This window comes from Struthio camelus, chromosome 8 (genome assembly GCF_040807025.1).
Source record: "Struthio camelus isolate bStrCam1 chromosome 8, bStrCam1.hap1, whole genome shotgun sequence".
NCBI lineage: Eukaryota > Metazoa > Chordata > Aves > Struthioniformes > Struthionidae > Struthio > Struthio camelus.
This window is the reverse complement of record NC_090949.1, coordinates 15,573,746-15,716,943: the sequence shown is the minus strand read 5'-3', so window position 1 is coordinate 15,716,943 and position 143,198 is coordinate 15,573,746. Positions and strand designations below refer to the sequence as shown.

The 143,198-nt window shown below is 37.0% G+C and overlaps 1 protein-coding gene across 3 annotated transcripts; it reads right to left on the bottom strand.

Annotated features, from left to right (window-relative positions):
• Nucleotides 1-24,176: 24,176 nt before the first annotated feature.
• OLFM3 (olfactomedin 3) lies at nucleotides 24,177-97,059 on the bottom strand. Of its 3 annotated transcripts, none has more exons than XM_068952242.1 (6): nucleotides 96,699-97,059; nucleotides 44,575-44,721; nucleotides 41,712-41,867; nucleotides 37,471-37,690; nucleotides 26,829-26,935; nucleotides 24,177-25,529 (listed from the first exon to the last, which is right to left on the bottom strand). In XM_068952242.1, the coding sequence occupies exons 1-6, from the start codon at nucleotides 96,807-96,809 to the stop codon at nucleotides 24,852-24,854; spliced, it is 1,419 nt and encodes a 472-aa protein (XP_068808343.1). In that variant the 5' UTR covers nucleotides 96,810-97,059; the 3' UTR covers nucleotides 24,177-24,851. The 3 variants fall into 3 exon arrangements, with proteins under 3 accessions (XP_068808343.1, XP_009684193.2, XP_009684194.2); XM_009685898.2 differs by lacking the exon at nucleotides 96,699-97,059 and adding an exon at nucleotides 49,320-49,512; XM_009685899.2 differs by lacking the exon at nucleotides 96,699-97,059 and adding an exon at nucleotides 44,906-45,083.
• Between the last annotated feature and the right edge of the window lie 46,139 nt (nucleotides 97,060-143,198).

Genomic DNA, 143,198 nt, shown 5'->3' with positions numbered 1-143,198 from the left:
TTCTTTGCCACGTGAGCATGTTGCTGGCCCATGTTCAAGTTGTTGTCCATAAGGACCCCCAGGTCCTACTCTGCAAAGTTGCTTTCCAGCTGATTGGCCCCCAGCCTGTACTGGTACCTGAGGTTAGTTCTCCTCAGGTGCAGTACTTTGCACTTCTCTATGTTGGACTTTGTGACTGCAGCATGTTGAGGTCCCTCTGAATGGCAGTGCAATCATCTGGTGTATCAGCTGCTCCTCCCCATTTTGTATTGTCTGTGAACTTGCTGAAGGTGTATTTGGTCCAATCATCCAAGTTGTTAATGAAGATGTTAAATAAAATTAGCCCTAATATCACCCCAGAAGGACACTTCTAGTTAGTGGCCTTCGTCCTGCTGATCACAATCCTCTGAGCCCAGCAGTTCAGCTGGTTTTCAGTCCACCTCGCTGTCTGCTTACTTAGCCTGTACTCATCAGCCTGTCTATGAGGATGTTATAGGAGACAGTGTCAAAAGCTTTATTGAAGTCAAGGTAAACAGCATCCGCTGCTCTCCCTGTGCCCACTGAGCCAGTCATCTCATCATAGAAGGTTTTATCGTTGGTCAAGCATGATTTCCCCTTTGTAAATCCATGCTGACTACTTCTAGTCACTTTTCTGTCTTCCATGTTTGTCTGGAAATAGTATCCAGGATTAGTTGTTCCATCAGCTTCCCAGGAACCGAGGTGAGGCTGACCAACTTACAGTTCTCCAGATCCTCTTCCCGCTTCTTGAAGACGGGGGTGACATTTGCCTTCCTCCAGTCCTCTGGAACCTCCTTCAGTCGCCTTGACCTTTCAGCGATAGTCAGGAGTGGCTTTGCAATGACATTGGCCAGCTCCCTCAGCACTTGTGGGTGCATCCCATCAGAGCCCATGGACTTGCGCAGATCCAGATGGTTTAACTGTTCCCTAACCTGATCCTCCTCCGCTAAGGGTAAGTCGTCCTTGCTGCAGACTTCCTGTCTGGTCTTAGGAGCTTGGGATTCCTGAAGGCCGGATGTATCTGTTATAGTGTCATCAGGAGAGAACTTTACACTTTCCAACAGTACCTCAGCCTTTTTGGGATCTCTGGGATCTACAGTGCTATAAACAACAGTAAAAAATAAGTAAGTCTTGAGTTTGTGTTTTAGCTAAAATAAAAGTTGACATGGTATTGAGAAGATAACACTGATTCCAGCTGAATTATTCTTTTTAACAATACAGAGCATCTACCAAACAAATGGAAACCACTCGCCATGGAAGAAAACTTCATTTTAATTTTTAAATACAACCTAGCTAAAGAGTAAGGCTGCTGGCAGGGAGCTGTCTACTGCTTGCCAGGAGTCTCTGTCAAGGGAATGGTAAATTAGCTAGTGACTGAGTAGTGCTTTCCAGCAAGGGTAGTGATTCCCCATGATGACACAGCATGTTCAATACCTAAGATGTTAGAGGAAAAAATGGTATAGCTCTTCAAATAACAAAGATATACAGCTGCTGCATTTGCCACTACAGGGATTGTTACTTCTAACATCTAAAGGGGCATAGATAGGAATTAGGTAATTTACTGTCCCATTCAAGAGCAACAGTACAAATGCCTGGTGCCTAACAAACCAGAAATGAAAGCAGAATAGAAGCACCTCACAGTGAGGACAAGGGATGGAGCTGAGGCATCCAAAGGGCCAGCTCTTCTTTAGAAGTGTTGTGTTTCTCAGTCTCATAGGCATGGAGTCATTGTGTGCCCAAAGTGGTGCTGGGAGCAGGTGAAGGCAGTGTTGGAGAGGTTGTTGGCAGCTCTCAGTAGGTGATAGAGAGTAAGTCAAACAATTGCCAGGTAATTCCTGTGTATATATTATTTAGTAGGAATAATACAAATTATATGAGTTAAGTGTTAATGCTTGTCTTCTCTTTTGCAAAACATCACGGTTAACTTCTCCTGTTATGTTTTGATAATTGTATTGTTTTCATGAGCAACAACACATCTAAAGTGTGCTGAGTTGAATGTGAACAGGTCTCATCATCACCATTTCTTGGTGCTTTATATAGTTCCATAATTCCTTTCAAGAGGGTTAACCACATAACATGGATATAGCATGACTGAATGCATGTATGTGCCCTGAGTCTTGTACTGATACAGACTGGAGATCATTTAAGCTGACCTGTCTCTAGGCAAGGGTACCTACAACACCAAAGTTAGGATTAGAGGTCCCTAAAGTTGCTATTCTGAGAGACTGGACAGATTGACATTTATGTGCAATTTAGGATAACCAGACTTCTAAATTAATCATTTTAGTTAAGGAGGTGGAATGGATTTGGGCATAACTGACTAAGATCATTTTACTTTAATGAGGTTATGTCATTGCATTTGGATTTGGCAATGTTTAGTGGTTCTACCTCTTTGGGTTAATTTGTGTGTATGGAATCTAGAGTCGGAAATATTTTTATGTTACACTTATGCTTGACCTAACGATGGGAAGAGTGTCTTCCGTATATAGGAATATTTTTTTAGCAATAAAGAGCAAAGTGACAAGGAATCTGTCTTTTCAATGATCTTTAGTGCAGTGTATTTGATATAAAAAAAGAGTGCTATACGAGCATATGTTTTCAGCACAATGCATAGCTTGCTAATATTAACAAAAGCAGGAACTACATGTGTAATTCACTTCAAACATTGCAAAAATGTTTCTGGTAGCACAGTTTCCAGATAATGCAACTTGAATTCACTTATAACTTGTCTACAGGCAATTGTCAGTGGAAGCTGGCTTCGGCAGATATTTAAAAACATTAAATATAACAAAATTTTACCTGAAATCGTTTGTATTAACTTTGTTTATGGGTAATTACTAATAGGGCGGACTTTAATTAAACTTTGCACGTGAGCACTAATATTCTGCATATGAACACATCAAATTTTTGAGTTTATATTCACTCTGGAAAAAAATGTTTTATTTATGTCACTAAGCCCAGAAACAGCATGTACTGCAATATTGATTATATCTCTGTCTTTGATTTACTTTGGGATTTAGGGCTCTAATTCTTTCCTAACTCATTGTCAACGTATGATTTTCCAGGCTCATGATACTGAACTGAATTGAAGAGAAGCACAACAATGCTTATCAACATCCTGAGAGAGCCTATGGTTGTATGCCTGTGGTGTAATCAGTGGGACTGCTCTTACCGTCCCTTGTAAAAGTGAATATCTCTGTGATGAACAAAGAACATGAACAGTGGTATATATGATGCCAGTATTTGTGGTAAATAAGCAGTTTTTAGAAGCAGAGCAGTTTTATGGGCAATACACTAGAGAGGAAAGGTCTTTGTAATACTTTGTTAAAGATCCTCCTTTACTTTTTCCTTAAGGCAACACGTTTGCAACAACTCTCGTTATCTTTGGATACAACATTTCTTTCAGCTCTGCAACCTGAAAGGAAATGAATAAACATTGACTAAGAGTGAGATGGGTTTTTTGTCTTATCTGGCAAGGAGGAGACACTGAATGTTGCTAAAATAATTATTTTTGGTGTGTATGCATATTTGTTAGAGACACAAATCTGAAAAATTGAGAAAGCTCTAACTAGAGGTTTCTAATGTTTGATAACAGTGTCTGCAGATGCCTCCTACCCTTTAAAATGCTCTTTACGTTCTTACTGCTAATGGATTTTTTCCTATGGAAAAGCCAATGAGCTATTTAAAACAGTGAAACCATAAGGCTGTTTTGAGTTTCTTCAAAAACTATATTGTTCTTGGAAAATACCTTAACACTTCTCCCAGACTCAGAGACTTCCTCGGATTCATCCTGTTGAATTATTATTTGTTCGATATTCTTGAAGACTTGTAAGGTACTTTCACATGGTTAAATTAAGAGGACTGGAATTCTTCATAGTTATTCTGTAAAGCCTGAACTGATGTATAATTGGTGAACTAGATGAATACCTGAGGGTAGTCTTTTCATCTTCTGAAGGATGAAAGGATTGCTATAGAAATCTGAATGTTTCTGCCTTAAATTGAAAATATTATAATAAAACTGAAATAGTGGGCCTATTTTTACACTCAGGTGAACTCAAAAAGTCATACCACATTCAGTAGGTAGTATTTTTTATTAGAATTTTCTTTTTTTGGAGGCAAATATTACCTCTGGTGAAGTAAAATGATGTTACAGAGCTAAAGAACTATGCTAATTCCTCCCAGTTGAATATCTGATATAATGTATTCCATGGAGTTCATCCCCCGCCATTATCAAAAATTAGATGTACCATTGGATGTGATTATTCCAGAAGTCAGATGAGAAAATTTCAATGGCCAAAAGTCTTATTCATTGTATTCTTTGAGGTTTAGTTCCTGATGGAGAGAAGTGCAAATTATTCTTCCACTGTTGAGGAAGTCCGTACCTCCTAAGGCAAGCTTTAGGATAAATTCCAGATTTATGTCTAAGTGTATAGTAACATCGAGAATTTATCATAAAATCTCTGTTCCTGCTTGTCTGTTTGGCCTTGGGAGGAAACTTTATGTGGTTATTATTATGCCACAAGTGCCTGTTGAATAGAAATGCATCTGTGAATGCAATAGTCAAATGAGCTACTTGCTCGGTTGCTTTGGCCAAAAACCCTGCTTGGAGATTGGGCCTGATGGTGCCATTTGAACTCTCTTGTAGGTGCTTTGTGGGATTTAAAGGAACCCTTCCTCCAGTCAAATATGAAAGTTAGGTGCCACCATATTTTTGAAAATATTACTGCAGCTGGGCAGACACTTTGTTACCTCATGTCATTTCACATGATTTACATTAATAGTGAAAAATAGCCTGAGACCATTCAAAGTAGTTCCCAAACTTTTATGATGTTGCTTCTCAGTGTCATTCAAAAGTATTTGAATACGGTAGTTTTTTTGTCTTCGCATATTCTCTAGTATGTCTGTCGTAAGAATATTAATGGTATTGCTTTATGTCCTCTTAGATTTGAATAATTAGAAAAAAAGAATGAGTGTCCTTCTAAAGATATGTGCAGGGACAGAGATATCTTTCCAGAGGTACCAAAGCAGTGGTTTTTATATAGCTATTTATTATGGATCTGATCCCTTGGCAGGGTAACTATGCTAGTTTACATTAAGGAGGCAGTTCAATATTGTTTTTGTGTATCTGGCAATTGTTTTATGAAGTTATACATAGCTCTGAATTTTTTCTCTGAAAAAAAAGCCAAGTACGCAGTATTTCAGCTCCAGACATAAAGTCTGCTAACCAAAGAAAAACCTCCGATTCCTGTGCAGACAGAGTAAGGCATTTCAGGGATTTTGCATGTAATACTTTTCTCCAGTCATCTCCATAGCTTTTGGCTAGTGTATCCGTTAGCCACTCTCGTAATACTATGGCTTAGGCGTAACTGAACACAAAGTTTATGGCCTAATGGAAAAACTCATGGCCTTCTGCTGTTGCATGACAAAAAGACATACTTGTCTTGAAGTTATGCTTCAACTAATAAGCAGAAACTGCAGTCATGAGAACCTCAAGAAAAAGAAGTGGCAAGGGGAGATAAAAACGAAGAATTTGGGCTTTAGGATTTCCATGCCGTCATCTGATTTATTTATTAGTGGCTTAGAGCAGAATCTGGAAGCAAGATAAAACTGCAAGTCAGTTCTGGTTGTAGGAAATACAGATTATATATGCTGGGCTAATGACATCCGTGAGCAAAATATTTGTCGGTAGCAGTATGTGGAACATGTGTGTACCGTGCTGCCAGAAAGGAGAAAGCAGAAGTCACCAAGGACTTGCTTTGATGCAGCCATATACAGGAGGATCTCTCATTAAGTATCTAGCTTTTGAGTCTGTCAAGAGACTATAAATTTTTTTCCTGAGCAATAAAACTGAGCTCCTGAGCTTCTATATGATTAATTCATTATTCTGTGTTTGGAAAACCTGGACATTAATTTTAATCTATACCTTAAGCATATTCGTAAACAAAAAACTTCCATTTCCATTTTACATTTGAGATGTCATCAGTTAGTAAGTGAATTAGAAATGCAAGTCTATGAAATGTAAAAGGTAAATTAGGAACAAGAATGAAGTCTAGTCTCCTTTCTGAATTAGCTAATCAGAGCATCAGGTGTTCAGTAATTTATTTTATGATAAAACTAACAGTCTAGTGAGGGGAAGTGTTTCCATTGGCTTCTTATGGAATATAATTTTAATAATCCCCTTCTGCTGCAAGAGAACTTTCTGTAAGAGATGTATAATTGCAATAAACTATATCTATTTCCACAGGCTTGTTTCTGTAGATGACAGACTGTGCAGCATATCCAGAATGTTAATAAGTGTACACCTGCTACGCAACCATGATATGAAATGCTAATATAATTCCCATTCCAGAAAAACACATCAATATTTTGGAAGTTTGCCACATTTTTATTTTTAAGCCAAGCTTGATGACGTACTGTGTTTTGCAGGGACTTTCAACATATTCCTACCATTTAATGAGACATAACAAAATCTTTCACCATCTATGAAAAGTTCCTTTATCATGTAGACCCAAAGAGATGTTCACAGAGGCTGATAGACCTACTGTACTGACTGCAAATCAATGGTTAGCTGTAGCGAAGTAGGGAGAGAACAGTCTTTCAGAGTCTTTTTTGATCTACTGAAATAAGAGTGAATGGATAATGGTACAAAGCTATGTATTGCCCATTGTTTTCACAGGAAAAGAGGAGCAAGAGGCAGTGTCTTTGGGAGGAGATATGGCACATGTATGTGAATAGCTGTTCTTCAGTATTATTTTCCTTAATTTATTTGATCAAATTTGCTCTTTGTAGTCACTGGGATGTACAAACAGAATGGAGTTGGAGAGAAGAGAAGGTGGTATTCATTTTCGATTTATCCTCTTATTCCTTTCTTCTCTACAATGACAAGGGAATTCCAGGTTGTAATGTTTAGCATATATGTATGCTATCCTCTCCCAGTATGTAGGCAAACCAGCTCTGGAGGTGTTAGCCATGATTAGGAAAGCAAGAGGACTCAGAGAAGACTGGAGGTCATTAAGGAAGACTGAACAGACTGTATAGTTCTGTCTGATGTCCTAAGTTTGCTATGTGAGAATGTGATGGTAAATCACTCTGCATTCCATAGCTAAGGGAAAGGCAGATATTCATCCTCTGTGTCCTTTTGTAGCAAAAAATGATATTTAAACCGCCTAAGTCTCCCATCACTTACTCTAATAATGTCTATGTACAGGAGTCTAGGAAAGACATTATGCAGCTGCAAGAGAACAAATTAGCGGTGACGCTCTAGAGCACAGGAATATCCAGTTAATTAGAAATGGGTTTTGTTAGACAAAACACTGATTGAGTCTGCATTTATTCAGATTTTGTTTGCCACAACACTGTAACTAATAGATTAAAAGGAATCAAAGTAAATACTGCTAAGTATTTTCTTCCTCTTTGCAATCGGATCAATAAAATTGTTTTATTGTCTGTCACCAGATACTTCATAGCTAAATAATACTTTTGTTCAATAATATTTAGTATTTCATGGAGGAAAAAGGAAAGAATACAGCTTGTCTCTCTTATATAGATGTTGTAAATTTACCTTTTATTTTTTTCCAGATGAAAAATGACAGTGATAGTCTCTGACTTTTCAAAATAATTTTTATGCAATCTTTTAAAGAAAGCCCAGTACTTTAAGTGCATGCAGTTACTGTCTCTTCTAGTTCAAAGCAGAATAAAAGAAAGCAACAAGGAGAAAGAACAGACAGAGTAGGAGGCAGTTTTTTTTTGACTATTCTTGATATATTATTTTTTCTTCATACTGTGACAGTTTAAATTTATGTACGTTGGCACTATCAATGCAATATGTATCCACCATAAATGCTGTATAAAGTACAGAACAGAGAAATGTTACAGCTTTAGGATTCATCTGAGCCTAAGTTTTCATGAAAATAGATCTAGATTTGTTCCAGTCACAGTTAAAAATAGTATCAATTACAGTTTAACTATTTATTTTGATAAAGTAATTTCAGATAACCAGACACCATGCAAAGCAAACTAGCATAAAGTAATCACAGTTGATTTTCCAGTGAGCTGAAGTGAATGAATGAACTTTAATATTAGTAAACCTTCACTGGACTTCTTGTTTTATGAGTATAATTGACATTACAGTGCACATTTAATCCGTTTGTCTTATCTGTCCCAACTATCAATGCTATTCATGGTATGCAACTTCAGATTCTTGTGTTTCTGTCTACAATATGGTACCTCCTGAAGCTCTTGGGCATATTTCTCTGTTTCTCAAAGAGTCGAAAAAGGCTTTGGTGAGTGCAAAGAAATATTTATCCAGCAACAGTCATAAGAGTCAGAATTAGTTCCTGCCAGATGGATGGAATGGATAGAGGGATGGAGACCATTGCTTTAATCCAGAAAAAGATGGAGGCATTAAATTTTGGTAGCCCTTTTTAACTGCAATGTATCCCCGGGGGTTGCTGTGTTCAGGAAGTGATTCTCCCCGTTATTGAATCCTATGCTATGTTCCATTTGGCTGCTGTGGAATGGCAAGAAAAAAGTTACTCCGAGCCAATATATGGTTCTTTCAGGACTAAATGAAGAGTGTTCTTGGCACTGCTGGGAACATGTATGATGCGCAGTAATCAGAAGGTATCGATTCCCTGCAATTTTCCTACTGAGAACAGTTTTAAGTGTTGTCCTGCTATGAAATAGGCCTGGCTGTGTGACTGGGAAGTACAGCTGCCATCAGGCTTAGCAAAGGCAAGTTCTCTTCTTTGCTGTATCCTGCTCTCTGTTGTTTTTCTTTGAAGTAGCCTCTAAATGATACAATTTACTGTATTTTATCACCTAATCAGCTAATTACTTATCAGGTGCTGCACCCAACACCAATGTATTGTTTAATAATGATCCGCAGTACTAGTTTCTGTCAGAACTGAATTTTTCTTTGACTCTTACGTGGAAAATGAGCCCAAATAAGAAACTGAGTTCATATTTCTCGATTAGGTACAGTTTTAGAATGGTTAAGAAAAGAATACTACTAGGTTCATTAGAAAATATATGGCCTCACTCAAGTGAATTAGATGTTTTTTAGTAGCTTTATGAATTTGGAAACTGTTGCAGGAAATGGGCTAAGAGCAGGTCCATATAGAACAGTGAAAGGCTATTGCAAGGTCAGGAAGGAGAGAGCTGTTCTTGAAATCACACACACTGGCGCATTTCTGATTCATTTGTCCTTTAGTATTTTAGAGATTAATGCTATATTTCCTGCAGAGTTTTAGCCCCACCAGCACAGAATATAGTATTGAATTATGTTTTCTAGGCTAAGCAAATTGGGTAGGTGTAAATTCAGGCCTGAGGCATTTATATTGGTTGAATAATCTGATTTGTTACTGTACATGGTGTTCCTGTGTGGTACGATGCATTCCCTTTCATTGTAATTTTCAGTCTTGTGTAATCTGAATTCCATAAAAGCACACTTTACAATTTCTGTCTTCTTAATCCTGCCTTAAAACGAAACAATCTAAAAATCCCGCAAACCTTAATTGCAAATACTTGTGGCTAAAAAAAGTGAAGAAGCTAAGAAAGCTTATCTGAACCTAGATCTAGTCATATAAAAAAACCAGAACATTTGAAATTGCTATAAGGTGTAGGAGGATGCTGTTAAAACTAGCTATCAAAATGAAACTGCAAAGGTATGTTAAAATATAAAATATAAAATGTTTAACTATGGGAGAGTCAATATAGAAAATGCCTTAAGGAAACTCCTTGAAAAGCTGAATAGTTATGCTACAAATGATATATGTACATCCATAAAGATTTTTAACCTGAATCTCTGTGAACAAGAAATGTATTTGGCCCCAAATGTCTGTATTTATTCATGCAACAAAGTTAGACTACTTCAGCCACCATCATCCCATTATTGAAGCCAAAATGCTCTTTCAGTGTTTGTGCAGGACTGAATATTTGCTAGGGACACTGAGGTCAGCAAATATCCCTAGAGAAAAGAAGGAATAGGACCAAAATAACATTTTCTTCCCAGAGCACCAGGTCTCTTCAGTGTGTAATGCATGCAGTCAGCAGCAAAAGCTCTGAAGCCCATATCAGACTGGAAGAGAACTAAATCAGAAACTATTGCTTTGGGTGAGGTATCCTTAAATTAACTTTCGCTGAGAATAGCACTGAACATAACTGGCATTCTGATGGGCAATGAAAGTTTATCAACTATCTCAGTGTCTTAGAGAAACAACTTTAATATTTGATGGTGTATATAAATTTAATGACATCTGAATACTGAGTCTGCCCCCCTCTGATTTTGAGAAGTGAAGAAGGAAGATTGGTTCCTTCTGAGATACTAGCTTTTTCTTTCTTCTGTAGGAAATGTTTTCCTCGTTCAGGATCTACCTTGAGTGAGTGAGTGCAGGTTTGGCTGGGTAAAGACAGAGAAGTATGCTGAGACCACACATGTTCTTCCCGTCTGCCTTTGTGGGATGCAGTGAAATACTAATTACAGTTGAAGTATCGGAGTAGAATGTTTAGACTCAGAAATAGGAGTTCTAGGAAGATAATTTTAAGGCACCTAAGTATACCTTTTGAGTACTTTCTCTTAGCGTGAGCTATTGCTAAGTTTGGTGAGGAAAAGAGACAAATGGTGAAATAACTGTGTCTGGTCCCTGAAGCTGCATTCCAGTTATGTGAATGGGTAAGAACCTGCTGGAATAAAGTGCTGACAAATGTGACATAAGAATGGATGCCCACAATTTGTTGTTGGTAGTGCAGAAATGCACTATTCCACTTGCCTTGATAGAAGAATCCTTGTGGAGACTTAAGCCAGTGCCTTTTGCATTTAGAAAGACAGCTAATTACCACTGATCAGCTTATATCTACCAGTTCCTGAACTGTGAAATTCATAATATGCTGGTTGTGTCACGTATAATTTCTGCCGACTCGTTTGCTGCTTGGATGACATAATTTATAAAGTTAAAAACTGTCTTTCATTCATAGTGGCATAACAAATCTGTCTCACTTATTTACATAAAGTGAAATGTGATAGCTTTGCAGTAGTAGTTCTGAAGCAACAAGGTCCTCATTTAATGATACTACAGTTTGTATTACAATTTTAATATTAATATTTCACTTATTTTGCAGTTGAAAATTTTTGATCACATTATCCTACAGTTTTAACCTCTATGCGCAAAACATATTTAGGGTGAAAGAGTCTTCTCATGTTTGACCTGGATTTGTTTTTAAGTTATTGAAATATTTTACACCTTAGGTCTGCTTTCTTCTCCTTTCAGAAAGTGTTTTAGAAGAAAAGTTCTCTCTCTCTGTTCGTTAAGTCGATACAACATGACACAAGCTCTTTTAATAATCTTTCTATGCATTTATTGACAACTTTCATTTCCTACCAATATTCAGAGTATTTTAGGGCAATTCTGGTATAATCCTCATCGTGTATTACTTGCATTACAAGTTACACTAAGAAAAGTGCTCATCTCCAGGAGTTTTTCTCATGGTTTAATCTTGCTAAAATTCTTGAAAGTACTTGTGTGGTTTAACGTAGCATCTTCCATATCCTCTTGATTTAGGGAGATTAAAACTAATTTTTTAAGAATCAGCAAGTTATTTTGCTAAAGAATTCACCAAGAATGAAGCTGACTGATAGGTCTTTCACAAACATAATCCCTTGTAGCATTCTATCTATATATGCAAAGAGCTGCTGATGGCTGAACGAGCATAGAGTTTAATTGGATTTAGTAGTAGTCTCAGTAGCAAGGCTGAACTTAATATGCAAGTTCTAGTGGGAATTTTATTTCCAAAAGGTATTTTTATTATTATTAATCATTTTAAAGTGTACAAAATAGAGATCCAGTTCTCAAGTAGAGAAAATAAGTCTTGTAAAAGCATTATTGCATTTAAGTGTAGGTCTTTATAGAAGCTGCATACTAAACTCATAAAGATAAAATGTGAGCTTATTCCTCTTAAGGCTTTGAAATGTCTGTCCTCTCTCTTGTTATTGACTGTATTTTATACAGTCTTTGAATTTATGCTTGATAGTCAGTCACAGGAAAGCAGAACATAATTATCTGTGACTAGTCAGTTGTAAAGAACGATGAAGTAACTCTCAGCTACTGGGCATTTGTCTTCATAGAGTCTGAACCTCTTGTATATTATGCCTAACTACTATCAGCGATCCCAAGAATATCTTCTACTTCCATGAGTGACAGCTTTGACACAGCTGCCTCATCCTGGTGTGACAAAGCAGATATAATCTTATATATAAAACTGACTATTTGGATTAAATTTATACCACTGCAAGATACCTTTGAAACTGGCCCACCATCTTTTCCTAAAGACACCTTAATGATTGTGAACAATCAACTGATAATGGTTTAGCAGCTTTCGCTTCTGTAATGGATTATTAGCCTGACCTTTTTAGTACCTCTGGAAATTGTAGCTAAGTGCTAGGATAACATCTCCGACAGTATTATTGTAAGTGATGCTAATGGATGGAATTCAGTAATTATTTTTGTGTTAAGTAATTATTTTTGTGTTTTGGTTAAAAATTAACTAAATATTGATATCTCACATGTATTACCAAAAGACAGCCTGTAAAGTAACCATCTCTTAAGAATCAATATTGTCTGCTTTTTGCATAACACAAAGTCATGTTATGTGTGGACTTGGTCTTTAAAAATCTGAATGGAAAGAGCTGATAAATGCTTCAGATCTAAGTATGTCATAGAATCATGCAGTCAAAGAGTTTTAGGCTCTAATGAAGAATGTTTTGCCTGTTATGACCCTTCTTATTTCACAGACCATTGCACTTCTCCAAAAATGACTTTAGTATGGGCCCTGTGTTGAGTCTCATAGCTTGGGCTTGACTGAGGCAAAACCAAAGCGTGACTTATAACGGTTCATGGATATGCTAATGTCACTGGGCCAGAAATCTCCTCGGTCAGTTCTTTTACAATTCTATTGATTCTAAAATGTGCTATCTTTAGAAAATGTTCCTTAACATCCCTTTTTAAATTAATGCACAGTACTGCTTACCTAAGAGTGAAAATGGAAAATAGACCATTTACTAAACTGATATCTAATTATTACATCTAATTACTTGAAATGCTAAGGCCTCTTGTCAGTAACTCAGTGAAGCATCTTGTGAAAGGGACTCAGAAACTATATAGAAGTGGGCCCAGTACTGTTAATTAATAATAATTCAGCTGATAATGTTGATAGGTGGATTCAGACAAGGCCATATTCAAGCATGACAGTGGAGCCGATTTGTATGTCAATGTATGCAAATGTGTGTAAATGTATGCTAATTTAAATGGGTTATTTAGCAAGCCAGAGAATTCCCAATTTAGCAGCAGATGAGCAAAGTATCCCGAAAGAATACAAATTAGAATAAAATTTTAGAAAAACGTGATTAACTTTATTTAGGCTTGCTGTAGCTGTCTGCTAATTTATCAAAATTTCTACAGTAAATCTCTCTCATGTTCCCCAGCTAATTTCTGGGAGGTCATGTGGCAAATATTTAAAGTTCCTGTTAATGAGGTTGTGCCACCAAGTGGACTAGCTAGGCAGCGGCATGAAACTTTGGCAAGCAGGGTTTATCCTTTCAGACAACCTGCTTACACTTAGTAAGACTGTTTTCTTATAAAGCTTGTTACACTGTGCAGTGTGCTTGACTATATTGCGGATGATCCTTTGATTATTCTGGTGAGCAAGGGAGAAACCTTATGATTCCTCAGGAACATCTGCTAAGAGCTTTACAGCTTCCATAGGACGACTATATCCTGGTTCTGATCTAGCAGTAGTAGCTTCCAGGGCAGCGGGGCAGCTGGCTGTCCTGGTACCTCTGGCAAGCTGCAGCCCCTGCCCAGAATGACAAACTCTGTTCAAGGAAGAAGAAATATCTCAAGTTCTGGGAGTCTTGACTAGCAAGGTAGTAGTTTTCTTATGTTGTGTGTTCTTGGATTATTTCTCCTTCTGGTTGATCTTGCTTCACTGAACGTAAAACCGATTGCCCAGAGCTGCCATATTCTCTCCAGGCAGGGACTTAAATACCGTGTAGAGCTGAGGCACAAGCATGTATCTGTATTTACATCTCCATCTCCATCTATATCTATATTATCTATAAAATCAATTCTGTGCTTTTTCTCTCTGCAACTGGGAAGAAAAACATGAATGTGAAATTTATTTAGCTCTTTCATCTAGATTCATTTTTAATTTGCATCTTCAGTATAACATCATGTTATACTGGGTGGCGTAAAGTATTTGCATTTCCATATCTGTTTCCTAACTCTGTTTTAATATTATGAAAAAGCAGCATTCCATGCTTATAATTATATGATTATCTAGGTATTTTTTTGTGAGTCAGTCTAATGACATAATAAGTATCCATTTTCATATGATACATAAATATCTAATTTCATAATTATCTAGGCATATGTCCCACATACTGTCATTCAGTAAATGCTAATAAAATCATCTGATTACTCTAGTATATTTTATTGAATAACTATAACGGAGTGCTGTTCAGTTAGTGTATTGTGAAGCACTGTCCATTGGGATCATTTCATTTATTTTAATATGTTGTATTTTACTGTGTTTATTGTCTTTCGGATTAGGGGCTGTGCTGTATAGTGTGCCATTTTTCTGTTATGTGTAATCATACCTCCATACTGTTAAAATAACAGCATATTAGTATTTGACATAGGAGTGCAATTTAGTCTATCAGCGTGAAATTCTTTCCTGGACATAGGGTCGGGATGAGGCCTGTGAATCTCCTAAGTCCTACTTCAATTCTCAAAGTAGTGTAAAAGCATACAAAAATTTTTCTGTTTTCCTCCCTCATTTAGCCTGGTGAACGGAACTCCTTTTGTGTATATTTTGCTGATGAGGTTTGTATTCTGAAGGGAAGGGAGCTAGTCCAGAGTTATAATAGCCTAAAATACACTTAGGTAACCCACCCTTCTTAATTTTGAGTCAGCAGACTCAAGTAATTCAAGAGAGGCAATAACTCCAGTTACATCACGTACGCACCTAATTTTTCTACTTATTTCAGTAGTTTATGGGGTGTCTTTTCTTCTTTGGGAAACAGATCATTTATTTGAGGGAGCCACCTGCATATCGCGTATAATCTTCAGTCAACATGAAAAGAAAGCCCTCTCCCATCGTGAATCTTTTGTTGCTGCTGTATTACTATGACTTGATACTTCTGTGAAAAAAAAAAAAGATTATTAAATTATTAAAGTTAAATCATTACAGAGTTACAGCATACACTAGAAAAAAAATCCCATCTGGAAAAGAATTCTTCAAGATAGACCTTTGCAAGTAGACAAAATATGGGCAGCATAAAAGTAGTCATGTGCAGCACCCTTTGGATCCTTTTTCCATGAAAGGAAACAAAAGAACTCTGAGTAGCAGTGGTATTTTTCTTCATAAATCATTTAGAAGCAGTTATCCATGACAGGCATATGCCATTATAAGTTAACCAGCTGCATCTGAAATATAGGCCATTGAGACTGACACTGTTGCATGAAAAAACATAATTTGCCAGTGAGAGGAGGCTGCCTTACTAGGCTGGAAACAAAATAGAAAAAGTCACTAAGATTCTGTGTAAGAGTGTGAGAACTGAACCTGGGCACAGATATTTGGTTCTGCAGGATTGCTAACAGATAATACACTGACATGAGATTTTGGAAATCGAGCATCAGCTCCGGTGAGCCAAAGAAATGCTTTGTGGCTTAAGATGAACTGTTCTCTCTCCAAATTGCTCAGTCTGAAGAATGAGGATTGTAAAAGTTCCTTTTCTTCCTTGATGGATTGTGGAACTTCATTAGTTAGTGTCTGTAAATTGCCCTGCAGTCCTGAGGTGGTGGCCCTTGCAGTACAGTCAGGTAGTGGGTGTTCTCTCTCCCAAGTGACCTACTGTTAAAGAATTGCAGGAATAGGTTAAAGCAATTCTCTTTTTTTCCTCCAAAAAAGCACTTGTCTCTTAAAGTGCTATACTGACAGTGATGGTTCTGAGTAGCCATTAATCTCTAATGTCCTTCAAGGTGACAATAAGACCAGCTTGCCCAGATGAAGGAAGCTTGAATGAATGTCTTGTCTGCATGGTGTGACACAGAGTTGGAGCTTAGCTCAAAAGGCATAAGCACCTCTGACAAGATGCATACTCAGTTACTGTGTTGCCTGATTTCCTGGAGATGGAAGTGTTCCTGACCACCTTGAGACAGGGGTCCAGAAAGGAGAAGTGAATCTTTAACCTACTCTGGTGAAAGATGATTCTGATCTCATTTCTCACCATTGGTGATGTGAAACAAAACATTTCCTTAAAGAAATAAAAGGCAAGAAAACTGTCTTGAATCTGTTCTAAATCATTTCTGTATACCAGCCCATAATATATAATCAGTACTGCTTGCAGGCAGTTTTATGGACGCATTAGAGCTAAATTTTACGTAACTGGGAAAATAAATTTGGGCTTTTTCCAGATGAAGCTTGCTGCTCTATAAATCTCCTGTGCAGTTTTAGTTCTGCCCAAACAACCCTGCATTAAAATTCACTCTGCCAGATGAGCTGGGTTGGAGCGGGTCAAGTGAAGATGAAGAAGATTAGAATAAAACAAACAAACAGAAGAAGGAAAACTCCGAAGACAAGTAAGCTGGAGTGCTTTGGACATATGGGTGATATGTGTGAGGGAAACAAATGGAGTGGCTTCTCAAAATTAGACAAAGTGGAAGGAATATCATAACTCAGTAGTGTAATATGGTACTTTTATTTCAAATTACTTTAACTTTGCCATATTGGCCTTTTCCTCTCTAATTGTTTTTCATACCCTCATCTTTCCAATTAACTTAATGTATAAATTTACATACAGTGTGTATGGCAGTTGATTTCTGTTTACATAAAAATCCCTTTTCCTCATTCTCACACAAATTCGGAAACAGTGAGAATCAAGGCTATCAGCTCTTTGGTATAGAGGAGTTCTTGTCTGTATACACTCAGATCCCATTGCCTTGGATTTTTAGAGTGGAAATGAATGGCTGCAGATTGACTGTGCCTGTTTCAGCAGACCAGGGTTGGACTCATGCCTGTGCACCTGCCGAAGGGAGCAGCATCCATTGATTACCAACATGTAAGTGCTCCATTCCTCCCAGCTGCAGACAGTTGCCCAACGGCCCTGTCTGGATCTTTGTCTCTTTTTCCCTTCTCCACCTGCTCTAGCTGGAGCACTTTCTGGAAAGCTAAAATAAGCTATTCACTCCACAGGAGCAGGGAACAGGGAATGCTGTGCACTAATTCTTACAGAAGCCTGAAATTATGGCTTTGATGCTTCAGTGTTTTGTATTAACATTAAAGTTTTCATCCTAAAGAACTCTAAACCAGTCATGTTATAAAAAAGTACTTGGAATCGAACCTAGTATAGAGTAAGCATGCAGCAATTACTACCTCTGCTACTGGGGAAGATTAGAGCAGCTGTTTATCTGTGTACTGTATCTACCTATCCTCTTTAAGAAAAGAAGTGAACACCCAAAGAGAGTTGGAGTTTGAATTGGACTTGGGGACTAATTTTTCTCTTTCTGACAAAAACAAAGCACTATGGAATCTTTAGTGCCCAGCTGCATTGAAAACCAAGATCTGCTTCGTTTCTTACCTGCAACACAGTAGAATTAGGATCTTGTGGACTGAGCTGTTTTAATACTAATAATGAAGAGAGACACTCTTGCTCCTGCATAAACGAATTCACGTATTTTGCAGTGATCACACCCATAAACTCATCTCTTGCAATCTCTTGACATCCCTGATCAAAGTAGAAAGGTAGGCTGGACAAAGTAAAGTCTTCCAGTGGTACTTTGGTGTTGGCAATACTTTTATGCTGCTTTGCCTAATTTAAGTTCTTCCATCTGGAGATTAAGCATCAGTAGGAGAGGGTTCCATAATAACCGCTTAGGAGGGAATTAACAAAAATTTAAGTTCAGTCATATGCCAGTAGTGTTGTACAGTGCTAGGAGTGTGGGGGCCCTTAGATATTGAAGTGAGAGGATTGGACAGTCTTGTAACTCCAGAACCCAGTTAGGCACCTCCCCCAAACATCTGTAGAATTAGGTAAAAGTAAGGAAGTAGGAACATTCTTGGAAAATGAACTAAATTACATTAGGCAATTCAGTTGCATTCTTCTTCCTGAAAGCTTTGTCTGAAGAGAAGCAGAACAGATAGACAGAGGAGAATGCCACTGCAAGCAAGTACTTCCTTTAGGTTATGGTCTAGTAATTAAGACTCAGACCAGGATATCAAGATTGCTGGTTCTTTCCTGACTGTACTAGTGGGTGACCACCTTCTGCTCATTTTAACCATTCCCACCTTCAGTGAAGTATTTGCAAAGTGAGTTTGAAATATACACAACAGTTAGGTGTCCTAATCCACTGTTGAGCAATTGTAAGTTTTTAAATAGATCCTTGAATAAAACGAACTACATGCTGCTTGCCATAATTTCAGTCAGTGTTCTCCTTTCCTGTACTTGTAAGTATGGCGACTTATGCTTTTCTCTTTCATCTAGAAATATACTATGTTGCCTAGTGGACATCTTAGAAACCAAACTGAAGGATCAGTATGAGCGCTCAGGAGAGGTAATCTGAATATTTTAGTGGGAAAGAGGTAAATGATTCTTCGGGGAATAAAAAAGTCACAGTTCTATTGGCTGAATGAAAATGTTTTTGTACAGTTAGCAATATTTGTATTATCATGAAGGCAGTATTTTTTTTTTGCTGGATTATTTGGGCCATGTCTGTACTAGAAGTCATACAGTTAAAATTGTATAGATATGCCACTGTAAGTACAGTTTTGGCAGTGTGAGTTCTTTCAGATAAAGAACAAAAATAATCCCCAGTGATGTGAAGCATGTTTAACTACCGGTAACCGTATTTGGCAGTAGAACTTTTTTTGAGCATAACAATGCTTGAAGATACTTGACTGGCCATTAAATAGGCAGTTGCAGCAACGTGGAGGCTCACATGAGGTCATTCAGTCTCCTTCAGTGGAAAGCTTGGGCTGTAAGTGTGTGTACCCCAAAGTACTCTTGCACATTCTGATCACCAGAGTGAGAAGAGTCTTTATCTTACCTTTGTGACACAGTGTTAGGAAACTAATTGCTGCTACAGCATGGATAGGCCTTCAGATACTGGGCTGTTGTAAATACTAAGCAAAAGTGAGAGAAGAACTGTTAGTGAGAAACATTTCATTAGCTTCAGAAAGATGTAACTGCTGTCGAGAGTTGCTGCAAGCATTGAGAAGAGTTACTGCAGGCTTTTTGGGGGGGGAATATCGTCTGCGTTCTCTGCGAGGGGCCAAAGGCTGGGAATATCTGTTTATTATTTATCTGTTTATCAGTCCGGAGCCTGCAAACATGATCACTGTTTTATATCCCTGCAAGCTGAAGTAAAGTGTTTCTGACCCAGTGGATTCTTACTATTCATGGTGTAGGTGAGCAATATGTACTATGTAAATATGAATTCAACCTTTTATGTGAAAAGCTCAGTAAAATGGATTGTGCATTGAGATGCAGAATCTGACCTTTTAACTATCATTCTTTCATGTATCTTTTTATACTTTTGTATTGCTGCTATGGTATATCAGTTGAACACTTTTCAGGAAAGGAGTATTTCTGTACCGTGAACTCAAATGTGGGGGCAGAATGCATCTAATCTGAATATTATCTGCATTTATAGTGGGTTGTGCTTCCAACTCTACCAATTTTAAAACAAATAATGCTGACCAAGTCCAAGTTTGTATCAGAGATACAAACAAACGTCTTAGGCTTTAAGAGGCTGAACACTTTTATGACAAGCTTCTGCAACTTCCATTGATGTAAAATCAATAAACATGATTTATGTTTTAAGAGTGAAGATTCCCTCCACACTGTTTTCAGAGGAAATATACAGATTTAATATCTGGGGCCATACATTTATGAATAATCCCTATTGAATTGAATGAGAGCTGAGCACATGGTAGCTGCAGAGAGGATGTGTCCCTCGTGTTTATCACCCTTTCAGTTTGTTAACGCTCTGTCTGCTAGTTACACGAGACATGTCTGAGGAAAAAGAAAGAATTTTGGAAAGGTTAGAAATGATCTTGATATGCTTACTAAACATAGTGACTGACAGCTACCGAAAGTCTACAGGAGTTCACAGATTATCAGAGTGGAGATTAATTATAACACTAAACTAACCAAAGCCTGATGATCTATTTGTAACATGGACAGAACTCCTGAACATCTTAAGATTTGTGAATCTGTGGTAGTATCTGTCAAACTGGAACAGTATGTCTGCTTTTGAGAGCCCAGCAAAACCCATACTGAACAAAACTTTCGTTGTGGTATAGTTTCCAGAGTTTGGTGCTGGACGACTGTGTATCTCCTCAGTTGCACAGTAACTAAACGTAGAAATCCCCGTAATAATGCTCTTTCTCTAATGTAAATGGTCATTTGTCTGTTTTCTGTTCTCTGTAGGAGAAATAAGTTTATTAAATATTCTATGACTCTGTGGTTATTTAACCTTTACTTTTAAGATGATCTCTGTTTATTCCTGGGTGGGGAAGCAAGTTTCAGGACTTGGCTCTGTGATCTATGGGAGTTAGTCTTTGCATGCTCGAATCCTTTTGATGACTTGGAGTTTCTGATGGAGCACAGTTGTTGCAAAGTGTTGTGGAGCCAAAGTCAGTCTCTTCAAAATTAGCGCAGTGGACAGCTGGTCATCAAACCAATCTGAAATGCAGCTCTGTGCCAAAGTGCTACAGGTGCAGCCTTTTGTTATAAAGACCAAATACCCAATATTGCTTCCCAGATTCCAGGGACTTAGAGTAAGATTTGCAGCAAAGAGTGTGCAAGTGATTTATGGGGAGAAATGCGTCCATCCCAGTGATTTCCTTAAAGAATTTGACCAGCATAGAAATCACTACAAATCATAACCCTGGCAATTCTTGAACTGGAAAGGGATAAAATTTACCAGATGAATAATTTGCTGTGAATGGTTTGTTCATCTCTGCACCTAGTCTTTTCTAAGCAATTAGGTATCATGACAAATTACTAGGTAACAAATTTATTCAGGCTGCGGTTTGAAACATAGATTATGTCTTCCTTTGCTGTGGATCCAGCCTACTGAGCTGAGTGACAGCTAGTGCTCCTGCACTTGTCTGGAAATGAATATTTTCAGATCTAAGCAGTCCATGATTAAAGCATTGCATCATCCTGTCTCACTCAATACTTAATTTTTTTTTTTTTTCAAATTGATTACCATCCTCTGCTACTAGTGACTACAGTGCCAAGTAGACTACAGAGTCACTCTGCCGGTGGTCTGCTTAACACACTGTGACAGAAAGGACTGGCTGAACAGCTTCTGTGCATAACAATAGACTTGATAGTTACCCACTGGAAAAAATTGCTGGAAGGGACTATAAAGGATGATTACTGTCCAAGAAGCTTTCTCTGTGGAGGTTTGTGCTACATATTTTGTCATGGAGAAGGCTAGCCCATTCTAGGGAGAAAGCTGCAGGCTTTGCAGTATGCATCATTCCCATTCCTCTGGCTCTCTCGGGAGAGGCAAGCCCAGTGGACTGGCAGACTTGTGTTTCTGTGCTGAATTTGTGGTCCTTGTGCCTGCCTTTCTGCCAGCAGTATGGCTTTGTGAAATTTAAGAATTCCTTTTTTGAGTGCAGGAACAATATGATGCTTTTACATTCTCACTCTTGGAGCAGGAGTCTGTAATTCATTGCTAAGACATTAAAGCAGGCTCTACTACTACTTTTCCCATATTTAAAGAGAGATTATTTTTCCTATAGTGTCAGTACCTCCTTGTAACAACAAAAAAAACCTTACTGACGTGTAGGTTTATGCCATATTATGGAGATATTCTGCTTAGTTATGAAGACAAAGTTTGTAACACTTAAACTTGCACTTATTGAGTGATGATGTTTGCAACTTCTTAAGACTATGACTTTGGAAAAGGCATTCAAGTGATCAACACTGATTCGCAGAAAAATGAATACTCATCAGCAAGAAGCAGTGTTATTTACTTAATAATATCTTGCTAATCAGATTTTGTTGTATCGATACTGTGTAGGCTATTATTTCATGCTTGGAATTTCATGTATTGGAATCCAACCCACTGTTACTCATTTAGCAGGGCAGGATTTATCTATGTGTGACTTTCATGCTTTAGTACTGTAGCTTTATCAACACGCATCACCCTTCAAAGGTGCCTATCTTTACTACCTGTCTCTGTAGCACCCTTTAGTAGTATAACTCTTTCTTTCTGTCCCTCAACTAATAGGATTCTAGATGACTGTCTTAGTGTGGACTGCTAGCTTTTAAATGGCTAATTTAATGGCATTAAAATCAGGTGAGATTAATCTTATAATAAGAACTGTTACCTGCTTATACTAATTCATGCATTTGTACTAATTATGCTGCATAAAATTCTTATAAAAACATGGTAGTAACCATTTTCTTCAGATGATTTGATCCCCATGATGTGAGTATTAGTTTCTGATAATAAAAGTGAAATAAGTTAAATTTCTCTCTATAATAACTCTAAGATTAGTGTTTTTAAGAATGTTGTATTTGTGGGGAAAAATACTTGGTTCAAGTTACTCAGCATGGAGTGAAAAGTCAGGATTTGTTTAAGGGCATTTGATAAAAATCTGAATACGTTTAATTTTCACAAAACATTCCTATATCACATAAAATACCTTTTAAATCAGTAGTTGCATACACTTTAATGTATGACAGAAGTTTCATTGTTAATACAGGAAAATGTGGCAAGCTGTTGTGGGAGTGAAGTGGTCTAACTGGTGTATTTACCTGGAGTTAGTGTCTCTAAATCCTGTGTAACTGCTTTTGAGGAAGGGCAGCTACTGTTTCAGTTAGACAGGAAGGACAACGGAGGTAGGAGAGTAACTTTTCTCTGGTCATGTTGTAGTTTTTTTGCCCCTTATCAGTTCTTGAAACCTGTAAGTAGTTTTCTGTTTTGCAACTGATATGAAAAATAAGACAATTTGGTGTGCAGCTACTCATGGGCTTAAACTGTAAAGTAAATGTATGTAGACGTATGTATTTATAATAATGAAAACAGTCTTGAGGCTTAAGTTGGTGTCAGCTGGTTTGTCGGGGAGAATAAATGAAATAGCTTCAGATAGATCTGCCAAAATGTCAGCGTGTTTAAATTTTTTTCATGTCCTTAAACAGGAACATTTTTGTCAATGTTTTTGCTTTTCTATGAGCTCAATTTCAAAGGGTTTAAAAGAGGAGAAATGAAGAATTTGGGAGGAACAAGCTTTAACACAGTGCATTAGATACTTGGCTTTTTCCAGTGTGTGACAGCCCAGCTGAATACAAAATCTTTACTATTTCTTAATGTTAGCTTCTTCTCATTTATGCCAAAATAGACCAATAAATAGCACCTCATTCTTTTTCCTCAATAGAATGCTCCCCTCCACTGCAATTTCTAATGAAAGCCACGTAGCTTTCATAAATATTTGTTTACAAAGTCATCAGTTTTGGCTGTAAGTAATGATATTATCTGTAACAAAACCTAAACCTCTTTGCAAGCGGTTGGCCTCAGTATTGTAGCTGCTTTCTCCCAAGTTGGCTATCAGGTGTCGCACTGATCATTTTAGCCTTGGACCTTTTCCTTTGTTTTTTTTTTCCACTTAATTGCTGCCATCCCAGAGAAGCCCTTTGTCAACAGAAACCTGTTCTTGTGTTAGGGGTGAGAAGATAAGTAGATTTAGTAAAGCAGTTTGCCTTATAACTCTATTCCTTGCTGCCCCAGAACAGAGGCAAATGCAGGACCTGCTTAGACGTTCAGGCTGGAGGCACAGGTGGCAGCCCACATTCAGAATCTCCCTTCTGCAGCCCACATCAGGGAGTGAGCTTAATATGGGAAAGAAAATGATGGGAAGAAAGAGAGTAAGAGGGAGAAAAGGGGCATGAGATAGAAATTGGACAGGGTGAACAATTGTAAAGTTGGGGTTGACGTGAGACTTCAAGGTTGCAGATTTGCTAGTAAGTACCAAGGGTGAATGAGAAAGGGTCTACCATCCACAGCTGGGAACAGGGCTCACGCATCTCACAAACTGTTGATCTGTCTTTCGGGGAAATAACAGCCTTTTCTCAGATTTACCACTTTCAATTGACCCATAGCCAGAACTTCAATTAAGCTTCAATATATTTTATAAAAAATAGTACTTAGTTTACTTTCACATAAGTGAAGAGATACAATTGCACAATGGTGGTTACAATGGTAGAAATACATACTATCAATAAAATGTTTGCAAGAGATTTAAAAACATACTGTACAGCACCACATCTGAAATTGGATGATGGCAGAATGAATCATACTCTATGTCTAAGTAAATTATATTTCTAAGTCTTTCATTTGGAATAAATAAAAATATGATGTGTAATTTGTGTCAGATTGCAACCAAAAAATTTCCTGAAGTTGAGCAATATATAGATTAAAAAAAAAAAAAAGATGAGGTAAAAAAGACATTCATGCATTTAAGCCACCATTAGTGTCTGACTCTAATATAAGGCAGATCATAATCTTTTTAAAACTATATCTTTAGCCTCTTAAACTCTCTTTAGTGCTTTTCATGACGAGGCCTTGACAGACCTTGTAGAATCATGAGTTAAGATGCTTTTATTTCCAACAGGTCTTTTTTTGACAGGCTCATGTTTGAAATGCATCGTATGGTAGAAAATGTTTTTCCGTAATGGAAAAAAATAAATTAAATTAAAATAAACCCAGAGGGATGGATGCTTTAGAGTTATCACAAATGACACTTTTCTGAAGTGGGGTGAGGAGAGGGAAAGGAGAAGAGAATTATGTGTCATCTTCAGTCTTAATGACGTGGAAAAGGGTGACATTAAACAGGACTTGGTGTCCATTATTCCAGGCATAGAGAGCTCTATCTCTTGCATTGTAGTCAAGCATGGATATATGAAAATACTGATTATGGAACGGAATGTCTGTATACTCATAAGTGGAGGTTTTTGTGGAATAAGAGTAGTAGACCTTGGCTCCTGTTAAGTGGGAGTTGGTAACGTATAAGGTGCCACAGATCATGAAGGATTCTCCAGCGCTTCTCTTTGGATAGCCTGTATTCCAGCTCTTCAGCACTTCCAGTGTATCCTGGTTTAGCTGGCTGATGACAATGTTGCCTGCGTTCTGGTTGGTGGCATACACAGCCCATAGCCCAATTTCATCTGCCATCAGGTCAATATCAGAAAAGCCACCCCAGGTATAGGGGTAGACATTGTGAAAGCCAGCGTACTCAAGGCTACGCTGTGCAAGCACCCGCCCACTGTCAAAGCTGTATTTGATGATGATATTGCTCTGATACTTGTTGAAATAAAGGGAGCCATTGTAGACAACATGGTTGGTTCCTGCCCATTTGAATGGAAGGTTGTATGTCCTTGATTCAGCCCCGCTGACAAAGTCTGCCATTGATTTATATTCACGAACAATTTTATTGTTAGTGTAACTATCCATGTACCAGACCTGGAAAGAAAACAAAAATTGAGAGTGATCACCTGGAACACAATCCGTGATACATGGTCATGAAACTGCAAGACCGATACATTACCAAGAAAGAAAGGAAAGGCTTTAGGTATACAGAAGGCTAGCAAAGTGCAATATCGTCGACATTTCTGTTACAAAGTCATGAGGAACTCTTGAATTTCTAAATCAGAACTTATAAAAAATGAACTCTCAAGGAGACTGTTAAAACTACAGTGTCTGCAATTTCAGATAAATTTCAGTTTTGGATTATTTAATGTTTATATCTCTGCAATATGAAACTTCCTTAAACATATTCCCAGAGACTAATAATCTAAGAGGTGGATGGAAAATGTTGTGTGAGCGAAGCTTAGTCTTATGCTTAGGAATAGATTTGGCTGAATTTTCCTCAGCTGAACCTCTAGTCAATGAAAATCAGTGAAATTTGAGGAAAGAAACCAAACACAGTGGCAATGAAACCAGTAGAGTTTTAGGAAACATTTTTCCCCTTAAAACAAAAGAAAACAAAATCAACTGATCTTTTCATTTCTGTGTACCAACTACGATTTTCCCTGATTTTTCTTTCATGTCTTTTGCCTTTTCTCCCTTTGGTTTATCTCAGAGGAAAAATCAAATCCTGACTAATAAAAGAACAGGTTAGTTTTTGTTTTGTTTTGTCTGCAGATTTGAAAAACATTGACAAAATATTTGTTTAAATGCCGGTTCAGCTCCCTATGTTTCTAGCAGCTGAGATCCTGTGTAGGATATGGTTTGCTTCAATTTGCATGCACACGGTGAGTTTTTATGTTACTCTAAGAGGGTGGCTGTGAGGGGGATATGGAAGAGGTACATAATCTGAATACAGTTCAGATTGGGCCTAATCCTGCAAATTTTGACTGCCCTGCGGATTGTGTTCATGGGTAAAACTATTCATGTTAGTGTTCAACTACTTGAGGTCTTAAAGATGGTCATTAAACTATAATGTAAGAAAAATAAAGTTTTTATAGTGATTTCAGATAAGCATGCATTATCCATGAAACAGTTTAAGGAAGTGACACAGTATGCTTAGTTAACTTTTGTCTTTGGATATTTTTGCACAAATGCTTTTAGTTTTTTTCCTAAAGATACTAAACAGTGAAAATGACGTAAGGACAGGAAACTTGCTTGCAAGTGTGACTTAGGGGAAAAAAGTCTCTCTTTATAGATTAAAATAAGTAAGTAAAACTTACGTTTAAAAACTTACTTAAGTGTTTTATGCAAGTAAAACTCCAGGACACGAAGGTATTTAGTGCTTTAACATACCCGGTTATTTTTCTCTGATGCTAATGGATCTGTCATCCAGGCTCCAAATCGAGTTCCGGATATCTTGACTGTAATGGGGCCTGTAATTTTCATCAACTTCCCACACGCTGACATTAGAAAAACAAATGCATTAGTGCAAACAATTACACAACTCTCCTTGACATCACTCAGAATGCAAGACCAATTGCTCTAAACTAAATAGTGGCTCCAGGGAATTCAGGCTTAGGCTGAAGATGGATTGTCGTCTTCACAGTATGAACTTTTCTGTATTGAGTAACACAGATAGGTAGAAGCATAAAAAGTATACTAATAAAAATTATTTGTTTATATTTATATGTTTATATATTTTAAAGCACAGATGCATTTTCTGGGCATAAATACAACCTAATAAAATATGTTTCCAGATGCAGTTAATGAAATTTAATAACAAATAACGAGAAGACATAAACCCTCCTAATTTAGGTCTCCAGAGGGTCAGAGAAACATTAGAACTGATGGGTGTTTGAGTTTTCCGTTGATCAGGGTAACAGCAAGGTTGGGGTAGACCAGAAAAAAATAGGTTGATGTGGGACTATGCACCCAAATCTGACTTTTCCCTACAATTACACACACATAGCTCTTCCATGCCCAAATACAGTATTATGGGCCTGTCTGTTGTTAAGAAGGTGAATATGAGAATTATTCAGGAACTGTGGCTGTATCAGTTGGCTTCTAATCCATTAGGCTGTCTCGTATTAGACTGTCTGGGAGGAAATAATGAGTCGATTTGATCTTGAATCCTGACCTTCCTAACAATGCAAAAATCTATATTTTAGGGGACATTAATAACATACCCATTAGCAGCAAGCCCTAGGTGGAATTCATATGTTGCCCTAGGGACTTGGTATCACACAGTGATGTAGATAATTAAGTGAGATAGCATGTTTTTGAAGAAAGGATTTTCCGTATGAGTGTAAAAAAAGTGACGATACGTGATTGCGCTATAGTGTATAACACAATCTGTCTAGGAAATGTGACAAATAAACTGTATGTAATGTTGAGAGTGAATTTATTCAGTTCAAAGGAGAAGGTCACATTATGCCTGGATTTCCTACGTTATGTAGCTGACAAGGAATGTATTGTACCAGCCTGCTTCAGTCAATTAGCGTGGGGTAATGCTGCGGGAACAGCTCCGCAACTGCTCCCGGGCATTTCATTCATGGCCAGGGAAATGGGCTGTAATGAAGCTAACTGAGTACATGCTGAGACCTGAATGAGCAGTGTAGGTTGTGTCTGTTTTCTGGATCAGTTTAAAGGCATTGTTATTTACATATCTCAGTGTATGTATCTTACAATCTTTTGCTGATATTTTGGAGTCTTACATCTTACATATTTTTCCCCAGTTACTTATCATATTACAAGACATTTTTATTTAGGAATTTTTTGAAGACAATGCTGCTAGTTTTGTGTGCTGAGTGCTGTTTTTCTGCTATGCTGCCAGTATTCTGTGCTGCATGCTATTTTTCTACAGCAATAAACTGCAGTTTGGGAAGTTAAGGGCTATACTGTAGCAAGGCCAATCTCCCTCTGTCTCTTGGTCTCTCTCTTTATTTTTAGGTGGTATGTTAGTAAATAATCTCAGAAATGGGCATGACAAACTGAAACCTTTGAAGAGGTCTGAAACAGTTTGAAATAAGATTATTAGAAAACTAACAATGTGTAGAAAGAAATCAGAAAAAATTAATCACTTCTGAGTCTGTAGTTTCAAGAGAATTAAAATACAAATTGAGTAAAATGTGTGAGTTAGAAGGGTACACTAATTAGTATCTGTAAAACATTGCATTGAAATTAGTAGTAAAACTAAAAGTAGCAAAGGATTTGGAATTCTAAAACATGTCATTTTTTAAGAAAAAAAGGTAATAAAATCTAGGAAGCTAGATATGGAACTGAAAATGAACCCTGAAATTTTGCTTCTGGACTGCTAAAAGGTAAAGACCCTGCTGCGGAGCTGCACGGTGCTTGCGCAGCCTTCCTGCGGCCTGGGTGACACCTCTGGTTGGGGCAGGCCTGAGAGCGTGCACGGCGTGCCTGAGCTCAGCTTGCAAGGCTGTCTGCATGGGTGGCTGTCCAAAACACAGCCTGGCGAGGAGGAAGATGGAATAAGCAGTAATGAGGGAATTACAGAGAGACAGCGGCAGTCCAAACCTGCTGTGACGCTGCCACTGAGAGCAGTCACCCCGCTGGCACCACAGCTTTTGCCCAGGCCAGGCAAAGCAGCCCCGTCGGACACCCTGAGCAGCTGCTTTCGGCTCCTGGTGGCAGAGGAGGGGGGCAGCGTGCAGGGACCCAGCCCCCCCTGATGGGAACCCCGAGGACTTTTGCAAGCCCCCGGGGGCTTGAGCATTGGTGGCTTGTAGGTGCAGCATGGGCCAAGATAGAGCTCAAAGCCCCATATCTCCAGCAGGAGGGGTGTCCAGGTAGGGGGGTGCTTCTATCCCACACTGCCCCTGGGAAGGGGGGTGCACTTCTAACTCTATGTGTGCGCCTGTGTGTGTGACTGGAACTTTTTGAGATTAGTTAGAGAAGGCTATTCAGAAATGTGTAGGTACAGTTCACTGATTGCCAATTAATTACTTACCTTTAATAAATCAATAAACCTCTTCAATCTTGATTTAGTTTAAACTGTGTGAACTGAGCAGTTTCTCCTTGTGACAGGAGTTAGATGTTGCTAGAGAACGGTCTTTCAAAATGTATTGAGATATTATTCAAAGTGAAAGAAGAGATGACATTGTACTTCAAGGGCTAAATGATGAGCAGTTTATGAGTCCAGGGTATATTTATGTGATTAAATATTTATTCCTAGATAGACGGTAGTAGTGTCAAGAAAGGAAGACTGTAAGGAGAATTCCTGTTTAGCTGAGGAGCAGATGACTGAAAAAGTGACAAAACCTCTTTTTCAGTCTAATCAAAGAGAGCATCTTCTAAGAGACAAGAGGATTTTTTCTTTCTCCTGCCCTATAGTATGTCCCATCTTTCCTTTTCCTTGTTCATTAAATGGAAACCCACAAATCTGCCTACATATGATATAACCTGATGGAATAGGTAGTTAGAACTAAATAGTAATATTAGATATACTTTTTCTACCTACGGTACGTCAGTCCCATTGTAGTGATAATTTTATCCCATCAGCTGGTTTGTGCAGTAAATCTTAGCAGTATGCAAGGGCTGTTGGGTTACTTAGGGCAGCATGGGCTGATGCGTTCCCTTCTGTGATGTAGAAGGAAGTGGTAGAGCAGTCAGCATCCCCCTCCTGTGATTAAAGGCTCTGTTCCTTTCATGTCCTGCAATAAGTCTTGTTACATCCCCTTTACAGCTAGGAGATACTCAGGAACAAGAACTTAATATATGAGGTCTCTTCCAAAGTTCTGGCCCAAGTAAGTCTAGTCCCTTGCTATTGCAGACAGTATATTTATGTCTCGCTCTTCATAAATTAGTAACCTGACTGTAAAATTGGGGAAACATTTTTTGCTTTGCCCACCCTCACCCTTATTGTTTCAGAACTTCACTCTTCTCTTCATTTGAAAACTTGTCAGGGCCAAGTGAATGGATGGTGTTAGTCCTCTCTTGTTTTGAGCAGTCTAATCTCAAACCATTGCATGTGGACCAGAATCCCATATCAGTAAGTTCTCTGAGTTGAGATAGAACTGCTTAAAAGAACAGCACAGGCCCCAACATGTATCTCAGCTGGATGGTCAACTTGATAAATTAGCTTATATTATTTTGAACTGTTTAAGGCTGCGACAGATAGCATTTGTAAAAGAAAATTATCCCAAGAATTCGAAAGATGAACTGGCTTGCTAAATACTGGTCTTGAGAACAGAATGAACATATGGGCTGATTGATGATCAAAAGGAAATTGTAAGACTAGGAAAAGGTAATTGAGGCCAAATCCTCCTCCCCTTCTCACTGAAATCCCTCTGAAACTCATTTCACATTTTATTCTGTCAAACCCTGAGACAGCCCTCTAATGCAGTGCTGCTGCTTCCAATATTTGAAGGTAAGAGAATTAAGTGAATGCAATTAAGGAAACACTAAAACTAAGTTATTCTTTTTCTTTGAGAGAAAGCTATCCTTATTTTCTTCAGTTCTGTCTTTTGGAGCCTCACCTCCAAATATGTTTACCCATTTGTTGTAGCAGAACTATAAAATATTGGCAGAATCAGGGTCGTTTATGGTTTAGCTCATTATATAGTAGTAAGTGTGCTGTCTGCGCTGAAGTATTATTGAATTACTATTGCAAGTAAATAATTTATTCCAAATGAATCGTGCAGCATTTTGATGGCATGTTACTACAAAATGCAGTTTATTGGTCTGTTTAACACTGAAATAATTAGTGGTACTGACTTTAAAAAGATAATAATCTCCTTATAGCTTGCCCAAGCCTGGGCTAGCATTTGGTACTGAAGTTAAATGAGAGGTCTTTCGAGACTAAAGCTCAATATAACATTTAACAGTTCACTAACAAAGCAAGGTGAGTTTTCTGGGTCGTTGTAAGCACTTCCAATTTTGCATTCAGTGCAAGAAATTTTCTTCCTCTCATTCAGTGTTGGAAACAGCTTCTTCTTGCCTACTTAAATGTAAAAAGTGTTGCTCTAATGCCAGCCTATACTCTCATCTGCAAGTGCAGACCCTATAATTGTTCATGTGGCTGTATTAGAATTCACCTTGTGTGCTGAGGTTTCTTGCTAGGGAATGGTGACACTAAAGTACTGAAAAAGCAGTATCATCTATGTAAAAGTTCTGGGACATGGCATGTTCAGGTTACTTTCAGAGTTTCACTTTGCAAATAAAATACAGCTCTATGTCATGTCGTACCTTGTAGCTAACATAGGAGAATAACAACATCTGGATAGATATTAAGAGAATGGGAGTCTAAAACAAAAAAAAATCCTAATAATTTCCAATTAAGATTTTTCTGTAGTTCATTTTGTATCTAGCAAAATAGAGGATAGGCAAATGTCTTGTGAAATGGGAAGCGTTCTGGCCTAGCATGTGTTAAACCTGTTAGAAACTGACTTCTTTGCTAATCTGGGGATTCCCAACTGCCTTGGTAACCCTTTGGAGGTGACTTTTAACATGTCTGACTAAAACATCTTTAAAGGAGAATTTCTGTCTGGGAGATGGGAACTGCAGAACAGTTCTGTCAGCTGCAGGCTTTGTTCCCCTTCTGGTGGCTTTCTATGGTCCTTGGGGAGGAAGTCTTCAATGCATCTTTAAACAGATGCAAATACTTTACTTCCCTAGATACTGTGTTCTCAGGACCTTCCTGCCACACAGTATCAGAGTTTGCTCTTCTATCTAAAGCCACTGTGACATGTTGTCAGGCAATGGGACACTGCTGGTAGATGTTCTTCTCACACTTAGTATGGGCAATGTTAGTCAGATGTATAACTTCCGGTGAGTTTTCCAGTTTAGCAGTTTGTCCGGACCTCATTAAATCAAAAGGAAGTTTTGAGGTACAGTAACTGGAGCACGTGCAGTGCCTTTTTTGAATCAGAATGGCACCCAGTGGAAAAAAATAATCCTTGAATTATTTGACTCAAAATTTCAAAAAGAGAGAATTTTGATGTGCTCTTTCTGTTTTCCTCTTGCGGTGAGAATAAATAAAGGAGCTCTTGCTTCTGAAACTCATCAGATGCAAAAGATAGATTTCTTGTTTCCCTTAGAAACAAGACAGAAGATGTTTTTTCTAGAAGCAGTCCTGGAAGACAGAGCTGGTGGCCGGTGTGTGTGCAGTAGTGGAGGTGGTAAAAATTATTCTCTACTATGCCCTTCTGCATAATGAGTAACACATTTGCAGTTATTACCATATTTGAGATGCATGACTTTTTTGTTATTGAATTTTCATATCTAGAAATCTCTCTTTGTTAAGTAATTTGTGACAGAGGTCTTATATAAGCAAGGTATTACTATTTTTCCCATACCAGTATTTACTGGTTGCGAATTTGGAAATATAGTTGGGAAAGATCTCAGTGAAACATAGAAACCATCTGCTTCATTAATTTTCCATAACAGTGAAATGGCTGAGAGTTAAAAGTGGCTCTGCATTTCTTTACATGGCCAAAAGCTCTCTTTTGGTTTATGTGTTTTTTTTTTTCTTTTTTTTCCTCTGGCAGAAGGGAACATATGAGGATGAGGAAATGACTCCTTTCATGGCCGGAAAGCTTTTTTTTTGCTGGTGGAAAAACTTTGGCTATAGCAAGCCTCTGCTTTTTAATTCCCTGACAGAAGAAGGACCAGATGGTAGTGAAAAGGTAGGTCATGTGCATCTCCATACTAACAAATGTCAGGAAGTTCAGAAATGTTTAAAAAACGAACAACCAAACAAAACCTCCTGTGAGATTTCTAGGTGTTTTTTTCCAGCACAGAAATATTCAGATGAGGTTACACACTCTTTTAGGGTAGAGTGATTTTAAGCTTTCAGTGATGGCCTCTTTCTCTTGACTTTAAAAGAAGCAGCTCACTACATTAGAAAATCTCAACCAGTAATTGGGAAATCAGCCTCTGAGTGTTCATCCATCCTAAATGAAACTGTACGAGCAACATTGTATAGTGCACAATCTGGGTATTTATGGCTTGATTCTATCTTACAACGGTTTTCCACCATGGACTTAGTAAGTCCGCTTGTGATTTCCTGTATTGATATTAAGGAAGAAGTTGAGGAGCATGTGGTGGACATTTTAAAAGAAAAAAAAAAAGCAGATGTAATACCTCTGTAGCCTGGGACAGTCTGTGGGGCAGAATGTATCTGAAAATTTGCTCTGAAGTGAGCAAAGAGCAGGTGAAGGTTGTGAAGGTTAGTTGAACAGGAAACTATTTTGAATATAGCTAGGAATGGGTAGTTGATATTTCCAGTCTCTGTGACGCCAGTGAATGTTGGTAGCTGCTATATATACCAAGCAAGTGTATGATTTATCGAAGGGCTTGCCAGGGAAATACAGTCTATCCCAACTAAAACATCCTCTTGTAATGATCATAAGCATTATTACTCTATTTATTGTAGGTAATAAACAGGGGAAAATGAAGTGAGTATTTTTTTGCAGTGTGCACAAGCCACTTCCAAGTGCTTCACTTCTTTCACTTTCCTACTTATGATCAAATTTGTCACGACATTACTTTATAATGTGAGGGAATAAAGAATTACTTCTTACTTAATGGCTGTGTTTCTATTCTCCTACATAATTCAAATAGAGGAAACATTGTCTACTTATTAGAGCTTGCTAAGAGGAAGCCTCTGGATTCTACTTCGTGTGCAATGACTTGCTGTGTAATCTTTGGGAAAGTCTCTTCTTCTTGCCTTGCTGTTTCTTTATGTATAAAATGGAGATAGCGTTTATCTCCATTGCAGAGTTTTGTACTAAGTGATATTTGTATGGCTCTTCAAATCCCGAAGGGAAAGATGCTTTGGAAGTGCAAGTGTCACTGCAATCAGTAAATGCCTACGCTAATTCCTCTTTTGCCATGATGTAACAGCATTTCTTTGGCTAAATAGAATATTCTACTGTTCAAGTCCTAAGGAAAAATGTTATTGTAAAATGTTGTTTAGATTCTGCATTGTAATTAGAGGCAGCTACAAATGAATCGAATGTGTATCTGCTCTAATTGCTTTTCCATATTCCTTAAGCAATGGTTGGCAGAGTATTGGCTTCCGTGAATGCTAGCCATATCTTTTTTTTTTCCAATTTAGTAAACAGATTATTACAAAAATAAGAGTCCCAAACATAAAGAGCAACCTGCATTTTCTTATGCATGCACATACCTCACATATCTACCTGCTAAAAATTCACATGTGCATAAGTGCATGCAAATTTGTAGCATGGGCAATTATATTCCTACACTGTATGTTTAATAGCATGCATCTTTTTAAAGTTCTGTGGCCAAATTTGTTAGCAGTTTCAACTTGAATTTTCTCCTATTCCAGGGAGAGGGAACAAGTCTGACTCATCACAACTGCTATAGTAGTCATTAAACTTCAGTGAAAGTAAAAAAACTGCTCACTCTATGCTAATGACTGTTGCAGGGGTTGCCAGTGCAGATGGAAGATCCCTTTTAAGTGGTCATGACCAAATAAATAATGCATTATATAGCTGTTATATTGCTGAATAACACCTGCTAGAGAGAATAATGGCAAAATAGCTATTGCACAGACTAGTTAGATAACTCTCTCTCTCTCTCTCTCTCTCTCTCTCTCTATATATATATGTATATATGTATAGTGAAACTCAACAAAAATCTTTGACTATACAAGACAAATTCTGGGGCACATTGTGGCCAATCTGTCTTCTGCTGCCATAGGTTTCTGGCCATCAGATTGGCATGGATAACCATAATTGGATCATCTCCAGTGTGGTGAATGGAGGTGGGTAGATGAGGTAGACATGAAAGCCTGTATGCTTGCTTATCTGAGTGCACACTACCAACTTTAAAGAGTTGCTCACAGTAAGCCTGACCTAAGGTGTTTTTAGAAGGAGCAGACAGGTGGGCCAGAAATGCAGCCAGTCGCATGATAGGAGAGCATAAAAGTCATTTAAGCACCTAAGCCTAGAGAATAATACCAATAAGGATGAATAAATCTGTACTAGAGCTTGAGAAGGCCGAAACCCTTTTAATAATTGGTCAGAAGCCCTGCTTTTGGTCTTTAAAACATGTAAAGATGTTCTTACCCTATTATGAAATATCAAATTGGTAGCAGTTCTCCTAAGTGACACTGCCTACCATTGTTCAAATTGCACTTGCATAGGGTGTTGGAAAAGGTACTTTGTTATAAGACTTTAGAAAGTTTAATGGGGAAAGGGAGATGCCCAGGATGGCATAACATATTAGAAAAAGGATATCGTGTTTATCTGAGTGCACTAGTGGCATGGATGTGTATAGTAATCTATTTTGTACAAATATTTTCTCTTTATTGGTAATATGCATAATTTTTATAGATTTTTTTTTTTACATTAGCATATTGAGAGAAGTAGCCTGTTTTGCAGGATAGAGAGGAGGGGAGACTTGGATAAAAAAAGTTAGAGAAATAATTAAGAAATAAAAGGCAAACATCTGAGAAGAGCATCTATCTGAATAAGCCTGGTAATTCTGATGTTTAAAATGTATCCTGTACTGTCGTTACTTTACTGATCACTGTTACAAGTACATACGGTAAAACGAGGAAAACCAAGATGCTCATTGCAGATGAAATGATGATCTTTTGGTGCCTAATACACTTACTGGAAGATTCAGAAAATTATACCATTTTTCTTGTTTGCCGCAGTATTGTGATGCAGCCATTTTCTTTTGACTGCATGCGTGGCTCCAGTCAACGCAGTAATGTGCTATTATGTGTGTGTACTGAGGGAAAAATAGGATCATAAGAGATTTCTGTTTGAAGAATTCTTTCATGTATTTTTGCCCATCATTGCTATGCTATTTCTAGTAGAAAATAAGGAAATTAAAAATAAATAATTTAAGAGGATAACCTAACCTAGATTTTTCTTATTCCATTGCCTCACAAAATGAAAGAGGTACTGCTTATTACCTTAAAAACATGTTTCATATCATGTCTAGCCTTTAAAATAAACCCCCCAACCTGGTAACTGAGACATTGATCACAGAGTTGAACTTTGTAATTTCTATTTTGTTCAAGTTAAAATTGAACTTATAAAATATTTATTTCTCAAAGAAGGGGCTGGAATGTTGGCTGTAGAAGTCAAGATTTTAATAGCAATCCATTCTGATTTCTCAGAATGGATGGAGTGATTGATTTCCTAGTGAACTAGTCTGCACCTGTGAGCTGGTGTGTGCTTTATCCCTGCCTTTAAAAGAGACAAGGCTGAGGGAGCAGACTTTGCATCGTGGTTGTAGAGTAGGTACTTACTGATTATCCCTATTTGGGTAAGGGAAATTAAGGTTGGCACTTAATAACGATAGTTAAGACTTCTAATTTTGGTAATTGATACAGAGCTGGTACTGATTTTCAGAGAATGTCTGATGGTCCTGCAGTAAATCTGTGCACTGCTCAAAATGAATTGTTGCTCTGCTTCCTGCAGAGATTGTGCTTCATTCCTCTAAGTTAGGTGTCATGCTAATTATACTGTATTGCAGATTGCGGAATAGCACATCTCTGCTAAATGCTAACATTACAGGTTTAAAGACAGTACAGTCTAGGTGGCCTCTCAGATATCGTAGTGACATTTGAATCAGAGTTGTGAGGCGGACACCTCTAAACTGATCCTGGTCTACTTTCTCCTAAATTTTTTTCATGCTGACATCCCAAAGATGACCTGAGTAGCAAGCCTGCCTGAGCTAGTGTGAGAGAATCTTTGTAGCTCCCTAACGAGTTGTAAATCTCTTAGGGTTTAAAGTTGCTATCTTTTATAATTTTCCATCTTAATTCCTCCTGCATATAGTAGGGCAGATTCTCCTCTAAGATACAGTGGTGTAAACTTAGAATGATATGGTTGACCTTGGTGGAGTTGCTCTTGATTTTTATTAGAGTAGCACAGATCAGAATATGGTGTAGTCTTTCTTCAAATAAGAGAACAGAAAACTTCATCTTTCTACAAAGGCTACAGAAAATAAGAGCTGAGGGACCAAATTTGACAAGAAATTGTGAACTTACTGAGCTTTTTCATGCAGTCTCGAAGCCTGGTTTCTAAACTGAGTACCCGCTGGTGTAGTTCCTCATAGTCATAGGCACCAATTTCTTCCTGAATCCCAGTGAGAACGGTAGACAGATTCCTAATTTCCTCCTTGAACTGGGTGATTAATTTGGCGTCAGTTTTGTATTGTTCCAGAACTGGGATCAGTGGTAGGAGCTCATCCATCTTTTCCTTCAACTCCTGTAAGAGGCGATCAAATGTGCATTAGAGCAGTTTAAAAGAGTTCAATCCTCTAACTCCCATTACTGTAATATTTATGCATGATTATTAATATGACTTGAAAATGTGTATTGATTTTTACCTACACATCTATTAATAGCATATTGTGAAAATCTTAGAAACCTCAGGATTAATGGCAGTAAGCAGTGGATAAAATGCATGAGAGAACAATCAGTTTTTCCTGAAAGTACACAATTACCTTTAAGTGATTCGAACCAAACCTCTCGGAGGTCTGACTTTCCATCGACAGGATGTAAAAGCCCCACTGGCCATATCTTTCAGGAGAGAAGGTGATTAGGCCTGAACACACAGTGACAGTCAAGGATGTCGTACCTGTTTTACAGTGCTGTCATCGCTGATGAACTCTTATTTTCTTTTCCATGCCTTAAAAATATTGAGTTCACTTTTTCTGTAATGGCTGTTAAACTCTGTTTAATGCTGATCTGGCCACAGTGATATATATACATCTTTCTTCTGAAGTAAAAAAATTCAGAACCTATTGTGCATATGTATAGTTCAAAATATACTTTTCTTAAATGTGAGCTGTATTTGTCATCCTGCTATATCACTAGATGCCTTTGAACTTCCTCAATTGTTCTTTGTTCTTGACTCTCCCAAGCCATTTTATTGTCACTTGCAGTTGCTGCTGCCTTGCCAATCCTATTAAACATTGATTAAACAAAATAAGGCTTTACTTAGCAATCTCAGGTTGCAATCTCTTTGCAATCTCAAATTTCTGCTATATCATGCACTCTGAGAATTTGTCTCAATCAATTTGTAACCTATAACGGCTGCTCATCTTTTGTCTTGTAATTATTTTTTTAAATGTGCTAATCTTAGGGACTTTGTTAAATTAGTTTAGATTGTTTGAGGTTTTTTTTTTTTGTTTGTTTGGTTATTATTTTGTGGTACCCTCAAAGAATCCTTGCAGTCGGAAGGTTTTGCTTTATGAAATGCATGCAGGTTTGCCTTGATGTATCATCCATATATAAAGATTTGCATATCTGTTTGTAATTTGAGGAAACAGCAGGACTTCCATGAGTGAATGCCAGAGGGAAAAGAGGAGATGCAAGCCTAGGCAGAACAAGAAGAAGGTGCAAATAGAGATTTGTTAGGTGCTAACATGTGATGATAATAGGCACTGGGAGCAGATGAGGACACCTGGGGAAAAGGTATCGAAGGGATTAGAAAATGAAATCCTAAAGAGTAGATGGAACAGTCAGCAGATAGAAGGGAAAGCAGAGGAGAACTATAATGGAAGCCCAAACAAGAGAAAGAGGTGCAGAAGCAATTGTGGTCAGATGTGCCAGGCTAGCAGTCATTGAGATGTGCGGAGACACGTGAGTATAGTTTATTATGTCATGTGTATTAAAGGAAGTAATAAACTATAAAATATTTCCAAAATAAATAATATTATGATGCCAAACAGAATACTTTTCTGTTAAGATGTGAGAGAAGCTGATGAGCATGGTCAGCATTAGAGCTACTTGAACATCTACCTCTGAATTATTCCCTCTCAGACATGTTCTATACACAGTTTGAGAGTTCAGCAGTATCAGTTCATCACCTAGCTAATGTGTTCATATGGTTTTAAGAAGTGCTTTCATATGAGAATTAGTCTTTACTCAAAATAAAGACTTGCATGTTTTGTTAGGAAGTGTATTTTACACATAGGTCATCTTAATAGCTAGAAAACTGCATTTTAAGTTACATGCAGACATGTTGTTATAAATGGATCTAAGAGTATCAGGAGTTCTCTTTGTATCTTTGATTCTGTTTTCAAGGGGCCTTCCAATTATGGCAAGTTAGCAGAATTACTGAACTGAACAGAAAGAAGTGGAGAGATGGTTTAGTCTGCTGTTAAAACTATTTTTATTTGACTGTTCTTATTAAAAACTTAACTGGAGCCTAATAATTGAGCCTAATAATTTAAACCTGTTAAAAAACAGTTATGTTGCCCGTGATGATAATGAGAGTAGGTTTCATGATTTAGAAAGCAGAGCTCCAGAACCCAATATTTTTGGTATTAAATTTTGAAACATTCTTTGGTTCTGTGAAGCAGTAAGCTATCAAAAATCATGGTTAAATCATGGTGGAAAAAACCCAAAGCCTGTAAAAATTCAGCAAGATAAAATATGTTTAAGAGAATTGGTAAAGGTAACTTATTCCTAGTAGGATTTACGCCAAATAAACGGTCAAATCTTTTGACCAAACTGCTCTAACTTTGGGAGGGGGGATCAGGTATCTTGTGCCTGGTATAAATGATGATTTGACAAAAATATGACCATATGCTCAAATGATCTGAATCAAATTTGTACTCTTTAATTCTCATAAACATGGAACCACAGTGTTGGAACATTTCACTTTGGTAAAGGACATACAGATATTTTTGGTATTTTCATGACAAAGGCAATAATTTTCTTGGAATCTACTGGCACTCTTAGCTTGTTGCTGTGATGACTGGTACAAGCGCTAATTTGCACTGCAATACTGATAGGTGGTAGATGTATTTTGGCACTTCACGCCTGCTGGTATGAGGCCTAATTTTATGTCTAGAATGAGTTTCTTTGTCTCAGGAAAGATAAAGCACTGGGATTTTAGTAGATTAAATTTCAGAAAGCCAGCAGCATATTGTATTATGTTGACCTTTTAAATTACTCTATAATTTGATTGGTTAGAAATCTGTTTTATACTCCTGCCAAACTGTCAGACTGAAGTTAAATGACTGGCCAATACAAATATCAAATGTTTAAAAGGTTAGAGTAGTGCTGAAAGCTGCTACCTTTGACATTGTGTATCAGACATTCAAATTTTGATATTTGGTCCCAAGGAAAACAGTAATGGGAATACAGAGTATATAATGGCACTATACAAATGTACAATTTGTACAAATGTGCAAACTGTAGCAAAGAGTGCTAAAGAAGGAAAAGTTGGGAGACATTTCTTATGTTTGAAAATGGCTAGGAGTATGTACTCAAACTCCAAGCTAAACTAAGAATGATAACTTAGACAAAGTTGTGTAGTCAGGCCATTAGTATATTTAATTCTTGGTATTATTAAGGCACCTTGGATATTCAGTGGATCTGAAGAATATATTACACCCCTTAGCTATGTACTTGTTGATTTAGGTATCCAACTTTAGCACTGATGAGAAAATTAAGTCCATAATTGTGTGAGCTTTCATGAAACACTTCAAAAATATATATTAGGTTAACATAATTTAATCCTTGGAATACATTTTCTAGATCCTATCTGGCTTTCCTGCAGGCTTGAAATATCCATTTATCAGACTTGGTATTTAAAGTACTTGAATATGCTCTGTAACGTTTTCTCCTTAAGAGTACTTCAGATAGCTGTTTCAGAATATACAATGCTATTTTATAATCACTGCAACCCCGCTTCCTCGCAGAACAATTGGCTTGTGGTTTTTCTTGTCATTAAAATTCCTTGAAAGTCTTTTTTTAATCGCAGAAATGTGACTGGGGATGATTGCCCTCCTCCCCTATCCCAAATCCAAAATAGCAAACCTTCAAACATGAAATTAGATCTTAATTGTACTGGATAAAAATTACAATAACCTGAATTATTACAGGCTTTCTTCCCTTCAGTTGCACTAAATGTCAGGCAACAGTAAAATTGCAGCACTCTCTAGTTGTTTGCTATTAATTCCATTAGATCTTTACGTTTATCACTGGAGCTTGTGTGAATATAAATTTCTCAGTATGACATGCACATTGATACAGAAGAAAACAGGAATCTGTTCATAATGACATTTCTGTAATGTCTTAATAATTAATGGTTACTCCCTATTACAGTTAAACAGAGCAAAAGATTATCATCCTAAAGGAAATTTTATTATGCTTTTCTTTTTAATGGTGCCATTGTATGAACATTTCAAGTTGAGTTCTTAGCAGTCCATGCATTGCTGCTTAGTACATTGCTTCCAGCAGGCTTTCAAAGTTATTGTTAAAATAAAACCTACTTGAAAATGCTTTGTCATTAATGTCTTCCGATCATCTTCAATTTGCCGAAACTTGGCCTTCAGCCCTTTCATTTGTGTTTCCATTTTTAAAACATACTGGAAATCCCTCTGAGTCCGTAGATTTAAAACTTCAATAGACTGGGACATATTCTGAACCTGTTAAAGAAGAACACTCTCTAAATGCACTTTTTGTTGCTTTACTTTTTTTCCTGGTTAGGTAGTTAAATGTCAGGCAATAAAATGTACTTACGTCAGTGCTTTAGTTGCGAGTCATTTATACCACAGCATAATTTTAAATTCCATAACTGCATGACAGTACAAAAACTGAGCCACAAGGCCAACAGAGGACTAGCAGGCATAAGACCTTAAAGCTGGAGAGGGGGAGTGAGGGAGAGAGAAAGGGAGAGAAGGAGAGGTCCTTTCAGCCCCCTTATAAAAATGGGATCAACAGAGGCTGTTAAGCACTGGAATCTACTTTGTCATTCTCCTGATGCTGATTGTCCTTCAGGATGTGCTCTGTAGCACGACTTTTCTCCCAAGCGCTTCAGGAGGGAGGGCACTGAGGGCTGGAGATATTTTCTGTTAGTATGAAGAGCATAATTTTTATTGCTAATAGGCGTTTGTATAGTAATTCAGTATAAGCAATCCATGAGACTGTTCAGAGATAAGATTGGATGATCCCATCATTGGACAGGTGTTTGGCAATGATTTAATAAGGAGATACAAAATCAGAAATTTTATCAAATTGTCTCATTGGTACAAAAATGCATGAAGTGAGAAGTGAATATTCAGGTAACTTGTAGAGCAAGTGAATTTGTAGCTATAGGTAGCACTTTTGATACAGTGAGATAGGAATAGAAAAAATAGTAAATGAAAAATAGTTTACTCTTTTATCTAGAGTAAATTATATGTTTTTAACTGTACCTGATATAAAGGCAATTCTTTTGCCAGTCATAAAACCAACACGGTACTTTGCAAATGCAGTTACTCTGTTTCAAAATGTGATTTGTCTTCCCAAAACAGAAAGGAGTGGAGTAGTGTAAAAATATTGGACACTATGTTGAAGTCTTGGCTCAAGCCAAAAAAAAAAAAAAGGTACACTTTCCTAATATAGGACAAAACCAGGAGTATTCCTGTTGTTTGCAAGATGTAAACACGTAATATCTGAACTTGTATTCATAACTGTAGTTACGTATTTTGATAAGGGCTATAGCACATCATACCTACTTGTTAAGAGAATGTGTGGGTTTAGTGTAATGTGATTCTATATGATCTAGGGCTCTTAGTATAGATTAGCTATTAGGCAGTTGCCTTTAGCAGTTCTTAGAAAGTATTTTTAATGGAAAAAATTAATGTTTCTCTTTTCTTTGCTTTATAGTTGTTGAAAGCAAGCAAATAAAGGTCTTGGAAGAACTTTAAATGTTTCCTTTTGGCAGAAGCTGCATTCGCATAGAGGCTCTAATTAAATGATTGTTTGGATTTACTGGACTAATAATATGACACTACATACCCATGTTTACCACAGTTCTAATCATAAGTAAATAACTTTTAGAGACTGATGATTTAGGTTCTTCTCTGTGGCAGCTCAAAAGCAGTGTTGTGAACTTAAACTCTCCCCTTGCCCAAGAGAAAGTTCTTTTCATTATTATTTTAGTTTTTGGGAAATGTGCGAGAGCAAACACTCTGAGGACTGAAGTCTCCCTGTGTTTTGTAAACTAAACAGGTACAGTATGAGGGGTAGCACATCCTCTTTGCTGTCCCTGGGACGTGAAGGGACCTCATGTGGTGAAAAGAGCCATAGCTTTTGCTCTGAGACATCTGATGCAACATTTTATGCCAATTCCAAAACTACATCTGCTGAATGCCATGAAACTATTAGGAATGGTGAGTCCCCCCAGGTGTTCAGAGGGCTTGTGGTTAAAGGTAAAGAGCATAAACTTGGCTTAAGAGTCAAAATCAGGCCAATTATCATTTATTCTGGAATTCAGTGATCATCCAGGTTGACTTCAGTGGTAGAGTTACAGGTGATTATGATAAGAACCTGGCTCTGATTCTGTGAGAGTATCATGTTAGCTTGATTTGGTTTGGATACTTGATATGCAGGCAGACATATTTAGAAAAGTAAGAACTTCATTTTTAACTTTGGCAGTCATAGCTGAAACATTTATTGAATCAGATCTAATCCTGGGTTTTGTCTCCTGTCATGCATAGTAAGTGGAAAGCCAACTAATTCAATGTGGTTGAGATTTTTATCAGGTTACTCAGGTGACGTAAACCCCATGTGGGAGATTCTACCCCCACCAAGTCAGAACACAGAAGAAGTGTAATGTATTTTGCTGGGGAAAGGAGGTTAATGTATTATGTCCCAGGGATTCTGAGATGATAAAATAGTTCATTAAAATATTAGTCTGTAAAGAAGAGGAGAGGGCAAGGAGAAGTGACTGAAGTTCCGTGCCAGTAGCAAACATGCCCTCTGATCTTTACATTTCAACTTTCATTTGAGACAAGGATTGTTAGTTAGTATTTGAAACATTTCCACATTAGCTGAATGTCATGCTACAGACTCCTTCACAAACTGAGACTAAGCCTCTGCTGAAGTTCAGAGGTTTATGGAGGGAAAACTTGCAGGATCTGGCACTGTATGATTAGCACTGGCATGATTTTTCTATAGAAGTAGAAAAGTATTGAAAAGTGTATGCTGAAAAATATATTTTTAGGTCTATGTTTTATGATAGATAACTCTTGAATAACTAGTTAGATAACTCTTGAATCCTCCATTATGTATTAAATTTCAAGAGCAAAAGGAGTAGATTTCCATGGGAAGCTCAATGATTAAATGGAGGAATTTGCTGGGAAGACTTACCTTCTCTAGCAGTTGTCTAAGTTGCCTGCTTTTGGCATCTCTTGAACATAGGTTTTGTTCAGGTGCAACAACAGTACAAATGCATCGGCCGTCAGGATCCTGGGCTGAACTATAAACTTGCCACCCTTCCTTGGGGCTAATCTGAGTCTGTAACAACACAGTAATAATAACAGAAATAAAGGGAATTGAATTGATATTTTTGTTTGGAAAAAAAACCCCTCAGAATATTTTTGTTTATTTCTGCAGTATGTTTGGAATGAGGTTCCTCCTGTTTATCATTTATTATTAACTAATTAGATTGGTGATTTCACAGTTTTGTCGTGTCTCACACCTTTGTAATTGTGCTCTAGAAGTGTGTTGCAATCATTGTTTCCAGTGTAGATGAAAACAGTTTTCTGCTTGTGGTTCAGCACAAGTTGGTTGATTTAATTCTTTGCAGAGGGATGTTGTGGTTTTTCATCAACAGAGAACAAATACATCCTTTCAGCCTGAATGACTTTTACTTTAGACTAATGGAAACAACAAAGACAGAAAAGAACAAATATGAAATCCCAAAGAGAGATCATGGTGTATGTGACTCATGCCATAGGGATCTGGCTCAGAAGCAATTCTGAACATGGGTTAGCAGGTTTGCTCTTAAATATGCAACACACAGCAAGCTCTTCTCCATTGACTTTAACTATATATACAAGAAGGGGAAGGGAGGCTTGCTGCCAGGTAGTACTGAAAAATGTCTGGGGGACCATGGCAAATAGAGGCCATTGCACTGTCCTCCTCTGGGACAGGAGGAGGCTAGCTCTGTTCTTTTTTGAGCAACTAACAACAACAAGAAAAAAAAGCAAAAAAATCATGTTTGCTTGCTGAGCAGGTCAACACCTCACTGCCTTTAAAGTTTGTGTGATTCCTTGTGAGACTAGGTATCTGTGTGTTTAGTGGGATGTATAAAATATACAGGACTGGAATGAGAAAAGAAATATAATTAGATGATTGAACAGATTCAAGTGACGGAATTAAATCTAATGGATCCTAGAAGTACTTTTTTTTTTACTCTTTCTGTATTTTAATATTATGCATTATTCTTTCATATCTAATAATATAGAATTGACTACTGAATTTTGTAGTACAGATGGTAATGGATTACCACTGAAATAATTTTGCTCTGGACACAGTTGAAGTCAATTACTAGCTATATTATAAAATTGTATTCAGCATCAGCAGAAAGAGTGATTATTAAACCTGGCAAGCTTTACTGGCTTAGAATATGGAGATGCACAGTTCCTCCCCTCAGGAGAGAAGCAGTATCTCTATAGACTGAGGTTAGATGAAAAGGTGGCAATTTTTTCCTGCATGTCAACTGCATGTTGGAGAAAGAACACAGACGTTTTTCCCCATGAAAACTCTTCTGAAGAAGTCACTGAGGATAGCAGTGACCTCTGCTACTGTGGAGTTAATTGAAAAATCAAAACTGTATTATTCCCTATTTTTGCAGGGAAAACTAAAGGATCATAATCGAGATGACTGTAAAAAGAGGACAGCTGACCTTGCCCTAGGCTTTGCTACAAAGGCAAATCCAAAGTTCAGTGCTAAATTGTACCACTTCTGTGATGGTCTTAGCTTTATTTTTAGGGCAAAAGAAATCTAGTTTAAGAGATGGAGAACAAAAAATAAATAAATAAAATTGCAGTTTCAGAGACAATTTAAATTGATTTTTCAGTAGCTACTAAAATTGTGAGCTTGAACAACTGAAGGCTCTCAAGGCTGGTAACCCTTGCAAAGTGTAAGCTCTGTTTACTCCAATAGTTTCCTCGTGCCTCTGTAGACCTTAGGCCAGGACAGCGATGTCATGCAATAGCAAGGAAACAAAGTTTATCTTGAAGTTCAGGAACATCTATAGACCTAGTGTTTGTGATTATAATTCTTTTAGGACAGAAATAGTCTGAGTTTATGAACAAATTGTCAAATTTGAGCCTTACACTTGGAACGTTTAGATTGGTAGCAACTGATTGAATTGCATTTAAGTGAATACAGTTGTGTAAGTCCTAATGATAAATATGGTGCGCTCTGATTTTTTTCTAGAAAAAATATTTATTGATTAATTTGGCAGATGTTTTCTTACGATGCCTAACGTACTGCTAGATTTTTAAAAAGTAGATATTATTTGGGAAAATACTTCTCACTGTGAGAGACCTTCAGGCACAATACGAGTGCACAAACCCGTACTGAGGTGGTGTCCTGCAGTTTAGGCTACAGCCTGTTGCAGTATTCTCTGTTTCCCTATATTTGGACCATTAATTAGAAGGGCAATGTGAATGAATACAGATAGAGAAAAACAAGCGGGTGTGTGTAGGGTGCATTTCTTTGCCTTTTTTTTCTTTCCATTATTTTTCTACTTTGACACTTAATGCCTACCTCCAGCGGAAACTGCTGTGCCACCTATGGAAAGAGCTAGAAGGCATCAAAACCTTATGAAAGCTGCTGAATCTACTCTTCAAATGCAGGCTTACTGCTGACAGGCCTTAGTAAACAAACGAGAAAAGAAATAACCAAGTAGAAAAGAAGAATGACAGTAATAAATTATGCTAGTTCTTAAAAATCGGGGGAAAACAGAAGGAATCCTTACAAAAGCCAATATTTATAACTGTAGCCGGGCTACAGTCTTACTTACCTCAAAAAGATTTATTTTTTTAACTTGCACTTTTATATATTCTGATAAAACTATTACAGCTTCCTCCATTGTTACCTGGGGCAGGGCAAACGGCAGTACATGTACTTAATATGATCTCCTCATATAAGTGATATTTTTCAGTTTGTCTTATGATTTCAGTCCTGGGGTTGTAGCAGGACCAGATGCTGCAGAGGAGCAGCTGCTCTTTCCCCTGACCCCACCTCGTCGTACAGCTCTTCCAGCTGAGGGGAAGAGAGGATAACGGAGGGCTGGTACAATAAACACAATTTTTGAGCTGTGTGTGCTACAAGAGAACTTTTGGATAACTGTATGTGCTGCGCTGTTCACTGGGACAAGCAGCCCGTGGATGGTGGTACCTTGGAGATCCCTTGCTGGCAGGTAACAATCTGTTACTGATGACCAGAGTATTACTGAACACCAGGGACAGAAAGCCCCTCTGCTGGCATCGGAGGTTTAGGAAAAAAGTAGCAGCTTTGGCATGCTCAGTAGTTTAATGTAAAAGAAACACGATTGAAGATGGTATTTTTTTCAGTACGCAGACATTGCCAAGCTCAGTTAGGATCTTTTTATGATTGTGTCCCCAGCTCTGCAGACATCCTGTTACCCTCTTGAAACAAGAAATGTGCAAGCAACTCCAATTTAATGAGTGCAAATGGTATTATTTAAATAATTCTTAGGAGGTATTTATATCATCAGTGCTCTGTTGAAGCCAAGGGAGGCATGACAGTTGACTCAGAAACTGATAGTGTTTATGTAAATGCATATATATATGTATATGTATAAACATAGTCACACACTTGTTATAATAACTAGCGTGTGCCTCTTAGCAACTCAGTTGCAAGTTTAAACTTGGACTTAAATGAGATAGGGAACTTTATTACTTGTGACATATTGCCACAAGAACTAGTAATATGCTCCGTAGTTCAATGGGAAAAGCAGTTACACTGAAAGAAAATAGAATAGAGCTTTTCCTTGTCTCCTCATGTTCTTGCTCATCTAAAACGTAGCAGAATTCTTTCTTAAAACAAAATTTAATTTATTTAAAAGTAGCAATGTTTAATCATCTTAATGCAGTGACTTTTTGCAGTATTTTTTTCCTGTATACATGTATTCAGTTAATTAAATACGGATTAGTAAATTCATCATTTTAGTTTTAAAAAAAAAATTAGGTTCTGAGAGTAAATACAGGTAGTGAATGTTATTGTTTACGTAGCATTAGGTTCTGAGAGTAAATACAGGTAGTGAATGTTTACATAGCATACTATTATATAAATATCCGATTGCAGTTACACTAAAAGTACAGGTATGAGAGTTTATTTTACTAAGCATTTAGAAAAATTGTGTTCCACTTTAATTTCGTCTTTCATGAATGCCAGTATAATGTTCCCTGTTGTCCAGTTCAGCTACTACTTTAAGTTTTACACTTCTCAGGAATAGTTAATCTCATAATGGCTTTATCTCTTCATTAACAGAGGCTGCTCTATACGAGCATCAACCACAAAGTGGTATTTGTGTCGCTTACACCGTTCCCATATCAGCCTTTCTAGAAGTCTGGTATCCAGCCTTCTAGTACCAATTTTACTCTAACAGCTATTTATTTGCTTAACTGTACTCCAACAGAGAAGAACAAGAAAGAAACAGACTCTTCACATATTGTAGAGATATTAGCTAATCTATAGCATTCTTCAGACAAAAATCAAAAAGAAATCTACAGTCTGATCTCAAACTGTTTTTCTTAATACTATATATTTTTCTGGAGCAGTAAGCATAGGAAAAAAGTCTAGGCAAATGAAATGACATTGCTGTACTATTTTTAGCATTTCACTCTTCTTAAATATTTAAGGATGCTATTTTAAAATCTTTCCTTTCGTAGTAAGACCACAACACGCTCACCAATGTGCAGTTTTATAATGCCCAAAGAGAAGCATGCATTAAGTGATGACAGGAAGATTAGTAGCTTAAAAAGAGATTTACAAAGAGGCAGCAAACTAAAGCTTTTGCAGTCACTTAAATACCAGTTCAGCATTAAGATGGCTTGCAACACATCACAGCTACTTACTAGAGTATCTGAAGTGGAAAGTCTGGTGATATTTAGTCCTACCAGAGATGGGAGAGTTTGGGACATCCAGTTAGAGATCATTGCCATGGTACTAAGAACAGCACCAAGCTTCAGCAGTGGAGGACTCATTGCTGAGGAGCTAATGAGTTTTCATAGTGACTGATTATCATCCCAGTGCAGGCTGGCAGGGAGAGGCGTGACTGCAGCACACAGCAGCCACAGCGGGAAAGGAGATCAAGCTACCCAGATTTAATCATCCATTAAAACCACTCACATCCTTATTTGCTCTCTATCTTGCTACCTTTACTAACAAATACTTATGCAGACTACCTTATGACGCTGACCACTAAATAAGCAGTCCTTTATATGCTAATAGTCGTTGCAGCTTTCCAGTGGGAGATGGGGTGGTTGAGTTTGTTTCTTTATAAGTGCCACGGAGTCAACTGACATTTGGTTAGATCAGTGCTTGCAGAATGGTGTGTGTTCTTGTCTAAAATGCAAAAGCCCAATTGCAAAACCAAACACAAATAACGCCCATCTTGTCCCCATCACTACTTTAGTAGAAATATACTCAAGTGTATTTCTAAATACAACATTATACTTGTCCCAGTGGCGAGGGGAAGAGGGAGAATTCTCAGCATGGCTACGAAAACGCAAAAGCTGTCATTCTCACAAACCTTTCAAAGCATTCTGTGATCTGTTGTTCTCACATAGATTATCAATATCAGTGACTTCATAGTTTGCAAAGCTTGTTGTTAACATATGTGTAGTTCATGAAAGAACACTGAAGTAGTAAAGGTTCACATTTCTGAGCCTCCTTGTTAGTTTACATGTTTGCATACTGAGACTTATGGCATTACATACCCTGCTGGCAGGCTGAGTGTGTCTTCATTGCCTTTTGGATGGGAACAGAAAACAAAATGTGGGTGGCTCAAACAGCATGTTTGCTCTAATCTGCTGTTAAATCTACTGTTCTCTAATGCTGTAGTATGATCCTCAGGTTCAGTGGCAACTTAGCTTTTTTGTAAATTCAGTATTTAAAAGTAGATGAATCCACTGATTTCCTTGGTACAAGATATAAGAAGTTAATGTGAAAATAGCAGGAAAAAACGAGTGTACAAATCACTGTGCAGTTGGGGTAGCTTTATTTTTTTTGAAATTATTTTTAAAAAGGAAAGGCAGATCAAGGATATCTAACACCAATTATTTTAGAAAGAACTTGCTTAAAAGCTCTCTAAAAGAGGGAGAGAGAGAGTATTGCATTTGTTCCCAAACACAATTCTGGATTTTTTTTTTTTGTTTCTGAATTTGCTTCCAAAAAAGTATATTTTTCTTAAAGAATTTTGGTAGTTCATATGAAGGAAACTATAATGAAATTGAAAGGGATGCATATTTGTAGGAATGTGAGTGATTGGAATGCATTTGTTAAACTTTTTATAAAAATATTTTAAAATTTTTAAATATTTTAATATTTTATTTAAAAATAAAAATATTTTTCATATTCTCAGAGCTTGTATACCAAATTCAGGCTAGACCTCTCTCTCCCAACATTCAGTTAGAATTATTTCAGTCATCTCTGCTGTTTATTCAAGACATATGGAATACTAATTTTTTAAAAATTAAGAAATACAAGAAAAACCCAATGAGAGCTAAAGTATAATCTTATAAGGGGTCTTCCAGCAAACAGATTCAGCAATAGCAGAGAAATTCTATGCATCCAAATATTAAATATTTTCTGGCAATTGCACATTAATGTGAGCTGGAAAATATTTCAAATTTTCAAAAATTATAATTCGCTGAAAAGTGCATTTGAAAATAGTATTAGAATATGAACTTATTTGCTTGTATACCAATTCTGCATGGCAAACTGTGGTTTAATGACTTACTGGGCCAGAGGTTGTAACTTTGGGTTCAACAGCTTTTCTTGAACATTTCTCAAGTCACTTTTTAAACCAGCTTTACTTTTGGGATGCCCAACATCTACTGGCATGGAGTTCCACAGTTTGATTATGTCTTGTCTTACAAATGTACTTACCAAAAGTTGTGGCTAGACTGCAAATTTAAGAAATTTTCTGTATTTCAAAATAGCTTTCTTAACAGCTTATCTTAACACGAACATAAATATGAATGGGTTGTGCAATGGGAGCCATTATATCTTTCTCTGGTGACAGAGACCCTCTAGCAAGGCACCCTTGCAGTGGTTGTTCCACCTTGAGACAGAGAGGCCGGTCAGGCGTTGCCTCGGAGAAGAACCATGTGTTCTTACACCACAACTTGAACAGTCAACCATAATTATCTACTACTTAGAGCAGCAAGAAAGATGCAGAAAACGTAATGAAACCTTGCTGAGTTCAGCTTTCAGCATTGATGTATGTCTTTTTGCTCTTTAGGCTCACATGTGAGTTTCATTAAATGTTAATGCAGAAATCTAAGACTATGGAGTACATATGAGAAGGCCATGTCACCAAAATGCTGAAGACTAGATAAGACAGGAGCAATTAATTGTGGGCCTTTAAGATGTTTAAAGCTCTAAGTAGTGTTAGAAGAGGGTGGAATTTGGAGCCAGTGACACAGACACATCCGCTATTGCTAATGGTGTGTTAGAGGGTATCCTCTGTGCTCAGTGAACACTGCAGTCCACTTCAGAAATACTTGCTTCCTTAGTTTAAATTAATTCTTTTGCTCTTATTGACTGCTCTAGTGTGTCACACAAGATGGCACCATACCTAACCATGTGCAGTCAAGTGTAGACAGCTCAGTGTTTTAGAAGGCAGATGAGAATAGGGCATTACCAAGAGTCTTCAGGTTACAGGGAGCAAAGAAATGACTGCTTCAAATTTTAGACTAGCTTTTATCTATGGAGAGTTCTTGCAGGCCCCTGGTCTGTTTTAATTTTAGCCTGCTCCGTGTGCCAGTAAGGTAATCGGGGTGAAAGCTGTGCTGAGGAGCTCAGCTTGAGTGTATAAGGGCAGCTGCCCCATACCTTGTTTATGATCCCCTGAGGCAGTTGTGTAATATAAGGAAGAAGTGCAGAAGGAAATGCAGTGATCAGTTTTGCCTTTAATATGACTATGGGTATGAGACCCAAATTATGGTATCCAGGACCTAAAAATGAGAGGAAAATATCCCAGACTTTTTTCACTAAAGAAATAGTATGTTCTTCAATGAGAAAACTCTATGGCAATGTAAAATTCTTAAGGTTACTGGGTGATGGGGAAAAGATTTGTCCTCAAAAAAAGTCTTCCCAATATGCAAAGATATTTGCCAACTTTGCTGTGTTAAAAACTGTTACAACAAGTGATCCAAGGCTGGATGTTTGGCAAACAATAAGACAGCATATTCTAAATGCTTGATAATCTGAGATACCAAGAACATAAGAGAAGCCAAGATAAAGCCCTTATGGTGTGTTGTGTGTGTATATAGACACATTACTATGTCCATATATTTAGACATAATATGCAGCGCTTATTTTTATCCATGAAAATAGAATATCATTAAAATTCCCCCTACTCCTCCCCTAAAAGTGAACATGATTCAGCATGGTAATGAAATTCACAGGTCTGTTACTTTAAAAAAAATCCTTATTTATGGTTTTTTCACATTGGTATTACTTTTATGTTTCATAAAGTGAGGAATTTAATGTTTTTAAATCTTCCTTTCAAGTCTCTGGGTATTTTGTTTTTTTTTTTTTTAGAGGAGGCAGTCTTTTAAACTGTTCTGGTTAAAGAGACTGTTGAATACTGTGAGAGACTTTATTCATGGTGAAGGAACGTCATTCATTTATTGCACAAATTATCATATTATTCCATTATCATTTTATTTTACAGCTTGTCTGTTCCTTTGGCCATCACTAACCACTGAACAGATGGGCTTATTGAACTGTCCAGACTGACATCAAGAGTCGGTCTTCTTGCTGAACTGTTGCACTTGATTGGTAATCCGTCAGTTGCCTGAGTAATTCAATTTATATAAATTATCTATCTTTGGGCATTGTGTTGCATAATTTTCTAGTTCTATTGGGTTCTTCTGAAGTGCCTCAACATCCTTTTTAGTCCTGACTAACATAAAAAAAATTCTGTCACTCACCAGTTTTATCACCTTTATTTTCTCTCTTCTTTTAGAAGTTTAATAAGTACATACATTCCATTAGTTCCAACACGTTTATTTGGAGAATCATATTATATATTTATTTTACCACATTGAGCTGCAGCTGTTCATATTTTTGGTTTTCTTCCCTTAAATGTTTTCTAATCCACAACAAATATGTTCATATTTATCCTCTCCTGATTGTTTTAACCTTTGACAAAGTACATTCAAAAGACAATAAAAGGCTCTTCAGAAGTCCAGATAAATTATTACTGCTGTTTATCCTTTATCCAATGTATTGTCACCTCCCACAAAGCATGCTGTTTGTTTGGGAGCGCAGGATTATTCCTAACAGATGCCATGCCAGTTGATTCTTATCCTGGTATATTCATTAAGGTATTGAGAACTCTATTTTCCAACTAGTTTACCTACTGAAGTAAAACTTGCTGATGTGTGATTCATGATATTTCACTAGGAACATCTTTAAAGGTAGCATAGCAGGAAACGTCCCTCAGGTATTCTTCATTGGTTACATAATTTATAAGTACCATATAGGTGGTATCTGCATTCCCTGTGGCGCTGGTGTTAGTTCTGCTACACCCCAAAAGAAGTGTTAAGGGCTTTCAAGTACGCTTATGCTGCAGTGCAGGGACATGCTTGCAGCTCTGAGAGGCACAGGCGAGCCTGCTAACCCAGCCCTAGCGCATGTACTGGCAGCAGTGTAGTGCCAGTGAAAATTGCAGGAAAGCCCTTCTAGGGCTTTTAGCAGCCTTGTCCAATGGTGCTGTAAGTTTAATACTAAACTTGAGTTTGTTTAGACAGGCCTCACCTTCCTTCTAGATGGGGACCTCACCTTTTTCAGTGTAACATTCAATATTCAGTGTACCTAATCATCTTCATTTCATGCATCCATTTGTCAAATAGATGCTTAGTAGTATTGCAAGAGAACGCATCACTGAGAATGGTTCTGAAAACAATTTTTTCCCAAGCAGTGGAGATGGTCACTGGAACTGTATTTTGTTTCTGCTTTTATTAGAACTGCAGAAATGTCCAAAAAATCTTTCTGCTAAGGAAATAAAGCTTCAAAATCATTTTAGCTTATTTTGTGCCATAAAAATTTGAGGAAATAAAAAAATGGCAAGCAAATATTAGAAAATTTTAGTGAGAAACATACCTGAAATCATAAATACAAAGATCTTACCAGAAACCAAAGAATAACTGAAGAGTTGTTCTCATCTAGTTAGAAAGTAGAAGGAAAACCTTATGATGTTTTATGTCACCTCTGTGTTAGACAGCAAAAATTGCACATTTCCAATTCATAATATGCTGCGAAGACATAACTTTATGAACAAAAACTAGAAAGTAACAGCATTTCTAGTATGTGAACATTATTCTTTTTAAGTAAATTACATTAAAATTTTCACTGGCATAATAAATTCCTGTTTTCATAGTTAAATTCTCTTAAAGTCAGTGAAATGTAAAATATTTATACAGAAGCAAAATTTTGATCTCATGTAGAGGTACACAAATCTGTAGCAATTTCAGTGTTTTCAGTAGAGTTGCTCTATACCAGCACTGTAATATTCACCTATTATATTTTCAATTATTATCAAGGTTGTTATAGAAATGTCCTTAGTTATTATAATTACATGAGATATTTGCCCTGATATTTGCTTTCACTTTGAGACCCTGTAAGACTTTCATGGGGGTTAAATGAAGTCTAATGTAAATGAGAATAAGGCTCAACATTATGTTATCACAACTGATGTATGATAACCTCCATATTATAAAAAGTAATTAACCTCAGTATTATGAATCTCACTAAAGTAAATATCTTGAGAGTCAGCAATATGCGAACAGGCACATATAAATGTATTAAAAATGCGTAATTGTCTCCTGGTTGGGAAAAGGGGACAGTGATTGTAAGGAAAACGAAATAGTGAAGATCCACAGCAGTCATTTAACCCTGATGTCAGCTTATGTAATGTGTGCCAAAAAACGTGAGCCCATTCCCAAATATTTCTTAGAATTCAAAAACATATTGATGGATAAATGCTACAAAACCAGTTTTATTTGGCAGGAAAACATATTAACTCCTCTGTAAAGCCTTTGCCTAAAAGCTTGCATTTTCTGCAGATGGAGGTCAAAGCAATGACACACTCATGGCTCAGATGTCTTAAGTAGTTTCTTTTGAAGCAGTGCATAAGCAGGAATCCTAAAGCTTAGTAAGTTTGTACTTTGACAGGTTAGGTTTTGAAAGTAAGCTCATGCACAGAAGTCAAAGCTTCACTTGTTATAGTGCTCTTTTTCTTCTATAGTGTCTATAGTTTTCTTTTTATTCATGTGATATATTCCAGTGATGACTCAGTAAATTGGTTTCAGAAATAATGTGTTGGCGCATTAGTCATGTTCCTGAGTGTTATTATTTATTCAGGTAAGTTTAATGCATGTATAAAGCAGGTTCTCAGAATTTGAGTTACAGTTAAAATTCCCAGAGCTGAATGTGGACTGAGCAAGTGCAACTTGGTCTTTTCAGTTACCTTCTTCATCTACGCCTACATTTTTGTTCAACAAAAACTTCTGGCTTTGCAGTGTTACCTGAGAATAGTAATATCCAGGTTCTCTTGTAACAGCAGACTGAGAGGAATGAGCCCATTCTGTAGAATATCCTTTTTCCAGCTCATCTTTGTATATATTATAACATTCTCCAATGAGGCATCTCCGCTGATATTAAAAGTAGCGGACAAGGGATTATTTTGCATCTGCTGTCCATTACACGCTTCTAGTCTTACCGTGCTGTTGAGGTGACCTTCTTCCTGAAGTGGTCTTAGCTGTCTTCCTAAGACAGTCTCAGGCTTCAGGGAGCTCTCAGTCCCTTTGAATGGAGGAAGACATTGTTCTTAGAGAGCATTTCCATGTTTTCTTCCCATATATCCTCTTGAGTTCAGTTGCTAGCATTTCCCAAGTGTAAAGAGTAATAAAGAAAGTAATGTTTCTGCAGTGGATTTAGTTCATGATGTGAATTGTCTGGAGGTAGAATGAGGCTGAGCAGAGTGCTTTTAGGAAAGTCTAGAGCTAATTGAACAGCTGGAAAAAAAAAATAAAGGGCAGGGAAGGACTGACTGAAATGAAACAAAATTTTGTTTTTCAGTTAATTTCCTGCCATTTTTATTTTCGATAACATTTATATCAGATTCTCAGTAAAAACTCACAGTTTCATTTCCTTAGATGTACAATATAATGATGGATCTAGTGGTAGAAAAAAGTTTAGTGGAATCATCCTTTTCCGTTCTGTTTTCTTTATTTCTCGGGGTGATCGAGGTTACTCATGCTTATTCTAGAAGCTTCTTTTCTAAAATATAAGGAGACATTTAGTTATTTATTAGTCAATGACTGAAGATTGTGCAAAGAATCCTTTTTACCTCAGCAGAAACTGGGAATCTACATGCGTTGGAAAATACAGAGAGCTCTCCTGTTGGCATGAACAGCCACAGAATAGCAAGGTAGAATGTGTATGGGCTTGAGCCTGGAATTGGATGGGCATAACAGGTACTGCAGTTTAGATGCTCTTTTCAAAAACGTAGGGGCTGGATATAGGATTTTGGCATAACCCCTCCTGGAGTACTCCTCATGCTTAAGGCTTTAAGGCATATGTAATTTTGTTTTTTTTAACTCTCAAAATACATATTTTTCTGTTAGGCAGCAAACAAAGCCTCATTCACACTGGCAGGACAAATTAAGAAAAAAGAACTTGGTTCTTCTAAGGTATTCGGCAGCTGAAGTTCACCACCAAGGTAGATCATATATAATCCTGGAGAAGGGCTTGAGCCGTGAAAATCAGTGAGTTCTGTTGTGGTTTGATAAACTGAGAGGTTTCAAAGGGCTCTGAATGCAAATATATATCATAAAACAGAGGAATACCTTACTCAGGACAGAGGTCCATCTAGAGCCTCTGCAAAGGGCCATTATAACTGAACCTTCCTCTGGTTGATGTATGCTTCAAGTTTTTGGTAGTTAGTGGTTGTGGACCCCTAAACTGGAGGTTGCTTGTGGACCATCATGTTTAATGGCCACTGGTAGATTTGTGCGATCCCTACTTAAAATCTCCCAAAATCTTTGCAAGTGAGAGCAAAAACAGAAATGTCATTGAGAAACAAATAGAAAAGGTTTGAAAGCCAAAGATTACACTTGTAAAACTATGATTTTTGGCTTTTGGATATAAAACAGGGTCAGGGGATGGGGTTGGACATCAGCCCATGACTAACCATACTGTTCCTTCTTAACACACTCCCTGATAACCTCTTCATTTTATGCCTGGCCATGGTTCAGAAGTTGGACATGTTGGACATGGTCACTGTATTTCAGGGCGGAAGAGAGTAGTCTTGGTGTGCGCAAAGGAGCTGCGTTGTGCCTTGAGTCAAGAGAGCAGTTCATGTCCTTTTTTATTTAGCAGTAGGGATGTACTCACATTTTGCCAAGTGCTGTCTGTTGTAACTGTCAGCAAGGAAGTTTATCTCCCGTTGTTTGATTTCTACTGTATTCCAAGGAGCAGATCTTTGTATGTTCTTTGTAAATAAACAGGTTTGCATTATAGAAACACTTGGCTTCATCCTCTGTTTAATTCCTGATGCAGGTAATTGTCAAGACTCTATAAGCTGTCTGGCTAATGAAAAAGTGAAAAGGGGGAAGTTATCCTTTGACTTGCCCTTCACCCCACCATGCTTCGTATATGGTCATATCCTCTATAAGGATGACAAAGAGAAAGTTATCCAGAAGTATTTCTAGCAGTCTGGAGTCCCAAAGACTATGCTACCTTCATATACTACCCAAATTGTATAGGTTTAACTAGCATGGCACTGGTGGTAACATTTAAATGTTGTGGCACGTTCCTGTTGGAATTTTCTAACAGTAGCATTAACATTTCCCATCTGAGATATGAATCTCTCTTTCAGCAGGCAGAAAGACAGAAAGAAAATGATGTGGCTTTTCAGAAAGCACTGCACGTTTCCTGCAAAATCCTCAGCAAATCAGATTTTGAGAAGGTGTCTCATTATAAGTGACTCCGTTTTTATTATATACTGTTTCTCAGCACCATGCTGGAAAGACTTCTTTACTTTTGGACAGGGATGAAGGCATACAAGGACTATATGTGAATATTGAAAAATCCCAAGGGCATGCTTTCCTGCAAGACAGAGGTGTTAATCTGAGCACGGTGGCCAAATTCCAGTAATTCCAGTTAATTATGTTCTGTCTAGCAAACGGCTTCCTGCAGTTTCAGCTGGATACTGTAATCTGTCCTAAAGTGTTGCATAGTGCTTTGAATACGATTAAACAGCTGCAATATTTCACCTCGAGATGGCTGTATTTCAGTAGTGGGTAAAATGAGCTGTGTATAATACCACAAAGCATGATCTGAGATCAAAGACGCTATAAAATACTTTTAAACAAATGCATAGAAAGCAAGCACTTATTATTTTGCTAGGCTGACAAAATCATGGAGGTTTCTAATTTGAACAACATTAAGAACTAACCATATTTATTTGGCCATGTATCAAAATTATGTTACAGAAAAATTATACCGACCTCATTGAAATTATGACATACTATTTAGATAGTAGCAATTTTTATTTCCTATTTAGCTTTTACTGAACAGAAAGGTTCTAAAACATATTTCATTTTAAAGGATTTAATTGCTCATTTTTGGAAGTTTACTCTTTACCCTGTTTTTTGTCTTAACGAGATCATCAAACCAGGCATTTACTGCTCTGGGTGGTTGAGCTAGTTTCATGGCGATAAATATGTGAGTGATTGATACTGCCCTCTGCAGGCTTGCTGAAGGGCATAATACTAACGGGAACTGAAGAAGTTCTTCATGGATGAGGAATTTGTTTTTCAAGTTTGCAGTTCCAAGGTTCTGTTCCCAGCCCTCAGTGAGTGAAAGAGAGATTTATAAAATTGTAGCTGTTGTCTTAAAGATATTACTTTATGAGAAATACACTTCTGTAATGCACAGCAGTGAGCAAAAGCAAATGTAAACATGAAAAGCATACCAATGTGTCCCAAATTTTGTGAAGATTAGCACTCTTACCCCTCATGCAGTAATGCTATCTTGTACAAATAAATACAAAGCTAAATAAAATGTGGTTTTTATCTTGGCTACCAATTTCCAGCAACAGCAAAATGTCAACTTTGTAATGTTTGGTATGAATGACTGAGGTGTCTGCACATGGGTGAGAGGTAAGATTGTAAAAGCCGGTTTGAATATGAATAGTATAAAGCAACTTTGTAAAAGGAGTAAGAGGAAGAGAAAGACAGCTGAAGGGAGGAAGGCAGAGGCACAAATGGAGCTATACAAACTGAGAAATACTTAATGGTGAGATATTAGGGATTGCTGTCTCTTGGCTCCTAGCGTATCACTTGAATGCAACGAAAGACACCTAGAGGAAAGACGAGCAAAAACTTAAACTTAAGTGTTTGTGCATAGGACAGTGGCAGTCGTGCCTGTGCCCGTGCTCACCACAGTAGTTCTGTAATGTCAGGAATACTGGTTGCTGGGTGCGGGTTGATTCCTTTGAGACTTAACAAAAGCCTGAAGTGATAAGAGTTGATTTTGAAGGACAGCATGAAGTTCCCATTTACTGGAGAACAGGTCTTTGAAAAACTCAGTTTTTGCTATTCAGAAACAGTGGTTTAATTGTGTTTAAAAAGTTCCTAACTGATGCTCTGACCAAAAGTCTGCTCAAGCCAGCAGAAAACTGTTGAGTCCCTTAAGCCCTGAATCAGGTTGCAGATGTCCAAACAACCAGGCCAAGTATTCAGTTCAAAAAGTATAAAGTGAGGTTTCTAAGGTTACTCACACTTCAGTGTGACTTCTCAAGACTAATTCTTTGAACATTTTTGTCGATAAACACATTTTTTGTGGAAAGTAAGCAGAGCTCATTAGCACAATGTGAGCAAATGCATTAATGTGCCTGAGTCAGCACTGGGAAAAATATTGTATAGTATTTTTGCTTCTGTATTTCAGAATAGGTACCTATTATATATTGTGGAGTTGTCAGTGTTGATTCATATATGTATATGTTTTCCAGATGATTTCATCAGTTACCTACAAACACATGAGCTATGCAGGACGTTGTGTAGGACAAGATGAACTGGTTAAAATTCTTAGTGTTAAAAGCCGCCTCTTTTCCTGGACAAGTAGGGCCATTGTAGTTCATGTGGCTTATGATTGCCCAAGATTCCAGGCTCAGCAGGAGTACTGGACAACTATAGATGTCCACATTGTTTTGAAACAGAAATCATTCATGATCTGACTCCCCTTCCTCTTCATTTCTATCAGCAGTTCACTTTAGAGATTGATTGACATACCACTTCACAGAGGTTTAGCATTTCTAACATTAGCTCAATGCTGAGAAAAATCTGTATGTACAATAGGTAGCAACTTAGGAGAGACCATTTCTTTTTGATTGGAAAAGAGGTGTATACATTGGAAGTTCTCTTAAAATTCAGCACAGAAAATTATGAGACCTAAGGTAAACACTGAGATAAATGTAGACTATTTCTTCAAACTTGTGGAAAATAAAATCTGGAGAGAGAGTCTGAACAATTATGTTCATGATAAATTTTTTTATTTTTAACTATATGGCTTGCATGATGGTACTAAAAATAATTATATTAATATTGCATTAATCATTAATTTTTAACACAATGTTAGATAAGGCCTCTTCTGTTTGCATTTCACACTGTGCTTGTAAGAAATACATAAGAAAGGGTATGTCAAGAAATACCCAAGTGATAAATAAATGTGGAAGAGTCAGTGTTTGATACAGCTGCCTTGGTGAATATGGTATATTCAAAACAAATTTCCAGTAGACATAATCTCAACTGCCTGCTTTATTTAATTAAAGGCAGCCATTTAAAGTTTTGACTTGACAAATACATTGGCTGCTATGAGTGGAATGTAATTCTGTCTCACCTCTCACATTATCTTTTAGTTCTTTTTTATCCTAAAGTTTTGAACTGGTTGTGATTCCTGTGACTCACACTTATAGAAGCAAAATACAGTGGCTATCAGTACAGCTCTTCATTACCATGTTTAATAATGGTAGGACAGGTTACTCTTTCAGTACTTATGATTCTTCACCCTGCAATGTGTTATCCTTTTTCCCCCTTTTAATGCGCCTCTAAAACGGGTATTAAATGCTGTTCTTTGAGTTGGGAAGCTGTGGTCTCAGACTAATGATGAGTGATTCTTCAGTTGTTGCAGAACACAGTTGCAGCAGCTGGGGAGGCACGGGGAGGTGGTTAGGCTTTGCTTTGTGTTGTTTTGCAGTGAAGCAATGGAATATCTGATACAGGCTATGGCAGTAGAAGAGAACAAACCTTTTATAACATAGTAAACAGTTCTGACATCAAGCTGATGAATAACTTTTCCTGTACAAAGGGTTCACATCTGAGCTGTCAAATGCAAAATAATCTAAAAAAAACTGTGTACATATCATGTCACGTTACAGTCATTCTTTTAAAGTGGCATTTTATGACAAAGGAAAGGAAACAAGGCTGTTCCTACTTATGAAATGAATTTCACGGAGTTTGGGGGGGGGGGGTTCAGTAAGCTGACAACTGAAGAGTATAAGTGATGACTGATGAAGCCTCAGACAATACCATATGGGAAGCATTCTGTTTACTGATATTCTCCAAACAGAGTGTAACCTATTTTTTTCAAATTTCTTTTCAACAGTTTAATACTAAGGCTATTTTTTATTACCTCCAGCCGCTTATTCCTCATGTGCAGTCATAATCCCCTGTTTATAATAAAAATAAAAATGGCAAAGAGGAATATTATAGGAGAAATATGAAATGTGTGAGGATCAGGTACTGATGGATAGTTTAGCACCAAAGATTTCACTTCCAGAGAATGATGTTTCTGTCCAAAAAAAATTTAATGCAGGTATTTTTCTTCCTAACTAGAATTAGGGGGAATTCACCAGCTAAGAATCACCAACTCAGTGAATCTTTAAATGACTGCTGGGCTATGTGGTTGTGAGGAATTAAATGCACAGGCAAAGCTTGTGAAGCTTTACATGCAGTTGTAGATCTAATCAAACATAAATATATAAGCACCAAAATTTTGGTTAATAAGGGTGGTTACAGAGGTTTCTAGATTTGCTGTTAATTTTACAGTGAGGATTCCCGCTAATTCATTAGCAACTGACAGAGAAATTTAATAAAAGATTTCTACAAGTCTTGTAATTCACTTCTGCAGCCCAGCTAACATAGCAATGCAGAATGTGAAGGAGCTATTTGCTCAAGGGCAAATGATCATTCTGGACACAAAATTTGTGCTGGAGTTTCTGCAAGGTCTTTTCAATCCAAACCACTGTAAAGGTCATGAGGTAAGACCTCTTAATGTCGAGCAGTACACAACATTTTGAAGGTAAAATCTCTGGATCCTTCAGTTCTGTTGAAACCTGAATGTTTGCAGTGGAAAAGAAATTGTTATTAATTTCTGTGATGTCACCGTATCTTAAAACTAAACTAAACTACAGCCACTTAGTGTGACTGCCTCTAAGCAGCTCACTTGAGATACTTATTTGGATTTCATAGAAGTCTCACGCTCTCTGGTATATACTTTTCTGTAATTTAAAAGGAAGAAACCCAGTCATAGAGTAGAGTATAGAATATAGTATTCAAGATCCAGATGCATAAATATAGTCTTCTTACAGCTTAACCATTCATATAGCAGTCCTTAATGCACTGAAAGTATCTGAGAATATAAATAGGCCTTATGGTAAGAAGAGGAATGGCTCAATGCCCATATTGGATACTTTGATTGTCAATAGAGAAAATCTCTTAAATTGTCATCACCGTTGCTGGAGCTGAAGTAGAACTGCTTTACCTGTGGAAAAGCATTTTGCTGTAAGATCTCTGTGAACTGTCCTCACGTATTATGAGTCATAATCATGCCTTTCATAAAGAAATAAGACATCATAATTTTGTTTTTCATAGCGAGCAGGAACACTTTAATTTTCGCCTGGAAACCCATTATGCCCTTCTTATAAACACATCAGAGACACAGTGTGTGCTCTATGTGACATGTTGCTTAATGGGGTGATGCTGTCTTTTTTCAGCACCTTGATAATAAGAGAGAGGTAGAAAATGCTGTACAGGAGCAAATCTTATATTTTCAGATTTAGTTTTGGAGTAGACTTTTTATTTATGTATTTAATGTTTGCAGCGAAACCTATGTGAAACTTCTAGCTGCTTTTCTCTCCTTTCAAAATCTTAATTCTGGTTGAGAACACCGGAGATGGTTCACTTGTCCTCTGAGACCTGACCTGTACCATATCTGGAAATCTGTTTTCTACCTGAGCTGAGTAAAAACATATTGGGATTATATTTTTGAATCGTATTTGAGTCACTGAGAACTTCCAAAATATCCCATAGTGAAATGATTTAAGAACAGAATGAAATACATGTTCTTTTCAGGCACTTCTAAACGTAAGGGGCTTGTTCATTGCTGGTGGGTTTAAAATATTTAGTATTTGAAACCTAATAAAATTATCATAGCTTTCCTTGCCTAACTTCCACTTAATTTTTACAAGTTCAATGTTAATTTTTAAACTATTCAGTGCCAGCAGAGGGAACAAACAAAAAAATCCTTTGAACAGCTGGGGTATAGAATAAATACATGGCTTTTTCTCCAACCTGTGTTGCAGACTTCAGTTTCATTTTTCTGCAGTCACAGATTCCAGTAGATCCTTGTTTCACATTATATGCTTGTTATGCACACAGAATGTTTATTGGCAATAGTGGAAACTCTACTCATGAAAAAAGTGCAGAAAATACAGTATTATTCCTGCATATAGATACCTGAGGTGCAGTGCAGCTTGCAGAAAATGCTGGTTAAACTGCAGTGGGCTATTAACTCCATTGTTCACAGGCAGCATTCTCCTGGGAGCCGAAGGAGTTTTTCTTTCACGTTCATTTGCAGAGGAGAGCAGTAAATTGTATGCTTAATGTATAAGCATGTGCTTAGTTTTGACCAATGTACAATATCAAAGAATGGTAAAGATTTAGTTGGAAGATTATTCTTTGGAAAGAAGGTGAAGAATGTTTCCATATGACATGTCTTTAAACTTAACAGTCACACCTGGTAATCTCTGCTTTGAAGTAGTTGAAGAATGCATATTCAAAGATTTTTAAGGAACTCAGGCAGCAAGACTGTAGCAAGACGTTTTGGTGCCAAGGACAAAATGGCAGCTTGGTGCCCCTGCCCCTAGGCCCCATTGCTCTCACTGCAGAGTGGCCACGGGCATTTCCCTAGCCCTCCCCAGCCTCACGCGTGGGCTGGCAGGAGAGGAAGGCTCGCTCAGCTGGCGCTACCGCCTTTGCAGCTGTCTGTGTCTCACGTTTGGCATGTTCCTGAGGCGGGCATGTAGCTCATCTCAGCACCGCTTTTCCCTAAATGTAACAACATGGGACTCTTGGCCTATAGTCAGAAGTGCAGGGGCTAAGGGGTCAAAATGGCAAATGTTTAAAGCTTCTATAATCCTGTGTACTACAGGGTTATCAACATTCAGACTCTGGTAATAGATTAGCTGTAAAGAAGGTTGGATATGAGGAAGGAACAGGTATTTACTTACCCAATTTTAAGGCAACTCAGAAAACCCTGTGTACTCTGCAAGCTGTGGGTAAGGGGCTCTTCCAGTCACAGAGTCTGATTTGCCATTCTGCTTTTTAATGGGTGTAATGCAGAAATAATTAGAACTATAAAGATCTTTTCTGCATTTTACAGCAGCGTGTCCTGACCAAGTGAAGATTCTGAGTGTTTTGTCTTGCTTAATATCGTCTTAGACAACGTACGGATTTCCTGGCACTGAACACGTTACCAGCTGTAGAGTGACTTCTTAAAGGCACCAAGAGGTTACACTATAAGAGCAAAGACTATTAACATGAAACTAGAAAAAAAAAAGATATATCTTAGCCAATTTGTCAAAGTACTGGCATTGTTAAGGCTATCAAATAGCAATAAGAAAGCACTAACTCCCGTCATCATTAGCCTTAGAAATCAATTTTAGATTTACAACTAGAATAAAATGATTTAAAATCTATATAAAAAGAGATGGTTTGACAGAAATAGCAACATGCTGAAGAAAATAATGCAGAGGTAAAACTGGGAAGCTGAAGAAACCATATTTCACAGATAATTTCTTTTTGTTAATTTTTTGCTTTTGATGGACTAGCAAATTATTGTTTGTTTTCTTATGAATATAGCACATATATGGAAAAGTGATTCCAGGTGGAACCTACCTCAGCCACTGCTTATGGACAATTTTGTATGCTTTGGGCCAAATGGGATACCACAGGACTAGTTGCTAAAATTAGCTGTTATTTTTTTCTTTAATGAAACATATAATGAAAAAAAGAAGTGAAAGTTCTCTCAATTTAAAACATGATTGCTCCCTATGTTCTTATTTCCCACAAGCTTTCTTGCAGTTAAGGGGGAGGAAAAGGGCCAAAGAAACAAGGAAGGTATGAATTAAATGATCTGTTACTGTAACAAGAAGAATGCATAATACATAAACAGTAACAGATAGTTTCAAAGGCATCGGCTTTCTCAATAGAAACAAAACTCAACAAACCAATAACTAGCTGTAGCAGCTTCTCTCCTATTTTAGACTGTTTAGAAAACAGACTTTTGCAGATTTTAAATTTAAGGTAATGAATGACCACTTTAGGCTGAAGGCTGGTAGTAGTATTTTTCTAAATTATCTCCATTGGGAGCTCTATTTCTTTTACTGCCACACATACATTTTCCAGATAATGTAAGCCATTTCCTGAAGGACACTTCAGCAAAACTCAGCTTGAATTTATGCTATGTTTTCCTGGAAAAATTTAAGCGGAGTTTTAAAATAATGTACTGAATTTTAGCGCTAGAATAACTTAGCTAAATGACAGTCACTTTGTAAATGTTTTTTGCTCATTATAATGAAGTAATCAAAATCATTTTAAAGGCAAAGCGTGACTTGCATGATTTGCACTAGATGTTTATCACAATTCTTTTTGGCTTGGATAGACTATCTCTGCTCACATTAAGCTCTGCCTTTGGACTGGGACGTTTTTGGTTCATTTCTAACTGTGCTACGGGTGCAGATGAGTTATTGTCACAAATGAGGAGGTGATGCTGATAAAGGGAAGCTCAATAGATAAAGTTAGTGAGGTGCATGTTTTTTCTTCCACAGTTTGATATCCGTATTCTGGATTGATGCTGGCCAAAAGCTGTTCAGTTCTGTCAGCTCTCTAATGGTAATGGCTGCTACACTGTACCTGCTGTAGGTGGACAAATACCAGCATCATAAATGTGCCAAAAGGAGTTCCAGAGCGAAAAGAGAGCTTTGGGCAGCCCCCAAATGTATGTGTTATAGCCTCTGTTTGTGCTGGTGTTCTGCTCTAGCACATAGTAATAGTTACCTTTGATTATGTATCTATATTTTAAAATAAGAATCATAACACTATCCTTACAGTTTCTGAAAATCTCAGCAAAAGCCAAGAAAAATGATTGAATAATGAAGTTATAGAATTATAATCAGAACTAATGGTTTTATTGGAAAAGTTTAGCTTCTGTTATGTTTTCAGCATTTAATGAAATAGATTTTCAAAATATGAAATATTTCAGTATTGTACCAGATCATCTGAATGACTGTTCTGAATCTGCACTTAGTTTGTTGAGAGCAATTTTGAGGAATCCAAGCTGGTGGCATGCCAGAGACTTAGATGAAGTGCCATGATATTTGTGGGAAAGCGATGATACTCTGTATTAGATGAATTGATACAGTTGGGAGAAACAGTCACACTTTGGATTACAAAAGCTGTTCTTTAAGATCGGAAAAGCAGTAGCAATCTTCAGAATCTCAACTAGTTTTTAATTTTGGAGATTGTTGCTGCTTCTTCAGACCTGAAAAAGAACTTGTATTCCCAAGGAACAGCTTCTATACTTTTTTTTCCAGTGATATCAAAGAGTGCATCTGGTAAAAGATACGATATCTCCCCACAAACTCTGTAGTGCAATCATATACATGAGTACAGACATCATGGCTGCAGGAACAGTACTGCTACAACATGGAAGCTGTAGTGACACTCACTGCTGTTCCTTAATTGTGACTGTAGTGGGCTTCAAGTTACTTCTTTTAAAGTCTCAAAATACAAATAATTAAAAGTTCTATTTAGAAAATAAGCTATTTTAAAATTATGTTACACATTTGGAAAATAATTGCACGCTTGCTATTTAAAGGCAGAAATCAGGAGACAGACTATTTCTTCTAGGCAAGAGGAAATTCAAGAAGAAATAACGTGATGTGGAACTTGTGATGAATATTAAGATAAATGGCATAGACATAGAAGTGAAAACGGATGAGGAGTTACACTTGCTAGTAAAAAAAAATAATCTAACAGCAAGAGAAGAAAAAATGGTGGTGACTGTGAGAAACCATTAAAGATGAACTACCGGACTGCCTATGCAAATATTTATGTGATAGCTGATCATATGGAATGTGGCTGGGTGTTTATTCAAAGTAACCTATCACTGGACATTTTGTTAAACAAGCTGGATATGAGAAGAAACATTTTGCAAAGCTACCTTTTAATTAATTGTTAATATTTTAAAGAAACAAGTCCTAGGTTGCAAATGACACTTTGATCAGCAGAAAGCTTGCAAGTCAGGTTACTCTGCACATATACTCAATGGTTTATTAGTAATATGAATGGATATTTTGGGCTGCAAAACAAATTTTCATTTCAAGGGGTTTAGAATAAATACCAGCTTAGACACTTTAATACTTCTGAAAAATTGGTAGAGACTTGAAAAGTATTTAGTTCATTGTTTAAGAAGGTACTGGATATTGCCACGTTCTAAAGCAAAAGTGATCCTATGGGAGTCTGGGAAAGTAGACCTTACAAACATGCTTAACTGGGGGTATTCATATAGTCTTGCTTTATCCTGGAATCGAACTGCATGTTTTACTGCAATTTTCATGTTTGTTTATTGTTAAGAGATATGTGTGTGAGCTGTACAGAAGATGCTGTTTGCACTACATGTTTTGATTCTTCTGGGAAATTCAGATCTGGCTCCAGATCCAGATTCTTCTTCTTTCCTAGCAAGACCTAATACTGCAAGAGTTGTAGCATGAGGATACCGGTATTAAGAAATTCAAGCATCAGAGTATAGACTTGGATTTCTTAAAGTCCTAGCCTCCTTAGTATGGACTCTCCTTGTGTCCCTTGAGGGTATGATTAATTGCCTTTAAATAAAGGGCTGGACTGTGCAGTATGTTTAGAACCATCAGCAAAACATAAAGCAGTATCCCGTAGCCCACAGGGACCTTTGAAGAGATATTGAAGAGATATCGATTCCTCGGTAACTTTCATTCCCTCTGTGAATTCCCAGGTGTACAGGAAAATGTCATGGCTCTAAATCCCTTGAGCTGATCAGCAGTCCCAGAGACACACAGAATTTAAGGGATCTGTAAATATTTCTTTTAAAATATAATAATGAGATATCATATATGAGTGGGATTGTGTGATAGTATCCTTTCTCAATGCATACAGTTAACTTGAAGCACGCAGGAAATGAAAAGGTGGTAATGGTAAGGCCAAGGTAATTGGCTTCAAGTGGGTTAATATAACAACAGCTTGATCATGAGTGAGAAAGAAAGTATGTTTCTGTCTCCTACAGGCTTGGATGGAGTACTTTTCTCAAGTCTGACATGTGGGATTATAGACAGTTCTACATCTGAGACAGCATCAGAGCAAGGAGGTGGAGTGGAGGAGCTAGGAAAGGGCTGGCTTATACAGGAGATGAGAGAACTTCAGCAGAGCGCTCTTTTTATTGTGCTCTAGACATAAAGTTGGAAAGCTAAAGGTGAATGTATAAAGGTTACCAATACTACCTAGACATAAAGGCCATTTATTGTTTTTACTCGTTCTCTAGGGACTTTGTGCCTTGGAGGAATTAGTATTTAATTTGGCAGATGTTGTTCCAGTGTTGTTGCAAGTTTATACTGTCCTGGACTCAGCAAGAGTGCTGGAACCAAGTGAAACCAGTATGGGAAATTAAGATTGGGAATCGGGAGAAGCAGATGAGAGATTCACCACAAGAATAGATAGATCTCTTGCTTTGACTCAAAGTAAGGTATTAGAAGTCAGATGCATTAAGAATGCAGGTGGGACTGAATGGAGTCTCTAGTGCAGCTTGCTTGGCAGTCATAAGAATGATGCAATTATAAGGGCTTTCTAGTGGGATGGAAATGTCCAGTTTCCCCAAAGGCCAATCTGGCTTAGCAGTGCAGACTTTCTGACTTCATATTCTAATGCTTACTTCATAAGATATCTCATTTCTCCTTATGTAATGAATTGGAAACAGTACTGTTTCAGCGCACAAAATGCAGTAATGCTCCATTACACAAAACAATTCTCCAGGAATTTACCGAATAGAACTGGCCCTACAACCTATAATGAAGAATTTCAAATTGTAAATATTAGATAACTAGAGGGAAGATAATTAAACATATTACCCATCACAATCTGGATGGACAATCTGGATAAAATGGCTTGGCTGAGACAACTGTATAGACTCTTTAAAAATGAAATAGGAATGGAAAGTACTGACAGTTGGGAATAAGATGATCAGTATCTTCAAAAATAATATCTGCCAGAGAATGTTGAAGGACAGAAAATAAATTTAATATTACTTAAGGTCATTGCTTATGCATATGCTTATGCATATGAACTACAATGTAACTGTAACACATTATATATATTATACGCCTATTATATTATACTGTTTTATGTGTGTAAATGCATTCTACATGTAACCAATAGGATAAGAGTTTTTCAGTGTTCTACGCAGACAGTTGTGTTACTGCACAAAATCAGTCAGTTTTCAGTAATTATGAAGAATCTAGGACAATTCAGTTTATTCATAGTATAACTTAAATCTTCTGGGTTAGGAAACAGTAGTGTGCAATTTATTGTATAAAGAGGAAAAAAAACCTACCGAGGGTAAAACTGATAACATGAATTGAATTAATAATTTAGGGGACACAAAGGAAAACAGAATGATACTGATAAAAATAACAGAAGATATTGAAACATATGGAAATATATGCAGTAAAAGAACAATCTGAGACTTCAGGTATAATTCTGTCTCTTTTAGACCAGATGCAGTCGAAGTAAACAAACAGCAGAGGCAGTAGGTTTAAGGGCTTACAACAGTCAGTCTTGAATATAACTATGGAAAGCCAAATTAGGTAGTAGTCTTTATTCCTTATTCTAGTGACCTTTTTTAATAAGATTTTTCCTGAATCTGGTATAATGTTCCTACCACATTATATATATATATATAAAATATAATAACATAATATGTTAACAATCAAGCAAAAGAAAACTCCTGCAACTGAAAACTGAGCCCTTTCACAGGCAGAACAAAACAGAAGAGTAAAAACTAAGGGTGACGTAGTTCAACAAACAGGCACTTGCTGGTTTACGTTAGGATGCTTTGGGATTGTTAAGCTGGCCTGAGATGGCTGAGAAGGGATATCTCAACATGAAGACATCTCTGGGTTATTTGACTCCTTTGCTCACTGTGTTCCTGGATGTCTGAGACAAACACAGGGTGGCATCATAGGCTTCAGTCAGCTCTGATTTATGTTATGATGAGCAGGTTCTCCCAGGAACACTGAAGACTGGAGTAGTGCAAATGATTTATGATCATATTAGCCCTTCTCCTCACATCTTTTACGGGGTACATGTCAGCAGTTCCTCAATAACGAACCTGTAATCTTTAGGAAATTGCAGCAAAAATGCCAGGTTCTAGTGTTACAGTACAGTTTTAAAAGAAAAAGGAGAAGTTTGGTATGTTACTATTTCTTCTGAGTTTCTCAGCAATAGTAAAGGAGTGTGCAAATATCACTAAAAGACCTTGTATCTAGTGATGCTTTCTGATGGTTTTTATTCCATGCATGGAATAAAACTACCCTGCTCAAGTCTGATTTAGTTTTTTTGAAGCACAAAGAAATTTAAATATGACTGAAAATTCCTACAGCTAGTCCCCAGTGAAACCTCTTTCATTCTAATTAACAGTTGTTTCCTGCTACAAACTGACTGTATTTCATCAATGAAATTCTGGTAGAAAACCTCTTATCTCACCACATGGAGCCACTGATTATTTATGCAGCATAATAGTATTGCCTTTTAATATTGTTATTTTCTTCCTGAGATACAGATTTATGGATATCTTGTAATGAACGAAAGTGCTCAAGAATGCTAAAATGTGTTCTGCCTCTGCCCCTGAAGTGGTATATAAATCACTAGTTTTTCATAGGAAATGGAAAGAGAACACAGAGTTGAGAACATTGTACTGTAACTTTTTAAAAAGTTTTGTAAAATATAATATGAATATCTAAAAATATTTGGCATCATTTCCATCAAGTAATACCTTGATGCTTGCAATTTGGTCATGTGACCAGGTATCACTGACTTCAAAGATATTTGCTTACATATTAGTGGGTCCCTGAAGTAAGAGCACTGAGTAAAGGCTTTCCAGGCAAATGTGTCCTGTTCTGTGCAAAAGAGAAGAGCACTTCCAGAGGGCAGCAGCCCCCTAACTTTCTGCCCCAGACCTTGCATGCTGCTAGAAGAGACAGGATGCTGAGGTTGTTTTGATATGAGTTTAATACAAGTAACACCTATCAGTTGAAATACAAGTACCCTAAGAAATTGTTATGGGAAATAGATGGAAATTCACTGCTTTGTACTATTTTTTAAAGTGCAGTATAAGCTTTCCTCTCTTGTAATTGAGGCAACACTAACAAAGAAACTAATGAAGTGAAAGTGACTTTCACTAAAGTCCTAAAGGGAACATAAGGTATGCCAATTGTGTGTGTTCAAAATATCGTTTTTGAACTTCAGGGCACACGTAATTTACTACAGTTTTCACAGAGATGACTTGATCACTTTTTTCCTTTCTCTTGCACAGCCCAGTAGTGTGGGTCTGCTTAATTGCATTGGGGTACTGCATCAGGTACCCCCATGCATAGTCACAAGTTAGAGGTGAGAACTCTGTAATATTTAGATGATAAAATCAATAAGGCAATTTCTGATTTTTTTAGGTCAATTAGAAATAACAATCTGTTTCTTCTCAACTGATATTAGAATACGCAATCTTAACTGATTTAGAATATACATTAATTTCTTTTGTTAACATTATTGAAAATTGGATTCTTTGTGGACGCGATTATGAAGGATTCCTAGATTGTTACAGAGACGGAGAAGATTTCAATCAAAAGGTTTTTGACAAGAAGTTGAATATTTAACACTATAGAATATGTGTTGACAGGCAGTGTTTGATTCCTCAGAACATTTTCAATCTTTACTGGAAAATGAGAATCCCTAAAGCAAGCCTTTTTCATGCCTCTGCTATTTAAACAGCCTTTTGGCCAAATATTGAAAATATTTTCAACATTCATGTGGAAGAATAAACTTATTTTTGAACTATTTCTGCCTACCTGATAGTTCAGATATAGTTAATTTTGAGTTAGTATAGAGGACGGACTGAACAAATTATTCTACTTTGATTTAAATTTGCATTGCAAAAAAATTATGTTACACATACAGGAAAAAATTAAAACTAAAGATACTAAGGACTGGAATAAACTGCTTACAGGGACTATGTAGCCTTCAGCAATGGTTGTGGTTAAGAGCTGGTTAGAATAACAGCTGATAGGAATGATGCAAGTATGTTAAATTATTCTGTTTTGAAGGAATGGATTAAATGTCCTTTTGAGCTGCACTCTAGGTTTATTTTCCATGCTTCTGTGATAGTTCTGATGAAGGTAGGGATTGCAAGATTTGTTTCTGGGTGACGGGAGTGAAGTGGAAAAGAAAAGTCTCCTATATACTTGAGAGACTTTTCCTTTTTTCACATGAGGTAAAAGGAGGGAGGGAAAACCCAAAGCTTCTTTTAATGACCTTTGTTCTTAGAGGGCAGCAGAATTTATAGGAGTGACAGAAAGTGAGCTCTTCTGATAAAGCTGACAAGAAACCAAGACATGGAAGTCAGAAACTAAAGACTAGCCTGGTCCAGTTAAAACATTCAAATAGAAGAACTGTTGTATCTGAGTATATAAGCTAGCTGTGCCTCTTAGCTGCTCCTTAACTGTGTGTGCCTTTGATATGTTTTTCCCATTTTTTAGACTTTCTTGTTCAAGTGCATCTCTTTTTTGTCTTTGTATGTGAGGTTACATGCTGAAATGCAGAGATTGCATAATGAAGGTTAATGCAGTTCTGAGATTCATGTAACTCATATGAATTGGAAATAACTTACTAAAACAGAGGGGATTCAACACAATCAAATCTAAAAATACTTGATGCAGAGTTCATAACAGACTACATAACAGTTCCAAACAGCTGCAACATAATTTTGCCAAACGGAGGTAAAATAAATGCCAAGGAAGTGTCACGAGTGAATGTAGGAGGCATTGGTTTACAAGTATTTTTTCTACATTATTCCTCTAGAAAACAGGGATGGAAGAAGACGGAGAAGAGAAAAAAACAGCAGAAAACAAACTGAGCTTTGCTCCACTCCATTCGTTCTCCAGTTGATACTGGAGTATACATTCCAGAAATCTCTCCTCATTTGAAGTGAAACACTTTCCCTTACTTTGGTATACATTGCAAATATTACAAACTCCACGTTATGTTGTGAAATCCACTCTGTGCCTGCCGAGGAGAATAAGGAAGAATGAGGCCTGCTTCTTCGTTCTTCCCACAGAGAGCTATGTAGAATTTCAGGGCAAGGAGGAATACAAACGTGTACAGCTTTGCCTCTTCTCCTCCCAAGATACCTGCCACGGCAAGTGAGCCAGTGTGACAAGAAGAGTAAATTCTTGCCTATATTAATAACAGTAATTAATATCTCTGTGAGGAAAGGGGGAAACAATTTTTTCTTTGCTGTTCACGTAACAGCAAAACAATCTAATGCTCATTAAGAATTGTATCCTTAAGGCATAATTTAGGTGTGGAAGACCTGCATGATTTTCAAAGGCTTAATCTTACAAACAGAGCAAGAGTGCTCTTACATGATCTGGAAATGAATTGAACCCTACACACTGGAAAAGCTTGAAGGGTTTGGAACACCATTTTTATTAAGGACAAGGGACCAATTTCTGTCACTTGGCAAATAATATTACTGCATTTTCTGCTTTTTCAGTAAAGGGTAAACAACTTTTACAGTAAGGGTTTCCTGATAAGGCTCTCTGTGGAAAATCTACAGAGGTGGAAATGGTCCCAACATCCCAGTAGATCAGCCATCTCCAAGCTGCTCTCGGAGCTCCTCAGAGCACCTGAATCACTTTCTGGACTCTGCCAAACCACTCCACATGAGTAAATTGTAGGTTATCTAATCTCAGTTTCTTTCTTCAATCAGGTTTTAATTCACAGAAAGGCATTAAGTATTTAATTCCATAATGAGTCTGATTGAACTCTTATCATTTCATTTTCATACACTTTCAAATTGCTCCTTTATTTCTCTTTGGTAATAATAATGATTTTAATTTAGATAGAGACTTTAATCTGAGGATCTCATAGTATTTTAGCAGGGTTAATTCATAGCCCAACAAAAAATTAGGAGTTCCAAAAGCCTGTGACTTCTGATACAAAATGAACAGTGTGTATTCTTGTGATGGATATGAAGCTACACTTAAATTTCTAAAACACTGGAGTGACTGCAATAGAGGCAGAACTTGAAGTATTGTTTGCGTATTGTGCCTGAATGCGCCTGTGGTGAAAACTAGCCACTAAGCGGTAGGTTTGGATTAGAAAGGCTATCTTGTATATCCTGTATGACTGTCAGGAGAATGCCTATATGCTATTTCAAGATGTATGGAGAATGTATATGCATGTGTGATACCATGTGCCACCTAAATGCACTTTATTTCTACATTACATACAACAAATACTAAACACTAGGTGACAACAGATTATCTCATCATTAAAACTGGTAGAGGCAGTCATATTTTATAACATTAAACACTTATTTGGAGATAAATACTTAAACTTTTATTCCATTTGACTGGTTAAGGATTGAGGATTTTGCTCCATATTGTCTTTTCACTAAACATATTTTCTTGCAAGTATGCATGGTAAGAGAAATGATGTTGTCTCTCACTTGGTTTGAAAACAAAAAATATTGTGCTATTTTCATGCTGTTTCACCCTGCTCTATTTTCACACCCCTTCACACACTGTTTTCAAAATAGGATTTAACAATAGAGCTGAGAGGGAAAAAAAGGATTCTAAACTAACATCTTTGTATTTTGTAGATTCCCACTCCTGATATTAGCGGATAATGAAACAGCATCTGCATGTAACTAATAATAGAAAAATGATGGGGAAAATCCTCAGCCAGTATAAATCAACTTAGCTCCATAGCCCCTACCGTGTATGAAATGCAACTCTGCGATTGCCTTGGGGTGATCATCAGTGGTGTCACTGAATATTAAGTGGCAGTGGATTATGCAAGTTTAGGTGTCTTCTCTAAAAGTACAGAGCACTGTTGTGTCTTTAGATATTTATGAACAAACTTGAAGTGACTCAGTAGGTGTCATCAGAATAGTTCCTTGTTTATACCAGTTTAAAGGATGTTAGAATTTTGTTTTCTGGACATTGCTGTTGCTCAGTGGTTCACTAGATACATAGACTGAAAAGACTCAGGGTGATTTATCCTTGCCAAAGCATAACAGTTCTGTTTATTCTCTGAGGGAAAAGTTTTTTTGTACATACTTGGTCAACTCAGAGCAACCTGTAATAATGGACAAGTGTTTGTTGGAGTATGCCGATTTATTCCAATATCAAACTCTTATCACAATAAAATATTTATGTGGCAGTTTTATTTAGCTAATGATGCACAGGGAGTAGATAACAGCATGACTTCCTTTGTTAAAAACCTTTTTAAGCAGAAGAGAAATGGCAACTGAGAATTTCACTCTTTAGCATGAGAATGGGACCAGCTCCTAACTCTGACTGACCCCTCTGAGAAGCTCTGGTATCAGAGATGACTCCAAAAAACGTCTGGTTATTTCAGGTTGGCATTCCTTTAGTTAGGACAAGGGAAGGAGAGAAGTGGGGGCAACGAGGCTAAATAATGGTGGCCAGATTCTGTATCAATCCCACAGCTCTGTAGTGCTGTGTGGGTGGCAGTCCCAGGCATGGCCAGTGATCGCTGCCTGGGGGATGGCAGGATCTCTCCAGGACTAAGCAACATCACAAAATTATGGCAAAGAGTTTAGTTAGGGCCTCAACGCATATAACTCTGGCCCTTGGATGCGCAGTGCCCAGGGGCTGGAGCATCTCCCAGCTAAAAGTAGAGACAAGAGACGAGGTGATTTTTGTGTTATTCTTGTGCATGCTATACAACCTGAATGGCCAAAGCGAAATGGCTGATCAGAAGGGTGACAGGTTCTGGCATCCTTGATGCAATTCTGTTCTGCTCTGTGGAAATATCTGAGCCACAGAATCACCCCAGCACTATGCTGTCTGCACCAATCTGTGCTGGCTGGTTCCTCACTTAAGGTACAATCATTTTGTATGGTGAAGAGATTAACTTTTACTGCCATTTTCTCCTTCTTGTGGCTCATATATTGATTTTACAGTTCTCAGCATCAGATTTTTTTTTCCTTTCTTGAGTCTTTGGAAATGGCAGAACAGAAAAATTTAAGAAACCCAAAGTATGACAAACTTTCAAAAGTTTTTTTTTTTCCCCCCGAAGCAGTAAAAGACAGAGTGTTCTGAAATAGGAAAATAAGACCATTCTTTTCCCCAAGGACATTCTTTGGAGTGCAGTAGGTTTCTATTTTTCTGCTACAATGTCTTTATAACTTTGTAGCATGAATAAATAAAAACTGTAAAATAGCTCAGGCCCTTGCCTCCCCTGGGTAGATGTGACTTTTAGGATCAGATGCTTCTTTGATGGTCTTTGGTCATAAGTCAATTCTAAGCCTTTGCTCTTTATTTAACTACTGCAGTGCAGGTATCATTTGCATTCATATTGATCCTTCAGCAGAAATGTCGGCCTAGGTGAGCTAACGCTTTTTAATTGTACCTCAAACTAATTTAACTCCCAACATCCCTATTTTAGACATAGAATAAGCAAATGTATGGCATCGAAACTGTGTTTACAAATCCTCCATGTACCCCAAAATAAGAGTCATGTTGTTTACTCTGTTTACTCTCTCCCATACTGAAGTTATTTGTTGTTTCTTCTGCCTACTGTATGAGTTCCTCTAGAGAAAAAATGACTGCACAGAAAGAGAAGAGGATGGCATAGCATCTCCCAGGAACATGATGAAAGGTTTACTGAATAGCAGAGTTCAAAGCAAAGCCATATGCTCTATCCATTCATAATTATTTATTCATAGTAGGCCTACAGCATAATGTTTTTTTCCTAGATAAACAAGAAGACATGGACATTGCCTTGAGAAGCTTTAGCAACATTTTTATGTTACTAAAATGCTGTTAGGTCTCATGAAGTTGTGCAAACTGCCTCTTGGAGCTGGCTGGATTGTTTGCAAAAAATAACATCTGATGTGGTTTCGTTGTCTAACCACAAAGTAACTGCCATCAAACTGATGTTCTCAAGTGTCTTTGTCTGGCAAAAGCTGTGGTGTCAGCCCAGCTGAAAGCTTGTATTAAAACTTTATTACAAATCCATCCCTGAAAGCATCTAGTATTCCAGTTTATATGGTTAATTCTGACTGGTCAGGTTAGTCGTATGTGCTTATTTCTGTATCCTGACTGGACAAGTATCTCTAGTGTAAATACCTGTCTGTATTTAAGAAATGTGTTTCTGCAAATATTCAAGGTTGCAACTTTGAAGTTATATGTATATCGATGCTATTGAAAATCTAATAGCAAAGATGGTCTTGAATAATGAACAAAATGAAAGTGTAAGTATGGATTATGTTAGTTTTTTTTAAATATTCATGGAATATCCCCATAATATTTGCTTAACTCTTCGTACAACGTGACTAGAATGTGAGAGAATACTAGGAGTTGGAAATGCTATTTCCTATCTTTGTAGCAGCATAGAAAATACCATCTCACCTTAAAATATTATTGGTATTCTCATTTATAATGACAACTAACAAGACTTTGTTTTTTCTATTCACGTGCATCCATCCATCTGTCTATCTATGTTTATAGACATCTACCCATCTTTCAAAGATTTATACGTTTACAGTAGGAAAAAAAAACAAAAATAAAACTGAGAAATTGTTTTAAAATCCATGCAGCTATTTTACCCACTTGTCCTTGAAAATGCATTTTTGTAATTGTGCACCTTATTTAAAGATATGAATAGATAATTAAAATCTAGTAAATGATTGTGCATGTTACAATATAAAGCTACTAGGAAAGAGCTTTTTTCTTTGTTGCAAACTGCTTGAGACTGATGACTGCTTAAGGAGAATGACAGAACTTGGGAACAGCTGTAATTCACATTTGGTAGGATTTTGTTTCAAATACACAGTAGCCTATTCCTTGTTTTGTTTGCTTTCTTACACACTTCTCACACATATTTTGAAGGAAAATTAATCTTCTCTTAGTCTTTTACTCTCTCCTGCCATTGAATGCTACTTGCTATTTTTCTGCAAGGCTCCTGTGACTGATCCCTTTCTTTCTCTGTTTGAACCTGTTCAAGGAGTCAGAGATCCCTTGTCTATTTTCTCTACTGTTTGTCAAAATTGTATGGAATGACTTTTTAGTAAGACCAACAAGATCATAGATTTCCCCTCCCCAGTAATCAGTAAATCAGACGTTGCTTTGTAAGTGTTGCTTAACCAATACTTATGATTTTTGATTTTGACCCTGTTAATGGAGCAGGAAGAGGCGTATTTGTTTCCACATCAATTTGAGGTAGCGTGTGGGTGTTTTTGTTATAAGCTATACTAGGGACTGAATCTGAGTATGAAGAACTGTAAAGAAAAAAAGTGCAGTAGTATAATGTGGTGGGTTACTCATATTCTTCTGAGAAGTATTGAGAGCCGCATTGCTAGCATAGTTAAATAGGTTGCCCTAGTAGTAAGGGCAGTAGTAGGGTTAAGCAGATAATTTGATCTAAACAATTTAATAAAATTAGCTTCTTCTTTTACTAGAATCAGTCTACAGATAGAGTACTATTTTCAGAAACATTTCTATAAACGGTTCCTGGTCTGTACCTATCTTATGAATAATTCACACATCTGAATGCTAAAATTTGAATAACTTTGATTGGACTGATAAGTCATATAATATATTGATACTTCTTAAATGAATAGGCAAAACTTTTTATCCTCTACAAATGCAAGTACAAATTATAAACTCGTTTTCAAAAATGTTTTACAATATGCACCTAACATTCACTTCTGCCATCAATTTTTGCTTCTTAGAAAAGGGATGCAAGCATTTTTAAGCTACGTTTGTTTAAAAGTTGGAATGGGTATTTGTGGACTTTTTTTTTGTTGTTTTTGTTCTTATCTATCTAGGACGATGCATTAGGAGGCAAACACATTGAATAACTTCATCTTTTTCATCGTCTTTTTTTTCAGGCATCTTGCACTGATGTGCTTGTCCTGTAAGAGAGAATTTTTGATGGGCCTTGGCCTACTGACTATTGTATTCCCATTGTGTAACAAATTATTAACTTAGTAACAACCCAATAAATTAAGAAGAAAATTGCAGCAAAAGTGATAATGTGCTTGCCTCTCAACAAAAAGAGTACAAGCCAGCTATCCAATAGAAACTGTATTCTTTCAACCGCCATTATTTTTCAGTCATCACATTCTTCAAAGCTTTTTAATATATATTTTAAGGTACGTATGTATTTGTTTTGATTGGTTTGGGGAATGTGCAACTAGGTACATTAACTACATGGTTTACTGGAAGGTTTTTCCTCTGGCATGCCTCGAGGTAAACAGTGTGGGTGGTGTAGAATATACCTTTGCACTGGATTAGAGGTTGCATTTAAAAGTCAGTAGTGACAAAGCCTGTATCCCTAGTTAGGCATTTAAGGCATTCATTCTGAAGTTCTCATTATTTCTACTGTTACCTTTGGTCTTTCAGCCAGTTACTTTCTAAGCAAGTTAATCTTCAAGCAGAGTCTTATGGTCAATAGACACCATGGCACACACTCGCATCGTGGAATCAGCCTTCTCATTTTGTTGGGCAAGAATTCCCCCAGCATGAAGGACTGTGGTTCTGTGCCCACTGGTCCTAATGAAAGCAGAAGTACAAAGCCTTTTGGCCTGGAAATTGGAAGGTTATGATCTGTTCAGTGTAAAAATATCTCTAACAGGATGTTGCTGATTTTAAAATGGCATGATGCTCAAAGGTGAGGTGGGCAGAAAATACTCGGATTCTGAAGTAATGTACCTGATCTCCAAACGTGATGTGTGTGACTGGATAATTTTTTTTTGTTAATGAAAATAATAAAGTAGATTATTTAAGATATTTCTTAAGTTCATGTATATGTTGATGGTGGTAGGTATGCTAATAATCAGTTCCTTCTGCCAGTCAATGCTTTGCAAGAGCACACTTGCATTAAAAGACAGCCTCCCTAAAGCAACCGATATATAAAGAAACAGGTACCTTTAGGCTACCAAATAGAAAAGTGTATTTTCATTCCAATACACTCCAATAATTATCACTATTGTCAGTGGAAATGCTTTTTTTTTTTTCTAGCTTAACAGTGAATTTGGCCTGATATGCAGTTACTTGTAGCTCACAGGATTTGGTTTTAGTTATTATTAAAAATAATAATAGTAATAAAAAAATTCAGCCTGTGAAGTGATATGGAGGGGACTGAAGGAATTTGTCCAAACTTAGTTTCTCAAAAGTGAAAAATATTGAAAACATCCCTTGAAAAAAGAAGCCATCCTCCAAAGGCAAGTGAACATGGGAAAAGCAGATGCCTAGCGGTTAATGGGTTCTTTAAGGAACATGGCTAGTCAGAAAGCATTCCAAGATTGCAAACCATGAGTACGCTGATACAGAATAGCAGCATTTCAGAGGCGGAAAAAATGGAGAAGCTTAAGGGCTTTGGCATAAAATTAACCAATAATAGCATGTTTTGTTCAGAGGAAGCAAAAATATTAGAAAAGAAAGATACTGCATGCACTAATTTACTTTCTTAAAATCTGCAGGTATTTGGGAAACTAATGATGGCACAACACAGCAAGTCTTCAGAACTGTACTTTGAAATGATAATGGATATGAAAACAGTGATGTTTTAAGAACAAAAATTTTGCTTAAGTGGAAGAGGTCCAGAGAGAGAAATTAATTAGAAAGTGACAGGATAACACAGTTGGTTCTTAAGTGTTAGAGGCTGTTAAAACATACAAATCAGAAGGCACACATATCATATGTCAAAGAACACTAATGAGATACTAATACTAATGAGAAGGGGAAAATAAGTGTTAGACAAAGTCTACATGTATGTGGTTCAGAAAAATCCCTAAGGAAAAAAAATTACAAGGTTGTTTCTGTTTAACAGAAGAACTGGACAGTTTTCATGAGGAATTTTTTCAATAACCACCAGCACTGCTACCAACCATTTAGAAAGTGATTTGTGGAACCGTTTGAGAAAACATTAACTTATCATTGTCCCTTACTCAGTGACCTAATCAGTCTTAACCATATTTAATTGTAATGATATTTAAGATATCATACCGGTGGACATTAAAAGGAATAAGGTTTATACTTGAGGCACTGGCCAAAGGGTAAATAGCCAAGAGATTAACTCTGACCCTTAGTGTCCCTAATGCTGATTCATCATTTCTGGTATGTATCAGAGTTATCTTCTGTTAAATGAGCCAGAAGGTTCTGGAAGGGAATCTGGTTGCTCTCAGCTTTAAGAGTTCTTTTCTTTTTTAACAAGATGCTATGAGAATGATAGCCAAAGTGGAAGGAAGTTTTCACAGTTGAATGAATCATTCGAGAATGTTTAGAAATGAACATTCAGAGGTTGTTTTAATTGCATACTGTGAAATAAAGCTCATTTCTAAATGAGAGACAGCTATAAGCAAGAGCAATTTATTCTACTCCTGACAGACACCAGTGAACCTAATTGGAATACCAGTGGCATCTAGGTAAATTTTTCTTTCTTATAAGTAGTAGTTGTGAACTGTAGTCATTGCTGTAGCTTTCTCACTTGTCAAATCTAAAACCTGGCAAATCTGAATACTACAGCTACTGCCAGTATTGTGTTAAAATCCATTTTCTTTCATTTTCTCCCAAAATGCAAAATTCAAGGCTCAGTATTGCCCGATGGCCTTTTGTACAGTGTCCATATTGGAGACATCAGGGGAGCCACGTCAGTCTCTCTTCAGAGAGTCATTGAAATCTCCACAGGAAAAAGAGTGTCTCTTCACTTCTCATTCAACCCAGAGGAAACACAAGTTCAGCCAACACATACATTCCCTCTCTTCGTGGATCATAGAGAACAGGGATAATTTCATTGTTCAGAGCAACAAGTTGAGGAACAGATCCGCCTGTGCATCCCTCAGCACACAGACTATGTGGAAAGGGCTGGAAGAGCAGATGGGTAGTGTTTGTGTCCTTCTTCATGTGCTGCTCTCTGGAGCTCGTAGCTCAGAGTGGGAGGAGGAAGGGAGGAATGCTAGGGCAGACTGCAGTACAAATACATATTTTTTGACAGGAGGGATTGTATCAATTGCAGAACTCCCTAGTCTGGTCCCTGGTGGCACTCACAGAAGCAAAATTAAAAAATGTCCACGAGATGCTAGGAGTTACCTCAGTATCTAACTAACAAAATAATTAAAATTTCCAATCACTCTGAACTGACCAGTCACGGTTACTAGAGTCTCTGCTTGTAGCCCTTAGCTGGGCAATGAAAATTTTTAGAAATATAAATTCAGTCTTCAATGGCTTTAGGATAAGAACTGTGATGTGAACAATCAGTATCTGTTCTTTGAAAAAAAGGTAACAAAACAAATAATATGACTATGTCATCCCAGTCTCAATTGACTGTTATTATTTATGACAACATTGCACTGAGAATTTAAGTAGAAAATGAATTAGACTCAAATCATCACAGTGTAACCATTCCAGTATTTTTGACATAGTGTTTTCTAAACTTTAGTGTTTATTGAAAAATGTTTTAGGAACTAATGAAAACAAACTTCCAAGCAAAATTTTATGAGCTCACAATTACTCTTTGCATATACATGTATCTGTTTTTATCCTAGGAATGGACTTCAGCCATACTCAGCAGAGCCTGAATGAAAAATAGTAACAGAAACAAAGAAACCACTGGGTCTCTCAGAACCTGAACCCTGAGCAGAAGATGTCATTTACTAAGGCTTTTGACATGATTTTCTACAGCATCCTTGCTGTAGTCAAACTGGGGAGCTATGAACTGGATGAGTGGATTACAGTTCTGCACCTGGACAGTGGAGCAGAATGACACCAAATTGGGGGTAGTGCTTGATTGGCTGAAGGCGAAGGCTGCTGTTCAGACAGGCCCTGAGATGCTGGCAAGGGCAGTGAAGGCAAATACAAAGTCCTGTATCTGGGGTGGAATAACTCCATGCAACAGTACCAGCTGGGAGCAGACTGGCTAGTATGCAACTTGTAGAAAAGGACGCGCAGTGCCTAGTGGATAGCAATTTGCACCTGAGTCAGCAGTGTGTCACTGTAGTGTGAAAGCTAACTTCATACTGCATTAGCAAGGATATAGCCAGCAGGTGAAGGGAAGTTATTAGTCTCCTCTGTTTGGGACTTATGAGGCTGCATCTGGAATACTGTGTCCATTTTGGGGCCCCAAATACAAGAAAGGGATTGCCATAATGGTGCCGTTCTAGTGGGGGGCCACAAAGATAGTTAGGGGGCTAAAGCCCATGATGTACAAGGAGAAGCTGACAAAGAAGGGTGTGTTCAGTCTGGAGCAGAGGGGAGGGTAAAGAGGGATCTGATTCCTGCGGAGAGCTATCTAGTGGGTTTTTATAATGTAAAAGCCAGACTTTCCTCAGAGGTGCACAGTGACAGAAGGAAAGGCAGCATCTAGAAGCTGCAAGTGAAATTTGACTAGATACAAAGAAAAAAATCACAATGAGAAAATATGAAAACCCTGGAACAGATTCTTTCTTGGGAGAGGCTGTGGAATCTCCATCCTTGGAGATACCCAGAACTGGACTAGAAATAGCTCTGAGCAACATGATCTAAGTTTAAAGTTGAACTAGAAGACCTCCAAAGGTCCCTGACTGTACTAATGATAAATTTTCATGAATTATTTTGGATAAAACATCTTCAGACTATTCAGGTAGTTCATTAACAGGTTTTTGTCATTTATTTAAGGATGAATTTTCTAATGATGAGTAACTATCAGGTATTATTCTAATTCAGTACTGAATGACTGAAAGGTTAATATCATTCCCTTTTTTATATATTTTGGATGATATACGCACTAATATGATAGTCAGTGAGTGTGGACTCCTAAAATATTAGCACTTTAAAAAAATATTTAATGCTTCAATGAATATTTTCCCATTTTCATTCTCACTTAGAAGCAAATGGTCACATCATGGCTCCAGAATTCAAACACAAAAAGATGTAAATTCAAGGTTCCTATTTTGGTCTTTTTGTACTACTGTCAGGATGCATTGACATTTTAGTAAGCCCACTGTGACTGAAGTTGTTTAAAAACACACAAGTAGTTAGACTCTTAGCAGTCCCAATGAAGAATTAACTTTGGGATGCTAGAAGCAATGGTGGTTGTTGAAATGGAAGTTGAGGGGGTCAAGGAGGAAACAGTAGGAGTGATCTGCTATTAATGGATATATTTACTGACTTTGTTTGTTAAAGATTGTATTTTAATTTAAAACAAAGGTATTTAGAGTAGAAGATCCTATTATTTACCTTATGAATAAATAAAGGATGTGATTAATAGGAACAACAGAGAACAAGCTGTGGTCTGTCCCTTTTCTATTAGGTGCTGTCAGTATTGTGAGAACTAAGGAGTTTATGTTATGAAAAAGGAAACAATCAAAAACCAGCAAAAATTATGCCTATTTTATTTATGGAAATAGAGAATAACAACATAGAGGAAGCTTTGAAAAAGTCAGAGGTTTATCCTAGTTCACTTGGGATCTTAACTCCAAAACTACCTTTCAGTCCTCTTCTTTCTTCTTTCATTTATTTCTCTGAATAAGCTGACACAAAATTAAGGCAAAGAGAATTTAGTAAAAATCCAGTGCTTCCTGTCAGGAAAACAAGTATTATTACATCACCAGCTTTAAATTTCACTGTGAAATTTTTGAGAGTTGCACTTCTCATTTTATTTCATTTATTTTCTACATACATGTTTCTTGAAGTAATTACCAGTAAACTCCAAAAGGGTTACAGGAGTTATTCAAGGTTCTGATTTTGGCAGATTTCACTATTCTTGATGAAGAAGCACTGCATCAGACTGGGGAGCCAGAGCCACAGAACGGATCTGGGAATGCACTGCGACTAATAGTGGGAGGAGATCCGTACAGCCCCTTACCCCTTCATGGTAAATCCATTCCTGAAAACATGTTAAGTGAATGCTGTTCCATATTAAATCAGTTAGCAGAAAAAAAAGGATGTCCAGATTGAATAAAGTGAGTATAATGTTGTAACCAACATCTTGAACAAGGCTTTTTGTGAATCTGAAGAATAGCTACTGATTTAAAAGGCAAATCAACAAGTATATTAGGAAAGGTAATTCAAAAGAAAATAGTCTATTGAATTATTCAGGTCCCATAGAAAATGTAATTTTACCATCAAGCAAACAAGCACAATTTTGAACATTCTTTGAGCAATGAAACCTGTATTTTAAAATAATTCCTTGGCAAAGTTGAGGCGGCAAAAGTAAATTTCAGACTCAAATCTATTTTGTAGAAATCTTTTCTCTGAATAATGTATATCCAAAAAAGCTTCCCATTTCATTGTCAGTTTGAGTACAATTTGTGCAATTTCAGAACTTAGCAATTCTGATTTTGTTAACCAGTTTTCTGTCATTCATTTCTCATAATTTATAAAATAATATTATTGATAGAATAATTTGTATATTACCTAATATCTGTGGGTTTTCATATGTAATACAGTTGTAGCCTGGGATATGATGGGGGGGATATGATGTCTGAGCTTATCTGACTTCTTTGTAATAAGGCATCAAACTCAATATGTAGTTGATTTCTCCAAATATGAACTACTTACGAAATATGAAAAGTTCCCTGCTTTATGAGAAGGCTCTCATTTGTTACTCTACCTGACATGCATCTCTGTATATACTTCATGCAAGTGCCCAGAAATACCTGTTATGACAGCAGATAAGATTGAGCTAATATCTTATTATAAACTTAAGCCTGTCATACACTTGTTCTGAGAAATGAGAGTGCATATATCTACACCTGTGTCTGAATTTTTCATACAATAATCCATATGGTAATTCATACCACTCTCAGAGCTAAGACTCTTGTTTTCAAGGCGTTGAACAGAACTGAAAGGACCTTTAGTATAAAAATTAGAGGGCAGCACTGTCTATGGTCATGTTCAGTACAAGTACTATATGCACAACCTTACAATGACAGAATTGAAGAATTGGACAGATCTTGCTGATAGACAAGAAACAAGAGAAGCAGAAAAAAAAAAGGAGAGCTAAAGCAAATAAAACAGCATTAAATGGCTAAGTAAGGCATGGTGAATAAGGGATGTCTTGCTTGTAAGATTTTTTTTTTAATTTCTCTGCCAAACTCAATATGAATGTTATAAATTTGTGTCTGTCTACGCAAACAGAATGAGTATCATGTATTAACCAATGAGTTCCCTCCCCTATAACTTCAGAATGACTTAAGAAGTCGAGAGCAGTCAAATGGAAGACCACATGCCAACATAAACAGGGTAGCTTTCTGTTATTTAGTGCATTAAAATGGGCCAGTTAAAGGTCGGGTGAGTCGTACAAAGGAGAGAGCTGGAACATGTAGCCAAGGACAGGGGATGATGCTGGACCTGGGGCAACTAGCAGTTAATTTGCGGGAGGCTGCTGGGGAACTTTATTTTTTAAGAATTTGGGTTCATTAAGGTTATTCTCTGCCCAGCTGGCTCTCTGTTAAAAAAATGAAAAAGCAAAGCTTGTTTTCAACTGCTGAAAAAGAAAAGTAGTCAGGAGGTTTTACTGGTACAAGAATGGAATTCTTAAACTTATATGTCTTAAAAGATTTGACAGCACAATTCTTTCACAATGTGTGCTGGACAGTGATTCCCAGTTAAAAACCCCAGTGTTGAGTTAGCAATGGACAATTTTAAAGTAATGGGCTGCCAAAGAGTTACAAGCTACAACTAATGCATTTTCTTTACTCCTGCGAAAGGAAAACTGTGAAATGCCTATTCAGTTCAGTGGGAATAGGCCTGGTTTAGTTGGATCCAGAATAATCAACAATAAAAGAAAATTACTGATACCTCACACCTTAAAAAACAGATGAGTTTCACTTTGAAATAATACCTAATCTAAGAAAGCTAATGAAGTTCTTTGGAATTTCAGTCTCTGTATTCTATGTACTGCTTTTTACTTAGTAAAACAGCTCAGTGTTACAGCTCAGAATTACACTGTTTTCTATGTATTTTCTTGAAGTCTCAATGCAATATTTTAAAAATACACAGAATCTTATTATAAGAGAGCAGGATCGCCAGAATAATGTGAGACATTATAACAGATGAAAAAGGAAAAAAATTGCCCTAAGAAGCTGAGACAGACCAGACCAGTTTCACTAAATACATAATGAGTAAATATTGATATATTAATATATTCTAAATACATTGAAGTTCATATTTCTATAAATCCAAATTTAAAACTAAAGTCCAAGCTCAAATAAATATTATCCATAATCTTATAGGGAAATTAGTTAACTGCTTACTTATCACAGTGAAAGGGATATGTTCAAACACATTTTAAAGAATTTTCCTAAAGAAGCAGTATTAAAAAAGAAGGTCCATGAAAATTCATATTAAAAATGTATTTTTAAATAATATGCACCAATAATGTAAGGGTAACTTTATTTACAGTGTTGTGATTGGCACTTCAGAGAGGTCAGGGAGCTGCATTCCTTTCAATCAAGTCTTTTCCCATTCTTCTGGCTGCCCAGAATGGGAAGTATAGGTTACTTCACAGCTTCAGGAGGATGTAAATAGTATCCCCCCAAATCACAGGGATAAAGAGGGCTACCTGACTCTGGAGTTTACTTAAGCCATTGTTCTGCTGGCTGTCATATGCTTTTCAGTGAAATGCTAAAAAAACAAAAAGAAGATTAAATCTGCATTCACAGTTACAAGGATTTGTTTCGATAGATGCCAGTGGAGCAGGCTGATGACTTTGTTCTTAAGGGGAATGAAGGATTAAAAAATTACATTAGTGTTATCTTGGGCTACTTAAGTGATTTCATTATATTCTTTGAGTAAGACTCAGAAGGGGTTGGAATATTACAATTACTTTAATTTCCCCTGAGGGAAAAAAAGACTTAATAAATAATAGTGCATATTTTGTGAATAATTGCACAGTAATTGTGTTTTTGTTTCTTGTGAAAAATGTAGCTACAATACAGAAGCAGCTAGGTAAGAGTTTATAAAATTCCACATCCAGAGGACTGGTATTTCATATGCAACCTACTTTTGGCTATAACTGAAGTTCCAATTTATGACTGTTTAGTGACTTGTAAAATACAGTTATTTACTATGTGTGATACTGTAACAAAATTTTAAGTAAACAAATTACTATGTATACTCTTGTATCCCTTATTAATACAGTTATCTTCGTAATGTTGTTAGCTGCTTATATCACCAGGATTTTGTGTTCTATGTTTCTTTCCCTAAGTACGCACATTTTATGGTGTATTTATTTGACTTGTTAATATATCAGTCATATCTTCTGAAAAGGCATTTTATTAGGAAACTATTTGTAGAAGTTGGCCAGTAAAGATGAAAACTAGAGATCATTTAGTGTTGGTCAACAAAGAGCTAGCTAGACAAATGGTATTGGCTTTCCTTATCTGATCTTCTAAGATGCACTAAAAAAGTGATACATACGTATCAGTGGTGTGATTTATAAAAAAGAAAAATCTTTTAGTATTATGGCCAATGCAATAATCTTTTGAATAGGAATAAGATAAACCATATAACCACCAATAAGGCTATATGCCTGTTAATATATTGGCATATTAAACAAGTCATCCACACTCTTCAATGCTTGGAAACTCCTTGTGTTAGGACAATAGCCTAGTCTACCACAAAACGAGCCTAAAATACTTAGCAGAACTGTATAATAAAAGCAGAACATATCCAGAAAGGGCCTTGTTTTTTAGCATTCTGTTGTCTCTCGCAAAACATGCATTCTCCAATGCCAACCAAATCTAAACTTTAAACACCTTTAATGATGTGAACAAAACAGTGACAATAAAAATAGTAATATTTTTGAAAAAAGTATCAAGTGTTCTGCTAATTATGCCAATGAATGAAGTACAGTTGCCTTTAAGAAAAGATTGAGCCACTAGTATGGAAAAACGTGATGCTGCTTGGAACAAAGTATCACTGATTCTTGGTAATAATGTTATGCACAATATTAAAAAATAATCTCAGAATTGTCTTTGTTTGGGCCTCACTGTCACACAAACGTTATAATATGAACCTTACATTCATGAACAGAGACAAATGCTTTCTTAAGTGTACTAGTCATACTGTTTTCCTTCATCTTGAAATGACTTTATCTCAGACAGGGAAAGTTATCGGGTGGCCACCAATGATGGATGGGAGTCCTTCAAATAAATAGATTATACTGTGCCATAGCCAGAACTGTAAAACATGCAACTTTTTGTCCATTTCTGAATTAGAGTTCTGTTCAGCTGTCATTACAATACAGCCATGCTGCATTTGTATTTCACTTATATTCTTATCTCTTGAATAACATACGCTATCTTTTGTAGTTAATATTCAACGTGTTGCAGTGCAAGTATAATAACAGAAGAATCAACTTTCTGTGGTTAAGATAATTTTGTATTTAAGTAAGAGGAGTTGTGTCCTCTATAAAATACATTTCTCTCTTGTGTTAGGAAAGTTACCCAGCTGACTGAATCAAGGAATGGCTAAGATAGTTTTCTATCTTAAAACAAAAAAAAAAACCCCAAACTCATCAAAACCATGATTAATGCCAAGGCTAAGTACATGGAGATTGATGCTGCGTACTCTGAGAGTTCTTAAGAGATCTCCTTGTAAAGGCACAAAGATCATTTTATTTTAGAAAAAAACACAAGTCAGTAAAGAAGTTGAAGGGGGACAGATGTGGAGCTGTTGTTTTTTGTGAAAGACCTTCTTTTTAAAAATGAGGTCAGATGAGGTGAACAGTAAATTATTCTCTTCTGCAAGTGCACCAAGTTGCACATTTATTAGCTGATCATGTGTGATGTAGTCCCCACTATATCCTTACATTAAACAAATACAATTTGAACTCTTCAGTCTTTTTTCAGAATTCTTGAAATACATAGAAGTGTTTAACTCCTGAAGGTTTTTCTAACTGTAGAGCATTCAAAATATCATTTTAAGGGTAATATGCACTGCTGCTGTATTTCTGCTTTTTACTGGCTTGGAGGACTAAGAATTTGGCTGGCTAGATTGTGAGGTGGAATGTTTTAATGTGCATAGAAGCATGGGCTTGTGTCATACATCTTTGTATAAGAACATTTGAAAAATAGATGTAATCTGGAACTCCCAGATATTTCGTTCTTTATGTGTTTATGCCATATAGACTTAAAGGCAAGAAATTGTGAAATTTTCAGTTCAATTCTATAGAAAAGAAATGTTTTCCACTTGCTCTGGAATGCTGGCATTCTCCCTTGTGAAAACGGCTCCGTATTCAAACCTGCCACTCAAAGTCCTCACTTCTCAGCTTCATCGTGCTTTGGGGAGAGAAGCAATAGGCTAGATTGTTGTTCTTGTGAAAGATGGTCTTCGAGAGGGCTCATTCCAGACTACTGCTGCAAAGATTTAAGCAAAGATTTTAAATTTTATCTGATTTTTACTGAGGGTCCAGCAAGAAGCCTAAATAATGCCCTGAAGCATTCATGTTATACTGTGCTACTGAAAAAGTGAATTTCAGTGCCTAAAATAAGCTGGAGCCTCTCTAAGGATTCCCAGTTCATTTCTTAGTAGGTCCCTATGAGTTTCAAGGAAAGAGAATACCTTTACATAATTTATAACTGTACTAAGTGTGCAGCCATATAATAACACCACCTTTAGAGCTATAGCTGGATGTTGTTTTAATAGCTGTTATACTGCATTTCCTATTCCTGACAGTCATCATCTCTTCTTCAGCTCTTTCTTCTTCACTTATTTTGTGAGTTGTTTCTCCTTTATTGGTTTATGACCTGATCAAATAATACACAAGGAAGGTGGTAGCCTGATTACCTGAAGGAAAGTTGCATCTAAGGGGAAAATAATTACTTCCTATGGGAAAATAAGTACTTACTATATGCATATTCATGCCTGTGTATACATATGCATATATAAACTTTTAAGATCAGTGTGTGTGTGTATATATATATATATACACACACTGCATATAATCAATATATGAATACATTCAAAGAAGTGATGGCTATATCGGTAGTGAACAACAGAGGAAAACATTTTTAGCTGGAGAAAAAAGTTTTCTTCATACAGCATCAAGTTAAAAATAATCTGAAGAACTATGTGATGTCTAATAGCACCACAAGAGTTGGCAGTCACACAGGTATCATTCACATGCATGTTGTCTCATAGTCTTTTCTAATAGCTTCATATATGTAACTTAAAATGAAACAGAGAATGTCTTCCTGTGATTTTGCATAACATGGTGGAGGTGCGTTATTGAATGTGGATGAAAAGGACATACATGAAGCATCTTTGTTTTTTCAGTCACTCAAAGACAAGAAGTCATTGTATTAACCATTGCAGAGAGATATGGTAGTGTTAATAACAGTCTTTGGACCTTACTCTAGTAACTTCAATCAATGGGTAACAGCAATGCAATTGGAATTCCAGTTGGGAGAGGGCCCAGGATATAGACAGAACTTGGCTGTTCTTCACTGGCTTTTGAATCACTTGCTCAGAAATGGGAGACCAGACACCAGGCAGGAGCAGACCGCATTCAGCAATTAATGATTTAGAGCATTCTTAAATGCTGCAGGCTAAATAAACCCTTGTTTGTGCATTATATTCTTGTTATAAAATCTCATAGTAGGGATGAATCAACTTGTACTGCAAAGTAGCATGAATACAGTCTTTTCTTACCAACAAGTTTGGGAAGTCTCTGAGGAAAAGAATGAGTTTTTAGTGGCTAGTTGCGTAGCCTGATTACGTGTGAAGATAACTTTGTAGATTTCCAAAATGTAGGAACACAGTCATTTATAAGGTCAAAATGGAAAGATTAAGTATGCATTCAAAAACCATTGCATTAGCTATAGCAACCCTTAGCATTAGCTAAATGGTTACCAATTTGCTTTCCTTTTTTAATGTTAATATTCCCAAACATCCTATGTATATTCACTGCTTGAAATAATAACAGTTGTTTTCTATAACTGTCCTTAATGGTACAAACATATCTCCTGCTTGGGACTATACTTGTCAGTTTTCTTCTGAAACAGTTTTTATAAAATTTCGAAGAATAAAAACCCGTCACATACAGGACATAGAGCCATTATGACTGTTAAAGGCATACAGTTCACGTAACTGCATTGAAAAATCATACATATTTTTCAGATCTATCTACATTTTCAAAATTAACCTTAAAAAGCACCATGTAAAAAGAAGGCAGTCTTTGGAACCTGCTGTTGTTGTTTTCTATGTGGATCAGCACTACATCACCCTAAAATGCTTACTTGGTAATACTACAGGGATTATTTGGTTACAGTAATCAGATGATGGCTTGTGGAAGTGATCCTTGTAAAAAAAAGTCCACTTTACATACTGTGAAGGCCACTACAGAAAACTCATGGCTTGTAGAAAAGCAACACAGAGATGCCATCTAGCAGTAACTCTTATGAATATCCTAATGCTTAATAGTTTCTTCTTTCAAGGTACATTTGAGTGTAGGAGAAAGGAAAAACTTTATATTTCAAGTTCTTTCCCTGTACTTGGTTTCCTGGTGAATAGCTAATCACTCTGATGGAAAGAAAACTTTACGTTATCATGAAAAATTATATTTTCTTGTATTTTTTCTATATAAATACAGAGCAAAATTAGAATCTAATTAACAGATATGACTTTTTAATAAGTTTTTTTAAAACTGATATTCTGCAATTAGTATTAGGAGTATTTAAAAAATCACTCAGTAGTGAGCTGGCTTCATTTGATAAAGAAGATTTTCCAGAGGTAATCAAGATTCTACATCATGTTTAGCAGAAAAAACTGAAATACAACAGCATAGGCAATAAATTACCATAGTAGAAATAAAATCTTCATGTGTCAGAAATTTAAGAAAAAACTATACATATTTTGGTTATATATCTTACCATAAGATGGCGATACTTAAACACTTTACCATCAGTAGATAACCTAGGAAGTTTAACATAGAAGCCCTGTCATAGTAAGAGTGCCTGTGCACAGTTGTTTTAGAGTCAGTAATTGCCTGATACTAAATCAAACATTTTTATTTGTAGGCATTGTTTTAAAGTAATTGATCAGTAAAATTAATTATTATTCAGATATTAATCATCTAGGACATGAATAGGATGCCTATACTCTGAAATGTCTAGTGTGATTTATTCTGATGAGTAATTTGTCAGTGTCAAGGAGAGGTAAAAAGTTGTGGGTCTAGTAATGAGCATATTGCACAATTCTTTCTGGAAAAGAAAAAAAAATTAACATCCCCTTGTTTCCTACAACTAATTTCACATGAAACATATGCTTCCCAACCTGTAAGGCAGGAAATTATTATTACGTTTCCATTTAGCATGAAGTAAGATAAATAACTGAGCACTACTTCCAGTCACAGCTTGTAGTTATTTGCTAAAAACAACCATATACATTTTCCATATATCATTTTGTACAGAAATATGAAATCTGTTTTTCATACCCTACAAAACTAAATGATTATCTGCCATATGGCATCTTTTTATATGCTTGATCTGGTGTAGTATCTTAACCAAGGATCTGAGTAACCATTTGATCTTGTGTTTTTATTTCTGAAAATCCAACTTAGCTCCGTTAAATAGCAGACTTTGATTAAGAGCTCTTACTTTTACATAACCTTTTGAGCTTTCTAGCCTAAGATCCCTTCACAAAGTTAAAATAGCCTGCAACGAACATTTTAATATCCCCTAAAATTTCACATACAGTGATGAATAAAAGCCTGTTTTTATGCCCTCAGAACAGTATGCCATAGCAAAAAAAGCCTAGAAGCAAAGTTTGAAAAGTTAATTTATGCCATTTCATTCCTGCTTTTCAGTGCTGTATAGTGAGAGACACAAAATGGAGAGTATCTTCCCACTGTTGTTTTGGGGCATACCTCTGACACCTGAACTAAAAAGAAATTGCTGCCAGCTGAAGCTCATTTGTTTCATTAGTGGTTTTACTCTTCAGTAAATAGGCAAAGGGATAGAAATTTTGCTCTTCCCGCTTTCAGGCAGTCTCTTTGACTTTAACAGACCTGATTAAGGTAACTGAAGATAAAAAAAAACAAATCAAGAAAAATGAGTGTGTAGAAACTCATAATTATAATGAGACCATGTGCTGCTAATACACATAGATGTACAACTCCTGTGCATTGCCTCATGAATCTCTTTACCGAACATAGCCATAGGTGATACTTTTAAATAGCTCCTATATAATAACACAGTGATATGATTTATCATTCAATTAATGTTATTAATCCTATATCACCTCCTGCTTTTTTAAGTTGTCATTGTATCTTACAGATTAAAGAGCAGTCAACTACTGCAGCTGTAAATCAGATATTCACTGAATTGCTTTTTAAGTTCTATCTCAATATTTTTGAAGAGGAACATCCTTTCCATATTGTTGGAAATGCAGTAGTTTTTTTTTTAAATATATGATTTATGTGATTAATTCCTCTATTTAAAAAGAAAAAGACCGTCAGGAGAGCTGAACATTGCTTTGTATGGTGATCTGATACTTAAATCATTAAAATGACATTCACCGACACACAATATAAATTGTGGCCACATGCTGTGGACTACTGGTGGTAATGAACTGATATATTATACAAATATTTTCTCTCTCATTAACTTTTTATAATGCTGACAGTCACAAGATTGCGTGACATAAAAAGATGAATGAGACAAGTTCTAAGTTGATGCTGCACAATAGACACATCTGCAGGCCTAGTGGTTTTTCGTTATCATTGCTATTAACTGGTATAGAGCATGCCTGATTTTCAATGATTTAATCCCAAATCACTCTCACAAGTCAGTTGCATGACTGAGGAAATACTGTTTGCTTTTATGTTGCCATTTTTTCAAAATTAGATTTGATCTCTTGGCAATCTGAATGCATTTGAAAAATAATGAAACTGCCGTCGCCTGGAGCATGGCTATTGCACTAAAATCAGTGCCTTCCCATGACACCTCCGGTTCTGCTCTAAACGAGCGGGTTTTGACTCGGGGGCTGCTGGTCCCTGCTGCCAGCGCTAGCTGCTTCGCTGAACTGGGGCAGCCACTGAGCGCTATAAATACCTCTTTGCCTCGAGTTTGGATAAACCTCTGTTCATTTCAGTCAGAGCTGGACAGCTATCGGTGCTAATTATCCCCGTAGTGATTTACCACCAATGGGCCCAGCGGTCTCGTTGTCCGCATCCTTCCATAGGCAACTGACGGGGAAACCGTGTGTGCGGCGGTGCGGGGGCCGCGCGTGGCCGCGGCTCTGCGGGCCGCCTCGGGGGCCGCCGCTGCCGGCCTCGCTGGCCGCTCGCACACGCGCCCGCCTCCCCGGCGGAAAGGACGGGGACCGCTACGGCAGGGAGCGCGGCCGGCTGCGCGCCCTTTCCGTTACAAACTCCCAGCCTAGGCGGTCGGGCGGCAAAAGGACGCGCAGCCGCCGGCGAGAGCCGCAGCGCCCGCGCCGCGCCGCCGCCAGTCCGCCCTGCTCGGCCGTTGCGAGGCCCGGTGAACTCGCCCTCTGCGGGGCTGCGCGGGGGGAAGCGCGGCGGCGGCGGCTGCCGCGCACAGCGCGCCCGGCCGTCTCCTACCTTGGAAGGCTCGAGCCCGGCCAGCAAGGACAGCAGCAGGAGGCTAAGGACGTTGGCGGGCGCCTGCATGGTGATCCCGGGCGGCCTCGGCGCGCAGCTCCTCTCGGTCATTCACTCCGCTGCCCCTGCAGAGACCGCTCCGGCAGCTGCGCTTTCTGCCCGCCCGCCGGAGCACGAGTGGAGGCGGCGGCGGCGGCAGCAGCAGCAGCCGCCGCCCGGGGGACGCTCATTCCGCAGGCGGCCTCAGCGCGGGGAGGGCGGGCGAGGACGGCGCTGCCCGTGCTGCCGGAGCGGCTCCGCCGCGCTGCCCCGCCGCACCCCGCCCCCGGCCAGCCCACCCCACGCCAGCCCACCCCACGGCAAAAGTTTGGGCACGCGAGGCGGCGGCGGGTCGCGTGCGGGTGGCGGATGTGACATCACTGCTGCCGCGAGGAGCCGCGGACCGTTAGCGGCGACCGTTAGCGGAGCGCGGCGTTGCCGGCGCTGGCGGCCGGGGTAGCTGCTGGGGGGGCTCCGGGAGCCGCAGGCGGAGGAGAGGCACGGCACGGGCTGCCACAGCGCACGGGGTCCTGTGCCGCAGGGCGACTGTCTGCACCCCTTCACACAAACTTCGCGTTATCCCCCACCCCGGCCGTGGCTGGCAGGGGCACTTTACTTTGTGGAGAGCACTGCGCAGACAGGCGCGGCTCTCCCGTTGTTCACAGGCGGGTAGGTGCGAGCCTCCCTGAACATCTCTCCCTGGGAGACCCGGGCTAGGTAGTGCGGAGGTGCAAGGGAGGCCCTTCTGGGGGAGCTGAGGGGCGCCGCAGAGGAGAGGGGTTTTGTTTGGGGCTCCTGCCCTTTCCAAGCGCGGCCTGTCTGTCCCCCCCCGTCCTCCTCCCCCGAAGGTCAATCAGACCTGAGCGCTGATGGGAGGAGCGGGTTGGCAGAAACCACCACTCTGTGCACCAGCAGGGGACAGTCGTGTCTCCTTCCTTTGACCGGAAAGCTATGGAGGCAAGGCCTGCATAGGTGAGGGTCTGTGGAGCTCGTGGGTTGAGGAGTCCCTCGGTAGCCTTCCGAGGGATGGTACGCTGCATGCATGTGCAGTGTAAGAATTCCTTTTCTCTTCTTCAACCACTGTAATTGTAGTAGGCCAGTACTGTTTTGCCAGTCAAGGCTCTGGGCATGCGCCTGTCTGCATAAATGGCAGCTCACGGTCACCCTTTAAGGGCTACAGCGAGGAAAATTCTTCAGGGCTGTACCCTCAGCCCACAGCTGAGCATGGCCCAAATGTAAATCCCACTCACCACAGCACTATCCTGTTAGCCCTGGGAAAGTACATTTGAATGTTAGTTATTTTCCCTTGCATGACCCAAACTATGGTCAGGTTAATCTTAGGTTTAATGTTTTATTAGTTTTCAAGTAGGTTGGGACCTACCTGTGCTGGAGTTGGAAAGTAACTGACCTTTAGCTCAGTTTCACCTATACATAGGCTACCCCTATAGTGCTTTCCAAAGGGGTGAATGGAGATACAGTGCTCATTGTAGTAGTTCACATCTGTGGAAATTATTACAGCAAAATCCCGTGCCCATGGTCTTAGTACTTTCCAGTTCTTTGTTTTCTTAAGGGCTTCTCTTCTGCAACTATTGCTGGTGTTGATTAATTTTAAATACTTGTTCAGTGAGGTTATTAAATTTTTGAAAATCTAATCTATAGTTTGGCTAGAGAATTAGAGCCCAGCTGATACCAGAAAAGGTGAATCCCCCTGCCTACTTTGTCCTAAATAGTTGAGGAGCAAGGAACGTTTCTTCATTCCGTCCTCACAGCTCTTTCCCGTAGTTGCAGTTTTAGAGATACTATCTTGAGCCTAGCAACATTTGCTGTTATGTTTTAAAAAGCCCCAGTACCCCTGTAGGCTGTATAAGAATTACTACTAGCTTTTATTAAAACATATGTACAATTACTAGTATACAGTGGTAGCAAGTCCCCCCATCCCCCTCCTTAGAACTAACCTGAGTGTAGTGTAAATACTCGCAAACTGGAAGAAAACTTAGAACTTTAAGATGTTATTTTTAGGGGACTGGCATATTTTTGCTTGGGGCTGACAGTGGGGCTGATCAGGAATAAAGAGCAGTAGAGTTTCTTATTTGTACATGTTCTCATATTTTCCTATTACACTATGATATAGCTTAAATTATTCTGTTCTTGCATCCTGTTTACTCTGTTTTCAGCACCTGACAATGCAGTTTGCACTTTAATATCTTTTCTGGGCTGAAACTACAAGCCAGCTTTTTTTGCTCTCCAGCATTCCCTTTTGTCCTAACTCTCATTTGCCTAGTTTCAGACAATTAGAGTGAAGAGGTTGTGGTTCAGTTTTGCTTCAGTCTTAGTGGTTGTGCTTAAGTTCTAGTTGAGAACATGGAAGTTGGTGCCTCCTTTTATGACAGGTTGCCTCAGTTTCATGTATAGACTGTAGGGAAAATGGCAGCCTACTTTAACAATGATTGGCGCTGAAGCCACAGGTTATGAAAGCTGGGTGTTTTGACTGAGCGCAGCGTTTTAGTTTTATGATAATTTTTTAAAAGGCAAGTAAATAACTCCAAATATTTATCCTGTTCCACACTTTATTCCCTTCTTGAATTTCTTAATAATCCTTTCTAGTAGTTTTCCCCTGCAAGCTACTTCATACCATCCTGAATTAAGAAGCAAACATGCTGGCCATCTAATCCTTGCCATTTACAGACTGGAAAGGAGGAGAATAAGATATTGTGGCCATATCCCTGGAAACTGTGGGGATAGTTTTTAGTGCATGGAAGTAAAGACCTTTCTCACTGCTCATAGTCCTCCTGAGTATAGTCCCAGGTTACATATGCCAGTCAGAGTATGAGTGAGATCCTCATGGACTGGACCTGAAGCTAAACCTCATTTCCTTACTGAAAAGGAAGGAAGCAGGGTAAAAAGAAATGCCAGGTAGACAATCAGACAGATAGTGATAGGCCAACTAGATTACCTTTTTCTTCTCTTTAAGGACTTGCTGAAGGCTGCTTTTTTGTCTTCCTGTGAAAGGAAAGAAAGAATCCTCTGCAACCATGGCGACTGAGCTCCTGTCTGCATGCAGTAGAAACAGTAAGTAGGTAGAGGATTATTTGGCTACATCCATTGTTTTGGTTTGATTTAATTTTATAAGTTGTGGTTATGGGAGGTGAAGAGAAGCTCCTCTTGTATCAGGATTAGATCAGAGGGGAGTGAAAGGAATCTGATTTGGGGAAATTAATCAGCTGGGCTAGTCATTCTGTCATGAAGTATTCTTCACCTTTGCATGGTAAAATATGTTAGCTTTACGATTGGCACTTTTTTTCTGTCTTGACTAGATGTGAAGTTCTCTGGGGTCTCCATTTTTTTCTGTGTACTTTTTCAGTAGCTAGCACAAAGAGGCATGCAGCTGTCTTCGATTTTTAGGTGCCATATAATGTTAAAAAAGAAAAAAATGGGGAAAAAAACCAAAGGGAACAAAATTTCATTGCAAAAACATAAAACTAAAATGCAAAGTGTTAATCGGCTAGAGCCCTCTCATACATGCATCTGGCTTGCAAACAACTGGCAGTAGGCAGAACTGTCAGCATACTTTCTATTACTCTGAGTGCTGTTTAAGAGAGACTGCGTAACAATAAGTATTTGACTGAGGCACAACTTGTCATGGTTTTCTTACAGTGTTTTAGATAGAACATATTAATGGATGCGCAGGCCTGGGACGGCGTATTGATTGAGTGTCCAATAGTTTTCTAACCTGCTGCCTCCCAGTCTCCAAGTCTAATGTCTTTTATCTTCAAGAGTTAAGACCACTGTTGAAGGACAGATGGAACAGAAACTTTTCTGTTCACATGCTCTCTGAAAAGAGGGCATGTCATTGGCATAATGTTCCTAGAGCGAGGATGTCAATTTTTTCTATAGTGGTTATTATATTATATGTTTTCTGAATTTCTCTGAGGATAAAACTGACCAAGTTTTCTATTGTGAGTGAAACAAAATTAATGTTTTATGCTGACATTAAAAATACTTTGACAGATTAATGTAAAACACAGCCATGACTTAGGAAAGACCCCTTTCAGTCAACATTATCTTTTACAAAGATTGAGTCTTCCATTTCCATAGAAGATACATCTGCAGAGTGTGGTTTCTTTACCAAAAAGAAGAAAAAATAAGGAATTTATGAATGGGCTTTCACTGAAATTACAGGTTCTACAGTGGAAAGAAAATTCCCCTGATATAAACTCAGTGATTAATTTTCTTCTACAGAGTATACAGAAAGGAGATCAATTTAGTTAAATTTTTCTGTAGAAAAAGTATATAAGGTATATTCTCTACAGAATAAAGGTAAGAGCATATCACAAGGGAACAGCTGCATATACTACTACAGGTTTAATAATAACTAAAGTAACAGTACCAAAGCACTGGAAAGCTGAGATTCTCCAAAGGAAAAAGACTGGGTAGTGTTTTCAATAAAAACAACTTCTTGTAAAAAAAGATTGTAGATTATAAAAGGCAGGTATAAGGGTATTTATTTAGGATCTTTTTTAGAGTGACTGGTTCTCTTATTTTCCTTTGTACTTCATCTTCCTATTTCTCTCTGTCCTTTTTCAGTCCATCATAGATAAAATTGGCAAAATTCATGAACTATAATCACAGAATGCAAACTTTTTAAAGAGCCTCTGCAAAGCTCTATGTTTGTTCACTTGCTCATGCTGCTTGGAATATCTATCTTTGAAATTGCTAAAATACGGAATAGTACCGGTTAAAAATAAAACAAATGATTCCCCTCTCCCATAAAAAAAAGCGAGAGTTCAGATTTCCTAAACTCCTCAGATACTTTCACCTGTTTCAAGCTAATAATTTCTTTGATATATGGAAAGCCACAAAAAGTATTTTAAAAGGGCATGGCATAGGAATGATATGAAGTGACCCAATTCTGTTCCCCTTGATTTTAACGGTCTGTTAAAGGGAAGGAGAAAATTTATAATGGACTTACCCTCTAGCAACCGAACAAGAAGCTCTCTGAAGAGTAGTGAGAGTCACTAGCAGTTAGTACCTGAAATAATTGGGTTCGTAAAATGAATCTGAAAAATTAAGTTGAATTCAAGTGAATTTGAGAAGTTTTTATTTCTGTTGTGTATGCCAAAATGGCAAGAGAAAGCCTGATTCTACAGATCTTCTCTCTTTACCAGAGCTTTTAAGCATATCCTTAAAACCTGTGAAAATCTGTATGAGTTACATTTCTTCTTGAATTTTCTGTAGGGAGATGGTTGCAGTCAGGGTAATATACTCAGTTATGAGAGGGAAGAAAAGAGATATTAAAAACTTCCCTGCAGACCTCAATGACAGAGTATTAGCAATATGGTGGCAAGCTAAACACAGCTTGTCTAGATCGGGGAGGATATTGTCAGCATGTGGCTAAAGTTATAGTAATGTCTTTTTGACACCACATTACAAGACTTATTGCTAGCAGTTGGAATAAAGACAGATGCTTATTCACTTGGGTATGCTGGAAACTAAAGTTGATAAATTGAATGTAGCTACTGAATTCTATATAAATAAGTTCCAAGTTCTGCAATCTGAGTTTGATGGCTCCAAAATACTGATGGGAGTTTTGATAAAAGTTGGTGCACAAATGCATCAACAGAATGACACTCTTAAAATTATTTATACTAAGCCACATCTCAAAACTGTGCTTTTAATTGCAGTGCTATTAGAAGTTCTTCTAGACAAGAAAATATTTCTTAACATATATTTTATACTTACACTGAGTATTTCATGGGTACTGAATTTTCCACTGAGTCTCTAGTTATAAAGGTGGACTATATTTGGACTATTTTATCCATATTTATGATAAGGATGAAAGGTTTGGGGAATTGGGAAAACAGAGGTTAAATACTAACCCTATTGACATTAATGAAGCTGAAATATCCCTGGAGGGCTTAAATATGTCTTTCATTACAGATGAGACTTTCTGGTACTTTTGTGAGTTGAAAGAGAGAAAAAGGTAAAAACAAAATTAAACTGTCAATGATAGCGAAGCTAAACTTTTCTGGTAGGAAAATGTTATATGTTACTATACTCGTAAGGAACATAAGGGAAACAGATTGCTTAAAAGTGTAGTAAAATCAGGTGAGCAGAAAAACCATCAGTGAAGTACTAATTCATTCTATTTATTCAGTGAACAGTATGCATGTATTATGTAAAATACAGAAATACTGGAGATATGACACAAAATTCAGAACTAGTGTAACTTATTAGATTTGTCTTTATTTGGATAGATTTTGCCATCATATTCAAATATGATTTATATTCATCAGCCATGTAAGCAGAGTCATCTTATTTGGAATCTGTCAATGCTACAACCTTGGTTCCTAATCCATATTACTATATTAGTTACTTATAATATTAACAAGAGATTTTAGAAGCATATGTTATCACTGTAGCTGTCTGAGTGACAAGTGTACTAAATAGAAGAGTACACTTAGGCCAACACTGTGTATTTTTGGAAATCTTACAGCCCTGGCAAAATGTATTTTGTGTTTTGTATATGAAAATAATTAAGTTGAAAGGTGATTAAAAATAATTAAAATCAGTCTAGCTATTGATGTTTCTCCTACTCTCCACTCTCAAAATGTTCACAAAGTGATTCTGAGTCTCTTAAAATTTTGTTGTAATTTTTTGATTTTCGAGAACTTTTCTGTGACAAATACTCTCCTTTGTATATATCTCAATAAGTGTGCAAAAATAGTTAAAATTCAAGTTTCTGAAGAAATGTGGTACTGATGTTGTTTCCCAAGATGACTGTCAGTTGAATGTCTATATTAAGTGTACTGTAGAGTGCAAGTAGCTGTAAATCAGCATAATTGTTACTGGCTTCTATGAATATACAAAGTTGCACAAGACAGGTATACAAAAGTATTTAGGTACTTGGTGAAGAAGATAGGTTTTTTACAGAAACCGTGTCAGTTAGGCACCTCTTTTAGTTCTTTAACTGATCTGTACTTAGAATTTACTTTTGTTGAATTTTCAGTTTGATCTTAATTTTAATTTGTGAAGAAACTATCCTAGTAAAGTGTTCCCAGATACTTAAAATTCAGATGAAGTGCAAAAATAACTTAAACCCTATAGAAATACAAATTGTTTTAAAGCTAATATGACTATTTGTAAATATTTTCACAAAGTGATTTGGTTCAGTTTGTTTTTCCTGTCAGATATCATTTTTGCTTTTTATTTTTAGTCCTTTATGCATTTAAAAAAAAAAATTAATAAAATCACTAAGCAGTCCCTCTATCTGTCCTTTTAATGGTTAACATCATCTTTAGAGCCCTCTATGGCTCTGATCTTTTCAAATTTACAAATCAGTTATGTTTAACTATAAATTGCTGCACAATAGAAATGAAAATATATAATTAAAGATTATATCAGATTGGTATGTAGGAACAGCATTCTTCATGAAAGTGACAACATATATGAAAAATTCAGCGTTGCTTATGAGCCAAAAATTTTTCTTCGGTGGCCATGGACTTCTGCTAACACAAGCTCTTTGATATTTTTCCCTCCAATATGGACAACATATCCCTTTGGAATGGAGTTTAAGTGTATTATTGGTTACATGCAACTTTTATCATTTTAAATATCCTAGAACTTGAAGACAATCTTAAGGATTAAGATTTCTTTTAAGAGAGATCATAAGGAAGGCAAATTTATTCTTTATGGGCTCTCACAGCTGTTCTTAAAATTGCATGCATATAGAGAATAAGTGAAACCTAGAGAACTAAGGGGGAAATGTGTTTTATTTGCAGATTCTAGTACAGATAGTAAAATCTAGTCAGTTGTTTAATAGACATTTGGTTTGGATGACAGATCTTAAAAATAAAGATCGTACAGTTACTCAATACGAATACAATCATTTTTAAAGACTAAAATATTCAATTGCCATCGTTTAAAATTGAACATTACCTCTTAAAATGCATAACTTGCAACCTGTCAAGTCACAGTTAAAGATGAGCTAAGTAGCTGGTGATCTGGAATTAATTTCCCAGCTAAGTTCTAGGAATCTGAAGAATGTTTTAATATTAAATATTTCTTCTAGTTTAGAACACAAAATACTTTGCAAATACATACTGCCCAAAATAGCAAAGTCAGGGCTGAATGACATAAGGTGACACATTTCTGAATGTATTTTAGTACTAATTTTTACTCTCCTAGCTTTATATGCCAGCAAATCTCAACTATGACTCATAACATATATGGATACTTATTGACCTCAGTGTCATAGTAAAGAGGCTGCTTGCAATATTCCTGTATAACAGCATGATGCGCTTTTATTAGAAGTGAAAGGACCTGAGTATCCACAACTGCTGATCATTGGGGAGTTTTGGGGCTCCGCATCCCACAGGACTGGCTCTCAAAATAATAAGAGTAATAAGAAGGACTCACTCATAAAAGTGCAATTGCAGTACTGGTCTCTCTCATGACCATTTAAAGGCACAAATCCCTAAAAAAAAATTAAGTCATGAATGTGAACTATGATGCAAACATTCTGATGAATTTTCTCTTCTGTTCAATTCTAATGTTGTGCATGTTACCTTCATAACTGAATTTTTTCCCCAAACACAGCAATCGTGTATGTTGTAGCTCTGTTTTCAGTGAAGAAAATATTGCTAGGCTGGAGAAAGAAAAGTTTGCATAGGACTTGCTGCAAAAACAAATTAGCTTAAGAGGGGCATATTTCCTGTGATACAGTGGATCATCGCTTTAATTTTAAATCTCTTTCAGTTTTAAAGATCATATAATAGCATGGTACTATTTGTCATTCTACTGCAGTGTTTGTGGTTCTATCTCATGTAGCCAGGAAGTATGCTTGTTACAAGCTGAAGGTATATGTTATGTTAATTATATGTCTATGTTATGGTAATTTTTTGTTAGCTGGCACACATTTGATATTTTAGTCTTCTTGGATGCTAGTATGTAACGAATCTGGAAAAAAGTCATCCAAGATGATGCTTACTGGCATGCCCCTGGTGTTTTTTTAGCATTAGATTTTGAATACTAATATAGAATTATGGTTGTGAAAGGTAAACATCAGTATTCTCTCTGAATCAGTTTAAGTAGGGAGGCAGCTTTTTAAAGATGAACGTTAGGAAGAGAAGGATGAGCAGTACTTAAAAACAGGTCTTACAGTTTAGTTCATATAACATTTGTTATATTCTAAAGGAAGTCTTCTTTAAAGCGACTTCATGTGTCTTGGCTATTATCAAATGGAGTCAGCTCTTCATAATTTGTGAGGAGACTGTCTAGTTATACATTAATTACCATGAGTGAAGAAACCTCCAAACTGACTCCATGTAAGCCTGGAAGCAGTAAAGATGTGCTCACTAAGAGTTGCACTGGGTAGACTTAACCACTCAGCAAATTCTGCTTTCCACAATGTACAATGTCATTTGTTTTGATTTTCTCATTAGAATATAAAAATGTAGCTGATATGTGGGTCACATTATCCCTTTTTTGTCATACACATATTCCATTTGTCCAGTATTATTCCAAATGCTTGAGAGTTGGTTCTGTATGTATTTTGATGTTTTTCCTGTCCTGTTGCACAGCAGCAACAAAGGGACAAATGAAATGATTCCATGTATTCCAGTTCCACTCATTCATAGCTTTGGCTGTGAAACTTGATCAAAGTAACGATAGTAATGTCTTATTTAGAGAAAATTCATGGATATTTTCTTCAATTTTCTGTAGGTATCAGCCCACTTTTAAGTTCTAGAGAGAACAGCTAATTACATCATTCATGTTAAGAGAGTACTGTTCTCTGAAGCAAAGGTCTCATTATCCCTTATACTGTAGTTTTCATGCAGGTAGTTTTGCTAGTGTGTTTGAAAGGTATCACTGGTGTACAACTGGTATATCTGAAAAGTGAATCAGACCTATAATATCTGATATTCAGGAAGTGTAGAAGCTATAAATACATCATGTTTCAAGGTATAAGGAGAATCTTTTCCACCATTAGGACTGTAAAGCAGTGGAACAGGTTGCCCAGGGAGATGATGCAGTCTTCATCCTTGGAGCTTTTCAATACCGGATTGAAAACCTCTGACTAACCTAGTCTGACTAACCTAGTCTAACTTGATAGCTGACCCTACTTTGAGCAGGAGGTTTGACTCTAGTCCAACCTGTTGAGGTCCCTTCCAGCCTGAATTACCCTATAATTCTGTATCAGGCAAACCACAAAATGTGAAAACAGTGGTGATCTTCACAACTGGTGTGGCTCTTTTACTGAGCCTGGGACTTGGAGCCAGTTATGTTATCCCTTAAGGTTTGTGAGAAAAGCCAGGCGCTATATTTCTCATTAGCATATATTTCAAAATTTTGGACCAATTTGATGTATATTATTATTTGCTTGAACAGTAGTGTAGAAATTATTCAGTTTTCTAATTTGATGTGGTTTTACTGAAAAATGAAAAAATATGTGGGGTTTTGGTAAGCTTCCCCCTTTTTCAGGAGATGGAGGTGATCTTTGCTAAAACAATGCCAAGCTTTCTCATGATTAATTTTAATAAAAGGTCATTCCTCTGTCCTGGCCCCGAACAGCATGTTAACAGTAACTTCAGTTTATACAGTATTGCCACTTTTTTATCTTAAGCCAGGAGAGAGTTCTTTAAATGAGGGAAACACTGAGGGTTGTCAGTGAAATATGAGCAGATACCCAGCCAGTTAACATACATACTGCCGTCTGCTGAATATGTTAGCAAGGGATTTGTAGCCCTTTCTCTCTGAAAGAGAAGCTGTGTACAGCCTTCAGGAAATATGCTACCGATCACCTCATTCACAGCCTATCTTATAAGCCAAGTAAACACTTTGCTGTAGTTCTGTGAGAGAAATTGTAGTATCTTAGATTTGTTTGACCCACAGGTTTAAAATCAAAAAGGACACTTTCTTATAGACTCTACTAAAGCTTTGGCTTTGAGCCTGCTTGATGGCTGGAGGTAGGGTATTTTCAACAAGATCATTAAATTTATGTGAACATTGACGCAGTGCAGGTATGAGCAAAGGAGTTCATGGTTTATGTGCTTTAAGCTGCCATGACATATTGACTAGCAAAGTAATTACTTTGTCGGTGTCTTTAAGAACGATCATACTAGAAGCTTTCTGTGTGTTAATGTAGCAAATCATCTTTACGTAGATGAGGCATTGTCACAGCAGGTAGGATTTAACTGTGGAATTATATCACTTCATTCCTAGTATACAACAGTGTTGGAAGAAGGACAATGTATGAAACCACTAGAGTGCAATCCAAGACCCCAGCACTGGAAGTGTTAAAGCATTGATTTCACATTTCCACATGTGCATATCTGAGTGCTACCAGGCTCAGGGCCTGTGTCTGCAAGTTAATGCAAAAAAAAAAAAAATGCTGTGATCAAGCAGCTGTTTGTGCGCGTCTTTTCAGTAGGACTTGCATCCTTTGATTTAGGCCAGTTTTTAAATACTGCCAGATCAAGTGTGGTGTAGTTGTCATATTATCAAACCCATGAAGAAGAGGAATGAAGGCATATGTTAACTGTGTAAGACAATTTGTCGTATCAGGTCAAAAAATTTTATTCTCTGATCTACACAGGAGTTTGCAAGTCTGATGTTTTCCATCGTAATGTTCGTATCAGACTTGCAGAAACAGGAATAACAGGGTACTGAAGACAAAATGTGGAATGCCATCTGAATTTTTCAGCTATGAAGAATTTTGGCTAGGGCTTTTAAATGAACATCTCTACTTGTGTGAAAAGTATGATAACCTTTTAACTGTTGCCAAATACTGGGAGTTTCTGCTTTATCTGGAGCTGCATATATTGCAAGAACGTGGTTTACTGTTATCTTCTATGTGCAATTTTATTTTAACTGTATTTTTTATTTCTCTTAACTCTTCAAGCAGGATTTCTTCTGTTAGTGTGAAAATTTGTAGAAACTGAATTTTAAGGCCTCTTGGCAAGATTTTTGTAAATATGAAGACCAAATTGTGTCTTAAGTTTATTTTGGAAAAGTTAGTGAAATACTAAGTCGTCTAAGAAGAAAGGATTGTTGTGATGTGATCTATAAGACCAGTCACACAAGCTACTATTAATTTGTTAGTGTACATTACTTTTGTGAGGTACTGAGTACCTCATAAGAAATCGTAAAGCTGAAATTTGTTCATAAAACTCTGAAAATTTAAAAATTAGTAGATCTTTTAACCTAGTTACAGGTAATTGGCAATGCATGAAAGTGCTAAATTTGCTAAGTAGTTTGCCTTCTGAAAAAATTGTTTATTGCAAATTAAGCATTTTGCAGCAGCCTAAGTTCCTGATCCTGCAGAGATTTACATGCATAGTTATCATTATACAACATGGGTAAAATCCAGTGAAGCTGATAGGAATGTGGTCTGTATTTCTATGAGTGTGAAGTGGTGCTGCTATTTATTGTGTATCTTACTAAATATGTTTGTAGGTGTTTGGAAGAATAAGGTGTTCATTTAAGCTGGGATTTCCCAACTCTTAGACGTACTTGGTTTTGTGTTGCTTCTGAAACCTTAGGAAACATTAGTCCACCATTTTCATAAACTTCAGTTTCATAATACTTCCCCCTTTCCTTAAACATAAAGCAAATTTCCATTTTCTCTTTTGCACTTTTAAATAATTTTCTAGCCCCAGACTAAAAGGTGTTTGTTTATATTTAGATTTATATTAGTCCCAGGCTCTTCTAAATTTGTATGAAGTCAAGCCTGTCTCAAACTATGTTTCTACTCACATTCAGCTTGCTTTGTCACAGCATCAACGACTAGCATTCTCCAGAAGATTAGAGCTTAGTAATAGACTTGCTCAGATGAAAAATACAAGCCTACTAGTGTATGGGTCTCTAAAAGTATAGGAAGAACTTTTCCCAAAGCTGACTACATTATTATTCAATTATTACTATATATTAAAATTATGGAATTTAACTGCACACATAATGCAATCTGAGATCCCCGTTCTAAACATTAAATATCTGTAGAGGGGGACATGTCCCTCAAAGCCAATTTAATTTGTAGACAACAAAGAAAGATAACAAGTGAATTATTTCATAAAGAGCTTTGTTTTACTTATATTACATTTTCAAGTTCATACTTGCCTTGTGTTAGCTTGCTCTTCACCTCTGAACTTTTTTCTGTAGTACGGAAATGGGAGATTCATGTTGCTGAAGAAAATATGATCCAAAAATGATTCTTTAATTCTTTTGAGGAATGATTATTTTTTACAATATTTGTAAAGAGGTATATGGACAATGATGGTGAAGTCCTGCTAAATAGAATATAAATTGATCTTGTAAGCTTTGTGGTTCTCTGTTTGTGTGTGTGTGACTTTAATAGCTTATTCCTTGTAAATTGTGATGTACTTTACTTTAGTGTTTGCAGTCAGTATTAAAAAACACAGCTTTAAAATGAGACATAATATTTTTGTAGTGTATAAATTTTTGATCTGCCATTGACCTCACAGCAATTTTGTGAAGAAAAGGCAATTCAGAAAGCTAGGAAAATTGCTCTTTATGTAAACTACTGCGTTGTTGCTGTGACTGTGTGAGAAATATTAACATTTGAATGAGAACAAATTGAAATTTTTGGAATTTCTGTTTCATGGAAAATTGACATTTTGACATTTCTTGCATTCTGAATTGGTCAAAATTTGTATGAAACAAATTTTATTCCAAACAACATTTCAATAAGCAAATACAATTTCACAGTGTTATTAATATCCCTGGGAATTTTCCAATATGTTATACAAACAGCTCTCATGGCTTTTATCTTACTAGGCACTTAACTTCCTTTTAATTCCTTAATTTTCCAATGAAGTTTGCCATTTTATAAATGCTTCTCAGACAAAGTTCTGTAGGAAAGTATGAAAAATAGCTGAAATGGCTCTTCTCTATAATGATTAAGTGAGAGCTGTTACATCATACTATGCCTTTAAATACTGATCTTGGAAGGAATATTACGTAAGTAAAATTAATTTGATGCTAATTTGACAGTGTAAGTACAAGTAATACTGCACAACACTATAGCTATAGTTATAAGAGAAGTATATATCTTGAACTGGAGTGAAACAGCTGCAATTGATTGAAATTTGTCAAAATCACTCATTTTAAAATTAGAATTATTTTAAAAACTTTTAAAATTAGAATTATTTTAAAAACTTTTAAAATTATATTTTCCATTTTAAAAGATTTTAATAAAATCTGTCCATGAATTAATTACTCTGTCATTCTGCAGAATATTTTAGGTTTTGATGCTGTTAATCTGGTTTGCTAGGTTGCGTTAACCTCTTGATTCTTGTGCTGGTTATTTTAATTGGGCATTTCAGCCAAGGGATAAAATATTTTAACAGTTTTATTTAAAAATTATGAGTTTTTCAATGACATTTTTAACCCTAACAAAACAGAATCAACAGGTACCCTCCAAACTCTGAGTAAAATGTATTTAGAAACTGGAAATTATTGCTATAAAAAGAAAAAAGGTTAAATAATTCATTTGCACATGTATTTTATTTCATACGCATTTAGCATATGTATTTTAAAATACATGTGATTTTTCCTGGTATTTCAACAAACTCTAAAGGATGAACACACTGAGATTCAGTTATTTGCCAAAAACATGAAGAGAACTTCTAGATGGCTTCATTAATATGAAAGTGAACTCACCAATTTAAAATATGGTATAATACTGTAGTACCTTACACCACTTAGCATCAAGGGTTTTAGTTTTTTAGCAGGATCCTAAGTACTAACGCTGTTCAAATAATAATACAATATTGCTTTATTTTGGAATTTCTTCTCAGTATTACAAAAAAACAGTTTTTTTTTTCTTTTAACAGAGAATTAGATATTGCTCATGGGTAGTGCTTTTAGTGAAGACACCCAGCTAGAGTATATGGTGTTCCTAACCTTATATTAAACAGCTGAAGTCTGATAAAACTTTTCAAAGCTCTTATTTAAAGATAATTAATAACATAGATCATCACAAATTTTCAATGATGTATGTGTTTACAAGAGGAACGTGAGAGTGGAAAGGTCACTGAATCCTGGCCGTAGTATTGCAGATGACCTTTTTTGCAAAGCAATCAAGCTTCATTCTGAAACTAGCTGGAGTGTTTACAGAGTTAGATGTCTGAGTATGTCAGACTGTGTGTCTCTGCACTTCATAGCTGATCTGTGCAAACACAGTGGCTATTTGTTTTGCAGCCTCTTTGGAGTGACTCTGAATTCAGAAATTCTAGACAGGTGATCACCTATATGATCAGGCAGCTGCATCTGGAGCTTCTGCATTTCCCACTGTAGGCAGAGTACAGTAACTCAGAATGGCTAAGCTGGCTGGATAGAATGGCATAAAAAAGGAGGGCTTAGGCTAGTAGCCTGGAAATCTTACAGGGGCTAACTCTACTTCTGCTATTACTTTGCTTTGCAGCCCAGGGATGTCACTTTTGATAATTTCGTATTCTTCACACTGTTAAAGAAGTGTTGCTAATTGTTTATTAAATGGTTTGGAAATTGAAATATGAAATGTCAAATCTGCTAGCCCCAAATGGAAAAAAGAACAAACAAAAACTCCTTGTGATGAACCACATACCAGGAATATAATTCACCTTTAGAAGTGATAAAATAGCTAACATGATCACTTTTAAGCCTAGGTCATAGATAACTACAGTTAAAGCTCAGACACAAGATTCCTGTCATCCTCTCTCTCTCTCTCTCTCTCTCTCTCTTTCTCTCTTTTTTTTTTAATACTTTGCTGGATGTGCTAATTATAATTCAGGCCCTGAAGCTGAATCCAAACAGAATATAGTGTTAGTTAGTGCCAGACTCTAGTGAGAGAACTTCTTTTCTTTTGCCAAACTCCAGTAAACCCAGTACAGCTGTAAGGGAATGCTTCACTGTGTTACATTGGAGGCTTCCTTTCTACACCTATCGATTAAGAACTTAACCTCTATAATATAGGATATAATGTTTTCCCCAGCTAATTGATTTCTGCATTTAATATGGAGTGTGAACTCAGGTGGCTTCTCTGTAATAGTCAAGAACAAAATATTATGAGGTCTTTGACAGGATTTAGAGAATACAATGCACATACATGTGTTCCTGTTTTTATTCATGTATATTAGTTTATAAGCTGCTAAAAGAAGACTGGAGAGAAAGGAAAGCTTTATTCACATAATAGCTTCTATTTTTCATTTATTCATATCAGAAAAATATTTTTATGTATATTGAAATAATAAGGCAAACAGTTGCTTTCTCATGTTTGAGCTTCTTACAAAATAAACACCATATGTAAAACCACAGCTCGGAATATTAATCTAACATTAGCTCTCTGAAGAATAGTATGAAGAAGGAAAAACAATTACCTACAGACTAGGATGTTCTAAAGCGTGTTCATGATTTTGGCTAATTCATTCATCCAATAAAACTGTGAATTGGGACCACTGTAAGTTTTCACTTTGATTCCATTAGCTGTCACTAATGCTGAGCTGCATACAATAAAATTATAGGTTGTTGGTACTGTCTAGAGCAATTGTACTGAATATTTTGCATCTAAGCTTATTGCGGTGGAAATTCTGTATGCAGTATAGAAAGGGTCAAAACTTTCTGAATTATTATAGTCAGTTTTGGTCATAAAGAAAAGAAGGAAAACTTTTGATTGGACAGAACTGCAAGATGAACTGAGGAAGAGAATGATAGAAGTTTATAAGTCTATAGTGGTTTACAAATTCTGTGTGTAGATTATTTCTTTGAGAAGTTACTGAAGTCCTTGCTGTGTTAGTAAATGTTTGCTATGGGTATTTATTGGTTTATTTTAATATCTGGATGCTAGAAATCACAGAGGAGGGACACAAAGGCACTAGAGAAGTAAACTTCTGATAAGCATGACAGGAGTTAAGATAAAAACTTTGAATTATTAGTTGAGAAGATGCTGTTTCCATCCAGGGAACGTATATAAGACTGCTGTTGCTAAGGTAAGTTCAACAGAATATTAAATACTTAAAAATAAGTTTCCAGGGAAAAAATGTGATGCTTTTCACAGAACTGCTGGAGTAACGGACTGATAAAGGATAAAACTATGTTATCCAACTTGAAAGAAGGTTAGAAGTGTCAAAGAAATTAAGTTCATACTGGCTCTGGGAAAAAAGTAGTGATGGTACAGGGAATAGGCCCACATTAACACTGCCCTCGGAGGAAAGGTCTTACATTTAACTGTTCTATTTGACTTGCTACCTGGATGATCAGCATATCTGTGCTTCTAAAAGAGTCATGGGCCCAAGGTGTCTCTTATGCATATGATATTGAGGTATCCTTGGAAGAGGTGAGGATGTGTTGAAAGAGGAGGGTTCTTAAATCTATTATAATGCTCTCTCCAGAGAGGAAAATTTTCAGTCGAAGTTTGTGACCTGAGTTTTTTGGTGCTCTGTTAAGTGATAGAGATTTTATGTACCAGTGCTTAGAAAAATATCTGGAATTTATTTATCTGTTTTCATAGGGATAGATACCTGTATATATACTAAGTGGCTCTGTGACAAATTATAATTGGATGTAGTACTATACTATATTACCTTATAGACCTTTGGCTGTCATTTATGTTTAAACACATTTGAGCTGTGCTTCAGATAGCAGAGTAATAATACCTTTGAAACAGTAGCCTGATTAGGTTAGATTATGGGTGTTGTACCCTAGTTCAGTTAGATTCTGTAGTAATGTGTATGTTAGCTATAGTCTCAAATGTAATTTCACAAAGAACCATCTTCACCTAAGTGAAATTGGCAGGTATTCTACATATTTTGAATGTGTTTGAAAACTGGAGGCTCTTGATTTTATTATTTAGTCTTCTAGATCAAGATGTTTTGCCTGAATAGATTTAGAAAATTATTTGAGAGTAATACATTGACCCTGTTCTAAAAATTGAAAGCTATTTGAGACTATCCTCTTTCAATCAAACCTCTACAAAAATCTTGCAAAAAGTTTTTTAACATTCTCTTTTTCTCCAAAGGATTAAATGATAGCTTTTAAAAACATGCTCAGGATTTTAATGTGACTTGAGCTTCATATTCTGGGAAACTGACTAAAACAAGAAGATCAAAGCAGGATCAAAAGAACTCATACAAGACAAAAATCAGATATAAGCAGTAGGTGCTTTCTCAAGAAGCTTTGCATAAGAAAACAAACATTTGTAAAAATGGCACAGCTATCCAGGCTAAAAAAGGAAGATATCAGAAGTACTTACACAAAATTTTGCTATTCATTATTCAGAGCTGCAAATTGCAGACTTATGCATATAGTTGAGCTGGTTGAAAAGTTTCCTATGAAAATCTTCAAATTCATTTCTTATATATAGCACATAAATACACATACAGAAGGCTGACGTTTTAAAAATTGAAATGGAACGGTTTTCATATTTTTAATAAAATAGTTTTTCATCTGTCAGGAAAAAAGGTGTTTATTTGTTAATTAGGAGGACATCACTTTGAAGGAAGTCTTTCCTGTTGGTCCTAGTATTTGTTGCCTTGCTCAGCTATAGATTTTTTTTCTTAGGTTTGGAATGGAAGTTTAGAAAATGTTGACACTGCAGATATTTATTAATTACATATGTATCAGTGGAAGTGGGACAAGAGTAAGAGAAGGAGGCAGACTGTGGATAGAATTATAAAAAGAGGAGAAGTGACTAACATAACAATGTTGAGGGGTAAAGCAAAAAAAAAACCCCGAGAAAACAAAACAAATCCAAACATAATTTTAAATAATTGTTTTACTCTTGTTACTACCTGCTTGGCCAAAAAAACCAAGCTTAAGCACATTGTAAAAATTCAGGCTCTGCTAAATTAATATATTTTTTAATTACTTTATAAATTTTGAATTTCAACTAACTGAAACTGACAGTGCAAAAATACTCCCATAGCATTGTATTTATTATGGTATTTCCAAAAAACTCTTAATCAACAAGTAGTTGCTATATTGTGATAATAACCCTGTTGCACACACACGGCTCTTTTTTTCCAGATAAAGGCATTTAATAAGTCTAGATGATGAGCTGACCTGAAATTTAGCAACCTTTTGATATTTACCCATCATTAGTTTGTAGCATGGTATTCCCAAGCGTCTTGGTCCACTCATATGTGTGCACCTATTGCTGATATTTAAGTGACTACCATTCGATGTAAATGACATATATATATATATATAAATCATTGCCTAAGAGAGCTCTACCTATCATTTAAGTTACACAGAGCCTTAGGAATATTTAATTTCCCTTAGCTTGCAGGCAGAAGAAGAAAATTGTTCATTTATTATAATGACCATATCATCAGCCCCAGTGAGTCTCTTTTTGCTTGCATAGTCTACAATAATATTAAAAGTTAGTTTAAATGCTAGGGTGATGATTACATATTCCTTACATAAGAAAATATACCAGTATTGTTGTCTTTGTTGTCACTGTTATATCTTAGCCTTTTAGGGAAAAAATGCTGTTTGATCAGATGGCTTAGTGAAATAAGCAGCCCCTCTGCACTACAGCACACCTGCTGTATTGCTATTGTAAAGTGGCCTCAAAAACTGTATAAGCTAAGTTCTCAAGGATGGAACTTCAGGTGGGTGTATTGAAGAATAAGCACAGCTAGATACAATTTACTCATGTCTAATTTAGACAATGCAAAGTTTACTCAGTTCTTACTTTTTGCCTCCAATGTCGAACTGATGAGTTTACCTCCCCATTTTTTAATTGTGTAAATAAGAGCTAATGCAGTTTTGTCTTCTGGGTTCTTTTCTAGGTTCAGGCTAACAACTATGGAGCAAGTCAGTTGGGAACAATGAGAGACTGAGTTGAGTCATTTTCAAGATCTACGGGATAGTGTTTGGCTAGTGAAAAACAGTGGGATGCATGGGATGTCTTGTTTCCCCTGTTCATTTCAGAGGAGCTATTGTTAGAAAAATGTCTGTTTCCCGAGAGCTCTGTGATAAGCTGCCTACACTGTATCCATATCATTTATATATTTGCAAGGTCAGGCACAATCTTGCTGATGTAGCAGGCATGCTCTCTGCACTCTTTTTTCCGATGTTATGTATTGGTATGGCACTCCTTCAAGTCGCAGTGGTCTAGATCATTACAAATTAAATAAGAGATTAAATGAAAGCTCAATATTTCAATTTTCTCTGCTCCCCAAGTGTGGCATATTGTCTTGGGCAGACTAGGAGTAATTTCTATGCCAGATTAAATACCCTACATGCAGAGAATATATGAAAACTAAGTAAAAATAAGCTTATCATCAAAAGCAAAATGGGAAGGTTAAGCATAAAAGATATTCATACACTTACATGTATAGCATTAAGGTCTTTGCATTAGCAGACATGTGAAAATTCATGTTTTTGTTCACGCTTTTGTAGATGTTTATTGGCAGTTTAAATTTCTTCCCTATTCCAGATCTGTTGTATATGAACCACTACAGGACTGTGCTGATGTGGGCTCTCCTGAGTAATGTCAATTCTTAGGGAGAAAAATGATTTAAGAGAAGCTGGTGAAGCCAGTATCACTTGATTGTATCAGACCCAACCATAGATCCTCCTTAGCATATTCTTGTGAGAGAGAGCTGGGATCCTTTGCAAGACATGTCATCTCTTGCTTGGGAACCAATCCCAGGGAGTCTTACATTTTCGAACATATGAAGATTTTGGCATGCACTTGTAGAGTTATGAAGATGAATATACAGGTTGCTGGTTTAAGGGACAGACAAGGAACATTCCCTCATCTTTTTCTCTGGCTTGGCAGGATTTGGTGGTGTGAGGAAGCAGAATCACAGGGATTGATGATATGGGCAGCAAGTTCCTACACTCAAGGTGCAGCATGTATAAAATCTGTTCCTCTAGCCAGAGACCTATCTCATGCTGAGGGTAGATTCCACCTTTCCTCCTTTAGATTTAGTGTGTGTCTGGGCTTTTTTGTTAGCTGTAAGTGCTGCATTAGTCTCTATGGGAGGCTTTTCCTGTCACCTCCAGTTTAGTGCAGGTTGGCACCTTCACACCAAACAAAGCACTGCCTTGTCTGGTGAAAAGATAAGGTTCAAAATGTCACAGTTCAGGTAACACATGGCTGTCACAGTTTGGTCAGAAGGGATCTGGAACCTTAAACTAGGGAACAGTGGAATTAAAACATGATGCTCCATAGGGAAGATGATGAATGGAGTTAATACAATGAGGGGGGACTTGGGAAAAGAGTTACAGTGGGAGGGCTATGCAGTCTCAGCAGTGGGAAAATGGACCGATGACAATTTTCTAACCTAGGGAAATAGTCAAGTAAGAAAAATAATGATCTGTGGTATATAAGGCTGTGCTGGGTGCTTCCCTGATGAATTAATACTGTTTCTGTTTAATTAAACTGTATTCCTTGCATGTGGTCCTTCTTTCCTCATGTCTGGTTAACGATTTAACCCCAGCTAACTTTGCCTTAAACTAGTGCTCAGGGAAGAGAAAGTGATGTGCCAGCATTGCATTAAAATTGCTGTATTTGTTGTAGTTTATCTCAGCTACAGAAACAGCCAGAGAATTACTTTTAATACTATCTGAAGTTTGGAAGAACACTTCAGAACCTCCACCAAACATTTCAGACACAAAAGTATAACAGCCCAGACGTATCCCAAAATGTGATAGAAATTAGTTCTTCATATTTAACAAGAACAGAGTTTTGCCTTTATTGTTATATATATCTAGGTTTGAGTGTATATGAAGGCATGAGTACAGGAATATCTGGAAGGTATTCCTCCTAAACTTAAATATTACAAACAATTATTTAGTACTCTAAGTAGACAAGGCAGTACAGCAAATCAGCATGTAGAATTTCAGCTCTGAAGACATGCAATGAAGTACAGTTTAGTTCACCAATAGAATGTGCTGGATAAACTAGGAATTTATACACATCCAATTACTGAGCTGAGAGACCATGTTTTCATAATGCTTGCTTGAATTATGTATGGCAGTAGCTGATAAACCCTCTGGTCTTGCACTGTGCAGACTGTGTAACTGATAGGAGTCTATTAAAAGTTGGTTAAATTTGCCCATTAGCTTTTTAAGATTAAGAAAATGGCCATTTAAATTTATTGTAATCAGATTTTCTTCTGCTCAGTGGACCAGACATTTCCACCATTTCTTGTAAGAAGAAGCAGTCTTGCAGCTCAGAAAAGGTAACAACAGTGATACAAAGATGATGCACATTTTTCACTGAGAACACTTAACATGTAGAAACCTAGAGAGGGCGTTTTACTACGATGAGAAAAAATATCTAAAATCTACTCAAAAAATAAAGGAGAGAAGCACTAAAAAGGAGTGTAAAAATGTTTCATATCTTAAAACAGCAAAAGTGGGTGCAGACAAAGAAAATTAAATGTCTTTGCTCAGTAGCTTCATTATTGCCCCTTAGTTGCTTTTGCCTTTGCAAAATTTCATTGAAAACCTTGCACATGAACTCAGAATCAAAATCTCATTGTTTGGATGAATATAAAAATGCATCCTTGTCAGTTTGCCAGTAAGTCTCCAGAAGTAGAAGCAGACTAGGAATCCTGCCCAGTGTCTAATTGCTATACATTCAAAATGATGGCAGGGGCGTGGGGAGAGTGAGAAGCAAAACAGGTTCTTTATTATTGTGTGAAAAGGATAATCTAAAAATAAGACAAGTCTAATTCTGTATTTATTGACTGCTCATCTTAACAGCTCCATAACCACAAAGGAAATATCTTTCATTTAAGGCACTATAGAGAGAATACTATCTGAAGAGGGCTTGTTGCTGACTATCCTTCATGAAAAGATAGGCTTCAATGAAATATGCATAAAAGTCATTTTAGATATGTGACCTACATAATCATACCTGTCCTGAGAGGCTAGGTTTGAAAATGCTTCTATTCAGAATAATTAAACTCCCCCCTTGTATTATTTCTCATTAATTCAATATTCCTCTAAAAAATAAAGCTCCCACAACAGCTTTAGTAATCAACCTTTCAGATTTATGAGCTATTTTTGTGCTAGTATTGTTCTATAAGACAAGGCTCCTTGATCAATTGCCAGGTAACTGTTTCAGTCTTTTTCCAGCACCCTGCTAATCCAGCACATTAACTTATTTTTAATTGAGTAGCTTCATTATTCAGAAAATCCCCTGTCATACTTCAGCAAACATTAACAGTATTTTATACAAGCATTATTTAAATATAATCAGGTTACTCACTTCATCCCCATCTCTCCTCTTGTGCTGAAAAAATTGATTTTGAAGGCAAAGAAGGAACATATTGGAGAAATTAAAGAAGCTTATGTTCGTTAAAACTACTCCTCAAAGTGCAAGACCAGTTTTAAGCTGAGATCCTGATATAAGAAAGCTCTAAGATAAATTTTTGAGAAGGTTAAAAGCGATTTGAATGTAATTTCACAAATAACCTTCTTTACTTACATAAAAAAATACACAATTGTTCTGCTTGTCTACAAGGAGACATTATATCTGAAGCATACTCTAAGTGCACATACAATGAGAATGTAGTGTAATAATAATGACTAAACATTACTGATTCAGCAACATTTTCAGGAGGTTGAAATAAGGAAGAGTACAGCAGCCATTTACTTTAAAGCAATATATTTTATGTTGCACAAAATCATGGCATCACTGGTATTGACTTTCCTGCATTTTTGGTTATCTATCTATTTAACATGTACCAACTGCCTCCTTTTCAATTGAAAGAATCGCTTGTGATTTCAGGCACTCTTCCCTGAACTCCTAATTATTCTAGCAACAGTTACAGCAGTGCCTCTCCTAAAAATGCGATCAAATGGTATCCCTGAAAGCGTCAAGAAGCACTTAGTGAGGAAGGCAGTGCGATTAACACAGTAGCCATCTTTTCTACAGGGTACTTAAATAGGTTATTGGTGGTTCTTGTCAGAACTCAGGAATGCTCAACTACTCAAAAATCTTTATATGACATTTGGAAGAAGGAAACCTGAGAGAAGAAATCTTTGCTTGCCCTTTGTAATGGAAACTTCATTTTTTATGAGTTCCTCTAGGAATCCTCCTACAATAACACTATTCTGATTTATGCCTTTTTCTCGCCCTTGACATATCATTTGGCATATGTATTCAAACCATATTTTTACTTGGCCAAAACTTAGAAGTCAGTATCTTGCAGCATATTAAACGATCTAGCTATAAAAGATACCCAAGTTGCCACTGTAGTCGATGTTTAGCTACATGTGCCCTGATGTTATCAACCGTTTATCTTCTAACAGTAGCCCACATAATAGACCTCACAGCACTGTTTTCTGCTGCTCTTCAGAAACTGTACTTAATGGCAGTTAAGACGATATCAATTCCTAGTCATATCTCCAATAGACCACTTATACAACAGCTGCTAGATTGGATAAAACCTGCTGATGGAGAGAGGAGCCTGCACAGGACTTTAGGGGACAATTTAGTATAAACATCAATATAAGGAATCCAAACATTGGATTATGGGTGATTTAGAGCTTCTTTAGTGGGGAATCAGAAATATTAGAGGCAACCTTGTGGAAATCAGCCCAAGGACTAATGTTCTGTGCCTAACTGAATCCTTTGCATCATTCTCTGTGGGAGCCTTTCTCTCTGGATTGGATAAATATATACTGGGATCTTGGAGGCTAGCCTGATAACTTGTGCATTTAATGAAAGTCCCTAAAATTTGGCAATACAACTGTTCCCTCTTTCCTGAGTATCTTTTGATGAAATACACCGTGAAATACTGAAATTCCATGCAAGTTACTGTCAATTTTACTTAAACTACACTTTTATTTTCAATTAATGAATTTTTATATAATTCTTATGAAAATGCCTCTGGTATGCAATGCAAGTAATTTATGACTAAAGTCTTAATCTTTTTCAGGCAAATATTCAGTTGTTTTAATAAGTCTTGCAGAAGAAATTCACTTCCTAATGTATGGTTGCAACACTGAATGGAATTAGAGTGTTTAAACAAGGAAGTAAGCTGTCTTCTTTCTGTTAGTTTTTTGCTTGTTTAGTATTGTTTGATTTTTTTATTTAGAGCTGATTCATCATCTTTGTGTTCCAACATTAAGGTGCTGTTTTTAAAGAACCATATTGGTCCTTTAAGACCAACAGCTCTCTGCCTAATGTCAGTAGGTGCAAATAGAGGTGTTGAAAGTGCTTTTTATGTTTGTTTATTAGACTGATCACAGTTATGCTTAGCAGCTCCCCTGAAAGATGCCAAGAAGCAAATAACAGGCTGTGCATTCATTTAAGCAGACAGATGTGAGCAAGTGCCGAAAACCGCTACCTCTACAAATACAGTTATGTTGCAGAATCTGAGTGTAATGCAATTCTTCTTTAGTTTGGTTTCCATATGATGGTTCAAGTTGAAATCAATCTATGATGAAAGTACTGGCCTGATCATGTAGTCATTTCTAAAACTCCACCTACTAAAAAAAATTTCTCTGCTACCATTTACTTCTTTCACTTGTATTCTTTGATGGTTCTGATAAGGGGTATGGTAGAGTCTCTAAGACTTCTTTAAAGCTGTGTTAATTCAGTTTTACATGGAAGAACTAATGCTATATCAGTAGAAAGATCTCTACTGCACAGGTTCTGTACTGCTTCTTTATTCTGCTTTTTTGCTGGCTTACCTCACTTTCTCCATAAAGGATGTTTGCACAGAGTAGTGTGTGTGGGTAGGTGGCAGCAAAATTCTCCTGGGGAAAATTGCATGAATGTCTTCATGTGATAAAAATTATGTTTTTTGTTTAGGCCAGATTGTGAAATGAAGTATACAGTCCTTTGAATTCCTGATTATAATCTTTCTAACTGGATATCCAAATCCACTGATTCATAACAACGAAAGAAATGAAAAGCAACAAGGCATTGATTCATTGCCTGTATGACACGTTCAGAAATGCATAATTCATTAGATTTTTATTTCTACAATTTAATAGATTAAAAAAAGATTCCTAGTCCCTCCAGATGCATGATATCATGCATAGTAGTGTGCCTGATTTTCTCTTCCAGGAAAGTTCTGTGTTTCTTGTCATTCACTGTTCTGAATCATCATTTTTTTGGCAATGTCTCCTTGAATACATTACTGCTGAACATGGTAATGTAGCATGAGAAATGATAGCTGTTGTAAGTGCTTTGGAGAGGTGTAGTCTGTATATCAGAGATGGACGGGAAGAGGTCTTGGAGCTACTGCTAGTGTTTATCTTGAAGAAGAGACACTGTAATATAAATTATGTGTGTAGGCATTACACCCAAAAATTACATTAAAAGAAGATTAAGGCTGCAGCAGTTTAGTATTCAAAAGTTGGAAAACGTCAGTATTGATACCTGATCAACTTAACTAAAGAGGCAAAAGCAAAGCTGTATGATTATATGGGATATCTGCTCACCAGGCCCCTTTACTCTGTGGCGGAGCACATTCCTTGTTCAAGGTGCAGGATGGACAGTAGTCACTGAGCATTTATTATTTTGTCTAATTTTTCTGATGTCTCTTTACCCCCCAAATAAATATACTCACACTGCTTACACATGGCATGTTTTCATTAGTAATTTATTTATGAGCTTCTAAATAACATTCATAACTAAATTATGAGTGGTTTAAAAATATATAAATTTTCACAATGTGCCTGCAGAGTAGGGGAGCACTGTTAAGGTCAAAAAGAGAATACAAAAATATGAAAGTAAAAAATTTGCACTTACTGTCGGTGCCTAACTTGAATGTCTAGAATCTTTATTTTTTTGGTGTTCTTATTATATAATCACTTAGTATGCTTAAAGCCTAACTCCCATTAACTTCAGCTGCAGCTGTAGGGATTCAGCACTTCTGCAGATCTCAAGGCAGGCCAGTTAAGCACCCAGAATATAAAGAGTACATAATTATTATCCATGTGACAATTTGGTTTTAGTGACTTGTACCTCATCAGATATGAACTCCATCTGCAGGTGGAATCCATTGTTCCAGAGTAACAGTCATCCCCAGTCATATTCTTGTTCCTTGACTGCTGCCTAAGCTGTATCTGTTCCTAGTCTCAGTCTTCTTGGCTGACTACATTTCTGCCACATGCTGGTGCCTCAGTACTAGTTTTCTCCAAGTTACTGTTTGCTGTGGTTTCCCATCCTGCTGTCTCCCTGGATCTGTATCCAGTCAGTTACAATGACAGCTTCTAGATACAAAGCCAGGCCTCAAGCCGGGACTATTTGCCTGAGGAGCATTCTCAGTACTAGCTCTGGAGCAACTCAGCTTTTAGGAAATAGAAGCTGTATTCCCAGGTTATACAAGACTAGGGTGCTGTATGCTTTACAGTGTCTTACAGTGCTTTACAGGATACCTACTGCCGTGCAGGTTATTTGCCTGTGGGAATGGTGTCCTGGGATTCAGGAGTACCTTAAGCCACCCTAGGCTATTTCCAGGACCAAAGCAAAAGTGTGGTATATCAAGTCTGTCACTCATTGCATTTTTCAGTCTATGTTCCTGCTCTTCTCCTTGCCTCATTTGCTTTATCCAAGTAGTTCTAAGTTTCTGAAAGTTCCCAGTCACAGGATCTGCTGGTGGTCTTCATGCAGTGTCTTGCTTCTCGTTTGGCTTATGATATACCAGACTGCTGAACTACAATATGCATGGCAAGGTGGTTATTCTGAGTTTGTACAATTGGTGGATAAGCACTAAGAAATTTTTTTTTTTTTACTTAGTGGTATTCTGTTCCTCTTTTTTTCTTTATACTTGGATGTTACTCATGATTTCATTGTGAATTTGATTTTATGTTGATATTTAACTAGTTTATGTATGCAGTACGTCTCTTGTGTAATATAAATATTGACCTAAGAGTGCACTTTTATCTACCAGGTTTGAACGCAGCTAAAAATATATGGACACATAAATATAAGCAGTTTTTGTAAGGAAAGAGAACTATTTCAAATTGTGTTTCTGTTGATTTAGGTGCTGCAACTCTTATTTCACTGATATTGAAATGAATTTAACACTTGTTCAGCCTTTCATGAGTTAGTTCAAGGAAGACTGCAGTGACTTTTGAAAATTTACTGTTCGTTACTGTCATACATTTTGCAGTAATTTCTTCTGTTGTCTTTTTAAAGAGTGCATCTTTACTTTGTCTTTATTAATGAATTCCTCATTGCTTTATATTCTTTTGTTAGGTTTTAATAGCACATATGGCATATTTGGTTTTTTTTTTTAAGTGAGAAAGAATTCCAGAGAGATTTAGAACATGTATTCCTCTTGCTTGATCATCTGAGAAGCAAACATTTGATGAGCAATATGATTGGCTGTGTGCTGAGATATGATGAACAGCTGTAGGCTAAGGGCTTAGTTTTCCTATCTGTGAGTGTAATATTCATCCGAGCCTGTAAATTAATAAGATTATTCACAAATCGTAGTTCTAAAACATATCCTTGTTCTACTGCTAGGCTCTGTGTATGCCCATATTTAATAGGTCTTAATGGCTGTCTGAAACTGTGTACTAAGTGGTAAATCCCCTGCACCTTACAGCAAGCACTTACATGGAAAGCAGCAATGAATTCAACTATTTATGTCTGTATTTTTTCTAAATTAAGCTTCTTTTCAGCACTGTAAGCAAAACACTTCAGACCTCCTTGGTGGGAATGAATAAATTCTTTAGTTGACATTTTCCTCAATACAGCATTGCACCTATTCAAACTTTATCCATATTGCTCAATTTTAAATGAAAGTTTATCTTGCTAGTAGAAGATGCTATATCTATAACAGTAGATATTTTAATGCATCTTGAATTTACCCATAATTTCTTCAAAGGACATCATTTTCCATGCATACAGTGTACCATGTTTTTCTGTGCTGTTTTTAACTTTAAACCACACTCTTCCAAGCCTCATTTCTGTGTTCTTGTTACATGCCAGTTGTCTCTCCTGAATGATGATGAGATGGTATCGGTTGCATTTTTTCCTCTTTTTTCTTCCTTTGCTGTATACCATGTGTTGCATTTTGTTTTTAAAAGACTAGAGATTAGTAGAGAGGAAGATTCCTGATTATCTTTTCCTGGGTCCTGTATTCTGTGTCAGGTGGAACTGTCTGGAGGGAGAAGGAGAGGGCATTTTCCTTGAGAGCCACTAGCTTTTAGCTCAACTTCTAAAATTTTCTGGGGTGCAAGACAGACCAGGCAGGCTGAGTAGCAGAACAGCAGACATCCTGCAGTAAGAGTAAGGAGGAGAAGAAGGTATCCCTACACAAGGGAACAAAACATACAGTCAAACCTCATATGTGATAAAAGGGGGAAGAAGATTTCACGTGGGTGCAAAGGGCTACTTAAAAGTCACTAACGGTTGCTGGATTGAGAGCTAACTTGAGAGAAAGGACAAGGGTGAAATTGTTTAGAAAACCTTTTGTTTTAACCAATTTCAGTCAGCAGGCTTGGATTCTCAGTTTTACTGCATACCAGATCTATTCTGTGTTGTAATAAAAATGCAGTGATGCAAAACCCTCTTGATAAACGCTCCTTCTTAGGAAGAGGTTCAGGTAATTCTGCCTCAAATCACTGGGCAATTTCAGGTCCCATCACAGATAAAAATAAACTTTTGGTTTGATTTGGGAATTTGTTGAATATCTGAAGTTTCTGCTGCCTTTAGCAGGAAGTGTAGGTCCTTAGAATATTTGACTCATAGATCAGTTGGAGTCTGGAGGAACGTTTTGGGAGATGTAAGCGCATGATGCAAGACATTTTGTTCTGACTGAGCATTTGGTCTTATTCCTACTTCTTTTCATGTGTCACATACCAATATGAAAGCATGATTTAGTGCAGAGACAGCCCACCTTACCAACCTGCATGAATTGTTCAGCAAAACCTCTCCGTGGCCGGCAAGAAACAGCCTGCCTAGACAGGAGAGTGAAGAGTTAGCTCTAGGAGCGATTCTCAGGGGATCCAGCCTCTCTGTTAGAGGATGGATGCTTGAGCTGAGTATGAAATGCATCAGTGAGGTGAAGGACTGCTAATGTCAACTGCTTTGTGCAGCCCCATTGCCACCACAAGCTGGGCTTGGAAGAAACAGATTGCCTGAGGTGTGGGAACATAAGAGTTGCGCATTAACTTTCCTGTTTTAGAGCTTTGCCTTAATTTGATATAAATCAACAGCCTCACTGAGAATTTCCCTTTGTTTCAAATTCCTAGCTTTACTCCATTATCACTTACAATCATTAAAAGATTTTGATCATTAAAAGGAAGAGGTAAAATAAGAGATGTACCATGGAAAAAAAACCAATAGAAGAAGAATGGGATAAAAACACATATCACTATTTTTATATTCAGTCTTTTCTAGGTAGTTCATAGGAACATTAGGACTAGAAGGGAGGTGCCACAGTTGAGGAGTAGTTTAAAGGACTCGCAAAATACATGCCACGTGCCCTGAACCAACTTCTTATAACTACTCAAGTGCTGTACTAAAGATCAAAGATTGCAACTGTAGTATGCTTCAAGAAGAGAATGTGGAGACTAAACCAGCCTTGAAGGTATCTGAAGTTACAGAATGTTCATTAAAAATCTGCCAGGTGTGCTCATGCCCTACACTGTGGAGGGTGATGAGGAAAGAATGCTATTCTGATGCAGAGAGGAAAAAGAAATCCCTTGCACTCTGAAGTTGGCAACTAGCATGCAAATGGGACAGAACATCAGAGCAGTCAGGACCCTGAGGAATATTAATGAAAGTAGGAACAGGGCACCCTGTTTTGCTTCCCTCGAGAAGCAGTACTAAATTATGAAAAAGATGAAAGGCTAAATTTAGATTTGACCTTGCATTTGAAAATCCAGGAATGATTGCCATTAGTTAGATCTTTCTGCTCGATGAAGCATTTTTATTTCTTCCCTTGTGTGCCCTTTTGAAGACTACACTTTAGGATTTTACACACTGCAGGACGATACTTTGCTTTACAGTATTGATTTATAGCAAATTGTACTAGCATCAACTATAAATATAGATCTTTCGTCGTGCACTCCTGTTACCCTCTATGAAATAATAGAAAGTTAGATTATGGAAAACTGCCATTTTGAACTGGTCCTTTTTAGAGATAGAAGCCTTGTTTTAAAATTCTCATCTCCCCTCTGCACATCTCTAGATGCACATACATGTGTTAGCTGCCTGCTGCTTGTACTGGAGGAATAAAACCTATATGTTCCTACATGAGAGTCCCATGTTTTCAGATACTGGAACTGTGCTAGCCCCTTTGGCCCAGGGTGTCACCTGATTGTCCATCATGAACCTGAAATTCTTTTCAAAGTTACTGCTTTCCAGAATAAGCAGTTTCTCTCATCAGCCTGGCATGTATTCTGTAATTTTGAAATGAAGGACCTTTCATGTATGGTGCAGATGATTCTATATTGATTACTCTGTGCCTTTGCTATTTATGATTTTCCTATTGATTGTATCATCATCCAACTTTCTCAGTGATAATTTTGTATTTTAAGTCATGTAGAAATATATTAAATAGCATAAGAGCAAAAACTGATCTGTTAGCATGCCAATAGAAAAATCACCTACTCAATGTGGAGATAACATTTGCTGTAGCATTTTAGGACCTGTCAGGCACTTTCAAAATCCATGTATATATGCTGTGTTCATTTTATGTTGTTTTGATTCTTAATCAAAATGTCATGCAGACCAAAGCCAAATGCCTCACAGAAGTTCAAGTCTATTGCATCAACAAAACTTGTAATCTCAGCAAAAACAGCAAAAAATTAAGTTAGTATTTGGCAAAACATACTTGATTACCTGATATTGCCATGAAGGTGATCAATGTGATGACTGCATTTTTTTCCTTAAAAGAGAATTCCTTAGAGAACTTAAGTAAAAAGTTATGATTAACTTCTGTTTTTTTTTTTTATAAAAAGAAATGGTATTTGTGGATTAGGTTATGATTTCAAGAGGAGGTTCATTTTATTCTGAGAATAAATCCACATGAGAATGGAATCTATCTACTGTTTTTATTTCAAAATGAAAGTTAGCCAACCTATTCTTAAAAATATCCAATAAAAGCAAAGGTTCTACAGCCATCCTCAGCAATCTTGTCAGTCATTCACCATTTTAACTGTTACTAGAAAGTGTTTCCTAATGTTTAGTCTGAAATTCCATCCTTTCACATTGTCTTCAGTATGATGAACAGATGATTCCCTTTTCTTTTCCAGCAGCCTTTTACATATTTGAAAATTTATCTTCCTTCAGCCTTCCCCAGGCTAGCTAATATTTTCTTATAATCTACATTTTCTATACCTCTGATTATTCTCGTTACTCTCCTTTGCATTCTCATCCAGTGGTCACATATTTCTTAAAGTGTGCTGCCCAAAGTGGTGCACAATTTGCCAATTCAGGCTTTCCAGATGAAGATCTATGTTACAAGTAGTATTCCTGTTTATACATCCTAGCCTTTTTTTTGACAGCCTGACATTATTGTTTGCAATACTTTCAGTCAATTGCCACCTCGCCAATTGTTCCCTCTCCTGTATACCTGAAACTGAATATTCATGCCTAAGTCAAGAACTTTGAAGTATGTCCTATTTCTCAGCCACCTTCTCCAATTAATTAAGATAACTTTGAATTCTAAACCTGTCTTCCAAAGTGCTAGCCAACCCTCCCATATTGGGGTCATCTGCAGATTCAGTAAATGTACTCTCCTTTCTGTTACCTGAAAGAAAATACTGAATATCAGACCCAGGATATGCTATGTACTAGGTACGTCCCTTCATTTTAGCAGTGGACTGTAACTGCTCTGGCTATAGTTTTCTGACAGTTTTGCTCAGATTTAGAAGTTCTGTATTGCCACTGTTTACCAACCTTAGTTATGCATATGGCATTTTAACTACACAGTATTTGAAGACTCCACAATATTTTGGATACTTTTTTTCTTCCAGTGCTTTCTGTTAGCCTTCAACTTCATTGAGGAGTAAAGGATTGAATGAGCTTTGGATGAGAAGTATGACATTTCAGGTTGCACTGAAATGGAAGCATTTAGCCACCAATATATTCTCAGGTATTTACAAATAAATTATTTCTGGAAGGTGATGTTAACCAGTCTAGAAAAGGTTTTCAATCGGAAGATTCAACAGACAGAGAGAATTCATTTATATTCGAGACTTCCCATTGCTCACAGAGGAGAACGCCTCCTACAACAGCTGTCCTGTAGTGGTATCTAGAATAGTTAATCTTTTCCCCTCTCCATTGGCTACCATTTTTGTCTCTGGTTCAGCAGCCCTGACATTGCTGAACAAGCACAGCAGCTGTAGTAAATTTGAGGGGAGGGAATACTTGGTAAAGACAAGGTAATGAAAAGTCTATTTGAAAGAAATAGCACTCAATCTGATAAGAGGTCACACTGCTTTATTAGAGTTGTTTAATCTTCCACAACCTAGTTCAAGGTTGATTAGGTGTTGAAATTTACTTTTCATGTAAAGTTCCTACTTTTATCAAAAGGAAAGGGCAACTGAAAAAGGTTCCCTGCACTATTGCAAGAACAGAAAGTATGGCTCACAAACTAAATACTTCTGTTGCCCTGAAAAGAGAAAAGGAGCAGCTTGGTTATAGATTTCAAGACCAGCCTAAAACAATGAGCAAGCTTTAAGATACTGTTACATTTTGTAAAATACAGTATTCCATGTATTGATATTTTGATTTGGTTATCCAGAGATTTAGGAACTGTTGCTGTATTCTTTCCAGGGCCTTTTAAGAAAGTTTTTTAAATAACAGGTATGCCCCTATAGGTAAATTTATTTTTTTCCCTTCAAGCACTGTTTGTGGTATCTATTTCACCTCAGCATTCTACCATATCATTTGGAAGCTGGCCACAGGGCTCCAAGCAATGTGGATGTGTGTATTTAAAAGCAAAGAACATCAGCATAAATTATTGTGTCAAAAGGTGGTAAGATTTATTCCAATATAATAAAGCATTGCTTCTCCTCTTCTCTCCCTGTCCTACTTCTCCTCTTCTGCCTTATTTCCTCTTCACATAATCACAGAATGGTTGATGTTGGAAGAGACCTCTGGAGATGATCTAGTCCAACCCCTCCCTGCTCAAGCATGTTCACCTAGAGCATGTTCCTCTTTCACTAACAAAGACTGAAAATCATTTTCAAAGATACTTCTACATTTCTTCTGTTTCCATTCTAAATACATTCCACTTACTTATGAAACTGATTTTAAATGCAAGAACAAAATGAGTGAAAAATACCCTTCTACTTATTTTTATATGTTTATAGTAGTGTAATAGTCATTTTCTTCATCAATCACAGAAGCTTTGCGAAGCTTTAGTATTATAAATCCTTGTGCATTTATGGATCTAATAGCATGTTAACTTCAAAAGTGTCTCTTCCATTTGGAAAACATGATTTCTTATTGTAAGCATTTCCTTTTTCTTCTTTACACAGGCCGTAAAAAGCACATAAGGTTTCCTGTACAGATGAAATTCACTCTACAGTGATGGAGCTATTTACCTTCTAAATAAAGAGGCTTAAATATAGCAGGACAAAAATATTTTCAATGACAAATGGGCTAAAGCTATACTAAAAGAACAGGAGAACTTATAATCAGTTGTTGAAGCAGTGTTGAGTATTTTGGACTTTTAAGTTAAGTTTCTGTTTTCTGAAAATAGTTTCCCTAGTCACTAGTTTTTAGTTTGCTCTTTGAGTCTCCTCTTTGTTTTCTGACTCTAGAACAATATAGAATAGTTGATGGCCTGGTTAGTGAGGAAGGAAAAACAGTTTCCAGATCACTGTTCTCTGCTGTTGACACTGGAGTGGAGGCTGAGGAAGCTGTTAAGCTCACAGTTTGACAATTGAACAGATTATGCCCACTAGCTTCCCCAGTTTTGCTAAAATACCTGCATGCGTCTGAGGACATTCACTTATCTCTCCTATGAAGAAAGGCTGCAAGAGCTGGGCCTGTTCAGTCTGCAGAAGAGAAGATTGAGAGGCGATCTCATCAACGTGTATAAGTATCTGAAGCGGGGGTGTCAAGAGGATGAGGCCAATCTCTTCTCCGTGGTGCCCAGTGACAAGACAAGAGGCAACGGGCAGAAACTGAACCACAGGAAGTTCCATCTGAACCTGAGAAAAAACTTCTTCACTGGGAGGGTGACAGAGCATTGGAACAGGTTGCCCAGAGAGGTGGTGGAGTCTCCTTCGCTGGAGATATTCAAAACCCGTCTGGATGTGATCCTGGGCAATATGCTCTAGGTGACCCTGCTTGAACAGGGAGGTTGGACTAGATGATCTCCAGAGGTCCCTTCCAACCTAAACCATTCTGTGATTCTGTGATTGTGGCTTACTGAGTCTGGCAGCAATGCAATTGTCATGCTAGTTATGAGGTCTTTTGGTAATTTACTTAACCATTTAAAGACACTTCAGCATCCCAAACTCATACTTTAGAAGGAGGTAATTTACCAAGTGAAAATCTATATAAACATCTCAAGTAATGCATACTACCTCCAGCTTTTTAGTATTAATTATAAGGAGTATTGAAAAGAGCTGCTTAGAAATAATTTAATAAAAACCTTATGTAACTTCACACTCTGCATAACAAAAGATCACAGCAGCTGAGAATAGAAAAATGTGTTATTATCATGAATAAACACTCCCTGATGAATATTCATCATATTGCTTCGATCTAAATTTAAGTATATTTGGTTGTTTATTTCAATTCTTCTTCCTTTGTCTGATTTTGCCTGTTCTTCACAGGCACAGTGAAGAAATTAGTAATGACTGAATGTTACTTCGTTCTACTGAAAATCAGTGCCAAAAGGTAATCAAATGTTCATGTAGGTCAACATCATCCCACTAGTCAGCACTAACATACTGCACTGGATATTTTTATGTATTCAAGGTCAAGTTCTCCCAATGACAGTGCTGTCCACAGTATTCAGTGAGGTGCTGACTATGCCAGCGTATTTGTAGCAAGAGTTTTCTTTTGACAGCACGTGCAGATCAAGAGTCTTCTGAGCTGGAGTATCATTTATGTTAAATACATGTTTTACCATTTGCTACCTCAATAAAAGCACTTTATGATATAGCTCCTCTTCAGCAGCTGCTTTAGTGAGGTAAGTAACTCCATGTCTTTAAAATGCAGAGTAAAAGTTAATGTCTTTCCCCCCCAAAGTTGTAAATAAGTTGTAAATAATCATTTCCACAAAGTGCTTGAAAAATTTACCTTGCTCAAAGAAACCATTTTTAATTTATTTTTAAAATGTTGATGTTGGTGTATGCCTTGAACTTGTTTCACTTAACTACATGCTCTAATTACAAATAAAATCTGGTTCTGTTGTATCATCAAATTTTTAAAGGCTTAATTGGGTTTTAATAAATCAGAGATGAATACAAACCTCAAAGATAAGGTATTTATGGGAAATATTAACCTCCTCCTCATCCTTTTCAGCATTTTAAGCTGATTAAAGCAGTTTTCATCTGAAGAGCCCAAAGTACATTTGCCATTTACCCCCATTTTACAGCCTGCAAGCTGAAGATTTTGAGGCCATTTTTAAAAAGCATCTTCAGAATTATTATTTTCTCAGATAGTGCTTGGGAGATAGAAGGCAGCAAAGTGTCACATAAAATGGCAAAGTAGTCCAGGAGCAAATACATTTATCAAAGTGTTCCTTATAAAACCTGTGATGGTAAGTGATGATTCCCTTTCACTATTCGATATACAAAATAGTTTAACACTCCACTGCACTGGGGAATTATCTAATTCTATATTTTAAGCCTCATCTCGAACAAGTTTATTTTATGATCAGCCTATTAAATGAATAGAAAGGCATTTATATTTCTGGGCTTTGGGTTAAACCCCCAAAATGTTGAAAATACCTATAACATCAAACATAAAGGATCATACTGAATTACTTCTAAACAGTCAGTTTCTAGTGATTTTTTTGTAAAGAAAAAAATGCCATTTGGTACTGCTAGATACTTGCGATTGAGCATTCTGAGTGATAATGAGTGTGCCACTAACATATGGCAAAATAAGCAAACCCCATAACGCCAGGGGAGATGTTAAAAAGGCACATAGGGCGCTTAAAACACCAAAATGCTGTTGTATTTATTATTGAAATATGAAATGCAGAGCACATGCACACAAAACCACTCAAAAAGACAGCTTGTCATCCTTCTGGATTTATTTTGGACAATAACACATTTCAGTAAAATGCCATGGAAGATTAACAAATTAATTATGTATAAGCTGACCTCCTATATCCTTGGGCTCTCAGTGCTATCTCACTCATTCTCGCTGCCACTCTGATAGAATTTTAACTGAAATCACAGTTCCTTATGCCTGTTTGAGTTTGGGTTTTGTTGTTTTATTGCTACTGCCTTGCATGGGGAGGACTACCTCTAAAAGAAGGAAACATGCATTCTTTTTAACAGTTTTTCTTTTGCTCCGAATATACAAACTAATTCTAAAGGAACATAGAGTGCAGAAACTACTGAACTACCTGTTGGCATTAGGTTCAGAACTTCTCTGCAGACTTAGCAAAAATAAAAAATCCAACATTTTGCAAAGTGCTGGAGAAGAATGGAAGCAAGAAATAAAGCTCATCTGTTCAAGTGCAAAGCTTTTCTGCATTTTTTTTCCAGTGTTTTGGGGACTGTTTCAAAAATGAATCAAATGATGTAGCAGCCCTCTGCACCAAGAAGAAAAAAGCATCAGTAAGAAAAACTCTGCTGTTATTCCAATTAAATTCTCTCTTCCCTTTGCTTTTTCATTAATTTATGTTATTAATTTATTCTCTCTGCTTCTAATAACTTTTATTATTTATAATTTTGTCATTAAAATATCATTTGCACAGGAGAGTAAACAGCGTCAGGGTCAAATACAGGCTGCATGGGAAACAGTGCATAAAACATTGGGCAAACTTTTTTAAAATAATACTTTCCTGAACTCTCTACTACTTCATATGTTCTTCCTTCACTATGCTGGAGGTATCCAAAGGCTGCACTTGTCACAGCAGTGTTTGAGCCATAAGTAGCCATACTATGTAGCCCTAGAGAGGAGTAATAAGAAAAACTAAACCAGCTTTCCCTTTCCCTTTTTTGCTACCATTGTAGAAAATTGAGTGATTGCTGTGGAAAGGTTATGCTTGCTGTTCATCAAAGGTGCATTCTCTCTGAATGGAAAGGCTAATAGTAGGGACAGGCAATCCTCTCTAATTTCCAGAGGCTTTTCAGCAAGTATATAGGTGGTGTAACACAAAACACATCAGAGATTTTGTTTCATTCTCCAAGGAGGCTGCTCTACGTGGCCATAGTTGCACATAACACTCCTCTCCTCCCTCAGTGTCAATGCTTTATTAGCAGTTCAGCAGCCGTGGAAGCTGGTGTAGGGTAGCAGATATCCTGCATCCTTCAGGCTTAACCTGACCTTTAGAGATTAAATTAACAGACTTAAATGCTGGGAATGATATTTTTCCCTTTTAAATTCTGTGAACATGCCTAGTTAAAAATCCATCCTCACAATATTATTGATACTTTCCCCTGAATCAAAAGGGTTTATTATACAAAATTTGTACTTTATGCGAAACCATAAGTTGGGTATTCCCTGTGGGGAATACCAGCATAGACATTTGAATATTGTGAATCCAGTTATTTCGGATTCTACAGTTCTGGGGGAGGTGTGAAGGGAGGGAGAGACTCCCTGGAGTGTGACAGAGAGATTCCTGAAGAGGCAGAGATGGTTGTTCGATTGAAAAGGGATGTGCCTTCGAGCAAAGCCCCTATGAGCACAGACCTTAGTGGGATGCACGGTACTGTGGCTCTGGGCTGTGACTGCTGCATGCAGTCCCAGAGCAGAAAAGACACTTCTGTGCTCTATTACAAATTCAGAAGATGCCCACATTGCGGATAGAAGATAAGAACTCAATATAGGTCTCTTACTGACACATTAAGTCTTGACAGAACTGCTGGTAAAAAACTTGAGTGTTTTCCCTGTAAACGCTAGAAATGCAAACTTGTAAAGTTTGGTAAGATAAATGTTTATTTCCAAGATTGCAACTTCAGTATTTTCACTGTTGATTTTGCAGTAGTGTTTTTCTTTTCATCTCAGTTGCAGCTAAATGCAAGTGTATATAAGTTAAGGAATAAGAGAGTAAAGTAATAGGAGTATTTAGTATTAAATCAGGCTGGTTTCAAGCTTCAAAAAGCAACTATACTATACCAACATTCATTACCAATACATATAGCCAGTGGTTAGTCCTTAAACATTATTAATTATTACCACCACTTACTTAAAGCAGTCAATCCTCACTTATCGAGCTCAGTCTAAATTAGTAGCAAGTATGCAGTACTGCAGAGCACTGATGGCTATGGTCCTTGGTTTTATTCACTGAAGTTGAAGTGATCAGGCTCTAGAGCTCTTTAGGAAGAGAAGCTGAACCAAGGTCAACAAAACTGTTCTTCCTCATTTTCCCTCTCTCATCGTTGCTATTTTTATATTTGTTGACCCTCACCCCCTTTGTGATTACATGTTATGCTCAGCTGTGTTACAAAATGCTTATACAGTATGACAGTGTATGGTTATGCTATTTCAGAATGCCTATGTCTGAAATCAAGGAAAGCAAATATTAATTATGTCCTGCTCAGTGTATTCTACTTTATGGGTGCAGCAGGCCTCTGCTCTGGCTACAGCACTGTAGAATCTTTTTCTTCATTAATTTTCATTTTTCATAGCAAATGTAGTCCTTGAGAAAGTTTTTATTTTCCCATAGTCTAAGCTTTACTTACGAAAAATTAGTCAAGGTACTAGTTCTTCAAAATGGTGCATACTCTGTTCATGTCAGTGTCTGAGAACAGCAGATAGCTGAGTTAGGGGGACACTTCGGATGGAGGCCTACATGTATTCCCTGAATTGAAGCAGAGGAAGAGCTGCTCTCCTGAAAGAAAAAATATTTCCCCTCTTCTCTCTCTGTCAAACAGAGGCTGTACAGAAGAGTGGAATGATGAGAGCAAGGAGAAAACTCAAGCATTTAGAATTATTGCGTGCTACTGACTTCTCTTTGTAAATTGAATTCTGGATGTTCTTCTTGATTAGGTCATTTTGTTGTCTCTTCCTGCAGCTTTCCTGTTTCGTTTGTGCTTTATATGCACTTGTACTACTTAGTACCTTACACTACTGGAGTTTTGGACTGTATGGGAGCTTTAACCTGCAGCATTATGGTCTTCTGAGCATCGAAGAGCTATGATTTCACTGTTGCTTGGTCTGTTGTCATCTGCAGCAGCCTTCCATTTCCTTACAGAGTAAACAGCTACTTTATATGCCCTAGATAAATAATAGCAGAAACTGCTTTAGTATGCATTTTGTAGTTAGCAGAACAAGCCATGCTTGGGCCCATGCATAAAGGGATTCCTGTGAAACGAGTTAAGTATTTGTGGATACAGGGAAAAAATTCAGAACCAGATGACTGTTTTATCTCTGAATACTGCTAATGCATGCTTAATCTTAAAACATCCTCTCTGATTGACTACTTTAATGTTCTGTTTTTCTCTGTATTCTATTGCTTCTCTTACTGCTTCTTTCTTTCATTATAACTCCTAAGCAATGCTCTTACTAGGTAGTAAATACAAATTACTAGCCTTCTGCTGCTCACTTATATTGCTTCATCATGTTATACTTGGTGACTTTGTAACTGTTTAGACTCTGCTTGGTTTCATTTTCATTACAGCTGCTCCTAAAACACATTGTCAAGATATTTACATAGAAAGGTAGGGCAAAGACATTGGGGGGAAGTGGCTGTTCCACAGAGGAGTCGCAGTACTTTTTCTATCTGCTTCGTCTTGTTCATCTGTATCCAAATGAAACCTTTAAAAATGGAGCTTCCTGAACTCTACTGCATTTCAAAATAAAAGATCATTTTGTATCTCTTTTGCTTGAGTGCTGCTAAATGAGATCCAGAGCAAACAGCTTTGATGTCCCCTTCAAACCCAAGCTTTGTATCTAACCACAGCAAATGCATTTTCTCCTCTTCATCTCAATATGTTTTATGATTAATCCTTGTAGCACTGGTTTTTCCTCTCAGTTTTTAGTTTTCTTACCTGCCCTGATAATAACTGGTCATCTTTCTGTTTCTCACCTGGGTTATCTCATTCTGTGATTTACAGCACTGTCTTTTGAATAGCAACTCTCCCAAATTGTGTTTTTTTGTTGTTGTGTTTTTTAATAACGCTTGTTTTAGCCTAGAAAGAAAAAATACCTGAGTACTACCTACCAGTACTTAAAAAAGGCAAAAGCATAAATAAACAAAGAATCCCTTATTGCTTTACTTAGCCCACAAATTCATCAGTCTTACAACCACCCTGAAATTAGAGTAACATTTTTCCTTATGTGCTCGTAGTTTCTTTTTTTATGTAATTCATAACACCTGGAAGGCAATTACCAGGTAAAATCAAGTAGTTGTCCTACTTTATGTGGGTGGTTGGATGTTTCTGCTTGTCCAATCAGTATGACCTCAGATAATGCTGCTGGGAGACAGTGAAAGAGTGTATGTTCCTGGGGTCTTATTGCCTACCTGACAGTGAGCTGTGATACAGGCAGTTGTTACAAGTAGTCCATAGCGAATCATGCTGGATGGTATTCTTAATTTCCTGGGGCTACTGCATCAAGGTATGAATCTTTTTGTGTTGCAAACACAAAGAAGAATAGTCATTATGTTTTGATTGCAAATTTCCATATTCTAGTCTGATTATAAATTTATCCAAATTTCTGTGGGCTTCAGGGAGAAAAGCATTTTAATGAAAAATAAAAATATTAAAAAATGAGAGAGAGATCCCATTTTCCCTGCTTCCTCTGAGAGCTCCCTCATGCTAATGGAGTCCAGTGGTCTGCTCACTTGAAATGCCTTGTATGATCACTGCTTTTTTTCCTCTGAATGATGGTGTCAGTAGGAAATATGAGGTGTTAAATGCCTTGAAAGAGCAAGTAATTTAAGGTCATAACCAATGGAGTAACAATACCAAATGTGTTAGCTTATGATGTAATACTACTTACAAGACTCTTTTTCACTTGATTATGTTATATCTAGTTATGTATTTGTATATGTGTGTGTTATATTTTGTTACAATACTGTGATACTGTCACTGGAATTAGTGATGCATTTTAAAATCATTCTGGTAAATGCCTTGAAATAACATGAACCAAGGAGGGCCAGTTATAGTAAACTGTGCTGGATTGTGTTCTGTTTTATAAAGCATTTCATTTCGTGTAAGTGAAGAGTTTATTTAGACATCCAGTTGGGCTGAAGCTGGAATCCCAGAAGAGAAAAGCTCATTCTCCTGTTATAATTAGAAATTTTCTTAAGAGTTTAATGGAAATTTTAGGGAATGGACTACTAGTGTTTGGGCATAATAATGGTGCCTGATGCAATGCAATCAGTACTGACCTCAGAAATCTATGGTTGAATGTAAGGGTGATGCCTGCACGACCTCCTGGGTGGCTCTGGTGTGTTTGAGAGCAGGTAAGTCTACTTTCTAAGAATTAGTACAGGACTTTTTCACTCCCTGTCTAGGTGGCAGAATTGGCTATTGTGGAGAACCTCAATGAAAAACCGTACGAGGAAACGCTGTTTGGTACAATTTTTTCCCACCTCAGTCTGATTAGGCCCTTGCTAATCTAATAAGCTTCCATATGTCCTTTCTAATTCATTTTTGTTGTTTGCTTCAGTCACACATATAGCTCTTATGGCTCAATCCTTCTTGTATTGTCCATCATTCAGGAGTCTCATGTCTGGAAAAATAACATGCTGCAGTAGATTGAGGTTCCTTCCTCATTTCATGTGTACACCACTTATTTTGGAAATGTCTTTAGAAAACCTTCACAACTGATGGAAGTTAATAAAATATCAGCATCACTGATGGGAGAACTAAATGCAGAATTAACTTCTACAGACATCAGCATTCTTAACCTACAGTCACTTACATCTTCTCTTTCTTTTCTAAGGATATCCAGAAATCATGGGCTTATTGCTTGAATAATATCTCTTCAGTTCACCAAAAGACAACTCTTTAATCCACCAAACTTTTGAAAAGCTTCTCTGTATTTGGCATAAAGAATTTAAAAAAAAAAAAAAAAACTTAAAAAAATCTCCCCATATTTCATCAAGAGCAGACACTTTACAAAGATATAAGATAGAATTAAAGCATAATTTTTGATGAAGTAGAACGTGAACGACAAACACCCACTAAGTTTGTGTTCTTCAAGTCATTCAGGACACAAGATAGCACAGTGAGCAGCTGTCACTTTAGTGCTATAACATCTGTTCAGTAAAGAAATACTAAGATCTACATCATTAGTTTTATATAGCAGAAATAAAATCATTAAGGCAGAATTCTGTCACAGTGTCAGTGCCCTCTGCTTTGAAAATAAACCTCTTTGCTTCTTTTATGTTTATGTATCAGCTGGAGACTCTCATGCAGTAACACCTTAGTATTCTTTTGATGCTATCCACTAAATTATGGAGAATGCAATATTTGTCTTTTAGGGTCACTATTCATATTCATGAAAAATTATATTCTCAATTATAAAATAAGCTTAGGAGTACTTGGGTATGTTTTTTACATTTTGAAAAATACATTCCTATCATGCCTTATTCTACAAAGGCTTCCTACAAAAATCATAAAGGCTGAACAGAGTTACCAACCCATTAGTATGCACAGACTGATATTTTGGCTAGTGTGTTGCAGGTAATGTTTCAGTTGCATATTTCAGTGTCTGCATAAATTAAGGTAAAACAAGCAAGCAGAAATCAAGGGAAACATCTGAAATGAATTCAAAATCAATTTTAATTCTTAAATGTTAAGTTTCCTCCTTGTTTTACTCTTGTTTCAAAATGATTGCAATGGAATGGCCAATAAAATATAAATGCAAATTGCAGCGGAGCTGCAGGATGAGCTGTGAAATTCTTTTCTTATTCTTTTGTAAGTAGTTTTTCTTAAGAGACAAAAGCAGACATGCTAGAGAATCTGTTCACTAACTCCCATAAAGCAAGTTATCATTTATGTGTTTCAGAGAGAGATGTACACAACTCTTGTTAGCAGTCACTTGTTACTCAGGGTGCTTAAATGTGCTCCAGGACTTCTTTCTATAACACCTAACAGCCTAACAAACCTGTGTTAAAGTCTTTGTAACGCTTCGCTTTCCTGTATAACACTGATAATTTTAGAGCAACAGTAACAAAACACTGTGGAAAAAAATTCTGGGAACTAATTTTCTCAAAAACTAGTTGTATCTGTATCAGCACTGTTGAAGAACACAAGTATGGGAAAGTTGCACAAATCCTTGCAGCAGGAACAGGGTTGGAACTGAGCCTGGAGCCCATGTGTAGAAAGAATAGAGGGTAAGAAGGGATTCTCTGGTACTGCACCTGTCTGGGAGCGAGGCAGGTCATTGCCTGCTTTTTCATTGCGTAGAAAAAAATACAGAAATGAGTGTAGAAGTGCTGTGTTTTTTTTTTTCCCCCCCAAGAACTTCACTAATATTTGTCGGGCTAATCAAAAGCACTCTGTAGCCTTCCAGAACATTGACTCCACCCATATTTAAATCCCTATAACCCAGAAAATAAAATATCAATGTATAGACCACTCCTTAGGACAACATACAGCATTTAGGGAGCTTAGAAAAATTACATTGGTTATTAAGCTAGTAGCTACCTTATATTTATAAGGACACTTCTACTCCACTGTAATAGGGCAGCTTTTTAACTGGCTCTTCCAATATCACTTCCTTTGACAACCAAAACTATTTTGGTTGTAGAATATTGAGGAGGAATAGTCTGAAAAAATAAACTGTATTTTTAAAGATTTGACATCAGACTGTGCAATGGTCTGAAAGACTTGCACCGATACCAATAGACCTTTCCTAATTAAATTTCCTTTGCTAATAACAATAGGGAATGATAATGGGGGAAAAAAGAGGGGCAAGCTGAAGAAACTTTTATTTATTCATATTTTCTCCTTTTGCTTGATTCTTACATTATTTGGAATCTCATTGAGATTTATTTGCCTAGTCAAACCTCATTTTGGTGTTTCGTTCTTTAAAAATGTTATTCCTAATTTCTTGGAGTGTCTGGGGTTTTTTTCCTGCTCTTTGTTTTTATTGCAGTGGATCTAACTTTGAATATGACATGAATAATGCATAGATTTTATGTATGATTTTTGAACATGGGTGGATCTCACCCTCTGAGAAGAAAAGCAGAAAAAAGAATGAACTCAGTATGTAAAAGTATATGACATAATATATTAGCTTTTCTTACACATGCACCTTGAATACAAACAATATTATTTCAAAAAATATGCTTGTGGAAAAAATAGAATGAGTTAGTGTATCTGTGAAAGCTTTTAAAATCATTATAGCAGGGTAAAAAAGGTACAAGATATTAGGACTAGAAAGTAAAGGCTGTCAATAAAATCTTTTTAGGCTTAAGTCAGTGTATCTAAAACTAGAATATGTCCTTATGGATTATTTAGTGGTATGATGCCTGAAGAGTTAGCCCTATAAGGCTTATCAGGAAAATAGAAATGTTGATATAAAAACCATAAATTAAATTTCAAGAAAACAAATAGGAAGCAAATCCTTGAAAGATCATTGCTATATCAGGAGAAGTTTTAATGGAAGCTGTAACATTCGAAGTCAGAATAAAATAAGAATTAAAATCGCTACAGAATTAAATTAGCAAATGTTAGGAAACAACCTAATAGGAAAATTTTGTGGTGATAGTGGCTTCAAAGTTTTTCTTCTCTTTTTTTCTTTTTTTTTTAAATTAAAATGTCACCAACTTATATTAAAAAGTTAGTTCAGAATACCAGTCAACATTAGGCTGAGCAAAAAAAATTGACTTAATTGTTCAAAGTCTAAAATGTCTCAGTTCTTTTTTTATTCCTCCTACAAATTGTGAAACATTAATATACCATCTCTGAATCAGTCCTGGAGGAATTCATGCAGTATCATGTTCTGTAAAATTACGTTCATCACAAGTTCACCCTGAAGAAAAAGACTTGAGGCAGGTTGTGCTGATCTGGTTTATTTTTCTTACTTGTTTTTATTGTCATGTTAATTCTTTTTTTTTTTTTTTTTTTTTTTTTAAAGTTTGCCTGTCAGTTGAAAGAGATTGCTCATGCAATGATCCCAGAAACCCCTGAATAAAAATCTCCTCTGGTATAGTCTCTAGAATGTTTCTACTCACTTCAGCCTCCCTTTGAAACCTCAGATAAGCTTTAATGCTCTATTATTACATGGCTACACATAGTTTATGCTAAGCATCTCATTTAAGCCTTGTAAAATACTCTGTCCTCTCTTAAGCTGAAGTTCTGAGAAGGTACTTTGACAAAATATATTAACAATAGAAGTGGGGGAATAAGAGCATTTCTTGCTCCATCCTTGTTATGTAATTGGTTGTTTATGGAGCAGCTTTCTTCCTCTTGTTTCTCATCTCAGTGAAACTA

What these genes read in the sequence shown, in the direction of transcription:
- OLFM3 (XM_009685898.2), bottom strand. Translation starts at nt 49,448, where the DNA reads ATGAGTCCTCCACTGCTGAAGCTTGGTGCTGTTCTTAGTACCATGGCA. An exon ending in TTTCCACTTCAGATACTCTA is followed by an intron (nt 44,722 to 49,319) that starts GTAAGTAGCTGT and finishes GTGTTGTTACAG; the next exon opens with ACTCAGATTAGCCCCAAGGA. An exon ending in TTAGACAACTGCTAGAGAAG is followed by an intron (nt 41,868 to 44,574) that starts GTAAGTCTTCCC and finishes CTTCTTTAACAG; the next exon opens with GTTCAGAATATGTCCCAGTC.